Source organism: Nipponia nippon, unplaced genomic scaffold (assembly GCF_047370975.1).
Source record: "Nipponia nippon isolate SJK-2023a ecotype South Korea unplaced genomic scaffold, ASM4737097v1 scaffold_30, whole genome shotgun sequence".
In the NCBI taxonomy this organism is placed as follows: domain Eukaryota; kingdom Metazoa; phylum Chordata; class Aves; order Pelecaniformes; family Threskiornithidae; genus Nipponia; species Nipponia nippon.
In genome coordinates, this window is record NW_028262348.1 from 2,897,056 (window position 1) to 3,010,927 (window position 113,872).

General features: G+C 53.1%; 1 protein-coding gene and 1 long non-coding RNA gene across 4 annotated transcripts; both read right to left on the minus strand.

Annotated features, from left to right (window-relative positions):
• Positions 1 to 3,767: 3,767 nt before the first annotated feature.
• On the minus strand, positions 3,768 to 6,862 carry LOC148054405 (uncharacterized). 2 transcript variants are annotated; one of them, XR_015707230.1, is made up of 3 exons: positions 6,813 to 6,862; positions 4,851 to 5,114; positions 3,768 to 4,768 (listed from the first exon to the last, which is right to left on the minus strand). It is a non-coding gene; the product is annotated as an uncharacterized LOC148054405 (long non-coding RNA). The 2 variants fall into 2 exon arrangements; XR_015707231.1 differs by having other exon boundaries at positions 6,766 to 6,860.
• A 3,908-nt stretch (positions 6,863 to 10,770) lies between these two features.
• On the minus strand, positions 10,771 to 85,020 carry RBM19 (RNA binding motif protein 19). Of its 2 annotated transcripts, none has more exons than XM_087768496.1 (25): positions 84,881 to 85,020; positions 83,257 to 83,439; positions 82,554 to 82,685; positions 82,284 to 82,322; positions 81,521 to 81,737; positions 80,131 to 80,399; positions 79,111 to 79,185; positions 78,764 to 78,842; positions 77,941 to 78,012; positions 77,048 to 77,248; positions 76,170 to 76,300; positions 75,654 to 75,775; positions 74,781 to 74,877; positions 74,150 to 74,260; positions 73,450 to 73,650; positions 72,836 to 72,953; positions 70,142 to 70,302; positions 68,771 to 68,831; positions 66,951 to 67,030; positions 65,663 to 65,718; positions 64,140 to 64,256; positions 35,805 to 35,910; positions 28,617 to 28,737; positions 21,228 to 21,331; positions 10,771 to 11,525 (listed from the first exon to the last, which is right to left on the minus strand). In XM_087768496.1, exons 1-24 carry the CDS (start codon positions 84,914 to 84,916, stop codon positions 21,240 to 21,242), a joined length of 2,877 nt encoding a protein of 958 aa, XP_087624622.1. In that variant the 5' UTR covers positions 84,917 to 85,020; the 3' UTR covers positions 10,771 to 11,525; positions 21,228 to 21,239. The 2 variants fall into 2 exon arrangements, with proteins under 2 accessions (XP_087624622.1, XP_087624620.1); XM_087768494.1 differs by having other exon boundaries at positions 10,773 to 11,525; positions 21,223 to 21,331.
• Positions 85,021 to 113,872: the final 28,852 nt, after the last annotated feature.

Below are 113,872 nucleotides of genomic sequence, written 5' to 3' on the forward strand. Positions count from 1 at the left end.
TGGCTCCTGTGACACTCCTGCCAGAATATTAATATTTGCCAAAAATCATTTGTCGTTAATCAGCCACAGCACTATCTTTAGTTTTATGTCTGTTCTGTATCTATCTTTATTACCTTGGGCCACTTCAGCTCAGAAACCTGCTCCTCGATGCTCTGCCAGGGACCAGCACCCTGGGAGGATGCAGGTGGTCCCCCAGGGCCAGGTCCCCAGGGTCCCCGTGCTGCAGGGGCAGGGTGAGCCCTGAAAGCAAGGTGCTGCAAAAGAGTAAAAAAAAAAAAAAAAAAAAAAAAAAAAAGGAGATTTCTAGATTTCTCAAATGACTCCAAAGCTTGGTGGTGCATCCATTGGAGAAGCTGTTTAATTAACTTCTGATCTGAACCAAAGCAACTTACTTTTTCCTCCCGGCCCCATCTAAAAGTAACCGTTTCTGCAAGGGGAGTTCCCAGGGAGAGCTGGTGGCTGGCAAGGGACCAGAAAGCACATCTTCCCTGGAGGATTTCTTCATGACTTCCCATAGGTAGATTGCTCACTTGAGGAAAACACAACTGAGAGCTTTAGCTAGCTACCTTGCATGCCATCCCTTGGGGACAGAGGTTGAAGTCCTCCCCATCAGCACGTGGACCTGCTCTGCTCCAGGATGCCCTACAGCTGGCGGGCTGCAAACTCCTGAGGAGGGTCCTGGGCTCCACCAGCATGTGGGAGGGCTGGTGAAGAAAGAGACCCACCTTCCCCCGCTGAGGGGTCTCGTGTCCTGTGGGGAGAATGAGAAGGGTCTCTGCAGGGAGCCCCAAGCCCACAGGCCTGCAGGAGCTCCCAGCCATCACGTCCTCACCATCAGGCAGGCTGGGGGACAGGGGAAACCCTGGGCACACGGTTTGTGATGTGCCACCACAGCCTGAGGTGAGGCCTCCAAGGGAAACGGGGCAGGAGCTAGGCTACAAACCTTGCATTTTGAGTATTTTCATGAAGGCAGCTGAACGCTGCAGGAGGAGCTGTCTAAAGCAGCCTGGAGATGCTTTACCAGGGCAGAGCATGACACGAGAGCGTGTGCATGTTGGTGACTCTCTCCTGTCTCTCCCACACTCCCAGCCAGCAGGTTTTGCAGCCCTCTGCGTAGGATGGAGAGCAGGAGATGGGCATGAAAGCAGGGAGACCCCACGGCTTGTGTCCCTTGGCTGGGATCGCAGCCCTGCTCCACTCCACCAAACCGCCCCCGTGGTTCGGTGACACAAGGCAGGTGGACTTCCAGGAGATGGAGGGTGCAGAAGAGCATCCCTGTGCCGTGCTGGCCACCCCACCCACTGCGGGATCTCTGGCACCAGGGCAGGAGCCTGCCTGGCCCCCAGCACAGGGCTGGGGCTTGTGCTCCCCACCCAGCCCAGCTCCAGGGGAAAGGCAGAAAGCAAAACACCCCTGTGTTATTTGGGGAGGGCCGGGGGCAAAGCAACCTGCACTAACAAAAGGGGCAGGAGAAATCACCATAACGAGGAGCTCCTGTGGCATGGCTGAAATACCAGCCAAGTGGTTTGATTTGGAGGGAGGGGAGAGGGGATGTTTCCAAACACCATCGAGGGGAATCTCAACATTTAAGGGTCAGGCTGTTTCCCAGGGAGGGTTGATGCCCCCACACGGAGGAGGGAGCAGCTCTCCACGCCGTGCGTCGGCAGCACAAGCGGGGCAGACCTGCCCAGGACGTGGTGGCGAGAGGACTTCAGGGGACAGTGCATGGTGGCATGGCCAGCTGAGCACTCACAGCTCAGGACGCAAGTGAGAGGCAGCAGGGTAAGCAATATTGGTGACAAAAGGCACTTCTTCCGAAAGTGGGGAGGCAGCCTGGGGACTGCAGCTGTAGGAGAGGGTTGAGAGGGGCTTTGCAATGGGAGCCTGCAGCAGTTTGAGTTGGCCCTGCACCCTTCCCCAAGTTGCAAGGCTGCTGAGAAGGGTCATCTCCTCCTCTCCTGGGTCCCCCATGCCTGGTCCTGAGCCTACAGAGCACCAGGACATTCCCCAGCAGGAGAGCAGGACCCAATCATGCTTTTCCATTTTGCAGCCAGTCCCTATTAAACCCCCCCTTCCCGCACACCCCCAGGCCCCACAAGCCTCCTAAGGCGGGACATCAGCAAAGCCCATTCCAGAGCCCTGCACATCTCCACCTGGGCAAAGCAAGAGGACAGCCAGCCGGGCGCCCAGCGCCAGTCAGACCTACCCTATCGTAAACCCAATCAATCCAGTGCTAATTTAAAAAGCAACACATTTATCCAGCCTCCCTCCTCCAGCCGACAGCTTCGGCATGCTCAGACCAGCCTGCCAAAGCCAGCAAAGCCCCTGCAAGCGAAGGGCAGGCGCTGGGCTCCTGCACATCAGAACATTGACTTTTCTGCTGACCACCTCCACCACCAGGTTTGGAGACCCGCAGCAGCTCTAACCCAGCGTGCCCAGGGTGACACAGGCACAGAGAGCCACAGGAGACCTTCCCCACGCGGCAGGCGCGGACCTGCCCACCGCAAGCCCGTTCCTGTAAAGGGTTTGCACTGTTTGTGTGTGCCAATTAAAGGGGTCTCATTGCCAGCATCGCAGCTGGGGCCCGGAGCCGGTCCCGCACGGCATCTCCTGCCTACGTGCCTCGGAGCATCGCCCGCTCGCAAAGCCAAACCAGCTCCTCTCCCTGAAGAGGGGGTGCACAAATCCCAGAGGAAGAAAATCCAGCCCCAACAGCCCCTCGGTGGCAGCCCTCGGGACCCCTGCCTGAGCCATGGCAGGCACCCGGGTGGCTCTGCTGCCACCTCCCCCAGGCTTCCTCCCAGAAGATGCTCCAAAGCTGAGCAAAGCACCTATTAATTAAAATAATGCTCCAACCCAGTGAGGAACAGCTCTGCCCCTTGGGTACCCATGGAAGCAAGCAGGGATCTTGCCCAGGGAGTTTCTAGCTTCCAAACCCCATTTCATTTGTGGGGGCAGAGCCGGGAAAGGGTGAGGCCTCCAGCAGACCAGGTTTCTTGTGGTCCTGGTCTGACCCACCTGAACCCACCCAGCCACGCCGGCTCTGTAGCTGTACGCAAAGCACAAAGCCAGCTATTTTTCTACTGGCAAAGCTCCTAGCTTGCTCATGTAGTTTGGGGAACAGCCTAAATGCCGCCCTGCCCGGATGAGAGCCCTGTGGGAACAGACCCCACGTCTGCCGTGCTGCTCGTTCAAGGAATACCCCACTACAGTATGTACCAAACAAGCCAGCGAACCCAACAACGCAGTGCAATGCCACAGGCTTTGTTGGAGACACCGCAGATGTCCATCAGTGATTTTTATAATCATGGTGAGGCCCACCAAAGCCACCCAGAGGCATCGAGGAGCATCTTCCAGCCACCAAGCCGAGCCCTGCGCACCCCTCATCCCAGCTAACACCGCCAAGAAACCTGAAGAGCCGAAACCTGATCCACCCTGCAATGCTTCTCTTCCTACCCAGTTCATCCTGCAGATGTTCAGAGAGTCCACCCAAGATGAAAGAAAGACCATCAGAAGATGAAAAGCCTACCCCAAAGCTCAGAGCTTGCACGCAAGACCCTGCGCTCCCCTCGCTTGAACTCTTAGCCCAAACCGATGGGCAACTGTAGTTCAATTTACAGGGTGATCACAACCAAGAAACAAAACTCGGAGTTACAATATTCATGACCAAGCCGCACGCTTAAAGCGGTCGGGAAAGGTTTGTTGAATACATTCAAATAATTAATACATATGAGAACACTGCAATTCCCTCTTTGCTGGTCCACAAACAGAAAGAAGCTAAATTCATTAGATTAATATTTGTTGAGACTTATTAGTTTAGCTCTAATTTCATGATCAGATGGCATTTTCGGGAAGTTGAAAAGCAAGCTCTAAAGATTCATTGAACCTAAACCATGGCATTAAAGAGCAAGCAATTTAAAAATTTTCCGAGAAGAAAGCCTGTGCCCAGTTGCTGGTTTGCTTTTAACACTGTTCTCCCACCAACTGGGAAATCAGCCGCTTTTCTTCCTTACCCAGTCTCAGGCCAGGGCTCAGGCTTGTTAATATGAAAGCAAATAAATGGCTCCTCTGGCTGACTCGATGGCGGGATGCTCGGCGGAGGGAGTCAATACTGGATCCCTCCCTGGGGTGAGCTGGCGCAGCACCTCAGCCAGGCTCTGGGTGGTGGAGCTCCCATACTCGGCCGACGGAGCATTTCCCAGCCTCTGTCAGTCTACAACACTTGACCTAGCAACGGCCGTTCAAAGAGTCCCCACTCAATGCCACCAAGCCATCTCCTATGGGCAGATAACGAGAGCAAGGAGCCTTCTCCGGGGAGTCAGCCTTCCCGAGGCAGGGTTGCCTCCTGGCTTTGATGGTGGCCATCTCCACACACCTCATAAGACCTCAGAAGAAGGTCCGGATGCTTTTAAGGCATCTTCTAACTGAACTGGACGAGCAAGACTGGGCTGATCCGAGTGGTGTCCTTGGCGGCCAAGAACCAGAGTGAACCGCAACCCCTTCGCGCCAGGAGACAGCACCAAAGCAAAGACCTTGCATCCGAGCTGAGACTTCCCTGTATTTCATTACCACCACCCGGAGACCTCATTCAATAAACCCAGTAACTGCAGTCTCGGCATGACAGGAACGTAAAGCACGGCTGCCGACCCCACCTCAATCTCGGCTGCTCCATGCGTGAAAGCTTCCAAGCCCCTGGACCCAGGCAAAATATTTCATCATGAGGAAGACTTTGTACAGCAAAGAGGGCTTCACTGCATGCGTCAAGGAGCTGGAAAGAGCAAGAAACGCCCAGTGTACAGTTGTCCAGCAAGATTCCTGTCCCAGACTGGGCTGGATGCTGGAGAGCCTACCTGGGCCATGGTCTGCAGGTGGTGGGGAGAACCTGGACTCATCCCTGAAGGCAGCCTGGGCCCATCTCTCCTGGGAAGGGCACTCCACTTGGAGGTAATAACATGCTTCATTCCCTGCTCCTTAAGGAAACTTTTAGGGAGGCAGAATTGATTCTGAAGTGTTATTATCTTAATTAGAGCACACATTTGCCACTGCTGAAAAAGCCAAGGGCCAGGTTCTCAGCTGGTGGAAGCCATGGGAGGATCTCGATGCCTTTGCACCAGCTGGGGAAAAAAAAAAAAGAAAACTCAGGTGATGCTGCCGCTGCCAAGATGCCAGCGACCTTCCCAGGGCTCGGCTGCAGCATCTTCCTCCCCCGCCGTGTTTGCTTTGGCCTCAAGCTCCCTCTTCGCCCGGCCGGAAAGGTCAGCACCCCCCCGGCAGAGGGGAGGGCAGGAGCAATCACCCCCCTGGGTGACCCCTCGCCCCGGTCCCCGCGCTGCCCGGGGCTGACGCGCGCCCAGCCAGCTGCTGGGTGGCTGACCCCTGCGGGTCCCCGCGCTGACAAAAGGCCTATCTTCTCTCCGCCTAAATGATTTAAATTCTAATCAAACATCATTTATAGCACATCTCGGAGCTGTCTCCCGGGAGCTGGTCCCACGTGAGCCGTTGCCAGGGCAACCGGGGGGTCTCATTTCAGAAATGTCAGATTGCATTATTGTCTTCACACTTCTCTGATAAGCCGGTGTCTCTCCTTCTCCCGCCACCCCTCCTCACATGCCAGCCTTCTCCCCCCCTTGCCTCCCCGCTCCCCGGAGGAAATCGCCGGCTCCGTTTCATTCCTTGCCCTGCCAGCACCACCCTCCCAACACGCGGTCTCCATTGGGCTCCGCTGCCTGGGCCGGTGTCGTGGTATTTTTGATGGAGAAGGAAAGGAGGGCTTGGTTTGTGTTGACCACACTGGGGTGGAAGGGGAGACGTTCTCATCATCCCCCCCGACGCTGCATCCCCTGCCTTGATATCGTGGTCCCTGGCGTGCCAGGGTGCTGTGGGGCCGTACAGGGCTACTTGTTGTCTTCCAAAAAAAAAAAAAGGGGCCAAGGGTGGACACAGAGTTCAGAGCAAGCTCTGGTGCCTGCCCAGGTGAGCCCCGCTCTCCCACAGTCTTCACAGGGGACCTTCTCTCCCAAGAGCATCTCCCAGCACATCTAAAGCAGGGTGTCCTACAGGATCCTGTACCACAGGAGGACACCGCAGCTTCTCCTGCCAGGGCTTCGCAGCCTGCCCTGCAGCAGGGGCGAGCACTGGGGCCCACCCAGGTAAGGGGCCCATAGACACCTTCTGGAGCATGGCTGCTCCTCTACTCCACAGCGTTCCCCTTGGAGAGGCTCACCTTGATGGCAGCAGCGCTCAAAGCCATCGCCCTGTGCTGTGAGAGCTGCCCGTGGAGGAAAACAAGCAGCACATGGAGAAAGAGCACCTTTGCACAGAGAAACTTCTGGCCTTAAATACCTCCCAGCTTCCCCCCCAGTTAGGTTGGCCCATGAGCAGGGCTCCTGAGCCAGCTCCAGATCCACAGCTACGTGGCCAGGTTCTCCCAACCAGCCCTGCTTCCAGCAAAGCTGTGGAGCCCAGGTCAACTTTCTTGCTTCACTCCTACCTTATAAAATGACCTACAAGAACCACTTGATAAGGATCTACAAACTACCCAACCTAGCAGAGCCCCCATGCCCCTCACACAGGACCAAGGGGGGACAGGTTGAAGCAGTTCAACATCAGACAACTTTAACTAAGGTCACAACCATGTTGAGCCAAGAGCCCATCTGACACAGCCAGGTAAAATAACCACCAAAAGACAAGAAGAAAAGTCACCAGAAAAAGAGCACAGACACCTCACACAGTGTGAGCTAGATCATAGCCACCATATATACACACAAAGCCTTCAGCAGGCAGAAAGGCCCCATCTCTCTCCAACTCAGCACCTTCTCCTTGACATGGTGGTCACTGCTATCATAGGCAGAGCACATTACTTCTCCTGGGAGCACCAACAACCCAACCCCGGGAGACTATATAAGGTTCAGGTGCCCCTCATTCCCACCTCTTCTGAAGGCATTGCCAACTCATCGCAGCCAGCTGTGCTGCTTTGGCCGTCCTCCAAGCTGTGTCTACCAGCGAGGTCCACCTCCATCCCCGCAGGGGTCCTCGCCTCCAGCTCCCAAAGGCCAGGCTGATGTATCGACGCCATGGTTGGCTGACGAACCTTCAGGGAGATCTCGCACAGCTCTGAGCCGGGTCCAGCGCAGCCGTGGTTGTCACACGCCAGCAAGGATTGCCTGCTGAGCTGCTGGGAATTTGATCCTGGGGGAAAATGGTCCTGTTTCCACAGTCCTGGGAAGGGTTTGGCCAGGAGCCGGTGATGGTCCAACGACCCCAGGGCAAAACTGGGGTGTTTTTTATGATTATTCTGCCGCAACTTAGGGGCGCTGGGTGGGGGGATAAAGCTGTGCTCGGCGGTTGGGTTTCAGGCTGCTTCCTACAGGAGCCGATGTGACCACACGTGTTGTGCCTGCCCATCTCTCACGCCGTCTCAACAGTCCCAATTCCCCTATTTTTAACCCCGTTTCCCTGCATCCCACTGGAAGGGGATGGGGGGTGGCCCCAAAGAGCCAGGCCAGTTGCGGTGCTGTCCCTGCGGTCCCCGGGCACTGGCTCGAGCCCACATGCACTGTCCCGCATCCCTCCATCCATCCCTCCATCCATCTGCCGGGCACCTCGGCTGCCTGATAAACCCCTAATGAACCTCCTAACACTGCCTCTTCCCAAAGAATAAACCAGCCCTGGCCCAGGCGGTTAATATTTAACTGAATAAGGGCCATAAATATGGAAAATGGGACTTTTAATTAAATAAGCAGCTTTTAAAAGGGCCCTTGGGCCGAAGAGGCTTTTGTTTAAATATGATTGATTTGACATGTCCTTTCCCTCCCGCTTTCTCTCGCTCTCTCCCTCTCCCGCTCGGTGCAGGGACGGGAAGCAGGCTGGTGCATCGCGGTCCTGCTGCGGGACCCAGCCAAGCTGCCTGCTCCCCTGCCTGCTCCCCAAAAACCTGGCTGTGGCATCAAGACGCAGGTTTGGGAGCATGGGAGCACCCAGGTGGGTACCCGGAGAGGGACAGCCCTTCAGCTCATTACAGCACATCTGATTTTTAAGATCTACATTGGAGGAGAAGGTTTCCCCCTGGCTGCTGAGCCGTCCTTACCCATCCCAGCCTTGCACCCCCCGGCGCAGGATCTGGCCTCTCCCATCCATCCAACTACATGGTTTTCCCCATGTAGGGTACAGCGGATCCCTAACAGAGGGGATGGAGGGGAAACTGAGGCAGGGAATGACCGGCCACATCAGCAGCACAGCCAGGGGAAGGGACTTTGCCCGGTGCTTCGGTGCCAGATTCATCCCCCCAAATTTCACGGCACACACACAGACTTCGGCTGCAAAGGTGCAGTAAAAACAGGTCTTAATAGCTTTGCTGTTCTTTGACATTTGGGTTTTACTCGCTGTAGCAAGCGGCACTAATTACTTCTTAGTTACCCAGGCGTCGCAGTGCAACCGGAGCAGGGGGTTTATGGAGTGCCACGGGCTGCCGGGGGGCACCGGGATGTTTCCAGGCCTGGGAAGACCCTGGGGAGGTGTTGGGGCATGGGTGGCCCTGGCCGGACCAGCAGCATCAGCCCCCGCAGCAGGCAGCTGCCCTGGGCTGAACCGCCGGCGCTGACCCCCTGACTGCCAGGAGCATCTCCTGGCCACCAGACTTGGCTCTTTAAGAAATAGGAGTGGGGTGAAATAACGGGAGGCTGAAGGTCAGAAATTATTGGGAAAAGATGGGAGGACTGGGAAAAGGACCAAGCAGGATTGTTGCTACATCGTGGTATAAACCAGAGCTGTGCCCACATCTGCAAGAGTGGATGCAGCATCTGTCCCCGGCTTGACCGGGGCACAGAGACGCTGGAAAAGGCACCGGAGCAAGAAAGATGTCCCCAAAACTGAACGGCCTTGGGGTGAGGGATGAGTACAGACTCTCGGCTGGTTTGCTCTGTGTGTTTTTCCACCAGTGGTTCTCTCCCATCCATCCTCCGTCGACGTCGTGGGCCTCCCTTCGCTCCGTGCAGCCGTGGCAGGTTTCAGCCGTGAGAGCACAGTTAACTATCTCAGGGGAGGCCAAGTATTCCCTGTGCCTGTTGCTTCGATGGGATTTCACAGGCGAAGATATGGAGATGGGGAGAAAAAAAAGAGAGCACTAACTTGGAAAATAGCAGGTTAGGCTTCACATCGCTTCTGGCTATCCTTGGACATGAAAATGCCCATCCATAAGGTTCCCAGAAGGATGGTGTCCTCAGTTGGAGTCAGACTGTGCTGCTGGTGGGACCTTCTCCCCCAGAAACCACAGTGAAAACCTCTCTAAATAGTTGGTGAGATCCCAAACACTTGAGGCAACCGGAGCTTTTCCCTGGGTCTGAGCACCCCAAATGGTGACACAAGTCATGGATGGTGCCAGGTCCAAAGTCTGCTCAACGCTGGGGTCACCAGAGGTCTTTGGGAGCAGGCAGGACTAGTGGCCATCGGCGGTGGCACAGGGAGAGCTGCTCGCCCTGTGGGTCCCTTCCAGGCACCACGGCGTAACTCCGCGTCCCCTGCGACACACGAAACCCGGTGCAAAAGGACGGGCTTCTGGTTTCAGTTTGCTCCAAGATGAAAACGAACCTTGTGTCTCAACCTCACGCTTTCAGCAGGTCACACTTCCCCCTGGCATCTGGCCTGAGTTCCCCGTCCCAGATGTCATCCCCCAGCCAATATCTCCCTCCTTGAGGACAGCTTTCTCCTGAGCTGCCTTCCATCTACAGCGACGTACCCTAATTCTTCATACACATCGCTAAACGTCTTGTATTTTCCCTTTAAAGCACGCAAGGCACTGCCTAGATGAGTTCGTGATGAGCCCGCACGCTGCACCCCTCCCACGGCAGCGGTGCAGAACAGCTCCTCTCCTCCAAAGCATCCTCAGGCACCTCCAGCGTTGGGTGCCCTCTCAGACACTGCAGAGTCCTAATTTTTCTCTCCCTGAAATCCAGACACTTCTCAGCCCTGGTGCGCAGCTTTTGAACAGTGAAACATCAGGGAATCCTGGTGTTCCCTTGATCCTCGGTGCCTAAAATCACCTTCTGCGAGCCCTTCCCCTCTGGGTGCCAGTGCTGCCTTCTGGCTGGGAGGACGAGGGACATTTCTGGAAGGGGCAGCTCGGGAGATGGAGCCGGGGGACAGAGCCCCTTCCTGGGCAGGGGTTTCCTGGCTCTGCCCCTCTCCTGCTAGAGCCAGCGGAGGATTTTAAGGTTTTCCTTTTAATGCCTGAACAACCTGTTTGAAAAGCAGAGCCCACACCTTTCCCAGCTGGCTCCCAGTTAGAGGAGATGGAAAAACCTATGGTCCACCTTTGGGTCAGACGGGGGTGTCCTGGATGTCCCCAGGTCCATCACATGTGGTGCCCTGCTGCAGTGTGAAGCTCGGCGCTTGGTCCTCAGCAGCACGAGGGCATCGCTCCTCCCGCCGATTTCCATGGATGACGATGCCAAGGGGTCCCAAGAAATCCCACCCCAAACCACAGCCGAAACCCCAGGCCGGGCCAGCTTTAGTGCTCAGCCCTGACAGAATCAGTGGCATTTTTTGGAATTCAGGCTCAAATTAACGTGAGAAAAACAATCCGGACACACAACCCAGAGCGATGCATCACCCCGGGAGGTCTGATGCCACGAGCAGAGCTGACCACACGGCTGCTCCCGGGAACGCGAGGCAAAAGGCAGAGCTCGCCACGGTAGCGCAGAGATATTTTTTTTTTTTTTAAAGGTATGCAGTTCTCAAAAAGAAAAAAAAGAAGGAAAAAAAGGCCCTGTGTTTGCAGCCAACACGTGTAATCTGTTGCAGCCCTTGTCAGACAAAACAGTTTTGCCATAAGACAGCGATTCCCAGAGGGGAAAGGGGCGAAGTGAAAATACTTTATCAGCTGCGTACATATGTAAAGCAGTACCCTGGTTGAAAAGCAAAGCCTCTTTCCCTTTGAAAGCCGGGAAGGGAGAGACGGGAGGCGATTGCCTGAGAGCGGGGACAGAAATGACACAGGCACAAAGCCGAACGCGGCAAAGCCCAGGCCTCCCTCCTAAAATATGCTTATCTCCCTATCAGACCGAAATAACTACCTAGCTGGGGCGAATATGTATTAAACAAACAAATCCAAACAAACCTGAGATGTGACTCAGTTTGGAAAACTCTTAAAATATACGCGTGGTATTTAATGTACAGAAATTATCATTGAATTCAGCTGTTAAGAGCAGGTTCTGCCAGAGTCCCTGGGCTCAGCAGGGGAAGCGTCCATCGCCCCAAGTTTCTGTGCCACCAGGTTTCTGAGATGAGGGGAGTCACGTTCCTGCCCGGATTTAAGAGGAGATCCTCGGGCAGGAGCTGCGGGCAGACAGGGGCTCTTCCTCCCGCTCCAAATTCAAGGTGTGTTTAAAAGACTGGGAATACCAAGACCTGGACGCGTGGCGTAAATCAGCCCTTGGGTTCACAGGACGAGTGGACTCTGCTGGCAACAAGTGTGCTGGCTGCTGAGTCCCCAGCGGAGGCCTCTCCCTCTCCATCCATCAGCGAGAGACCTGAGAAGATGGAAAAAAAAAATAAATTAATGCCACGTAGCAGCTCCCTGCCACTGCCGGCGAGACGGCGAGGGGGACTCGAGCACTCTGCTGCCGGGCTGGGGGGGACACAAGTGCCTGGCTCCATCCCGGGCACGGCTGGCTCTTCCAGCGGGATGGAGAGCCTGGGGAGGGGATGAGACGCCGGGGCGCTTCCCGCAGATGCACACAGGCAGGAGGGAGGTAAGAAATGGGATGGGGGGAGGAAGCAGAGAAAAGAAAGGCGAGAAAGAGGAGAAGAAAGGGAAGGAGAAAAGGCGGCGGGGGGAGAGGGAAGGAGCACGCGTGCGTGCCCATCTGGGCGATGCATCACATTGAAATTGTCCCGCATTAAAAATTCACCAGCCAGTGAATTTTCAAGGGATTTGTAGTAATTAGATGACAAAATGCTGGCAAATCTCAGGCTTGCCAAAGATGTTACTCAGGGGTCAAAGACTCGACACTTTTGGCTGGGTAATTTGTAAGTGTCAATCACACTCAGCCATCAGAGAGAAAGGAGAGATCTAACGGCTGAATCCTAACGAAGTCCAAGGCTCCTGCCTGCCGTCACCCTGCCCGCCGTCGCCCTGCCTGCCGTCGCCCTGCCCGCCGTCGCTCTGCCTGCCGTCGCCCTGCCGCCGCGCTCGCTGCAGGGCGCACAGGGCTCCAGGCGCACCAGCTGAAACACAGAGTGGGGTGGTTTGGGTTTTTTTTTTTTAATTTAAAAAAAACCCCAAACTTCCCAGTTTTCATTTTTCAGCCCCAATTTCAGGTGGGAGGAGCGCCTGCTCTAGTTTGCAGCTGCCTGGGGGTGATGTGCCTGTCCTGTTTATCCTGCCGGGGGGGTGCAGGACGGTGAGCTGCCATCCCCCGGCGCCAGCCCTCCGCAGCCCCGCATCACTTCTTCCGACACATGCTTAAAATTGCTCCTGTTTCCCAGGGCTTTCTTAGCCCAGGCTGACACACTGGGCTGGGTTCGGCCAAAAATGAAATTAAAACAGCTCCTGCCTGCAATCTGCCTGTTTCTGCCTCCCCATCAGATGTTACAGAGCCTTTGGAGCCACCAGCACCACCGCATGGGTTGTCTCTGCCTGCCTCAGCTCTGTCGAAATAAGCTGGGTTAATTTAGACACCAGTGGGATGCTCCCAGCCCCAGGGGGTGGCAGGGGCAGCCGAGGGGGTGGCCGTGCCACCGGAGCGGCTGGAGGGGGGTCCCGCTTCGGGCTGAGCCGGCGGTGGCAGCTCGTGCCGCACACCCGCCCGGAGCCTGCGGGAGAAAAGAAATTAAAAGGTTTTCTACTTCATTGGCTTAGAAATCAGACCACAAAATGCAAAATTCAAGCTTTACCCAAAGCGCCACGACAGATCTCGATCCCGGCCATACACTAAGTCTCTGGTGTGGGGCTCAGGCAGGGCTCAGCCTTGCCAAGGCTCGGCGGGAGGGAGGAGGCTGAGGTTAAGCCTGGGCTTTGCTGCTGGGTTTTCGGGGCAGGGCGGACCCCGCGAAGGCAGGGTACGGCCCCATGGGGATGCCTGCCCGGAGACTTAGTGTACAGCCGGGACAGAGATCTCTCATGACTCTTTGGGTGAAGCTTTAATTTGCATTTTGTGGTCTGATTTCTAAGCTGATGAAGTAGAAAACCTTTGGACTGATCAGAGGGCAGCACCCAAGCACTTCTCCAGCCCCAACAGCATCAGCGGGATGGCTGCAAACATGGGCTATGCTTAACTCCAAAAAGATTTTAGGTCACCAAATGTGGGAGAGGCAGGAGCGTGATTTCTTCTCCATCTCTTGTGGCTTATAAAGCTGTCCTCATTACACTTGCTAAACCCCACCTCCGGTTTTGGGCCGTGAGGGACGGTTTAAGCTGTAGGGAAGGGACGGAGGGACGCGGGGGGGGGCTCCGGCCACCAGCGCTGCAGTGCTGCAGCTGCCGGGGCATTGAGAGCATCCATCATACCCCAAGGAAAAACACTCTGCACACTCCAAAACCACCTTCCAACACACTTAAATAAGCCAAGTCACAGGGGAAAAAAAAAAAAAGGTTTGTTTGCTCCATGCCACCCAGCGTGCTAAATTTTGCGAGCGTCCTCAATCCAGCGGCACGGGGAGGGGAGAGGTGGCGAGGGGGAGCGGAAGGGCAGGAGGAAAATCGCCTTTGGCCAGAGTCGCTGCGGTTTATGGCGAATCCATTGCGATTCCTTGCTGTAGGACAGTGGGACTGTAATATCTGGTAACTCAGCCAAGCGGCAGCACGGTGCTCTCCAGCCATTGCGCTGCCCTATATAAGGGAGCTAAGGGGACTGTAAAAGTGGCTGTAGGTTTCTCCTCAATTTAAAAAGTCATTTAGCAGCTGCAAAACACCGCCTGGCAACAGCCGGCCCTCGGAGGGGCATCCTTCCTTCAGCCACTCATCAGCTGCATTTCGAGCTCCTCTTCTGCGTATTTAAATAGCCCGAATCACAGACCGAGATCTGCGGAGGTGCTTTTCTGTTTTTTTTTCATTTATCTTCACTTTATCTAACATCATCTTAAGATGCTGCTAGAGGAACGTTTGTGGGGAAGCAGCAGCTGATCTGCGGTAAGGAAGGACTCTGTGACCTCCCGAGCTCGCGTTGCTGCTGCTCCGTCCGGGGTTGGCACTCGGGAGCCGTTTCCCATGAGCCGGGGGTGCCCATGGGGCAGCACCTCCTCCCCCTCGGAGCCTGCTGCCGGCAGATGAAGACCGAGAGCCCACCTCACCGCGCCTGAACGCAGCTCCTACCGCTGCCTCGCTTGCTCTGGCAGGAGAAAATTCAACAGCAGACAAAGCAAAATTTGATTTGCAGTTGAGTGAAAACGAAGAAAACCTTTTCCCCCCCCACATCACCTCTCCTGACACAGGCTACAGACATCCCTCTTGCTTTCTTACTCTTACTTTTGCCTTCAGAGGCAGCACCACATGCAATCGCTGTCCTGGCAGCTTTGCTAAGCCCTGAGCTGGGGACATCGCGCGTGGGGACGTGATGACACCGGCTCCGTACCCTCCGGTACGGCAGAAGCGCTGGCAGGACGCACGGTTCGGGCACGCTAATGCCCATCAGCCCAGCATGGTCCCGGGGCTGGAAGAGAGAGCTGAGCCTAATTACATGGCACTAATTATGGACTGTGGAACGTAGGGATCCGTGCTGCTGCAGGTCCGAGCCTGGCCGCTGCTGCCCTGCGGCAGAAGAGGTCGGACCTCGTCCCTTCTCCGGGGTCCTCCCCCATCGCTGCTCTCCAGTCTCCCCGCTCTGGCGCTGGCATCGCTTTCCGTATTTCACCGATTCAGGTCACACCGTGCACGCACCCGCCTCAGCCAATGTCTGTTCATATTCTCCCTTCCTAGCTCCAGTTTGGGGTGAAAGCCTCCCTTGTTAGCCAATTTGGATACCTATTTACTATGAATTACTGAGCCTGATTATTATTCATGAATGGCTAAGTCTGAAATCTCAAGCCCTGCCATGCGATTTCTCTCCCTCGCCAATGCATATATTTAGGGAAAACAGGAGGCAGCGCGTCTCAGTCACACGCAGCCGCGCACTGGAGAAAGGAAAGCTGCCTCCTCGCTCTCCTGTTTTATTTCCCGGCGAGGAAGGTGGTGGTGGAAGCTGGAAGGTGGTGGTGGAAGCTGGAAGGTGGTGGTGCCGAACACTGGTCATGGCGCGACCCAGGGTAAGGTCCAGACATGCCGTAATATGAAGGAGAAGCTCGTGCTCCCCAAATCCTGAGCAAATCTCCAGCCAGCATCCCAGTCACCCATCCCCACGGGTGGCTGCAGCCTGGGATGAGGCCAGTTTGCCGCTGTCCCCGTCCATGATGGGGTCCAGCTACCAGGAGTCACCTTGGCCGGGGCTGCGCCCGGCTGATCCGTGGCAATCGGTTACCCAGCGGCAACTCGTCTGATCCCTTAGACACAGTCAGAATATTTTAATGTTGGCTGCAGGGAAGGGAAAGGAGGTTTCCGTGCGAAGCGGGGAAACGATGGGGCGGCAGCAGCGGCATCCCTGGGCTAGTCCTCTGGCAGGGGAGAAGCAAACAGGGTTTGCAATGGCAAAGGGCTGGTGGAAGGAGGAAGGGAGACAATTAGGAGCTGAAGAAAAGCAAACCTCGACTGCTGGTTAAAACAGGAGTTTGCAGCACACCTGCACACCCGGCAGGGAGCCAGGCTGCTCCCGGCAGGGATGCGGGAATGGATACGGCGCACAGCGGCTTCCACCTGTAGGTCTGCACCGCACTTTGCAAACGGGGAAACCGAGGCAGCGAGGGAAGGTCTCCGCGGGAGAGTATCGCTCCGCCAGCAGCATGCCTGCCTTCGCGCCGCTTCTTCCATCTCAAGGGAGCAGCAACCGAAACACCGTTTTTTTTTAAAAGCCCAAACCCTTCCTGCGTGTTTCTTGCCACATCGTGCTCAGGAAGATGACTTCAAGCACCTACAGACAACGCGCTTACTGCCTCTGCGAGCAGACAAGCAAAGCTGGTAGAGTTGCCCAGGAGAAGGCGATGGCTGCCAGCGCCAACAGGCAGAAAGAAAGGCTTGAGATCCCAGAGCTCCTGCCCAGAGCCGGCAGCTGCCTGCAACGCAGGGGCTGGAAAGCAGCAAGCATGGCACCGGGGGACGCGAGCTCTTCCTGCAGCCCTGGCAAAGGGCTGGCGAACGGCATCTACGGTGCTTGCTGCGAAGAGACGGGCTTGCTTGGCCCTTCAGCGCTTCCCAGAGCCCCGCTCCGTGGGGCACACCTGGGAGGAAGACTTCGCAAAGGCAGGATGGGACTAAAGAGATGAGAAGGGCTGAAATTCGTGATCCAATGCTGTAGTGCAATGGTGATGAAAAGAAACCACCCGTGGCTGGGCAGAGGGACAGGGGCACGTTGTAAGCAGCAGCAATTCAAGCCCGCAGCTTGGGAAAACAACAGAGCAGGATGCTACCTGCCTGTCCGTGTCTGCACCGAGTCCCCTGCCTCCTCCCGTAGTGAGAGAAACGACATAGATCGTGGTCAAGAGTTTTCCAACGGCGAGAAGTCACCTTGAGCAATCACGGAGAGCACCGGCGCACAGCCTGGCTCCGAGAGCGGCGGGAAGCATCGCTCGGCGGAGACGCAGCCCTGGAAGCGGAGGGACTCGCAGCGCCCAGCAAAACCGGGGCCCGTTGGATATTCTCTCTGCCTTGACTGGCTTGCTGTCCCCTTAAGTAGATAACAGCCCACACAGGCCTCTGGCAACAGGCAGCAACAAAGTAAAGCTAGTTTTACATTAAAACCCGTTAACCCTCTAATTCAGTAAAAAGGCTGCATTTGAATAATATCCTAATCCAATTCCAGAGCCGCCCTGGGGAGGGGGATCTGGCGGGTGCCTGGGGAACAGCCGCAGCATTCGCGGCTCCCGCTGCCGTCCAGCCCTCCGGGGTCTTGCCCAGGACGAAGCCGTCACAACCTGGCAAAAGCCCACCCGCCGGGGCAGCGGGCTTCACCCTGGGGTCTGCAGACCCCACGGGGACCCGGCACCGTATCCCGGGGATTGCAGAAGACAGGACCGAGTGTAAACTACTGGTTTCAGTTCTCTGATGGGGAGAGCACGTGCCTTGCACCAGCCCAGAGAGACTCCCCATCTGCCAGAGTCCGAAATAAGCCGTGCAGCCCCCAGGACGGCGGCTATCTCCAGCTCTCGCCCGCAGAGCGATGGGTGATGGCCCGGCCAGCGGCAGAGGCTTGGAGCGGGCTGCTCACCCCCTCTGCCATCAGCACAGCCTGGATACAACGCACCCACCCCAAAAAGGACACCCAGAGCAGATGAGCATCGCACCCTAAAAGTTCCCAGATCTCCCCAGGGAGCCCAGGGGTGACCGGCACACACGGTGACACCGGCCCTGCCGCATCAAGGGCCAGCAAAACGAGGGGGCCGAGGCTACAGCTCATCACAGCCTAATTACAGCAATTAGTGTGCGATCATTTGTAATAGATACAACCTTTCTGAATAATAGTTACTGCTAAAAGAAACTATTATCGCTCCCGAAGAAAATAAGCGGATTGCGATGGTGTTCAGCTGCAGAAGTACTGCCGGGGTTAAGGACCGGTGGGAGGCTATTTCCCAGGTTTAACTATGTGGACAGTTAAGAGAGTTTCCATTACTTTATCATTAGGATGGTTTCAGATTTGGGAAAAAACAAAGGCAGTGGGGAGAGATGGATTTCCTGCAGACCTACTTAGGCATTCATTTGAATTCAGGGTAATTAGCAGGTAGATGCTCGTTTTCAGAAAATTCCTGTTAAACCCGCTGTAATTTTAGGGATGCAATGTGTGGGATTCTCAATACGTAACAAAGAAGTCGAGACTTTGCTTGTGGAGTAGAAATTAACTCAAACTGTTCTCCAGAGCTGCGATCAGCACTTTCATAATTAATGTACAGGCATATATATCTGTATACACATACACAGCCCCCCCCGCACACATCAAACAGATTTCCTTGATACCAAATTGCCTGAAAAATTAACCAATGTCAAACTGCTCAACAAGATAAGTATCATTAAGGGAAAAAGAAAATCTTCATTATGTTTGAAGGTGCAGGAAAAAAAAAAAACCCTCATGAATGTTTTCTAGCCTGTTTCCAGGCCAGGAAATAACATGTTTTAAAACCTATCAAAGGGTTAAATTAATTTTCATTAAAATTTAAATTTGAGAAGGCTCCCTCTCTTCTTTCCTCCCTCCTCCCCCTTTGAACGTTTGACTGGCAACCATTTCATATTTCAATCTCGGCAGAACAAATTGAATTAGATGTTGAAACCAAACTCTGCTCTGTTCTCTAAAGCCTACATGCTCTGCTTGCGCTAATCCTTTTCGTCGCCGCTGCAGACCTCAGAGACGCTCAGCAAGAAACCTGCCCCGCCACAAAAGACAATGAAGGGAGAGGGGGGAAAAAAATAACCAGGGAAAAAAAAAAAAAGAAGGGAAGATCCAAGTCCAACCTGCAACCCTGCAAAGCTTCGCTTAAATCATGTGCTGGGGGACACATGTGCCTGGAAGGGACCCTGCCTGGCTCCTCCATCCTCTGTGCCGGCCGTCGGCTGCGCTGAACGCTGCCGGTTGGTCCTTCAGCCCCGGGATGCTAAAGCCCCGTTTCCCTGCGGTGACCCCCCCCCCCCGTACAGAGCCGCCCCAGGACCACCGATGGGTCCCGCTGCTGCCACCCCCCGTGCCAGCGCAGACGGCAAAGGCAGCGGGGAGCAGCGGAGGGAGCGGGGACGGGAACGCCGCTGATCAGCACTGAGCGAAAAAAGGAAACAAAAAATAGATTTCCTCCCTCCCTGGTGAGCTCGTCACCATTTTGGCTAACCCCCTTTGACAGCGCTGCTCTGACACCCATGCCTCAGTTTACCCACTTGTCCACCGAGCACAAACGCCTGCCTGCTGCGGGGTAGGGTGGATGCACTGGAGCTGCCGTCAGGGCTGAGCGTTTTACACCGCAGCCCTGCAGAGGCCCCAAGGGGGTCACCCCTGAATTTTGGGGGTCTGTCCCCTGAGCCAGCAGCCCCAGGTCCTGACAGCAGGAAAACCCGGTGCTGGGGGCCGGGAAACCGCTCGCGGGCAGCAGCAGGGCTCCTCACCTGCAGCAGGATTTTGGGGGCTGGCACAGGGTGTTACAGCTCTGGGTGCTGAGCAGTTGCACTCAGCCTCCGCAGGGACTGCATGGAGAGCCAAGGAGCCGGTGAGCCTTGAGCCCGCTGGTGCTGAGCCCCAGGCTCCGTGGGAGGACTGGTTTCGGGGAGGAGGTTTGCAGAGGAGCCGGGACAGGATGCGTCCGAAAGCACGGGGCTTGCCTGGGCTCCGAGCAATGCTGCCTGTCCTGCCCCTCCTGCCCCGCTCCATCCCTCCCCAGCTCCGTCCTCCCCCAGCTCCATCCTCGGGCTGGCTGCTGGAGAAGGTGTTAACAGCACATACACCCGGAGGCATCCTTAAATCAGAGCTGCTCCAAGGGACAAATGTTATCTCGAGGCTCCGGCACTTGCTGCAGACGCACTGCATGAAGCAGGCAGTTATTTAACCCAACTCGGATTATTCCTGCCGTCACGTAAGCACCTTCCCTTTCATCAGCAGGGCCCCAGCGCTGTGCTCATGCCCGGTGCTTGCAGCGGACCGGGAAGGCAGACGTATTAGCAGGGTTATTGGTCGGCTCCAGGCCCAGATGCGTTCGCTATTCAGGCGGCCAGCGGCGTTGTGGGTTGAACAAAAGTCCGGTAATAAGTAAGGTTATGAGCATCCCACTGCTAGGTGTATTGGGCACCGCCTCGCAGCAATAGGCAGATATTGCCGAGAGGAAAACAGCCTCTTCGGCAGTAATGCGCATCGCACACACAAACACACACCAGCGAGCGCAGGGCAGCTTCCCGGCGCTGATACACGGAGGACAGCCCCGGCTTTCCCCCAGCACGATGGGCTCAGGGCCACTTTGGATGCATGCGTCACGCAGCCCTAGCAGCACCCCAAAAACCAGGGGGGCCCTAGGCCACTTGGGTGAGATTTAGGAACTGGCGTCATTTCTGTGGCTGTAAAAATGGGAGCCGGAATGTGTCAAAATCATTCCCTTGGTGGTGCTGAGCAAATACAGCCCTGCTGGAGAAAGCGCTGCAGGGATTTTCTCCCCAGCATGCAGGATTTGTCAACCCAGCGCCCCGAGTCACCCCCCCGCGGGCAGCGTGCTGGTGTGATGTCCTTGTCTCTTTTGATCCTGCGTGAGTTTCTCAGCACAGGATGGGGTTTCGTCACCGTGGAGGTGGGCACTGAGTCCCTCAGTGGACGGAAAAACAGGGACAGAGTGCAGTTCAAAGGGACCTAGGAGCCTCCCTGGTGTTTTTATTGCACTTCTCTGGATGCTGTGGCTGGTGAACAGGTTTCCTACCAGCAATCCAGGGTTTTCACCGTGGCCACAAACACACGCAAAGATCCATGAGCCTGTCTCACTTCTCTTGAACCCATGCACAGTCTGCGAGGCGGTCTCAAAAGGCGGTGCGGGGCTGGCTGAACTGCACGGTGCTGGACCACGGGGAGCTATTTATTCCTGGCACCCTCCCACCTACCTCTGCCATCCCGCACTCTCCAGCCTCTAGAGATGCTACTCCAAGAAGACACACGCCAAGGAGGAGCGATGCCAGCCAGGACTCAAGATGGCATGAACTAGACCTTGGGGTGCACGGTGGCCTAGGAGGGAGCAAAGCCGTGGAGGCCAGGGGTGCTGGCAGGGAAAAGGCCTTGCCAAACTCCCTCTTTTGTGGTGGCAGCTGCAGGTTGGTCTCCAAACAAGCGCTTTTTTTATTTTTTTTTGGCAGCCCATCTGTTCTCCCCCAACCACAGTGAGGGCCAATTCGCGACTCGACAGCGATTTCTGCTGCAACAGCAGAAAGCAGACACACCGGGGAGCACACAGAAACACAAGCAGTGCATGCTCTCGGTTCAACGCAGAGCCTAAACCAAGCTCAAATCTGGGCTGTACCCCCTGAGACCACAACCACGAGCCTGCAGGGTGACAGGGAGGAGAGGCAGCGGGTGGGACCCCCGCTCGGGGGCTGCTGAGCCTTTGCAATGCCACCTTCTCCTCCTCCTGGCACTGCCGGCCCTGCCGCAGCCCATGGCATTTTGACCGCCCCAGCCCCGCTGCCCCGGTACCCACCTCACCAGAGGCAGCTGCTACATGGCCTCGTCTTTGTTGCTCTCCTCCTCTTCCAGATGCTCCAGGATTTCATTCAAAACCTCCGATCGTTTTTTCTTCTTTGGGGAGTCTGTCGAGGCCCAGGTGGTAGCAAAGGAGATGCAGGAGAAGAAGAAAAGTAAAGATTACAATCCAGGCCCACGCACAACTGCCTCCATGTCCTGCTACCTCCAACCCACCTCATCCCCCTCCTGGGTAAAGCCCCTCAACGATCATTTACTTGGTTCACAGGCTTTGCTGGAAGCAAACGGCCCCAGCGTCCAAACAGGCTCACTGGTGATGCCGACCCTTCCCATTGACCCCAATTCAGCCATCTGCTGTCCAAGAGTGGTCGCAAGACCAACCTAGACACCAGCCTTGGTTCAGCAAGGCTCTTGGAAGGACACAGACCCACCAACATCCTTGCTGAGCCATAAGTTCACTGCCTGGCCCTGCAGCCCAGCCTGCATCTCCTACCTCGGCTGGCAGCGGGCGAAGGCGAGAGGCTGGCTCTCCCCCGACAGCTGAGCAGGGATGTCCCTGCTTCGCTCCTCTTGTCCCACACCAACAGCACCGTCCTGTGACCCCCCCCAGCATTGTCACACTCCCAAAACTGCCGTAGGGCGCAGCCCCAAGCACCCATCCTTCCCCGTGGATGCTCCAGCCTGCGGGAGGGCGAGAAACCCCCGGGGGCTGCCAGCACCCCAGCGAGCATCCCAGCCTCGCATCAGCGCCCGGTGCAGGGGGTGACAAAGCCATTTGGTCCCTGTGCTGAGGCCAACGTCTCCACCGGGCAAGAAGTGGCCTCTTGGCAGGAGCTGTGGCGCAGCCCCCTCTCCCCCTGCTCGCTCCCCAGCCAGCGGCTCTCACTTGCGAGCAGCACATGGAGAACAGCTGTTTAAATCCTGCTTTCAGACATCAAAAGCCTCGCTGGGTTTCTCAAACAAACAAACATACCATAGGACTAAAGAAAAGGTGTAAAATAAATAAATGGAACAAGCTGTGCATTTTCTTTTAGTATTACAGCTGCTGCGGGAGATAAACAACAAGTAAATGTCACAAAACATCAATACAGAAGAAATTAACCTGACAAAAGCTCATATCCCCCCCTCCGCCTCCCCCCCAACTCCCAACAATTTTTGCATTTCTGGAGTTCCCATCTAATGATTTTATTTTTCAATTAATTCCTTGACAGAGCGCCAGAACCCGCCTCCCTCCCCGCCGGGGGCTGCGGGGACAGGCAGGGGGACAGGGTTGCCGGCAGCACCCACTCCCCTCCTGGCACCCACCCTGCCGAGTGCGGGGAAGTTGAGGAGGGGGCCAAAAGGTGCCACCCCAAGACCCTCCAGCAGCTCTTCCCAGTTCAACCATCCAAAAGGATAAGGGACAACCCACCCTGGAGGAAGGTGCCAGCTCCGCGGTTCTCCCTCCCCTTTACTCTGCCCTCCCAGCTCCCGTTCCCCTGGCCAGCCTCACACTCGGGGCTCGGAAACGGCATCAAACGTGGCCTCAGCTCCCAAATCCTTAGAAGGGAAGAGTGTGTCCCCCACCTGCCACCCCTTCCTCACCAGACCCCGATGTGCTCCGTGCAGAGAGCCCGCACGGAGGTGATGACAGGGGTTGCGAGGCGGAGGGGATGCTGGATGTGGGGTGCTGGGTGCTAAGAGAGCAACCCTAAGCAGCACGGTGCACCCAAGGGGACCTGCCGTGGCGTGGGCAGGGGGCTGGCAGGGCAAACAGCTCCAGATTCACCGGCTCAGCCACAGCGCTGCTGGGGAGCACCGGGAGCATCCCCCCATCCGCCTAACAAGGAGGAAAAGGGGGAAAAAAAAAAACAAAACAGGAGGGTGGGGAAGCGAATTGGTTCGACTTCCGTTCTGCCGCTCCAAGCTGGTTAAGGTTTGCCCGCTAACGATCCCATTTGCTTCCTTTAAACAATAGCCAAAGCCGGCAGGGGTGGGCCGAGAGGGGGATTACCACGGGATTAGAACGTGGCAGGGTTGCGGATGCCACGCTAATCCTGCAGGGTTTTACTCTCCAGCTACGGCATGTGTTTGCATTAGTTACAGATGCTCTCTAAAAAAAAAAAAAAATTTAAAAAAAAAAAAAAAAGAAGAAGAAGAAAGGAGAAAAAAGGGAGCCCAAAAGGCTGGGAGGTGAGGGCGAGCACAGCGAGTAATGCAGCTGAGAGGTAAAAGGAGCAGCCTGGGGGGCTGTGGCCAACGGAGGAGCAACCTGGGAAAGGTGATGGGGATGGGGAAGACTCTTCCCACCCTGCCAGGGAGGGCAGCAGGAGGATCGGGTCCAGAGCGGAGCATGCCTTCCCTGCAAACGCTGTGCTTCCAGCAAACAACTGTAAATAAGCAGGGGCGAGCCGCAGTGGGGCTCCGCTGCTTTACACCCACCCACGGCCCTCTGCTGAGACCGGGAGTCTCGCTGGAAATGCTCTCATATCTAAAACTCAAGCCAGACCCCCCCCCCAAGCATCTCTCTTTCATTCGCCTGCCCCAAAGCCTCTGCATCCCCTCTTTCCACCACATCCTTCCTATAAAAAACCCCCGCAAGTCATTCCTTCCCCTTCCTGCGTCTCGCGCGATATTCCCCATCTGTCAATTTAATTCTTTGATCGATGGGAAAGAGCAGGAAAAAACGGCCCGGCACAGCTGGCTTCCCAAGTTAGCCCTGGCAGGATACCGCCAGCCCCGCTGGTGACGGCTGAGTGCAATGTTTGTGAAGCGCAGAGAACACAAGTCAATAGTAATTTAGCTGGATTGGGAGCAAGTACCTTCCCTGCACGGACTGCGAGCTCCCGGGAGAGAGGGAGCGCGCGCATGCTGAGGGTATCGCCGCCTTGCTTGCAAATCTTCCCCCAGCGAGGCTTGCCAGGATGGAGCCGCACTGGCAACCGTCGCCCCGTGCTGGGCAAGCGAGGGAAGAAACGGAGGATCGAGCTGTTCACAGACCTTTTGTGGGCTGCAGTTACGCGATCGCGGGGATGCGGAAGATGTGCAGGTCTGCACCGGGGTTCTGGATGTGACCCCAGACCTGCACAGGGCACAGATCCAGATCTGCCCCTCGTCCCAAATTCAGCTGCAGGGCATTGGGATCCCTTTGGCACTGTTTTGGCAGAGCCAAAATATTCTCCCTGCTGGTTTCAAAGACATCAGTGATCCTTGTTTTCCAAAGGGAGGATCCCCCTCCCCAAATGAGGGCCAAGATGCTGCCGGTGGCAGGATTCATGCATCCCTCGCTGCCCTGATGCAGCATTTGCCGTGACCCTGCTCCACGTTATGGGCTGGATTAGAGGCCCCAAGGCCAACCGTTGGCCAGTCTTTCCGTGGCTTCTCCTTACCACGTTACAGTAGCTAAGTCTCTTTACCCACAGCAGCATCAAATCCTCCCCTGTAGCTGGCCAAGCTCTCGGGCTCTCTGGCCACCTTGCAGCAGCAGGTCCCACAGATTAATAATGCAAAGTCATGTGCAATTAAAACTCAAAGAAAAGTGTGTTTTTTTTCCTAATATAAGACCCTCCTGCCTCAGGACTAAGAGAAGGTACACTCAGAAATGAGCAAAAAGACTTAAATCTCTTACAGACTGTGCTCGGAGGCAGGAGAGCAAGCGCAGGGTGTAGTGCTGCAGTCCCAGCCGTCAGGGCTGGGCTGTGGCTTTGCTCCTGACAGCATTACTGAAACCATCTCTGGCAGCCGGTGACCACTTCTGGGGTCCTCACTTTCTCCTGGAACATTACAAAGACTCAGAACCAGCCATAAAGAATGACCTGAAAACTACATGCAATGGGAAGGAAGCCTATTCCATTTTATTGCATCTATTAGACCTATTGAAAAGATGGCTCAGAAGTGGCTTGATTGCCATGACAAACGCCTGCACAGAGAAAAGATTTAGGAGACCAGACCTCTCTTTAACTAACAAATAACAGCCGAGTGAGACCTGGGAACTGGAAGCCAAATCTCTATAAATGGTGTCTAGAAATAAGGTGCATAATTGTAGCAGAGCGAAGTCAGTGGTAGGACGTGTCTCTCGCAGCCCAGGTCGAGACTTTACAAAGTGTTTCCTCGCTAAGACAAAAATGTCGGGGCTGATACTGGAGCTGCTGGGTCAGGGGTTTTGGCTGCTGCTACTCAAGACACCAGCCTGAAAGATCAAGGTGGCTCTTTCAGAGCTGGAGATGCCGAAATCTGCTGTGATGGCAGCGAGACGGAGCAGGATGAGCTCATTGCTCAAGTCAAACGCGCCATCAAACCCAGGGGAGCGCAGGTCACTGTGTTGTTCCACTGGACCTGGGTGATAACAACCCCCCAGGCCTTACGGGAATCTTCTCACCCTCTGCTAGCACTCTTCAGCCTCTTCTACACACAGATCCACCCCGCGCTAACTGTGGAAACATCTGTGCATCACTGTTGGGCCCACAGCAAAACAAAAACTTCGCAGAAAAGAGGAAAAAGAAGGAGCTTTTCAAAATACTTAAATTCCAATTGCATAAAACTTGGGAGAAATGTGTCTGAAAGCCCTGTGAGATGGGCAGTCTCAGTCCTTTGTCCTGCTTTAGCACTTTCACCTCTTCTGGTATGCGCAAAGTCCTCGGCACGCTCCCTGGTTGCTTTTATTTCTGTGGAATAACCAGGAGAAGGGCCAGGAGCAGCAGAGGCCACGCGTACCGATGGCACAGCGCTGCCAACACGGCTTGATACAAACACGCAACGTTGCTAAAGCAAAACCAGCCTCTCCAAACAGCATGGGTGGCTTGTGGTGTTGTGTTGGAGGTCTCCAGGTCCAAAAGGATCACAGAAGACTTTCAGAGAAAGAAAAAAAAAGAAAAAAAGCCTCTCCCATCGTATGGCAATGCTCAACCCTGCAAAGAAATTCAGGGCAGGAAACAAGGCAGAAGCTGAGCTGGATGGTGGGATACCACACCGTGCCTTTTGAAGGCATCTGCCTCCACGTCCCGCTTCTCAGACGCTGCTGGCTGGGCTTGGCTTGGGGAGCAAGGTGAGGACAGCAGCAGCGGCGGCTTTTGGTGGCAAAGAGCAGTCGAAGACACCAGGGACCTCAGTCTTGACTCTGTTCCTGAGCCTCGAAGACTCAAAATTATCTTTTCTCTCCCATTCCCAGCTCAGTCCCTTCCTACCTGGAGGTAAGGGACCCGAGGGGCCTGACCGCCGCAGCTGCGAAGCTGTGGGAAGACCCTCACAAGTCACCCACGCTGAGGTGGGAGAGGAAAACTCACGGGGACAGGAGGAAAGTGGGGGGAAATGGGTATTGGTAGGAAAAAGCGAGCTGGGTTTCTGATCGACAGAATCTTGTCTGCATCACCAGTGAAACGAGATGCGCGGTCTCAGCCCGGCTGTTGGGTAGGCTGAAGGGGGAGGGAGGATTCAAGGCAGGGCGGCAATGCTGTATCCTTTCCAACCCAGCTCCATGTGGAAAAATCAGCCTCCAGCTACGCCAGGGAGGAAACACGAAGGAGCATCCCAACGGGGGCTGAAGGCAGCGTGGTAGCTGCAGTTTTTCCCTCTTTATCGCTATCGCTTTCTGCACACCCACAGCAAAAGGGACAGGGCACAGCTCCCTCCCCTCCTTGGGGTGGCTGGGCATCACTACCAGACACCCCACGGCAAGGCTGTCTCGAAACCAGGAGAGCACACTTCCCAAAGAAATAAAATCCCACCTGTGAAACTCCAGCCTGCCAGCACGGTGTGGACAGGCTGAGACCTGGTGCCAGGCCCCGGCCAGCTCCTGGTGCCCGCTAGCGTGCCCCAGACGGGCTTTGTTATGGAGATCCGCTTCTGGCAGATCCTGCTCTGCCGCAGGATTAGCTACCAGCAGTTTTGCAGCAGAGGAGCATGTATGCACCAGACAGGGCTGAAGTCATCGGATGTTATTTCTCTCCCCTCAAGAAGGGCTGGAGCGCAGCGATGACTACCGCTTTCAATCCCATTTTCAGTCCCTAAAGATGGGGAGCGATAACCTTGCTCCCGTTTTTCAGCCAAGCCCCCAGAGCCGCTGCAGCTCCGAGGCTGCATCCCTCCTGGGACATGAAAATGCTCTTCTGCGTCTCTCCCAGAGTCCTCACCTCGGTGAGGACGACTCTGGACAAGCGGGCTGGAGCAAACGCAGACAGAAATCGCAAAGCAAGCTGAGCCTGGGGGAAACAGGGAAGCGACAGAGCCCGCAGGCAGCAGCCAGCATCCGCTGCAAGTCTGCAGCTACCACAAAGCCAAGACTATTTTTTCCCCCTAGACTGAGTAGAGTAGAGAGCGAGAAAGGAGATCCTGAATCTAAAATGGGGAGCATGAAACATCACACCTGCTGCCCTCTCCACCCAGGTGGAGACTCACGTTGCCGTGATCAGGCATGACGTGTCCCCGCTCCAGCGCTGGGTTCTGGGTGGGCACATCCATCCCCAGCAGTGCCTGTGCTCCCTGCTGCCTCCCGCATGCCCCCAGCAGCACAGCTCTACGCTCAGGCTATTACATACACTTAAGACACCGCTCTGCTCCTTTTGGAGATCAGCCCGTGGCTCCCAGCACATCCCGCTTCATTCCACACCTCTCCGGTCATATCCACCCTCAGCCCTTCCACCACCGAACTGCAGCTTCCCCAGCCTGTAATAATCAGCGCTGCGCACACTGTTTCACGAACGCGAGGTCGGGTCCCACTGGAGTCAGGCTCGCTAAATAAGCACAGCTTGCTGCTCTCCCATCACCGGGGATTGCAACGCGCAGCCCCAGAACTGCTTATGCCAACCCCCCGGGCGATGGGCATGTGCGTGATGGAGAGGGGAGGCTGGGAGGGGATGCAGGAGGAAGAGCATTGATCTCCAGCTTAGCCCTCCAGCCCAGGGAAGCCCTTCCTACATAAATATTTGCCAAGCAATGCATTTGTGCCTGTCGATGGCTGTCAATAGGAGCCTGCAGTGCTGTTATCTACAGAGCTGTCATTCTCGGGGACCTGATCCAAACAGCCCTCTCCGCATCTCAACCGATGGCCAAATTATTTGCCCTTTTTCATCTGTGTGCTGCGTGCGCAGAGCTGGTCCCCAGCTACGGAGCACCCTGGGGCGCAGGCGGACGGAGCGAAAGCATTGCAGCTGGCCGGTGGCATGGAGGTGCCTCGGCAGTGCCAGCACACCGAGAGTTAACCGGCTCGCATGCACACAGAGAGCTGTCAGACAAAGCCGTGGCCTGGATGCCTCCTGCTTCCCCCTGTGCTTCCATCTCAGGCTCCAGCATCTACCTGCCAGCTCCCACAAGCCGGCAGTGGCAGGGAAAGGGCTGGTGTGGACCAGCAGAGTGTGCCAGATGGGCCGGTGCCAGCCGGGGCTGTATCGACAGGCCAGAAGGATGCTGCTACGTTACCGTGGAAATGGTCTGCCGTTTTCCGTCTCAGGGCCTCCACCGTCTCCTCCGTATCTGCCCACTCCAAGACCAGCCTCCGGCCGTACAAATGTGTGCTGTGGCACAGGGCGTTGAATGCTTTCTGCAGAATTAAGAGAAAAAAAGATAATAAGGGAGAAAATAAAAACAGGCTCGCCTGAGGAAAAGCAAAGATGTCCCTCCTTCCCTCCCTCTGCCCTGAATCTAAAAGGCCACCAGAGAACACCCTACTTTGAGCGCTTTGCTCTGATGGGGCAGGATTCATCTCCATCAGTGGCTTTGACTCGATCATTTATCTTCTCCATACTTGCAGCAGAGCAAATACCCATCGCCATTCCTGCAGGCTGCTGCTGCTCGCTAGGGAGCAGGCTGAAATCCAGCACAGCAAGCAGCTCAAGGTTGGCTGCAGCCTTGCATCTCCCTGGGCCCACACCTGAGCCGGGAAAGCTGCAGGTTGGAAAGGCTGTGGGGACTTGGGGCAGCACTAGGTGGGTCCACTGCAAACCAGGACCCTCGCGGGCAGTGCAGGAGCAGTGGGTTGGCAGGGACAGAGCAGCCTCGCGGCTCTCCAGCCACCCTGTCCTCTGCCGGCACGCAGTAAAGCCCGGCTCAAATGTGAGCAGAGAGGTTGCTGTCTGCTCACGGGCAACAAGTTTGAAGAAGCACAAGCTCGCTGGGGAAAGCTGCCTTCCCCTTGCCAACCGTTTGGTGATGTTGGCCATGGTGGCAGCAAGTGTGGCAGAGCCAGATGCCAACGCAGAAGTCCTCTTCTCTTTTTGCCTATGGTGGTTTGCTCTGTTACAGAAATCCAGAGGTTTCCTCACTGTTAGATCCGACTTCACAACATCTGTACAGCTATAACCTCTTGATGATGTTGAATACAAGCATGCCGGCCAGCACAGTAGCTCAGACGGCTTTCTATGCCTGTAGGCAACCAGCAGAGGCAGGCAGGTAACAGCGACTCGAGCCAGGGAAGGATGACTTCGCCTTTATTTCCCATGACTTTCAAGGAAATTCAGGACTGAGCAGGATTGGGCCCATAATGCAAATACACAAACACGCTGGGCAAATATTTTCACCCCCAGGGCCCCACAAAGTGCTCCACAGCAATGGGACACATGGCTGGGCACAGGGGTAGAGAAAAGGAGCCCAAAATGCTCTTTTAAAAACCCCGGCTAAGGCTGGGATTAAGTCAGGTTATAGGCTCTGCAAACTCGCATCCCTGGAACAAATACGGCAGCTACAGAACCACAGAAACACATCCCGCTGTCCAACAGGGACGTGTCCTCCCACCTGGAGGCCCCTAAAGCAACACCAAAGTTGTCCTGGAGAAGCCCAGACCTCTCCTCCGAGTTGTTTGCTAAATGGTAATGGTGAATCACTGCGGTTGTCCCCAAATGTCACACCTCTGGGTAGAGGGGCTCTTCCTGCAAGAGGCTTTGGCTGCCCATGACCGCTCAAAAACTCAAAAAAAACCCCATTTCCAGTGACCAGCACTCAGTAACCTGCGTTTTCCCCTCCTTCCGACTCCCTTTCACTCATGTAATACTCATTCATTATAAAAAAGAGAAACGGGGAGCACCAGCTCCACCTGCTCCGTAGCACGGCTGAGGCTCCCCACCTTCGCCAGCTCCCCGGGGCTGACCCCGGCAGGGCACCCCTCCTTTTCGGGGGGGTGCCTTCCCCTCTGAAGGGCTACAAGCCTGGCTGGTGCTTTTGCAGCTACAGCTGTTTTTATTTGCCGCTGCTGTTGTTTTAAAGGCCTATTTTCACTTGGAATGGTATCCAATTAGCAGAGCAATGTGTTGGCTTAAATAAACACTCGGGGGGAGGTGGCAGTAGGGAGTTGTGATGGCTGTTTACATTGGCACAAAGAGCCATTTCCAAAGCCTGGCAAACAACTGCAGCTCTAATCGCCGGGTCTCATTTGTTAATTTATACTTTTTAATTTCTCACTTCCCGCAGCAGAAGGAAGAGGAAGGTTGGAAGACAGAATACAGCCCCGGCAACCTCGCTGCGCCCCGCAGCGGGTCACGGAGGAGGGCAGACCATGCCGAACGCACCCACCACGATCATGGTGCGAAGTGCAGCACTTGGTGGGCTCTCGGCCTCAAAGCAGCTTGCTCTGCCACGTCCTCCTCGTTGCAGGATTGCTTCCATGCCCCGCCGGGCATACGCAGCCCAGCTCAGCCCAGTCTGGGATGAGGCATCCTCTAGATTTGCGAGGAGCACTGGGGGAGGTCATGGAGCAAGAGGGAAGGCAGATGCTGCCATCAAGTTGTGTTGCATGAAAGAAACCTGCTGGGAGAGATGCATCTGCCAGCAGCCTGGTGACATTGGCCCTTCCCAGCCCAACGCGCTCCCAAAATGGGCTGTTTTGTACCCAGGATGAAGCAAAGCTCGGGATGCCGGGGCGAGATCGCAGAGACCCTCGCAGCCCACGTGGAAAAGGACGTGTTGGGACCTGTGGTCCCCACGGCCCCGTCTTCCAGATGGGCTCCCGGAGCTGGGGGCTGCAGAAGAGAAGCCATGCATTTCAGGTGAAAAACAACTGAATGTCACTTCATTTGGAAATCAGCTAAAAAATAAAACCTAGCTCTTCATTGCCCTGAAAGGAATTAAGACTTTTTCAGAGGAAAAAAAAGAGAAGCCACCGATGATTTAAAAGACAAAGGGATGAAGGGGAGAAATGCCATTCCCATACACCCGCATTGCTGGAAATTTTCCAGCGAGGGGAGGAAATTTGTCACTGCTGCTACTCCAAATGAAAAGATAGGTAGGGAAAAAATATATTTTAATTACATGAGAAATATGAAATGAGGACAAGCAGACCGGCTTTCAAAGAAAGCAGGGCCGGAGGCCGGAGCTATTCTCAGGGTGCAGCTCCTCCACCCGCGTGTCTGCCTTCCCAGGACACCTCCTTTGAAGACCAAAGCGTCGGATGGCCAGAGGCTCGTTCGGTTGTATCCAAACTCTGGATGGAGAGAGGTGAGGTGTCCACTCATCTGAGAGAGAGACTCACCAGAAAAACCCCCTAATTACCGCAGCTTCGCATCATCCTACGCCTTTGAGAAAAGGGGAGCCTCCACCACACAAGGCTCAGTAACCTTAAATGCCAAAAAAGGATTTAATTAAACCCACTGCCAGGTAACACCGAAAGCTGAAGAGCCCCGGCAAACCTCCTCGCAGGTCTCTTTTGCTTTCCAAATGCTTTAGGGGTTGCATGAAAACCCTATGGCCCTCTCCCCCTAGAAAATAGGATGTGAGTATGCTTAAAAATGTCATTTGTCAACCATCCCCATTATGATTTTGCAGAGTTTGATGTCGGCTTGATGTCATGGCTCAACGTGGCAGGATTCCAGCGCTAGCTCCGAATACAGCTTGGGCAGGGCTAGAGCCCAGGCGGCAGATGGAGAGGCGAACGGAGCAGGGAAAAGTGGAGAGAGGAAGGGGAGAGGCCCCCCACAACAGCAGCTTAAAAATCTCTGTGGGATTCAGAAAGGGAATTTCAAATTTAAGGGGTAGTCGATAAACTCACATGAAGCCTGGGCTGCCAGGACAAGACAGACTCTGCTCTGGAGCAGAGCCTGCTGCGCCAGGGCCTGGGAAAGGCAGAGATCAAGAGACCGGACCATTGCGTCTGCCACCCCCGAGTGCTACGGCTCCATCCCTAAATGCCATATTAATTTGGAAGACAGTGCTGCTCTGCCTATAGATTCCCCCTTGCCCTATTAAGTACTCAAGCCGAAGAGTCTCCAGGCTGGAATCGTTAGAGGGACAAAGGGTCAACAACATTAGGAGATGGATAAATTTCCCTTCCTCGCAAGAACCAGTCCCAACTGAGGATGCTCTCTGCGATGCCAGCTGCACACAAGGATTTTTTTCTTCTGTGTGCGTGCATTTTTAAAGGGTTGACTGTCTTTCCCGAATGGGCAATTTCTATTTGGAGACCAGATGTATTTTTATATCGACGAGGGAGAAAAGTGGAAACTCGGCTTCCAGTTAATAGTTCAAAAATAAAAACAATCCCACAACTCTGCACAGGGAACGTCAGGAAACGTGTCAAATGGTTAATGCTTCCTTAACTGGAGTTAATTTGTCATTGCCAGCAGATCAAAGTCCCCCTTCTCATCCCCCAACTTCCATACACTCCCAGCTAGTGGTCAGCTGGCATGGGAGATTTAAAACCAAAGGCTTGACCAGCGGGTATGCAAACCCTCTTGGTGAATATTATTTTGTCCCTCCCATTGCTGTCTTTAACGTGGGTTTCTCTCTGTTTCCCTGCTTTGCACGCATCTGTGCTGTGATCTGTTAAATGCTCGCGACATAGAAGAGAGAGGGCTGCTAATTTCATCTGATGGTGGTGTAACACTCCCAGTCGAGGTCCATCCATCACCCTGGGAGCCGTCAAACGACCCAAGAGACAGCCTCGGCTGCAGACGTCACCGTGGGAAAGCCAGGCGTGAGACTGGGGCTCTGAAGGACGGGCATCTCCATCTCCGAGGGAGAAGATGCTACCACCTGCAGCGTCCCGTGCCCTGCCCGGGACTGTGCTGCCCACAACAGCACCTTTCGGCAGGGCTGGCTCTCTTCGAGCGGGTGGCAGAGCATCAGGGGAGGCCGAGGGGGTGAAACCCAGCCCGGCAGGACAGGTCTGCAGGGACAGCACCGGGGAGTTCAGAGGGGAAGCCCCACATCTCTGTCCTGGCTTTGGAAAATCTCTGCGCACGCTCCCACGGCGGCCGTGATTGCCCAGAGAAAAAGACAAACACGGGAGGTCACAGGCTTTAAACGCCCAACAAAGCCACCCTAATTATTCTATTACAAAAACATCATGTTTTATAAGATGCTTATAAGCGATTTCCAGATTACCACTCTGAGCAAAAACGTCATTGACAGTCACAGCTATTCAGCTCAGAGGTCTCCAGGCCCACTCCCCTCCTCTCTCATTTCACTTAGCAATAAACTCTAAGCCAATTATGTCCGTGTTTACAATATTCAGGATCCTATTCATCAATACACAGCGCATCCTTTTCCAGACGGCCAATGGAGTGTACTTGATGTGCCACTTGTGAGACAATTAAATCCCTCAAAGAGATGAGGGCGGAAAAAAAAAAAAAAAAAAGAAGAAGGAAGAAGAGCTGCTTTGCTGGAAAAGACCCCCCCTCCCGAGTGATCTTCCGTAGGGCAGCTTGCTCCCCGCACGGTCGCCTCCCGTGGCCTCTGCGAGCTTTGGGAGCGGTGCCCCGAGCAAGCGGCCTGCCTGGCTCCCTCCCCTCCAGCTGGCTGCCGCGACAGACGGGTTTCCTACTCTTGAGATCTCTATTTGTCCAGTGCAGCTGCAACCAGCCACCGGGTCCCCAAGGGGCTGAAGAGGGACTGGACGCAGACACTGAGCCTGTGCCCTGTTTCCTCCAGAAACCCAAGCAGAAAAGCGGGTGCTGTCTCATTCACCCCCAAACTGAGCAACAGGAAAGAACCAGCCAGGTCCCTGTATGCACCTTTCCATCAAATGTTTAAAGTTTCCTTAGGAAAAGATTAATTCAAAAAGCGGGAACAAAGCCTGAACGACTCTGGAGGAAGCAGAGGTTAAAGCAAAGCTGCCCAGAGCCGGGGTTTGAGCAGAGCCATGGGCACAGCTCGCCATGCAGGGAGAGGAACCCCAAGGCGGACCCCAAGGGGAGGACGAATGCTGAGCAGAAGGAAGTTTGAATTAGGATCAATACAGGACTAACAAAGAAACTCTATGTACTGTGTTATACGGGAGGTCAGACTGGAACGGATGATCTAATAGTCCCTTGTGATCCCGGATCAATGAATCCTGTCCAAAAACATAAACACAGGCTACGCTTGCTCCCTCCTCCTCTCTCCTTCATCTCTGCTCACAGTCTTGGAAATTTGGAGTCTCAGGAAGTCAGGGGAGCCACGTGGTCCCTTCCCTTCAGCGATAACATCCCTTGGCTTCTGCCCACAAGCGTTCCTGTTCCAGATTCCACGCAAATGGCCAGCAGCACGGATGGAACCCGCCCCGGGAGTGCCCACGCAGCAGCTTACAGCAGGGCCCAGGACCCCCTTCTGCCCAGCGCACGAGAGACCACGCCTGCTCCAGCCTGCTCCTGAACCTCCGGCAAAGGGTAACAGCGGAATACTGTCAGACAGGCTACAATCCACTTGTTTCTTCTGCAAATACGGAACTTAAACATATAGGAAAGCTTTAAAAAAAATAATAGGGCAGAACATTTTGAACGGCAATCTATCCCAGCTTAAAATGCCATGGAATATTTTGCAGCATAAAGTGCACACGGATCGCAAAAATGTCAAGGTATTGGAACGATGGATTTTGCGTTTTTTGGTTAAAGCAAAACGTGCTTTCAACTTGCAGGCATCAGGAGCTCAGTTCTTGGTGCTCAGAAAGGTGTTTCCCAGGCACAGCCGCCTGCTGCCGACATTTTCCGTATTGCTGTCAAATAGCCAGCGCAGACAACTCTGAGAAAGCATCCTTGGCCAACCCAGCACAGCGAGGTCCCCTCTTTGGATCAAGACAATGACCGGATTATAGAGCTTGATCTTTGTTCTTGTGTTCAGCAAGGTAAAGCAGACACAGTCCTTTCTCTCTGCTTGCCCATCCTTTTGACCAATTCACAACTACTGCTCTTCTGTTATGCTATCTGAAAAACGCCAGGGTAAGGCTGCTCACAGAAGGGTCCCAAAACACACGGAGGAACTGATGAAGACAGGCCTTGTGCAGTTTACAAATCAGTAAACAGCCACAATATCCAAAACTCCCCTAAAACCGACGCGGTGGTGGGGGTGGGACAGGTACTGAGGTTTCCTGAAGTGTTACATTGGGTCAAAACCATCCCTTCTCACCTTGCTTCTGACAAACCTGAAAAATAAGCCCCTGTCCTTCTACATTACAAGAATTTTTAGCCATTGCATCAGCTGCAGCGAACCTCTGCCCATTACCGCTTAGGCTGCGGTTTTTGTCGTGTAACCCTCCGTGGTTGCTCACGTAAGGGTTTTAGCCTCAGCGCAGCTTTGCTGGTGAATGGTAACAGCCTGCCCCAAATCTGGGCTCCGCCTCAGTGGGACAGAGCCTCCGGGCTCCCTTCCTCACCTTCTGCTCCCAGACCGGGCTGGGAGGGTGAGAGGGGGAGGACTACAGCTCACCTTGGCATCCTGCTTGGTGAGGAAATCCACGAACCCAAAGCCCCGGTGGGATCCCGTTCCTGCTATTTTTTTGGGCAGCCGGACGGTCTTCAGCTCTCCAAAGGTGCTGTAAATTAGAGAGAGAAAAGCAAAGACAGCGTGAGATCAAGGGAAGAACCATCAGTTTATCACAAACCACGGCACTACCAGTGGCAGACCCACGCTGCAGGCTTGCCAGCGCTGAGGACTCACGCGAGTGGTGTCCCGCTCTGCTTCCCTGTAAGCCCCATGTCCAAAGCACCTAGTAACAGCTAAAAATTCAGCGGGGATTTCAAGGCTCATCCTTTCCAGTCGCAAACCTTAAGAAAGCAAAAACCTTTTTTAACAGAACCGCTATCTTTCTCCCTCTAGGAGACCTGCAGAAACCAAGGACCCAGCCTGTGTGCCATGCCCTGCTCAGGGCAGGCACAGAGCATCTCCAGGTTATCAGGAGGCAGGGCTGCTCCCGACCACCATCAAAACAGATTTATTTGCACCTTTGAAGAAAGGCACAGCATACGGGCATGAGCCAGAGCACAGCCCCACGGGGACCTATTCTCTTTCCAGAAGAGCTCCTCCATCCCCAAAGCCTGTTGTAGGCACTGTGTTCGCAAAGGTGTCATCCCTCTGCTCCGCGGATGCTGGGCATCATTTTTAAGACTGGATACCCTCCCTTTAACAAGTCACTTGGGTACCTGCATTTCCCATTCCGCAGCCAGCCACCCAACCTCCTTCATGAGCTACAATAAACTGGTTTTATTTAAGCTTGCTGAATTTATAAGGGGAAACAGGTGAATTCGGCAGATCCAAGTCCTGCACAACAAGCCCCAGATCCAGCAGTGTTTCAGGCAAGTTTTCAAACGCCAACGGGATGGAAAGTCAGGAACGGGGAGATAAGGGAGGTCCCGTTTAGCTGGAGGGTGTGGGGTCGGGCTAGCAGCACCCGTGTTCCACCACGGCCCAGCTGAAACCTTGTCACAGCGTGCCTGTCCCCGGAGAAGGAACTTGTCACTTGAGGACCAAAGCACACAGCCATCCCACCAGCCTGGGCCTTGTCCAAAAAGCCTGAAAACAGACCCAAAGGCAGCGCTTGCCGGACACCCCTCTCCTGTGCTGTGCCCCGGAGAAATTCCAGGACAAAGCCGATGCTTTCTCTGCATCCGAGCTCCTGCTTCCCCTTCTCCTCCCCTCCCCTCACGCCCATTTATCAAACACATATGCACAAACTGCAGGCAATAAATATTTAATGTGGACCGGGTCTGAATAGATGTGTTATTTTATTTGAAGATCTACACACACGCGCGCATACACAAAAGGAGCCTGGGATGCAGCAGTGCCAAAGAGCACCTGGGAATAAACACAGTAAAGGCCATAAACGCTCTCATGAAATGATATAAGCTAAATCCTGGGAGTTAACCTGGTGCACTGGCAGCATGACCAGGCATTCATCTACCCAATTTCCTTAGGCAACGTGGTGTGTAAATGTACCATTATGAAGCCTCAAAATGAATCCGCACGTCTCCTCCTCGGCGCTTTCCCTCCCTCTCTCCCTCCTGCCCCCTTCGAGCTGGCGCTACGCAAACAAACAAACAAACCCGAGTGGAGGCGAGGGAGCAGTCTCGGCCGGCGGGGATGCTTGGCTCCGGGAGCAGCAGGAGCACCACGGGGTTTCCAGCAGCAGGAGGGTCCTCCTGCAAGGGGGTGTGGGCGATGGGGGCCCCGGGAGCTCTGCAGGTGGCTCCTCTCGCTTGTAGCATCCCTGTAAGATCTCGAATGCTGCAGCTGGGTTAAGGGAGAGGTAACGAGAGAGCTTCTGGCCCAAGCAGATAACCATCTAGCTAGGAAAGACAGGCGGCGGGTGGCATGGGTAGGGGAGAGCTTATCGGAGAACCTATCGCTCCGTGGAAAACATCATAGGCATTGCCTGGGGGGAGCAGAAGATCTGCTAAAGGAATATGAGCAGAGTATTTGCTAAAAGGTCTCAAACAACACTTGCTGTGTGCACTAAACACCACGCGTCTCCCTTTGACACCGACACCCAACACGTAAGATGGGCACGGATGGGCAAGGAGGTGCCCAGCAGGAACAGGATGGCTATGGACCCCGTGGCTCGGGGTCCCAGGGGGAAGCTGTGGTGACCCACATCAGCCTGGGCAGAGATGGGAGAAGCTGGCTCTTCCCTCCTCCCCAGCTCAGAGCAGCCCGAGCTACCCATGCTGGGAGATGTGCGGAGGCAGTGGGGACCCGATCTGGAGCAGGGCTGGCCACAGGCATCTCCCTGGGGCGAGGGCTGGGGGGAGGCAGGACAGCGGTACCCACCAAGGGCTCCCAGAGAGACGGGTCCATTGGAGGATGCTGCTGCGCGGCTCCCAACGGGGAGCAGGCAAAGCGGGGGGGGGGACGACAAGGAAAGCCGAGGGGCACGGCAGAGACAGGGCTGACCTCGCTGGGGCTGCAGAGTAAAACACCCTCCCCCCCACTGCGCCGCTAATTAGAAACCACAACATAGCAATTACCATCCCAGGAGCTGCGAATGAAGTGGAGAGCCCGGGCCTTTAATGTTCTCCTCTCCAGCGCCAGGCAGAGACTCACACCTCTCTTTTCCAATTATTTCTTCCAGATTTGGGGGAAGAGCGGCAGAGGCGGAGGGAACCCAATTACCCCTCGCAGTGCCAGGCTCCTGGTACCCAGGGAAGCCAGGTGCCGCCGTGTTTGCTCCCACGCCGGCTGCGTCAATGCTACAGCCTTCCAGCTCTGGGATGGCTGTGCACGGATCGCACCACGGCTGCCACGGGCAAAGCCACGGGAGCAGGGACGGTGGAAAGAAAAGGGATGCAGCTCATCACTCGGGCGAGACGCGAGCAAAATTACATGGGAGGGAAGAAAGCAGCTTTTATACAGGCTGCTAAACCGCAGCTCGCCCGTAAGATCCCACCGAGCTGGTTTAAAACAACTGCTTCCCAGGGGTGGGGATGGCTGTGGAGGCAGGGGGGCTCACAGCAGCTCAGACCCGGTGTCGCTGCCACCTCCTTCTCCTTCCAGCACACGGCTCCAACGGGCGAAAACGGTGTGAAAATGCTGCACATGGCCCAGGGGTGGGGGGTCCTCTCGGAGCTGACGTCTCTCTCCTCTCTCCGTGGCGAACTGGATGGAGATCAGACAGCGCTGGCACCAAACCCCACTGCTGCTGCGGAGCGCAGCACTGTGCCAGGCTCCTCGTCGCCGGCACGACGGTTTACAGGGAAGTCCCCGGAGTTAGCATGAGCGTGAAACCCGAGCGGTTTCTGCAATCACACCCACCAGCATCCACGTCTTCTCCAAGTGCTCCTGAGCCCCTGCACCAGTGCCAGGGCTCAGGCACAGCACCAGCACTGAAGGACTTGGAGGCTATGGGAGCAAAGCCCTTTCCGTCTTGAGACACTGACTTATTTGCAGTCAGCCTGGCTTAACTTTACAGAAGACTGTAACCTCCTTTCTGGTGAATCCTGGCCCCGCCAGGCCCACGTGCCTGGCCTGGATTTCTGGCAGAGCACCCCCATGGTTCTTGGTGGCACCATACCGGGCTGCGATTTCAACCGTAATGAGTGCAGCCAAGGTCTGCAACAAAAATAAATGCCTTATGTACACAGCTTCCCCATGGAGCTGCTCACGAATAATATAGGCAGTTTTGTGGGTGGCGGCAAAAACGAAGAGCAAGAACTTTGCCATGGAGGTTTGCAAACCCCCAGTGACCCACCGTGCACGCGGCTGCTCTGTCGCCCCGGTTTCCTTCCCTGCGTGTTCGAGAAGAACGGTGTCCGAAGGGCAGTCCCCTGAAATCCCGAGTGGGGGTCAGGGCCCAGAGGGGAGGGCAGAGCCCAGGCAGAAGCGTGGGTGGGCCTGGAGGACGTGGCTCTCCCGGCCTCCCGCGCTCCCACGTGCTGCAGGCAGCTCGCCAGCCGCGCTGGCAAAATCCGTCCTCACGCCTGCGCTCGCTCTCCCAGCCTTGGCATGTTTTCATGCTGTTGGCTGGAAGGGATGACAGCCCCGAACAAATGCTGCAACTAAGATATTTCCTAAACGAGAACCTTTGTTTCGTGCTGATCCAGATTTACAAAGGCAGAGGGGAGACCAGTAAAAGCCCGTATTGGTCCTGGCTGAGCAACGATCCACGCAGCTGTGGAATCAAGACAGCCACCACCTTTCCCTTGACAAGTCACCAGTCCCAAGCTCAGCAGAAACACACGATGTTCCCAGAGATGCCAGAAGGGACATCCCCTCCCTTGACCCATGAGGGATCCAGCACTTCTGCATGGCACTGCCGGGTACCAGCCACTCTCCCGATGCTTTGGCAGCTCTTCCAGTGGTGCTGCAGCCACCCCCTCGCTTCCCTGGCTGAACAGAAAGGGAAGAGAAGTAGATTTCTCCTCCACGCTGTAAGACATACGCTGCAAGCTGGCTGCAGGTCAGAGGAACATCACTCCTTGGGATTGTAATTATATCCTTCTGGCACAGGCCAGCTGGGAGGCAAGTCCTTTGCCTGCTAATTATAGGACATTATATTGCTATTAAACAGAGCACACTCTAGCTCGGTAGACAACACACTGCTCACTTGGCTTTGCCTGTTTACTAGAAGGTGCTTGCGCATCCGTCATCAACACGGAGGGCAGAGGAGGACGGGGATACGGGTGCTCTCCAGAAGCCCTCTTCCCTCCTCCGCCAGCACGACACCCAAGTTCCCACCCTGCAGCTCCCTCCCGTCCCATCACCGCTCCCGTGCTGCCGGCACGGCCCCAAACCCACCGCAGCATCACCAGGCATCATCTTCTGCCGCTGACTCCTCCATCTCTTTTCCCAGCTCCTCTTTTCCCATCGGGTTTTGTTTGAATTTCTGCCCCCTGCTTCCAAGTCTCTCCCCAACCTTGCTCAGTCCCTGATGCCTAGGTCTGGCCCCACCACTGCCCCAGGTAGTCATGAGGGCTGCTCACACACGCTTGCATGGGACGGGTACCTGCAGATGAGGCTGAACATTATTCCAGCTGGGAAGTGTCCCTTCCATTTCAACCCGTTCCCTGTCTCAAATAGGAACACTTAAACTGCAAGCTGCTTGGGACAGGCCAAGACCTGTTCAGCCCTAATCATTATTTTCAAGTCCCAAACACCAAGATGTGTTCATCACGCTCAATCTTGGTGCGCTCTCAGCTACGAGCTGATCAAGGACTCTTTAGTTGCCAAGTTCTGTAGGGGAAAGCCCAACTGATGCCGCGAATCCATGCGATGGTTGGAAAGACGAACTGCCACCTGCTGCCAGAAGAGCAGACCTTCTTGGAAAACAAACAGAAAAATCACCCTGAGGTCTCTCCAGACCTGTACAGATGTCCCACTGCAGGGAATAGTCTTAAACCCTTCTCTCCGGTTTACCTCCCTTCAAGAAAAACAAACCAGCAATAACCACGTTGGAAAGCTGGTCGTGAAAACCTCCAGCAAGGTTGCCAACCTTCTTGTGGGTTGCCATCTACTGCCACCACCTGCTCCTCTCTCCCCTCCTCTCCTCTTGCTGCCTTCTCATCCCTGAGCCCTGACGCTGTCTAAATCCCCCCTCGTGACTGCTGGCAGCCCTAGGATGGAGCTCAAGCGAATGAGCCAGGCAGCGTAACTGCTCATCAGAAATGGCTCTGGGCAGGGGACAACGCATCCAAGAGAGACAGAAGTCCTACCCTTCCCTTGCTGCGCAACCTCTTCCCCAGCAGCAGGCTGCAGCCACACGTCAGCCCAGCAGAATTCACTCAATTGCTTTGCAATCGTCTTAATTTTATTTTTTTTTCCCCTCCTCGCCCCCATATAGGACCTTCCCCCCCCCAACAAATTACCTCCCTGCCAGTCTCTGCTTCTGCGCCGATTTGCTGATGGGGGGGGGGGGGGGGGGGGGCGGAAATAATGGTCCTTTTTCTTTCTTCTTCCTTTAGGAACACAGGACCCTGGCAAATGGTTTTGCCCCTGGGCTGAGCCGTGGCCAGTTCCACCCCCTGCATGAGGGAGTTAATGAAATACACAGCGGAAGGTCCCTCCCGCCTCCCGCTCCAGGACTTCAGCTGACTCCAGTACGGCTAATCCCATTACAAGAAAATAACGTGGATAATTCAAGCTAATGAAATCGTTACAAGAATGTGGACAGCCAGGGGTGGACATTCAGAGCCAATTTAACACTCCTTGGTGTTGTTATCCCCAGCACAGGAAATATGTGAAAGGAGGAAGGGAAAGGAGAGAGGGAGGAAAAAAGCCCTCCTCTCTTGTTAGCTTAAATCCTGTTAGAGAGTTCAGGAATTAATCTGCCACCTATCTCCCCTATTACCATTATCATCATCATCATCATCAATAACGTCTCCTCGGTAACCTCTGAAAATTAGCAAATGAACGCACAGGAGGGCAAGGCAGGAGCGAAGCCTCCCGACACGCTGAACCCAGCGCAAACTGCCACTGCCTCCGTCTCCAGCAGAGCCGTGGGGCAGGGGACGACGGGTGGAGGGACTCTGCCGCAGCCCCGGTGCCCCAGTGGACCCCCAGCCCACAGCTGCACGGATGAAGCGATGGGGAAAAGCCTCGCCTGCCCTGGCCCCACTGCAAAGCCGATCCTTCATGCCCACAGCGGCTCCTCACCTGCGCTGGCTGGTCCTGCTGGATCATCAAATCACCTTCAAAACGCCTATGAAAAGCCAGCGGTACAGAGGAGGAGGACAGCCACGTCGGCGCCTTGTTCTTTACTCATGGATCATCAGTTTTTCCAGCTTCCTCTCCTCTTTGCCCAGGAGCACCGTCTTTGTTTGGAGGCCTCTTGATCTGCTGCCGCAGCAAAATTGGGTTTCACTTTATGCGATTCCTGTTCTTCGGTGCCAGCCTCGTGCTGCTGGGAAAAGCACTCCTGCCGCCTTCGAGCTCAGCTGCTTCCAAGCCATGGACCCCTTCCTGAGGCCAGTTTTCTGGGGGAGACCTGGCCACGCTGCCCAGAGCCACCCATGGCGGGTCCAAAGCCAGGCTCCCCTCTTGGCCACCCGTGCCGAGGGAACGCGAGCACCGCCGGCACGTGTCTGAGCTCCGCCACAGCATTTCACCACAAATCGTTCTTTTTGGCGCTGAACATTTCCAGGCAGGAGCTGCCGGTCGTGCTGCACTCGTGGATGCGATGAGGTACCTCTTCCACACCACGCAAACGAAGCACAGTCCTGTCTGCTTGCGGTCGGAGTTGAGGAAAGCCCCCCCATGATAAGATTTCGAAGCTATTCGTGCCTGTATCCTCAGCTCATGTGGGATCATGAGTGTTCAAACACCTCCTGGATTTTCAGCTGGATACGGGTGGTTCCCACTTGTCCCTTGCCTGCACTTTTGGGTGACAGCAGGACAGGGTCCCACAGCCCCCCCAGAGGCAGCTGCCTTCCCAGGGTGCTGCGATCTCATCCCAGACAGTACACAGCTTCGTACTCCCCCCAAAACACCTGGAAGCTTTAACCAGCTGCTTGACAGGGCAGCGAAACAACACAGTAAAGTGAAGGGGAGAAACTCCCAAGTCTCAGAGAAACTCCAAATCTCCCCAGGAGACAGGGGTCTCTCTGAAACAAGACTTCTGAAATAGGAGCGCCGTTTAACGCAGTCCTACAAAAACCAGGAATGGCGTTTTCAAACCAGGAGGTTCTCCAGGATCGGCGATGACCATCAGGTCCTGATGAGGCAGGAGCAAGCACCAAGAGAGGCTGCAGCCCTTGAGCTGCTGCTAAGGAGCTCGGCAGCGATGCCGGGGAATGAAGTGGGGGAATGAATGATGACGCCAGGCTCCTTTTCAGCCTCCGCTCCCCCATACAGGTGACATTGCGATGCCGCCAGGGAATGAAGCGGGGACCCCAGGCTCCTTTTCAGCCTCCACTCCCCCGTACAGGTGACCTTGCGATGCTGGGGAATGAAGCGGGGACCCCAGGCTCCTTTTCAGCCTCCGCTGCCCCGTACAGGTGACCTTGCGATGCCAGGGAATGAAGCGGGGGCCCCAGGCTCCTTTTCAGCCTCTGCTCCCCCATACAGACGACCTTGCCATGCCGCACCTCTCCCGTTTTTCCAGCTCACCACCTGCAAAGCCACAGCTGCTGTCTACCAACCTCACACAGACATACAATGCTTCGATCAATCCATGTAGGCAGCAGAGGGACTCATGATTTAAAAAAAAAAAAAAAATGTGCAATGTGAGCGTCTTTGGTATGAGAAAGAAAGCAAAAGCCCCATGGCAAAAGCATCAGAAGTCCTGCAAAAGGGTGACCTGGCCTTGCACAAAAGAGAAGTCACCTAGGGATTTCTCTTTGATGGGAGAATCGGGGCCAGAGAAAGGCGCACAAGCAGCACGTTGCTTGGAGGGCTGTGGTGATGGGACACATGGTGTCCAGCCTGGGCGGCCGTCCCCTCCCTGTCCCACGTGGAGAGCCTCTGATGTGTCATAGAGCGGAATTTTCCACCTTTCTGCCACTGCAGGACAAATAACACCTCTCCCCTTTTCTCAGGCTTTATTTTCACCAGACTTGTAGAAATCTACACCAGCCTGATTCCCACCTCGCGTCCCCCCAATCTGGCTGGAAGTAACCAACGCTTTCCGAAAGCATCCCTGCCCGCGGCAGGGGAGGGGGGAGCGGGACGAGCCCCCTGGGACGTGCCCCGCACCAACGGCACCGTTCGACGTCTCCGGGATGCTCTCTCGCAAACACGTCTAATTACATCCAGACGGCGCTTTCGGCACACCTGCCACAGCAACTGTTTATCTTCCCGACGACTTAAAGAGCATCATTTGCAAAGTTTGCTAGGAAGGAAAGCCAATTAGCATGTCGCCGGCTAGGCACAAAGATCCTCTTGCATTATCTCTGCCGTGGCTGCTCGGCAGAAGACCCTTTGGTGCTAATTCCCTCCCGCTGCTCCCCCCACATCTATTCAGGTCCTCCAGTTTGAAATACACAGCCGTGCTTTCTCCCAGAAAAGACCCAAAAGCCAAATGGGTTGCGAAGGGAGGGGGCAGTGGTGGCGAGCCAGCCCAAGCTGCCAAACCTGCCCGTACCAGGAGATGTCGAGAGGCAGCAGGGCAGAGCCGTGCTCGAAGGAGGAGAGCCTGAGGTCCAGGGGCGAGGGGGACCATTGCGATAGGTGTGGCAGAGCGTCTTGCAAACAAAGTGTGTGTTTTATTTATTTTTTTACAACTGTGAATCTGGGGAAGCGGCAGGCACCGTGCCCGTGGCAGAATAAAGTGATGCTTTGCCACAGATACATGCCGGAAAAAAATCATCCTGGTAGACACAGTGGCCAGGGAGATGTCGTCTGGGAGTGGAGGCGAGCCCACAAGGCTCCTGCATCCCCGTCCTTATTCCACCCTCCCAGGTTCCCCTCTCCAGCCGCCACGCTGCCCCGGCACATCTGCCCCAGCCCAGCCCCACGGCTCAGGCCCCCCTGCACCCCCTGCCCAGCCTTTGCAGCACCTGCGCCAGGCAGTCCTCGCCCATCTCTCCTCCTTCATCCCCATCATCCCGCTGGTTCAGGGTTCCTCCGTCCCAGCTAAAGGCTGTGACAGGGCTCTCCTCTCTCCTACCTGCAAGTCTTTGCATCTCCTACCCCTCCTTGTCAGCTCAGTGCCCATCTCTCACCGGGTACCACCAGCTGACTCATTTATCCGTGGTGTTGGTTGACGTTTCGCTGCCGTGCCTCCCTGACATGCCCCCCACGCTCCCCGGATGAAAGGTCCCAGCTCCAGCACATGTTGGAAGCCCACAGGATCCACCTAGAAACCGGCCCTGGAGAAGCGAGCCCGGCTTTCGGATTGCCCTCACTCCCCATCTCTTCCACGTGTGGAAAACTAAGCAAAATTTAGCTTTTTTTAAGATTTATCGAATTTTGGACCAGATCTTCAGATGCTCAGGATCATGAATACTGCCAGTGCCAGAGACTGTATGGACATAGATACGCTTCTCCCAAGGACCTGTGAATTAACCCACAAGATTCCTGCTAATATTAAGCCCCATTTTTTTGGGATGGCTCCCTCAGGATCAGCCTCCCTCGGAGCTCGCAACGAAGCAGGATCAGAAACACGACAGCTTTGGCCTCAGACCAACACGCAGCCACGGGACCTTCCCCCTCCTCACGATGCCAGACCAGAAGGCAGGGCCTGTTGCCCATCGCTTAAACGGCTTGTTTAAAAATGTAGCAAAACATTTTACCCCTTCTCGATTTATTTTCCTTAACAGTTGCTTATGAGGGACCTTATCAAAAGCTTTCTGAAATTCCAAGTAAATTAGTCATTAGGCAGGTTTTCAGAACAGTAATTAGGCCACTCCATGCCCCTGATGTATTATTTACCTGAGAAGATATACATAATTAGGGCTCTTCTTTATAACTGGTATTACACGCACTAAATTCTACTCCAGTCTATCGTGTAATTACGCAATTAGGCTGCATGCTAAACAGAAAGAAACCAATTCTGAAAACCAAGCAAAAAGAAAAGAAAAAAACAACTGTAATTATTATTTTTTAAATCCTCCATCACCAGCACAGCGGCAGGTCCTAAAATTTTAATATCCCTCCACTTAAGTCATTTTTAAACAGGTGCCGCAACCAGGTTTGGTTTCTTAATTTTGCCGCATTTAATCCTACTTTGCGAGGTTTAACGCCGTGCGAGAGATTTGGTTCCTTAAAGAGATTTGCTTTAAAGGCTAACGTTAAGGGGGCCTTTCCCTTCCCCAGTCGGCACAGATTTGCCGTGCCGGTGGAAGCGGCATCGCATTGTCTTGCGGCCTCCCTTCGCCGCTCCTCGGCCCCCCGCTCCTCCCAAACGATGATTATTTTTCAACAGCCTCCCTGCTCGCAGCTGGCAGACAGGTACAGTTGCTATGGTACGACCGTCACAGTAATTTAGCCCTACAGAGCTGGCTCCCGCGCCTGAATTTAACAGGGCAGCGTGGTAAAAAGAAAGGTGGGGGGGAGATTTGTTCCTGCCTTCATCCTGGTCCGATGGCAAAGCGAGATCTCGGCTCTTCCGCAGATCCCCTCCTACCTGCGCCTGCCCGCAGGGCGTTGCGCAAGCGGAGGCACGTCTGTCCTGCCTTTGTGTCCTGGTCCTCGCTGTCGGAAGAGCGTGTGCCATGGGGTCTAACATATGGTAGGGAGGGTTTTTTTAATCTACCTATTGTTATACATTTATTTTAGAGTTGGCGAGATCAAAGAAAAGCGCCCAGGACTCGCTGAGCGCACTGATACCTCCCGGAGAAGATACCTGCATATTATCCCCGTTTATTTTCACGCTTTAGAGAGACGAATGATTCACTATTTAGCTAAAGCATGAACAGATTTCCTTCCGAAACTTTACATCTCAATGCTCAAAATTTCCAAGCCCATTCCCAAGGCACCGGGGAAGGTGCAGAGCTGGCACGTGGAATGCCACAAGCTTTAGGAAGCCCTGGGTTTAAATACCGCTGCTGGACTTGCACTGAACTCCGCAAGAGCTGGGGGTTCAAAGTCGTCTGCTGGTCCCAAAGACTGTGAGCTGGTGACTCAGTGACTGAAGAGGTCATTTGAAACCAGCAGAGAGGTGGAAAATCCCACTCTAATGTTATTTAGGTTTTGCTGCTGCTTCTCTCCTCTTTTGCCACCTTACGGAGGGGACCTCTGCTCCCAGCCCCGGTCACCGCAGGGCTCGTCCCTCCTCTGCCACCACGTCCCAGCCCTGCCAAGGCTCTGCCTGGGCTCTGGCCACCCTTCAGTTCTGTGATTTCACCTAACCAGTGGCTTTCCCCTTGATGTTACTGTATTTTTTTTTTTCCGGGGGGAGAGAAAAGACATTTGAGTATAGTGGAGAAAAGTCCAGCTCTACCAGGACAACTGAAAGAGGACTTTTCTTGAGCCTTCCCCAGCCTCCCATCACACCAGGACCACACTACAGCTTCCGATACCCCTTCCCATCGTGGGTCTCACGGAGATGTACAAACCACCACAGTCGTGACCCTTATATCCCAAACCCCGTGAAATCTCAATCCTAGCACGGACTTCAATGAGAGCCTCCAACGTTTGCAAAGCCTTTCGCGAAGCTTGCGCTCGTAAGCCCCAATTCTCCCCGCACGCAGCACCTTGCAGGACCAGGGCTTAGGAGCCACCAAGCCACCGCGGTAATCACCAGCGGGTCAGGATTTCAAAGGAACCCGCAGCTCCAACAGCACCGAGATTTGGGGATTTATCTCACCTGGGCTCTTTTGAAAATCCTGATCAGAGAGCAGCTCTAGTCAAAAATAAGTTATGCTAAAAATAGTGCTCACAGGAGGGCCCGGTACAAATCTCTGCTCCTCTAGGATTCTTATGAGTCAGCTCGTTTCAAAGACAAGAGGAAATTTGTACAACTAGCAAAGCAGTAAACAGAGAAGGGAGATTTAGCCATGCCTCATGAGCCCCCAAAGGGCACCCAGGGCATCCTTCGGAGAAAGCAGCCTTGCTGTTAAGATACCAGCTGCACCAACAGTCAAAAATAAAATATATATATCTCAGATCCAACTGTAGAACCTCCTGCACTTAGCTGGAGGAGAATAAATATAGAAGCAATGAGATATTTATAGGCAGACAGCTATTTTAACACAGCTCGGCTTTAAAGAAAATCCTTATTTAAGTCTTGTCCCTGTAAAGCTGCAATATGACTTAGAAAAATAACCAGATTAATTATTTTCATCAGGAGAACAGAGAAACACGTAGGGAAGATCAAATGCATGCAAATGCATTAAGAACGTGGGAGCTCGAGTGAAGCACTTCTGTTCTGGTGATTCAAATACAATACGGATGGTGAGATCTCCCGAGCGCAGGCTCGTCTCCGAAGAGCCCAGCCTGACCACGCTGAAGCCTGCCAGCGACCAGAACAAGACAAAGCATTAAAGACAGGCACACATCAGCTCCTCGGCGAGGCAGGCTGAGGGCCAGCACGCCATCTCGCTCCCCTGACCAGCACCGTCCTCTCCAGAGACGCGACCAACAGCAAAACATTAGGTTTACTCATCGTACCGTAAAAGCCATGTACTGTATTTACTCCAATAACGGTCCGATTCCCAAAATTGGAGGCGCGGCTGTTACCCAAGCTACGACGGTTGCTCTCTTCCCGCTCCTGGCGTGCCCTGTCCTTTGGTCACCCCTTCCCAACAACTACACCGCCTGCTAAAGCTCAGAGGCTACTGCACGCAGCGGGACACGACTTTACAGGTCACTTGGCAAACTCTCAGAAGACAGGAGAACCGGGAGCGATTGCACGGTGCAAGCATTATCTGAGCCATCACAGGATTCAACGATGATGTTTCTACTCCGTTTCTGCAGAAAGCTCACCGCTCTGCACCCACCGGTCTCAGAAAAACGCTTGCAATGACTGGATGAAGAGGAGAAAGATTTGTACCACTGCAACCAGCAAAGAGCGGCAGTGCCCAGGATGGAAGCTGACAACTCCGGCCGATCCACCCGCGGGGCTTTCTGGGCAAAACTGCAGTGGAAGTAACTGCTTGTTGGGTTTGGGGGTTTTTTATTTGTTTCCTTATTTATGTCTTAGCACGGAAGAGCATTTAAGCGCAGCAGGGCTGCACTGCAATAACGGTGCGATTGAGTTGAACAAGCAGGAGTGCGCGCATCCACGCGTAGGGAAGCTGAAGCCCACGCTCCTCGGTGCTGCCCCAGGGCCAGGCACACGCATCCCACCGCTGCAGCAGAGGCAGATCCTCCCCGTGGGGATGGACCTTCACAAGGCACGGAGTGAGCCACCACTGGGCACTTACCACCTCCTCAAGGGAGGGAGATGTCCCAGAGGTGGGGACATGCCTCCCCGCACTGTCTTCGCCCAGCATCTCGCTGTATCAGTATGCAAACGCCGGCAGCCGTGAACCCTGCCAATGCAACCTTGCTAATTTAATAAATGGACTTGACGAGGCTAAGCGTCTGCTTCAGCGCTCCCCATCCCCCTGCCCCAGCCCTGCCCGCCCCCTCCCAACTCAAAGCCTCTTCAATAAAATAAATTAAACCACCCAACAAAACCACACAGCCTGAGCGTTTTACAGCTCTGCTCTCCGGCGGGAGCCAGAAAAATGCAAAAGAGGGCAGAGCTGGGCAGGACAGTTCAAAGGCAGCACCAAACGCTGAGTGGGGCATCTGTGCGGTGGGGTGCAAGCTTTCCCCATCATCCCCCTTCTGCTGTGCCCCCCAAAACCTCCAGGAAGGCTCATCGCAATGCCCTGGGTGTTCACAATCGATTGCAGGCAAGAGCAGACGTTTGCACCTTGCTGGCAGATGCCGTCAACGCAGCGTGGCAGCCGCAGGCTTGCCGAGAAGGTGAACACGAGGTAGAAACAAGGGGCTACAGAAGAGGAAGAGAAACCATGTTCTTCTCCATCTGCCGGCGATGCCTGCACCAGCTGACCTGAACAAGTTGTAATGCACGCATGGATGCTGGGAAGGGAAAAAAAAAAAGAAAAAAAAAAAGAGAGGGGCAATGACACATCTAAAAATTACCTGCCAGGCCAACTGGGATCCAAAAGGGCCGGAGTTTGCCCTCCCCAGAGGGGGCATTTCCAACAGCTTTTGACCACTGGCTGCCCAGGCTGGGACACCTGGCTTGCAGGGAGCCGGAGGCAGAGCAGGGACCTCATTTTTCCGTGCTGTGAGGCTTCCAGGTCAGGGGCTTTCAACTGACGATCCTAATTTTTAGAGGCAAAACAGATCGGTACAGCTCTCCGAGCTGGTACACAAGCTGCCGTGCCCGTGCTGGAGTTGAGAGACTAAATGAGATGGGAGCAGGTAATGACTCCCCAGGAAGAGATGCTCTGCTTGAACAGATGCCCTTGCCAAGCTATGAGCTTTCCTCTGATTCTTGCACTGATCTCAAGCAACAGGGCTTGGGAAACCACCTCCCACCACGGCTTGTCCACCTCCGAATGGCCACAGCCTCCCACGTACCTCCCAGAAGCAACACCCCCACTGTTTCTTTCTGCTCTAAACCCGTGCTCCAATGTCACCTGCAGACTGGGACATGCTTAAGGCGCTCATACTTTCAGCTGATGATGTTCCTAAAGCATCTTAGATGCTAAATCCAGTAATTTAGTACGGAAGACTTCTTCCTGCTGCCAGGTAGACAATACCAACCGTACGATCCCAGATCTCTCTTACTCAAGAAGAGCGAAAACTATTTGAAGATGTCATCTTGAACGGTTTGGCTACCACCACCAGAGGATTTACCATTTCTGATGCGCTCCTCTGTGCACACAAGCCCCAAGAGGTAAACATCCCTTTCGTATGCCCCAGGGAAAAAGCAAGGCTCAGCTTCATGATGCCATTTGCCAGCAGCCAGCGAGACAGAAACTGGGAAAGTGCTGGAAAAAGCCATCTCCCTAACAGATGCCTGATGTTCGCAGGAGAACCGAAGACACAGCCTTGCCGCCTCTCAAACCGCGGGACACGCAACAAGAAGCGGCGCAGAGAGACAAAAATCCCATGCAGTCGCTTCAAGTGAAAGCTCCCCAACGCGGAAAAGAGTAAGAGCTGATGCTAAGCAGCGTGACCGCGGGCTGGTCGCATACAAGATGCCAGACAACAGCCAGCTGCTAGGTGTGGTGCTTTAGCCCTGTGCGAGGAGGTTCAGAGAGCTTTCCTGCCTGCACCCGCTGCTCGTAAGGTCAATGGGAAGGTGGGGCAACACACCGCACCACGGAGATGCCAATGTCTCTAAGGGATGTGTAGGAGGAGCCTGCTTTCGGTTCACACATCAGAGGATGGCCTTTTCAAGGAAGAAGGGACCTCAGAAAAGAATCGGAGCCAGGAAAGCATGAGTGGAGTTGATTAAAGAAAGGGAGTAATGCCTGGATTCCTAGATTCTCTAATGTTTAATAAGCGTTAGAAAGCACTGGTAACACCCAGCACTCAGCTGTGGGTCCCAGAGGCTGGCGCTGCTGCTGGCACAGGATTTGCCGCCCTCATCCTCCGCTCCTGCGGGCCCAGGGCTCTGTGGGCACGAGAGCCACGGGTCCCTTGGGGCTCACGGGACTCCTCTTCCCACGCAGGCAGGTAACTCCCCTCCCAAGGTTTATTGCTGAGCTTTTTAGTCTCAAATACCATGGGCCATCAGCTCTCTGCTGTGGGGAGAGCGCTGTGCTTCTCACCGCGCCGTTTCCTTCTCAGCTCTGCAAGCACAGGGAGACCCAAGCTGCTGCTGCTCTATTTTGCCAAGAGCTGCAAGAGGCGCGGGTACACGATGAGAGAAAAGGGGAGGTGATCCTTTCAGCCCCAACCCACAAAAAAATACAAGAGCACACATGGAAAAGAGCTGAGACACCTTCTAGGGATAAGAATAACAAAAATCCCTGAGGACAGAGCGGAATCCCTGCCGCCTGAGAGCCTTATAGGGGGAGGGAGCTGCCAGCTGGGACGAGCTCAGGAGCACTGAGCCCGCGTGGGAGCCGTCAGAGTCCCAGCCCTACCTGGTGCGACGGTAAGAAGTCCCTGCGGAGGTGACAGCTCTGGCAGACGCAGAGAGCAAAGAGCCGAAAAGGGGGAGAAACGAGAGAGGAGGCAATGGCAGCCGGGGAAGCGATCTTCGCAGGCAGAGCCAGGCTCTGCTCGCTTGCATTAAAAAAAAAAAAAAGGAAAGGGAGGCAACGGGTTAAAGACCAACTTTTGAGCAGCATCCTCACTGCCCACAGGTAGGGCAGGGCAGGTTGGCAGCTCCCCTCCCTCCCTCCTTCCCTCCCCGAGACGTCCCCGCTGCAGCAGACCTAATTTCATGGGGTTTTTGCACAAGCAGCAGGGTGGAAAATGATCATCGGGAGCCAGCTCATGGCGAAGCACCCCCCGTTCCCCAGATCCCCCTGCAAGGTGAGCAGCCCCAGCCTGGTCCCGCTGGGTCGGTACCTCAGCAAGGCAAGACGCTATCAAGGAGCTTTCCAAATTGCAGCCGCGGTGCAGAGGGGGGACCTGCGCTCCCCCCCGTCCCCGTCACCCTCCTGGATGCTGACGAGAGAGACAGCGCAGTCCTGCATGACAGCGTGAAATTAATATGATTTTGGGGGAAGTTGGCAGTGAGTAATGAGCATCTGAAATACCTTCTCTCCACCCCCTCACCCCCCAAACTCTTTTAACCCTTCGGCTGCTAGCACAGCAGCGGGATCAAAGGGTGGGAAGAATAAGACCTGGGTAAAACAGAACCAAAGAAGAGGCATGCAACCCACCTGGCAACTGAATTTGCAGGGCAGGTTTTGGCACAAATCCTGACAGTGCTGCTTGCGATCAGGCCCAGCCCATGGAGGTGCCCAGATCAGCGCTCAGGGGCTTGGAAAAGTCATCACTGCTGCCTTTCCAAGCAAGGCTCAACAAGGAGGTGTCAAAAAAACCTGGGGGGCTGGAAGGGGACCAAGCCTGTCCTTCAAACCTCCCTGGGCGAGTCCCAGAAGGCCACCCATGACGGAGACAGCCCAGCGTGCCCAGACCACCAACAGGCAGCCCATCCGCTAACAAGCGGGTCTGTGAGAAGCAGACCAAAGGAGATGGCTTTCCCAGGGTCGCTTTCCTTGGTATCTATCAGAAAAAAGGTCCCATCTTCAAGGGCTTCTTATGTGAACTCCTGGATGTCCAATAAGGGTCAATCCCATAACACCACCTTCCTGGGAAGACAAGCCTTAGGAGCTTCCTCCTATACTTACTTACACCAAGTTCTCAAATTTAAGATCTCCTCTCCTCTGCCAGATGCCTGGAAGTGGTCAGGATACTGCTGGGGGGGGAGGAGGTGAGAAGCCAGATGGTCAGCCCAATCCACCTTAGCTTGGTTTCTTCAGGAAAAAATAAGTCAGGGAAGGAGCGCAGACAGAAACGCTCACGGTGCCACCAGCTGCAGAAGCCAACATGGTTCGAACGTCTGTGGCGGGGGCTCTGCCCCAGGGAAGGCAGAGGCCATGCAACGAAAGGTCCTCAATTGTAACCATATCCTAAAGGCTTAAAACTTGCTGGATTGGAAGAGGTAGAAATGCTGTAGCAGGCTTGAAGTTTAAAAAAAAAAAAAAAAAAATGCAAACAGAGATGCAAATGAAGGACACAGTGTCATCCTGAGGAGAAAACTGTGATTCATTAGAGGCTCATTCAGGACCTTCTCATGAAGCCAGACTGAAAACTACCCACACGTACAGGCTAGCGAAAGACAGGAAGGTGGATGGACCAACGTCACTGCGCAAGAGCTCTGGTTAAGAAATGCAACAGAGAAGAATTTTAAGATCAAGAAAATAATCATCTTGATGATTCCTTAAGTCATCCTTGACTTAAAGGCTAAGACACAAGCTCAAAAGTTAGCCCAGTGTCATTGCAACACTGCAGATTCTGCAGCCCTCCGGCTGCCAGCCCCCAAAGCAGCCTCACTGGCCGAAGGACAATTTTGAAAATGAACAAGAACTGGCTACAACATAAGGCAAAAAAAAAACCATGTTTTTCCTTCCTTATATATAGACACACACATACTCTTCTTCACAATTCAGACAGCAGGAGACCTTATAATACTAGTAATAATAGTAAAATAGTAAAATAGCAGCCCTGAGTGGGTTATTTACAGGAGACAGCAGCTCCTATAGGCTTTGTTTCTTGCTTCCTATCAAGGAGAAAAAGCCCACGTGTATACACGTACATGTGCCAGTCCCACCCGGCACAGAAAAATGGCAAAAACCCCAAAGCAAAATCCCAGAGTTCGATTTGAATAAGACATTTCGAAAGCACCCCCTTCCCCATCTCTCTCCACCTCCCCGAGCCCCTCCGCGGTGATGAGCAACGGAGTCTGTGCGTAAAACTAATTAAGTTCCCTCGGGAGGTTCGGCTTGGTGCCCTGGCGAGAGATGCTTCGGCAGGAGTCAGAAAGAAGCAGCCTAGAAACTCCCTTCATTTGCATTGGACAACTGGACTGTGCAAAAGCAGGCAGCCGAAAACTCCTCGGCGGAGGTTTCGGGCAAGCAGAAAAGGGCACCTGTGGGTATGGAGTACACGGAGTGCAGAAGAGGGGAAAAAAATATAGAAATCAAGTATTGCAATGAATATTCAAGACAGGGAAAGAGATGTGCTGAAAAATCTTCCTTCTGCTCTTGGGAAGATCCACCTTTTAAAGCAACCCTGTCAAGATAACACAGAGTTAAACATTTCCTTATCTATGTTAAACACCTTTATGATTCAAACTGAAAAACAGCGCTGAAAACCTGAAATCACTCTCCCCCGCCCCATGGCTCGGTTTGGATAGTCAAATTAAAGCGTCCAGTTACATTTCTGGTCTCTGAGTATCAACCCAACGTTGCTGTGTTTGTGTTTCCAGCGCATGAGGAAAAGGCTTGAAGAAGGACCAAAAGAAAAAAGAATGTTTAATTTATGCTTTTTGAGATAGTAAGAGAAATAACCCAACGCAGCAGATCCCTGTATTCTCATCCGGAGCCCTCAGCTCATGGGGCCGGTGCCCATAACCTGCAAGCTGCTGCCCAGAAAAGCACCTGCACCCTGCATTTCCCTGTGCAACGCTCCCAGGCACCTGCAACTTGGCCACGGGAGCACGCAAGGATTAGTAAATCCCCTGCGCTAAGCCTGGTAAGGTAAGTGCGACCTTGCGCTTGGTAAGGATGCACCTGGGGCAGGCTGTGCAGGAGAACAAGGTCGCACGCAATCCAAAGGTGTTAGAAGAGCGGACGGCATGGGGTGCTCCGGGGATCCAGCCTAAAGGGTAAGACTTAAATCTTCCAACAGCCCCCAGCAAAGGGGGAAAATGGGGTGGTAACAGAGACCAAGGGCAGGATGAGAGCCTGGTTATGCGGGGGATCACGGGGGAGACCCCAGCAGCCCAGCACAACAGCACTGCAGCCAGGACGCGGTGCAAACACCAGCTCCGAGTCTGCTGGAAGGCTGCAGGGAGGAGACGCTGCCGGGGACGCTGGAGGGCAGGGGAAATGTAATAGCAGAGAAACTCCATCTTCCTCTTGCAAAGCAAAAAACCACTAAAAGCCACCAGCGGTGCAGAGCTCCTCAGCCAGAAAGTGGGGAGCAATCAACCAGCTTCCTAACCGCACCAAAGAAAACACGTCCAAAGACACATTTTTTGCAAGTCCTTCGAATTACGTGGGCAGAGGGGCCCACGCAGCAGCGGGCGAGAGGGGCAGAGCTGCACTGGGAGCAGCAGGGTGGAAAGCTTCAATCCGGAGCAGCAGCCTGCAGCCCCCCACGCCGGACCCGCTCCTCCTCAGGTGCTCAGCAACCCAAGGCACGAACCTCGCAACCTAATTAGGAAGCTGAAATCCAGCATTAACGCAAAGCGCCACATCATCTGCTGGCATCATCGGAAGCCGGTTGCATTTACATCTCCTGAGGATGTGGCCTTGAACCAGCTCACTGATGCTCCTTCCAATGCATGCAGCCCTGCAGTGCTCCGGGCATGGGTTTGCACCGTGGTTTTGCGAAGCCACTTAAAAGGGGAACCAGACATTATTATCCCTAGGGATAGACCAAAACAGGGCAAAAGTGTTGTTAGCATGGGAATCAACCCGTATGCTGAAGACACCAGAGCACACGCAGGCACCTACACACACACTTGGATGCAAGCCACCAGTGGGGAAGCTGCCCAGGCTCTGCTGTAACCTCAGGGCACTCGATGGCCTGGAGCGGGAGCTCAGCTGCTTGCCCACAGCGGCCCAGGCTGCCCTGCTGGTAGCACGCTCACTTGCCCATGGCTTTGCCATCTCATCTGAGCTCCACGTGCAATTAGGAAGGCATATCACATGAAGCAAGGGCTTGATATAGCCACAGCCACTGGAGACCACCCAGGTGAACTCACGTTCCCAGATAATCACCATCACTTCCCACCCAACAACTCGACACCAGGCAGAGCACGTGCTTTCAGCCCAGGACATCCACGCTGCCACCAACCTGAAAGCATCAGCCAACTCAAACCAGGCTTCCCCAGCCAGGCATTCAGCCTGGAGATGGCTTTGGAGATGACAAAAAAGGGCCGGTCACATTTTTAAGCCGCCTGTTTCTTTCCTCGAGAAGACAATGTGGTGATCCCACTCAACACCAAACCAAACTCGGAGGCATCATTCCTGCTGTCAGCACTCAAATGTGTAATGAGCCACGTTCCAGTTCTTGCTCCTAAAACCGTTTTTGACAGGTTCCCACCTGAGCACGTGCCTTTCAGCAAGATACATGTTCCACGGCCCTTCTGTGTGCTGGCACCAACGTCCCAGTCCACAGGGGAAGCCACAAAGCTGGGATCCAGCACCGACCTGACAGACGGGTGCAGAGCACCCACCGATGTTAACTGCTTCCTCGGGGTCTTTCTGCTTGTGCAGACTCATTTTTCTGCACCCTCTTCGAGCACAGGCGTGCAAGCACGGTACCCAGGGACAAGCAAAGGCGTGAGTGTTGCAGAGGAGCTGGCAGCTCAGTTCTGCACAAATGCCTTCTGGCAGGGCACAGCCCTGCCACTGTTGCATCTGAGCATTTGTTTTAATACGCTTATTCTCCCAGTCCTTCTCAGGAGCTGTGTCCGTTCTCCGAGGCACCTAAGCCCCAATCCACAAAGGTCGTTAAGTGAGTGATCAATACTGGCCTGAGTAACACAAGCAAAGAATTGAGCAAGGTATCCAGCCTGGATCCCACAGGACCAGGCTCTCTCTTCTCATCTGCAGATTGCTCCAGCACAGGATTTTGTTCGTCTGACTCCACCGCAAGCCACAGGGGAGGTTGCTGGGCCACCGGCACCGGACTGCGGAAGACCAAGAGGCTCTTCCTTCAGCAGAAGTAGCCTCCTGGCGAGAAGGGGTGGCGCATTGCTCTGGGGAACATCTCCGTATTCACCGATAAGGCAGCAGAAACTATTAGCTTTAAACCAGTAACTGCACACAGGTAGGACAAGAGACATTTCAGTGGTGGGCTCTGCTCATCAAGCAAACAGCTACCTGCATCTCTTCAGAGTCCTTCAGACTGGATCTAGCTGCAGACTGACACTTGGACCATCTTGACAAAATGACTCAGAAACGCAGCCTAATCTGTTCCTGGATATAACCCAGATGAACAGGGAATGAACCCGAAAGTGGTTTCCACCACAAGAAAGGGTCGATAATCTGCTCCACTTCCTTCCACCAGTACTGCAGCCCAGCATGCCCAATGCCTGCGCATCCAGCAACCCGTCCCCCCTGCCCCGCAGATAATATTCTCAATATTTTATCTATGTCAATTTAATTCTGTTTTGATTGTAAAGGGCTAAGGGCATAATAAATAGGAAGTTTTACACTCCTGTGAATCAGAGTCATGTGCATGCAATGCACATGCTCTTACCTAGACTCTGTAGGGTGCTGGAGGGAGTTTTCAGCAGTTGAACAGTGGAGAAAGATCGGCACTTTGCCTTTTCACAGGAGGGCACAGTACACGCTGGGGGACACCACTCCCAGCAAACGGTAAGGAGCTAAGCAGGCGATCTGGCCAGGAGGAGATGTCTCACCTAGGACAGATCTGCTGATGCGGTTGGATGGCAGAAGGAACTGGCAGACCAACGCACCCGCGGTTACTGGGAATCACTGAACCTGTCCACCGTCTCCAGGCCAGACCTCCAGCATGAGCTCTGCAGCTCCTGAGGCTTCTCCCCAAAATCTCACCCACCAGCTTCATCTCCCTGGGTGCAGTTGCCCTACCCCCAGCAGACCCTTACACCATGAGGAGGTGTTCACTGTGACTTCTGCTGCTCCCCCCACACTCATGGGCCACCTAAATGCAGGGGGACAGTATGGAGAGAAAAATCTGAAGCAGCTAAGAGGAAGCAGCAATGGATTTTGAAACATTTCTAGCACAACATCTAGGTTTTAAAAGCAAAAGCCTCACCTGCAGAGTAATCCAACCTTAGACTGCTCAGCAAGCGATGCTTGCAGCACTGTGCATCCTAGGGCTGTTTGCACTGAATATCCTAATTAATACTGCCCAGCACTTGCTTAACAAACTCACATGTTTATGAAGGGACTGATTTTTTTTCCCTCCTCTGCCTTTCAGTAGCAAAGATTTCCACGGCTTCAACAGGGCAACGTTACTCTGGGAAGGAGAAATTGTCTCCAGTCATGTAGACTCCATTACTGGGAGAAAGGTGTGAACAGCAAGCATGTCTGGCAGACGGATTGATTATACCACCGTGTCCTTTATAATGGGAAATGAAAAGCCCATTCTGATAACTACACTTTATTATAATAGGTCAGAAGAAGTGAAAAGCATCATCTTATAAAATTAACTTCGTAAAGACTGCCTTTAAAAAAAAAAATATATATCTCTGCCAGTTTATCCACCGTATCTTTCTTCAGAGATTTTTCTTCTTCTAGAAGAGACATGACTCCAAGTCCTGTCCAACCGGCTGTCTTCACTTTTACCCTCTATCAGAGGGAATAGATCTGTTTTCTCCTAATCAGTCCCAGGCACTTGTTTTGCCAGATGCAATAAATGCCATGTCTTTGTCAAGACGGAGAAAACAGTCAGCAAAGTAGTTAAAATTAAAAGAGACACCCACCCCCGAAGGTCTTCCTAAGCAGCAGCATTACTTTCTTTATAGGAAAGTCAGAATATGGAGATAAACGCACCCGATAACCCGTTCTGTGCTCTGGCATACCTTCCAATTGCTTTTCCTGCTAGCTGCTTCTTTAGTCAAACTGAAGTCCAGTGTCTCAGCGGATAATAATTTTACGATTTTACAGCTTTCCGCAATGCGTTTGAGTTCAGTTCCGACAGGCGAAAGGCAAGGGATGGCCAGACGGACATTAAAACACCTTCCACACTCCCAGTGCCGACATCTGATCTCGCTCTGAATTTTGAGGGTTAGAGCCGACCGCAACTCACTGGCGGAGGAGGGCTAGAAGTGACGGTCCTCGCAATTTTAGGAGAATTTATAGATACAGACCCAACAGTAAGTTCTCAAATATGTTTTGCAAAGAAAAGAAGAAACAATGCCAGCCCCAAAACGCGCTACTTGACGTGCAACTCTACTAACTGCTTCCTTCAGTAGTATAAGCATCAGGTATGTCAAAGCCTAGGCAGACTTTCCACAATATCTATCCCTCAGGTTGCATTCGATTGGGTAGAAATCTTTGAGAAGTCTTTTTCTAAATCTAATCGTTCCCCCTTTGGGGAAAATAAAACTTACATCTCCTTGAAATGTTATATGCCAACCGCAAAACAGCCTTATTTTTAATATTCATGAAAGTTGGTGCAGAGGGGGAGGGAGGATGGAAGAGGATGCTATGAAACAAATAGTTAATTGGAACTTGCAATGAAGGCTGCATGGATCTAATGTGATAGATTTTAAAGGAGCCTAATTTTCAGAAATTGCCAGAGCTCCAATCTGTGAAAATGTGGCCTTTCACAGATCTCCAATTCAGCTGGCCACATCTAGAGTTCCTTTTGAAAAAAAATCTTGCCATTAAAAGCCCCCCAATTTGGTAGCAAAAATTAGCAGCCTTCATGGGATATCAATCCCTTTGTCTCTCCTCCCCTAACTATGGCTCTTTGGAAAGAACTAAGGACCATTTGTCTTTTGTTATTTTTCCAGGTAGTAAAGATAAGAGTAGAATCTAATAAAGAACAAAAATGGGGGGGAAAAAAACCCACACACACCCACAAAAGCTAAATCTTCACACCTAGCCCAAAACCAGCCCCTATAATTGAAAAGCATTTCTCCCTCTGAAGAAAATAACACCTATCGGGTCTCAAAAAAAAAAAAAAAAAACAAAAAAAACAAGAAAAGAAAAAAATCCCCTGACGGTGCGAGAGAGGCTAACACCTCCGGCAGAAGATGGCAAGACACGCTCTGAACCAGCACCGCGCACCCCAGCAAAGCCGTCGGGGCCAGCGTGGAAGGTGGGCAGCATCTAAGGCTCATGAAGCCCTGCAACAAGACATTTATTTTGCAGGTGGAGGACTTCAGCTGTTAAGCAGAGCATTCATGACTCCTGTACAGAGAAAATTAAGCACCACCTTTCTTCAGCCCAAGAATTAGAACTTGGTATCCCCAAACTCCAAAATTAAAAGAAACACATTTGCTTTGAATCTCCTGCAAACTATGAGCTTGGGGGGAAAAAAAAAAAATCAATTTGAATTTTACACCCACTCTCAGACCTTTCCCAAGGGACTGGCTGGCCTCCTTCCTCCCAGAGATCCACCTCGCCGCTGGGGACGGGCAGGAGGAGCGGCTCCCCAAACCTGCTGGTGCTCACGATGCAGAGGACACGTGCGGTGGCGCGATGGGAAGCGCGCGTGTCACCAACCACGGCGAGGTCCAGCCCAGAGGATGGCGCAGAGCCTCTCCCCGTGGTTTGCACAGATCGCTCAAAGCAGCTGGGGAAGGGCAACAGCAAGGGAGGGCACACGCAAGACAGCCACGGTCTGCCTTCGACTGCCCTAAGGACAGGAACGATGGTGCAGGGCAAGTCTAAGCATTTAAGTGATGGATGCATAAATAAAATGATATTAAAAAGTGTAAAGACAACCAGGGCAGGATTTCCTAAACTGCCAGTGCTGAGCAGCACAGGTACAACAGCTTTCAAAATTCGCTAGTCAAAACACCCAACTCCCTTCTTTTGCTGTTCCAGCGTTACGAACGCCTACCGCGGGTCCATTTAAAAAGGAAGACGCAGCTCCTTGACAAAGCTCAAAACATGGAAATATATCTTTGGGGAAATGTATATATATTTGTATAATATATGTATTTGTCTGGGGTAATACATACACACACAAATATATATATATGTGTGTGTATATATCTGTATGTATGTACTGTGTGTATGTATATTTATTAATTTTTCTCCTGCCCAGGCAATTGAGAAAAGAAAAAAGCAAGTGCAGAAGGAAGCAGGTTGGGAGGCAACATCAGCTGCAGGGCTGGAAAGTGCCTTTTGAGCATGTGAAACAATAGGGGAGATGCTCCCCCTGCAAAGCCTCCCGCCTTGGCGGGCCCGGGGCTGCTGCCCTGCACAGCGATGCCCGCTGGCGTGGCCCGGTGGTCCCCAGGCTGGCGGTCCCTTGCTGTCCCCAGGCTGGTGGTCCCCGGTGCGGTGGTCCCCAGCCAGCCTTTCTGGGCAGGCTAAGAGTGCCCCCTGCAGCCCTGTCGTCCCTGCCGCCTCCTCTGCCAAGCAGTTGTTCGTAATTTCAAATAAATAAATAACAAAATAGAAATAAGACAGGTTCCTAAATGCAGAAAGAGCTAAAAGCTCCAGAGCAAAGGCACCTGATTTAAAACCACAAAAAAAGCAATCTAGGAGGATGAAGTGTTTAGTAGCGCTCCGTCATGCCCGGTTTTAGCCACTCTGAAGGGAAGGAGGGATGGCAGGGGGGGAAGGAGGATTGTGGGTCCCCCCCCAAGCCGTTGGCTTTTGTTTTGAGGATAAAAAACCCACATCTCTCAATATCCTAGGTAAATGAAACGGATGTTCACGCATCACTCGGAGAACGCTGTCAACAGCGCACGCGGCTAGAAGCTGCATGTTCCTTGCAATATTAACCAGACTGCTCCTCCACCCCTCCTCTCCACAGCACTAAGGTGCTAGACAAGACAGGAGGAAAAAAAAAAAAAAAAAATATATATACCAAAACCCCCCACAGCCTCTGCTGGGCTTGTCTATCCTCATGATATACATAAGACTCCCAGCTCCTTGAACTTAACCCGGGGCCCTGGAAGGCAAATAGATCCCCTTGGTTTTGTTTGCTCCAGCTTTACAAAGGTCACGTCTGTAGCGACACAGTGTTGGGTTTTAAATTAGCAGTGCCCCACGTGCTAAGAAAACTCAGCACGGTGACTTGGAAGTCCAGGTTTTTGCCCTGTTTCAGCAGGGCCTCTCAGGGCAGCTTTGAAACGAAAGCATCCAAGCCCGCACAGCACGAGCAAGAAAAACCTTTGGCTCTTCTACACAGATCTTTAGGTTGTGCCTACCATCACCCTTCCAGCAACAGTCTTCGGAGAGCCACGTCATGGTCTGCGCCCAGTTAAATCCCCAGAGCCCCCCCCAAAAACAGCGTTGCAACGTACAGCTTTCCTCGCCACCTTATCCCCTGCAAGGAAACAGCCTACCATCCACACGGGAACCACCGGCCTTACCTGTGGTCAAGCCAGGAGAACATCACACACTAATAAAGTAGGTAGAATTCACTGTACATAGAGAAACGCGTAGTTCCCCCCGCAACAAACACATCGCTGTCCCGCAGCTCCTCGCAAGGCAGTTTTCACTGCGTGGGCTGGGGAGGTTTCCAAGGGTTAAAGAAAAGCCACCTCCTAACACAGTACTTCACCATGCCCTGGAGGTGTGAGCTATCACCCTTATTTTGCAGATCGGAAAAACTGAGGGGCAGAGCTGGATACCGATTCCCCCAAATTCCTTCTGCAAGCCAGCAGCGGAGCAGGGACCATGGCCTAGGTCAACGAGCAAAAGATTTTTGTCCTGGGAGCAGAAAAGATGCCGTATGCTGTATTTTACAAAGTTCCACCTCTTTTCTGGGATGCGTTAGAAGGCTTAACGAGTCACTGCACAAAAGGCTGAGGATACAAAGAAAACAGATCAGCCAGCGCACAAAAGAATGCAGGCTGGGATCCTAAAATCCCTGTTCAATGCCCAGCACTATCCCAGGCAGGTCTCACGGCTGACAAGGTATTTCTCGCCGGAGAGGGTATTACAGACAGCATAGTCCTGCACCCTTACAGACGCAGGGTAACACCCCACCGACTATGTGAGGCACACGCAGTGAAACACTCGGGGAAGGCGAAGCAAGAGGTAAGTGCTCCTTCCACAACGGGAAGAAGCTACACCATCACGTGGGCAAGACAGATGGAGGAGGGAGCCAGCCCCAGCGAAAACCTTTCACACCAGCTGTCTGCAGCGGCTCTCGGTGCTCCTTCCCAGCCAGGTGTGCCGAGCATCAGGAAAGCTGCTGCACGCCTTTCAGGCAAGGGGAAGAAAAAAAATAAAATATCCAATGCCATGTCATTTACTCGACAGGCAGGGAGATCTCCAAGCTCCGTGGGTGTCTGCTGTGCGGGGATGGGCCACTGGCTCTGACAGCTCACGGTGGCTCCAGCCAAAACGCTGGCTTATGTGATCTCTGTCTCACCAGCAGAATTTCTATACTGGTATAACCTGCACACCATTTGTATTTATGTTCACTAAAAGGCTTGTTTACTTCCACAAAGAAAACAAAACTCACGATATTTACAATCCGATAACAAGATCCCACATGAAAATCACACCAGCTCCAGCCTGGAGCACTCCGCAGACCCGATGGAAAGCGCTATCCTACCTGAAGAGTTCCCTGATTTCCCTGACGGTGGCCTGGAATGGGATGTTTCGGACCAAGATCTTGGAAGTCTTCTGCTTCTTGACGATTTGCTTCTTTCGGGATGATTTCACAGCAGGCCTACGTCGTCAACAGAAAGTTGAAAGAAAAATTAGCCAGCTAGCTCACATCAACATCCTCGTTGGCAGCTTACTGGCGACGATGGAAACGTCATACAGTACACTGAGAAGGAATGAACTGAAGTGATTTAAATCCTGCATCTGACAATCAAAGGTTCCAGCTTGCTGACTGCAACCTCAGTTGAGCTTAGGCAGCAGGCCTGGACTCACATTTGCCACTAACTTTTGTTCTGACATCAAATCTTGTCTGTTCAATTGTCAGGAGAAGGTACTATTTGATATATTAAAAAAAAAAATAGCTTAATGTAAGCTAATTTGGATTCTTTTTCTTACTGGTTTAGAAAATAGCAAATTAAATTTTTTAATAGATGATTTTTTTGAAAAACTTCAGAACTGTATTGCATTTGGACAAGATAAGAATTTACCTAATACAAAACACAGCAGCTTATTTCACGAAGCAAAGCATTGCGCATTGTAGGCTGGATACCTACTGAAGGGATTTTAAAAATCAAAATGGATGAAAATGGTTTATTAAAGACTTGAAATACAAAGTCAGACTGCTTCTGGGCCCCAGGGACCAGACTTTCAAATAAATTTTGACATTTAAGAGATATTGCCTCCAGTAGGGTTTCCGAAGTGCCTAAAGGACAGTTTCGAAGCGCCAACATTCACCTTCAAACATCTGGATTAAGTTTCGACTTTGCACTTAGAAGATTCTGTACTGAATAAAAACTAGGGAGGAAACCCTAAAAAGCAAGACTCAAACTCCAAGTAAATTCATCCACAAGTAACGATCTCCTCTGCACCAGACTGCCCAAACAAAAAGTTAAATCCAGATTTTTTTTCAAGCAAGAAAGAAACCTTTATTTGTCGCGATCTGATCAGAATCGGCAGCAGAACATTATTCCAAAGCTCCTGTTCTCCCTGATGAATTAGGGTATAAGATTTCATTACCCACAGAATATTTATCTTCAAGAACTCTTGAAACCCACGGGAAGCTGGGCTATCGGTTGATTTTGCAATGCTGACCGAACTGTCACCAAAGCAGAGGTTTTAGAGGAGCCTTTTCCTTGAGCGCGGAAGAAAACTCAAGTGCCTGGTTCTCACTTTGGTCTCATTTTTGGGGTCCCACTACTGCATGCTGCTCAGGGATTTTCACTGGAAACGCGTCATTTGGTGGGTGAACACCTTCGCATCAGCTATTCATCGTTTCTTTTGTCTTTTTCAAGTAAAATTGGCTAAAGCAACTCTGAGTAAAGCACAACAAAGGCTGATATGTTCAACAGTCAGAGCGCTACCGATCGCATCCCTGGTGATGCGGAGATGCTAGGTGAGAAATTAAGAACCTACCAAGCATTACTGCAGCTTAAATGTAACCGTGTTACAGAGGTGAGACATAAGCTTTACCTGACAGCTCTCTCCGAGATTTTCACTTCCAGCTTATGGCCGTCTACAGAGCAGCCCTACAAGTTAAAGCAAAGAAACAACAACAAGAATCAAAGTCACAACAGCTTCCAAGCTTCCAGGATACAAGCACAGCACTTCACATCTTGCTCTTTCCCGTATATTCTTCCCCTTCTCCTTGCCGAAGTTTTTCTCTGTTGAATGCCACTCACGCAAGGCAAGGCTCCTGGTATGAGGTTGGAGACAGCCTGACTGCCTGAAGCAACAGCCAGCATCCCTGATGTAGCTGTTCTTCAGCCTCAGCTCTGCCACTAAACTGGCAAAGATGAGTCACTTCACTGCCCTCAGCTATGCTTTCCTCTCCCTCTAGACTGCAAAGTCTTCAAGGCAGTGACCATCTTATTATTTGTTCTGGCATGAGCCAAGAATCTCTCACTGGCCACCAGTAGCCAACACAGCAAGAAAGTCTTCTGTCTCTTGCTCCCTGTGCCTCAAAGAATTTTCTGCAGTCCAGCACCAAAACCAAGCAGCCTCTTGCCTTATCAGCCCCGACAGAGCAAAGGCACCACACCGGGATCCCAGAGCCCTGCTGTCCACTCCCTCCACAAAATACCCGTTTTCTGGCTTTCTTTCTTCCCCTGGATTCTGCCTTTCAAAAGGATGGAGGATGCACATCTACCCCAAGACTACCTAGGCTGCGGAATGTCAAACGACCACCTGCGGAAGGTGGGACTCACGGACCGCGGTCACTGAACACGCACAGATTACGCAGAGTTACTCCTTCACATCTGCCTAGAAAGGGATCATTCACCGTTCTAGCAGCAGAGGGAATGATTTACTCCTTCGGAGTGCAGCCAGACCCTGTGGCGTGTGTCACGGGGAGGGCAGGAGGCTAGAAGACCCTGAAGCAATGGCAGATTCAGAGAGGGTAGAGCTGAACTCTGCAGCACTAAACACTAAGCAACATTTATTCTCATTGGGAGTAGGGGCTTGGGTCTCCGTCACCTCTGCAAAGGGAACCTTACAGAATAAACTCATTAAATTTCAATCATCGCACATTTTCTGCCACCTCCCTGTTGGATCAGTGCTAGGAAACGCTCTTCTGCGTGAGGTCTTGTCCCTTTACACACCTCCTTTCCTCACAAACCTGGCTCATTTTAGAGGCTTTGCCATCTGCACAGTGTAACTCATAGCACTGACATCCTCAGCTACATTTTGAACCTCACAGCTGATCCAAGCCTTTGCCCACCATCTCTGAAAAGAAATCCGGACTGGCAATGCTTAAGTTTACCTGGAGCCGGCGCAGGGCCTTCTGGGCGCTCTCTGGCTTCTTGTACTCCACAAATCCAAAGCCCATCGAAAGCAAACTGCCTGTCAGAAGAGAAAGGGGATGCATTAAACGAGCAGGAAGCAGTGATGATATGAAGCAGATTTAAAAACAAATCAGAAACAAGCGCTGATTGCCAAAACTGGGGGGGGACAAAAACTAACACCCGAGGCAAAGGGCCAGCCTGCCCATGCCCCGACTCTGACACTCCTCGTGAGCACCCCTTACTGACTTGTTTTGAGGAAGACGCTGCTCTATACCAGCTTGTTTTAGTGCTGATGTCAAAGAGGAGATAGCCAATGTTGCATGCAAAACAGATCTTTTGCTTTGCATAATTTCAGTGCAACCTCCTTAAATAAAACACTAAGTCCTACAAAACAACTGCCGGTCACAGTCGGGGTAAGCAATCCCATTACGGACACACAAACATTTGTTTATACAGAGGGCTATTTCCTCCTGAGTGAAATGAGACCTTCATTTGGAAAATTTGCGAACTACCCAGACATGGGTGTGACTTTCGTTGCAGGATTACAATATGCAGGTTGCAGTTTGGTCCCCAGAGGAGACATTTCTAACCTGTGACCCCTTCAGAAATTCATTTTGGCCAACGCTTGACAAGCAGTCAGTTACTGACCGCTGCTGGGAGCTGAGCATTTGAGATCCGTTTCAGTTTGGGCTGCCACATGCTGTATTCCCCATCATCACCAAGTGCAAGCCCCGCATTTCATCTGAGAGACAAAGTGCCTTGGAGGTCTGCAAGGCACAAAAGGAGCAAACGCTTCTATAAACCTGGGTGGGCAGCTGCCAGTTCCATGCCGAAGGAGGAGACATCTATTACCTTTCCCTGCACAGCAAAGGTTTGCAGCACCCACGGCCACGCCACACTTCTGAGGAACGCGCTGACCGTATCGAGAGCCATAAATAAGGCTGGGTGAGGAAAGGAAAAATCCACAAGTAAAAACCATAACACCCAGTTTCTACCTTCAAAACCTCAGTGGTGGCAGGCTACAGAGATGACCCCACAGTGACAGAAGGGAATCGCTTTGGTAGGTGGTATGAGATCAGCCTAGAGTCAAATGTTGTCTGATCACAAGCACGCCTGCAGCCAGACACGTGAGCAGTACTGAAGAGTTCACTTTATTTCTTTTTCTTTCAGTGCATCTGAGTTTTCAAGCATCCCATGCAAGAGGAGCCCTGTTAAGGCAACATCCTGTAAAGCTGTGCAACTCCCTAGCCTAAAACCCAGAAAGACGACGCAGCCCATCTAGCCAGGCTTGCCTTAAGCAAACTCTTCTCTGTCCAACCACCCAGAAAGCGACTGCAGTCAATGCAACAGGCATAACCACTCCTCACCACAGCCTGCTGGGTTCAAATCTGGCAGGTAGAAGGCAAACGAAGCCCACTCAGCACAGCATTCAGCCAGGCATCCTTGAAGATCTCGGATAAAGCATGTTGTGCGCAGGTTTAATCATTGCAGGGCACCGGTTCCTTTCAACTTGCATCCCGCTCTCTTCTGTGATCCTGAAGGAGTTGGCTTCTCTATCCCGATCTCAAGAGAAGGCCACGTCTCCACAAATCCCACAATTGAGTTTAACCTTCTAGACTGAACCCCAGGGTATTTTGGTTGCTGCTTTCAGCCATTTCAACAGGCACACTTCTAGAAATATTAAGGATTTTGCCAACGAGAACACAAATGCTCAGCCAGATGAATGCTAAAGCAATGCCACACCTGAGCCCTCAGCAACCAGCTGAGGGAAGGAATTGAACAGCCACATCTAGAGTACCTGCTTTGTCTTTCTTCTTGGATATTGTGCAGCTCTTCACAGCTCCCACTTTGGAGAACGTCTGCAAGGAATTTGGACACGTGATTCAGTTCCCTTTGTCACAGGCTTACAACTCGAGTGACAACGTGGCCCTCTTCCAGAGCCAGGAGCACACGCTCGCAGGCCCACCTCCCCCAGCGCACACCTGACGAGCAGTCAGTGCAGCTGCATCTTATAAAATTATTTCTGTACAAACATACACCCACGTATGCACAGACTTTTAAAGAAATCAACCCACATGTTCCCAAAAATCCTCCACCACTCCTCAGAAAGCGCACAGAGATCTGGGATGGCTCTGGAGGAACGCTATGGATTACAAGATACGCTCACACCCAGGCGGGGACCTTAGCGGTGGGCGACTTCTGTGATGTCCCTTGAATACGGCTCCCTCCAAAGCCATGCAGGAAGGACTGTAGGGTAGCAGGGGCTGCCCTGCAGTGATGAGCCATCTGTTCAACTCCTTCATAAAACTGCAGCCAGAAGGCAGAAAAAGAAGAGGGGACAAGTCCCAGGCCTCCTCTGAACATTTACATTTGTCCCCAGACCCAACCGGACCAGGGTGTCTACTAGTACCACAGTCCCAAGGTGGAGGAGCACGGGTCCAGGATGGACCGACGTTGCGCCAACATTCTTGGGCCATGAAATGTGGCTCTTCACACGGCTACAAAAAGTGGCAGAGATGGGAACTCCCAGTTGCTTTTCCTTATTTTGCTATTAATATCCCATATGGCTTTAGAAACGCTACGATCTCTCCCAAGTGTTTTGCTGAGGTAAAGCACAGACAGCTCAATGTTGGTAGAAGCTCAGATGAAAAGCACATCTCAGTGAAACCATCATTTATTTCTTTATTGCCTTAACACACAAAGCAGTATCACAGCTGCACAAGTGCTTGTCCCAAGGAGAAGCATTACAGAAAGCATGGGAAATGAGGAGTCTTAGAAGATTTCCTGCTGCCTCCACCTGTCCCGAGGTGGAATTAAACCCCATCAAAACTGTTTCAGATACGTTTGTCTTAACCGACACCTGAAACCTCAAAGCAGAGTTCCCATTCCCAGTAAAATCCAGTGCTCCCTCATCTCCCATTAGGTCATACTGGCTGCAATTTAACTCCTTTAAACACTTTATCCTCAGCACAATGGAGGTGGAGAACAGCTTGCCCCTTGCCTTCTGCAGCAGAGTAGAGCCCTTTCTTCTAGCCCATGCTGGGAGTGGGGGCTTTACTCCATCAGGCATCTCAGTTTGGCCCTCAACCACACACCCAACCCTCTCCTGCTCCACCTGAGCAGACCACGCTAAGCAAAACGCAGCCCACCCTCCTCGCTTATGGCTCACCTCCTTCAGTGTGTCTTCCGTGGTGGCAAAGTTCAGGTTTTTGATGAACAAGGTACACCCGGGAATGCTTTCTTCTTCCTCCTCCTCCTCCTCTTCTTCTTCCTCTTCTTCCTGTGCTGCTGTTTTCTCTGAGCCCTTGATAGCTGTGTCAGTGTCATCACCTGAAACAAAAAGAATAAGCCCAACTTTGTAAGATGTAACAAAGCCAAATTTTGGAGGAGCTTGCCCACTACCCCAGCTAATAGCTACTACTCCAGCAGGAACAGGCCACTTCTCTATGGGCTCTTTGTGGGTGGACATAGACTGAAGCAAGCTCAACACACAGCATATGAACACATCCCCATGAAAACTAAAATATTGCTTATTCTCCGAGTGCAGAAACTCCACAAACCTGCTTCCCCAGCACTCAGACACCCTCACATCAAACCTAGCCGGACACCTGCTGAACTAAGCAAGGGGCCCCAAACTTGCTTGAGCATCCTTCTGCACTGCTCTGAAACCTCATCTCTTGCCAAGACGTATCTGCAGGATGTGAAATAACGTTCCCATCAGCACGTGAAGGAATATGGTCTGTTAAACCCAAACGCATACTGAAGGGCAATGCAGAACTGCACCCAGCACAGAGGCTGTGGTCTTAAAGGGCTTCACTATAGCATTAACACTTCCAGAGCCATGGGTTTATACTCCATGACCCACAAACCTTGCTCAGGTCAAAAGCAATGCACGCTATTTTGTACAAATCTTGCTTTGGGATTCTGCAAAGACAAATCTGCAAAAAGAAAATCAAGCCACAATTCAGCAGTCAGCGCAACAGCTTCCTCTGGGGCGCCCAAGCCCCACGATGGAGCTGGGAGCGCCTGTCCACAGCTAGGAAGCTAACAGAAACCTGGATACCCTGGCTCAATGGGCAAGTCTGCTGGTATTTGCGGTTGGTCTTAGCAAGGAGGGAGGCTTTGGCAGCTGCGTTTTGGTGCTCTCCATCCATTTCCCTCTCTTCCCAACTTCTAAAACGGCTTAATAATTTCTACCATACTTAACACGATGAAGAGGCCTCAAAGCTACTGAGGACACGCAACAGGGGAGAGGAGACCTCTTAGAGCCTGCACTGAAACGGAGACTGCAGCGGGACTAGGCCCTTTTAGACATCAGAGAATACACAGGAGCTCCCTCACTCTCTCTCATCCACTGACTTACCAACTCCTTTCCTCGCAAGACCACGCTTGTCTTTTAGAGTGGCTTCAACCCCTACAGCACAGCTGACACTGTGCTCAGAAGGGACAAACTACGCATCTCCTTTTGGCATTAACACCCCCCCTTGGCGATTCTTCTAGGCTTATTTCTCCCTCATTTCGTACGAGGAGAGCCTGTACTGGGCCAGCAGTGTGCAGAAACCCCCAAGCTCCATCCCAAGAGCTGTCTTTCCCTACGTGGCTCCATCTGGCTGCCCTCCCTGCCCCCAGCACCACGCAGCCCAAGCCTTTTTGGTCGGGTGGTCCAACCCTCCTCGCTCCAGCCGGTGGGGTATTTGCCAAAAAGGCACAGAAAAAAAAAACCTTATCGCCTTTGAAGGAGGCTTGTTTGAGGAAAGCAGAGGGAAGAGACTCAGCGAGATGGGGGCGGGATGAAGAGGTGCCTCCCTCGGTGGCTGGCACAATACAACACGGCCACCTGAAGCCCTTTTGTGAGCGAGCCGTTCACTGCGCATCCCCTCCCTTCCCTCTCCCAGATCCAGAGGCTGGCAGCAAAGACCATTATCAGCCCCGAGCAGCCTTCCAGGAGCTCCTGCACTTAAAGCCCTTTATCTCCAGGTGAGGGTCTCGGTTACTGGGAGATAAAGTGGCCCCCCACCTCCCCACGGCTCCAGCCTTCCCCTGGGGCCCAGGCACAGAAGAGCAGCCCGGGAAGAGGCTTTTCAGCAGCTTTTCTCCCCCTTCCCAAAACCTCAGAGTCCTGAAATAGCTTCTAGCAAAACAAACCTACATAAAGCCATGCTCCTCCAGCCTCCTCTTTCTTTTTTAAAAGGATCTTGAGAGGTTTTAAATATACAGGCAAGATTTTATTTTTATAGCCCCTGGGATGGGGAGAAAGGGGGTATACTCAGGGAAGGAAGATCACGTCCTTGCAGTGGAAAATCACCCAGATAAAGCACATAGTGGGGCTTGACACAAGAGCAGAGAAACACGTACAGGGACCCGCAGCCTGTCACCAGTAAGTCAGCCTCTCCATCCACCGCTGCCCAGTACTCCTGTTGTTGCAGCTTGCTTGGCCGCCCGCGGGCAGGGACGGTGTCCTTGCACAGCGCACAACCGCACACACGCTCGGGGGGTCAGGTCCAGCTTACAGACAACAGCTACTGCTCTCCCGACAGCTGCTGCCAAGACCAGACTGGACCAAAAATCTCTTCCCAGAGCTCACGTTAGCCCAGTCCAAACTGGACCTGTGCACTGCAAGCAGCACTGCACTGCCCAGCCTCGTCCAGGAGGGGAGGAGGGCAGGGGCAGGAACGAGCACAGCGCTTGTGTGACATGATCAACTAACACACTGCGCAGAGAGGGTGACCCTAAGGGCCGTGCAGACGGCTTCGTGAGGCTGGTTCCATCCCCGAAGGGTCAGGAATATCAGCATTGCTGCTTTACATATAAAGGAGTGGCGAAACAACCAGAGATACCTCCGTCCCAAAGTCAAAGTTCTTACCAGGTACCAGCCTTGCTTTGCCCTCCTTTTCTGGAGCCTCAAGGGTTTTCTTCTGAGGGGCTGGGCTGAAGAAGACACCCATTGGAGCCCATTCCAGATACAATGGCACGGAATGAAACTGTAAAGAGAACACAGGAGAGACATGAAGAGTGATGGGTAAGGCCTGAAGAAAAAGCTCTGCTCTCAACTTTATTTTCCTCTCACTCTAATGGAAAACAGCAGTGGAAAAGCTGAGCAACTTTTTCAGCTGGCTAAACTCTCTTTCACCGAAGGACAGTCTGTATCCAGCCTCACACAAGACCACAGTCTACCATGTACTGCACTCCTGTATTGCGAAAGGTAAAAGAAAACCTCTCCAAGCCACCGAGGCTTTTCTAAATGCATCACAGCCCCCTCCTCCAGCCCTGCTCAGCCACTGCTGCACAAGGATGCACCGGGCACCTCCCTAAATCCAAGGGACAGAGAGTAACAGCAGTGGCTCTGGGATAACTCCCCTCCCTCAAAAGCCCTCTGCCCCTCACATTTGTAGCAAGCCCTCCTTTCTGCAGCTTCACAACTAGCTGAGATCCACACGCTCCAGGCAGCTGCCTACCCCTACCCCTCGCCACGCTCACCTTGGAGTAGGCCAGCTTGGTGAAGGCTTGCTTGGCCTCAGTCGGCTCCAGAAACTCCACAATGGCCGTGATGCCTCCTTCTGGCAGCAGCACCCGGCCCAGGCTGCCGTGTTTGCCAAAGACGTCCTCCAGCTCCGCTACGCTCGTGCCGGCAGGGAGGTTCTTTACCAGGATCACTGTTTTACTCCGCTCACCAGCAGCCTGCCACGTTTGGTGGAGGAAGAAAGGAGAGATGGGATTTTAAAAAAGCAAAACCCGGTATGTTGCTAACTGAAGATTTCAAATCCAACACGCCGTGCTCTCTCACTCCACATCACCCCTTTCCAGGACCCAAGATGGCCAACAGCCATTTAGAAAACACTTCCTATAAGATCCACACCTCAGTACAACCTCTCTCTTCCACAAATGCTCGTGTATGGAGGTTTCAGCTCCAGATCCACCCTGGTATGGACACAGGACTCCTTCACTGCTTACAGCAAGCTGACCATCATACTGTAAGCTGTCCTACTATGTATTTCAACCACCCCAAGGGCAGTAGCATTTTCAAATGGACAGAGCGTTTCCTAACCCATGTAAGGGTTCAATCCTGCAAGATGCTGAGGATTTAATGATTATTTTCAAAGACAGCTGAGGATGCTAGGACTTGGCCATCATATAAAAGAGGTAGGACCACATTGCTGCCTTCAGCTGGGCATCTCACCTGACTGAAGGAATCCAGGCTGACTCCATTTTCAATGAGGAACCGGCGAATTTCCTGGACCAGCTCGGTTTCTCCCAGAGCGACCCTCACCGCCACACTGTCTTTACTCTCCTGCAGGCAAGAACATCAGTTGACAACGTGACAAACTCAAAAAGAGGGAAGCAAAGAGCCTGATCCAGGAAGATGCTGGGCACCTGCTCCTGCTGCTCTCATAAGCAGATGCAAAGGGAATTTGGCAGAGAGCTTGAAGTGCTCTCTGCTCCAGCTCCTCTGAAGCTGCTAGGAGTTTTGCTGTTGGAGTCAGAACACTTCCCAAGGCAAAATGAAGTTTCCAGGAAGGATCTGAGCTTTAGGTTGCAAATTCCCAACAACTAGTTATGTAGAAATGCAAAATCCAGTCACAGAAAAGCAGAGTGGGCAGGGCAACTGGGAGTGTGACTTTGTCTTCCAGTGACAAAGGGATGGTTAGGCTCAGATCCCACAGAGAGGCTACAGCACCACAGATCTCTCAGCCTGTGTGGTGTTTGTGGATACACTGAGGCTTTTGTTGCAGAAAAAGACCAGGCAGGCCCTGGGCATGAGGAAACAGCGAAGTGATCTCCCATCCCAGCTGATCAATAACCCAACTCACATGATCCAGCACTTGGCTTTTGGAAGCATTGTACTTCTGAGCAATGGCGTCAGCCACGGCGTTTGTCCCCACAAACAACGTGTTCCAGTTGTGAGAGCTGGAAAGAGAAAGAAGAGGCAGGTCACGCAGTCCCTTCTTCCACTAGTGTCTCTCTGTCCAACGGTCCTGGGAAAAAACAGCTATTGAATGCCACTGTTAGCAGCCAGGATGAAAAGCTAGAGGGAAAGAAGGGCAGATGATCCTTAGAGATGGGTCAGGATGAGGGAGGCATGACCAGAGAGGCAACAGAAAGGCAGCAGTGCAGACAGCTTTGCTCTTCCTCCCTAGAGGTCACTGGCCACAGCTCTGCAGTTACAGCTGGAAGTTCAGATGTTGGCTCAGAGGAATGCATGGTTTTTTCAACTAGTTTCCTAAAAGCACAAAGAATGCAAGTAAGGTTGCATTCCTTTCCCTTCGAGTTTGCAAGTATCGGCCACTTTCAAACTAATTTGTCACACAGAAAGATACAGTTCCTACAAGTTTTATAAATACAGGTGGCCCAGTAAAGGAGAAAGACCCAACTGATCTGAAACCACTACCCTGAAGAATTACAGCATCAGCCCAACTGTTGTTAGACATCAGAGAAATAAACTCACACACCAAGCCATTGAAAACCACGTTTCTCTCAATTTTTGCTCCTCATTGAACTACCAGAGCTACTTGGACAGAGGAATCAAGTAGGTCAGAGATAAAGGAAACAATAAAGCATTTGCTGTGCAGCTTTCCGACTTTGGTAAATCATACAAAGACCCTGCAAAGACCCCACGTGCATTCGTCCCACTTGGGAGTTCGGCAGGTTGTGTCATCTTGCCCCGCTACAAGACACCTCTGTACCTGGCACTGTTGGCTTTGTCCTTGGCCTCTTTCTGCTTTTTGTAGGAGGAAGACTCTTCTGCATCTACATCTTCGATTTTTTCCTTTTTGATTGTGGATGGTAAAAGATGCATCATTCTACCCTAGAAGAAAGGAAGAAGAGGTCCAACAGCTCTGAAATAACCCACAGAAGTACATGAACTAAGCAGAGTTTTCTGGCGCCTTTCCTAGTCAAGCAGCCTACGTGGAAGGAGGGAACCTTGCTTCCTGAAGGAGACATTACTGCAAGTCAGAGTAGCCACACAATGTGCGAGACTGAGACTCAGATCCCCGTCTCCACCTCTAGCTCAGACTTTGGTACCTGGGAGGCTGTTCAAACCAGGCTACTGTACCAAAAGCAACTGTGTTCCTGTACAGCAAGGCAGGAGAGACTTAACCTTTTCAGCAAAGCACAGAAGCAAACACTTGGCCACGTTGCTAACAAACATTCCCACCAGCTGCAGTCCCACAGCACAGGAAAACCATCAGTCACCGTACCTGGAACACTTGCCCATCCATTTCTGCGTAGGCCTTCACCGCGTGCTCGGGAATCATATAGGTGACGAAAGCAAATCCTTTGGGTTTCTTGGTCAGTCTGTCTATAGGGAAATGGATCTCCGAGAGCGGTCCTGCAAAAGGCAAGGCTTTACCGTGACAGATGTCCTGGCAGCCATCAGAGGCTCTGAACTGGTGCTTTCTGGCCAAAGCCGGGGAGGAGGGGAGCCAGGGAGGGCAGAGCAGCTCTGGATACCGCAGAGGGTGTGCGGCGAGCCACCGGCCTGGGTGAGGAGCTGCTGGCTGCAGACTGACAAGGCGAGCTCAGCAAAAGCACCCCACGTCCAGTTGCGCACTGTGTGGCAGCTCACAGGGCTTCAACAAGCGACACAAACCAGGCAAGCTCTGAGTAGCTGCACTTACCTTCAGTCAGGAATAAAGATTTCCACAACCTAACCCTCTCTCCCCCCAGGACACTCTAATGCCAAGACAACCTTAAATTTGTTCAACTTTGAGCTAGAGAAGGGGAGCTTCAAGCTTCCACCTGACATGCCAAACGTGAACATGAATTTGGGGTGTATCTCAGAGATTCACCTCTTACCTACAGTATTTAGAAATCTCCTGCGTGATCGGTATTTCATACAGCAGGTGCTTTTGGTTATCTTCTCCTCCTCCTCATCCCACTAGGACTCAGAGCCTACGCTGACTGGCATGAGCTTCTACTGCTGCATCAGAGATGCAATGAGAGGGATGAGGGCAGACGCACACAGCATCAGGTGTGGGACACAGAGCATCGTCCGTTCACACCCAGCAAGAAAACCTCCATGTGGATGAAGGAAAGAGGGAGCCCTGCAAGTCCCAGCCCCACAGCAAAGACTTACCATACTTGGAAAAGATCTTCTCCAAGTCCTCCTCAGTGCTAGTAAAGGGAAGATTCCTGACAAAGAGTCTCCCTGATTCAGACAAGTCCTCTTCTTCCTCATCGTCCCTCTTCCTTCTTTGCCATGGCTGGTTATCAGGTTTTGCTGTAACAGCTTCTTTTGGGGTATTCCCACATCGGAATACCTCAACGCATCGTCCACCTAATCCACAAACACACACAGAAGCACATTAGTTGCTTCCCAATCAGTATCAGCGTGCAGAGCCTGGGCTTACAGCAGTGACACAAGCAATTACGATTCCACAAGCTTTGAGCAGAACTCTGCCTGATTTAAAAAAAAAAAAGGGGGGGGGGGGGCGTGGAGGCTGCAAATGATCAGTCTTCATAAAAACCAGGATAACATTTGTTAGACAACTCCACAGCCTCCCTTCCTTTCAGAGAGCTCCAGCCTTTCTGCCTGCGCCAATCGAGTCCGCAGGCTTCCACGTCGATATTCCCATTCTGCACATGATTTTTGGAAATATAATTCCAGTAGTTCCACTACGGGCTAGGCCCAGAACAGGTTTCAAACACGGGCTTACAGAATCATTTGTACAAATCCCCTGCACTATCCCAACCAGATTTAAACAATATCATTTTTATACAAAGAGCACGATAAACTTCAGGCACGTGAGGGCCAAAGAGCAACACGCACAGCTCAGTCATTTGCCAGTTCTACGCTGTTCCTGACACGGCACCTGGTTTAGCCTGCATCAGCTGAGCGGAGGAAACCACCCCCACCATCTGCCTGGGAAAAACTAAAACAACGGGAGATATTTCCGCAGTGAACACTTCAGCAGCTGAGCACCCTGCCATTGACACCAGCCAGAACAAGAAGGAACAAACAGCCCTTACCTATGTATTCTTTTTTTCGCTTCAAGGCCCTTTGCACTTCTGCTTCACTCTTCAAGTCAACAAAGATATAACCTTGGAGGAAGGAAAGGTTCAACTGAGCATCATGTGGGGAGCACACAACCACTAATTGGCTAATTAAGGGCGAATTGGGCTTTCTTTTATATAGATTCCTACAGATAAAGCATTCAGCTTCCATTAAGTTTCAATCCAGCCTGAAAATGGCCATGGCAAACTGGAAGGCTGCCTTTTGAAAGCTTATTCTCTACATGCAAACCAAAGAAGCCCAACTTAACAGCTGAAGTAGGCTTTCACAGGTGACTCCAAGAGCAAATAAAAGGTGCATCCACTGTTAGGCTATGAAAAGAAAACAGCATATAGCCAAGTTCCCTGCCAGCTCTGAGGACCTGCTCCCCACTCTTTCTGATGGGTACCTCCAGTCTGTCAGGAGACCCGCCTTGGTTAAGGACTGCTCTGCCGCCGATATGCACAGGTCAGCCAAGTCCCTGGGTGCTGCTGCAGCTATCCCAGAGGAATACACCTTTCCTTGGCATAGTTTGGGATGTTTAGGAAAGTTCCGGAGGCAGATCAAAGGAAAGACTCCTGCTGCTACTCCTAAGGGAGCACAGGAGCACAGCCAACATTACTCTGCCCACGGCATCCTATGGACAGCAACTAGGGCAGGTGAGCTGCAAAGTCACACAAAGGTCTGTAAGAATCGGGACACGAGCCAGCAATTTGGAATTGCAGATGAAAAGAGCAGAGGTGTGATTGAGAAGTCCTCTTAACTCACAGATCCAACCCCCCTTCCACATACACACATTACCTGTATTTTTCCCCTGGGCATTTTTTCCTATCCGGATTGCCACTGGCTTCAGAGGCAAGAAGAATTCACGAATCTTTTGCTGCAGGAAGAATTATAATTGTTTAAATAAGTTCTCAGATACAGGAAGCAGCAGGTTTCAGACTTAGGGTTTTTTATATACACTATAAAAACACTACGTGCAACATACAACATCTCTGCACAAAGCCAGTTCAAAAATTTCCCTGACCGCCCATACAAGCCTCAAAACAGCTCCATAAGTGAAGACAGAAGCCTCTGCAAAGATTGCGCCGAGTTACACACCGAGAACACCCTGGAGCCTCCATTGCCAGCTCGGTAACAAAGCTTACCTCAGTGATGTTCAAGGGGGCACCATGAAGTTTCACCGTGTACGGTGTGCTGGCTTCCGCTGAGCTGCCTTGGCTCTGGGCAGAAGGATGGGGGGAAAAAAGAAAAAAAAAAAAGAAGCTGAGTGAAAAACAGCAGAAGTCACAGCACAACAAGCTGGTCTTGTCCAACAAGCAGGAGGCTGAAGCGTGGGAGAGAATATCAAGAGATTCTCACAACTGCATCAGCCTGGGCAGGAGGTGCCAGACGAGGGTGCAAGGTTTGGCTGGGATAGTCAAACCCAGTCCCTAAAAACTGAGTTCTGCAGAACAGCCTGTCCTGCAGACAGAGACGGACACAGGAGAACCAGAAAAGCTTCTGAAAAGGGCACTAATGGCATTTGTTAGGAAGCTCCCTTTTCTGGAGGGGGAAATTCAATCAGCACTAAGAGGAGATCCAGCAAACTTTTCTAACGGTTCCCACTCAGTGAGCCAAGAATCACAGAATCGTCAAGGTTGGAAAAGACCCCTAAGATCATCGAGTCCAACCGTTAACCTATCACTGCCAAGTCCATCTATACCATGTCTTCAAGCACCGTATCTATCCGTTCTTTAAATACCTCCAGGGATGGAGACTCAACCACTTCCCTGGGCAGCCTGTGCCAGGGCCTGACCACCCTTTCGGTGAAGAAGTTTTTCCTCATATCCAACCTAAACCTCCCCTGGCGCAGCTTGAGGCCGTTTCCTCTCGTTCTATCACTTGTTACTAGGGAGAAGAGACCGACCCCCACCTCGCTACAGCCTCCTTTCAGGTAGTTGGAGAGAGCGATAAGGTCTCCCCTCAGCCTCCTCTTCTCCAGACTAAACAACCCCAGCTCCCCCAGCCACTCCTCATAAGACTTGTGCTCCAGACCCTAAGAAAGCCGGTACCTAGGGGCTCCCGCAGGCTGCAAGCTTTCAGCTCGTGCCTGGGGTGACCGGCAGACACGTGCTATCCAACAAAGCTCCTGCTTTAGATAAGACAAAATTCTAATTCAACTATACCTCTAGTGTGGATCCTTTTTTCTTCTTCTCCACCGGGGCGTCTTCCTGTGTCGGCTGGGCTTTTGGCTTCCCCCTTTTATCTGTGTGGGTGCCAATGGTTTCTGCAATGCCTGAATCCTCCTCATTCTCACTTTCCTCTTCCACCTCCTCACTCTCTGTTTCTTCCTCTGTACTGGATGAGGAGGAAGAATCCTTCACCACTTTAGATTTCAGGTAATCCATATCCGAGAGCTCTTTGCTGGTAGCTGCCTTCTTCTCCCCTTTCTTTGCTGTCAGAGAGGAGAGACCAGAGAATTTTAGCACACAGATGCTGCTGCTCTCTCCCCAGCCAGGTAAAAGCTGAGAACTGACACAATCACGAGAACCACCTTCCTCTCCTCTACCCTTTCCATGGGAAGGAAAGGCTTGAGAATAGCAAAACAATCTTATCTCAGCACTTCCAGACTGATGGTCTGGATCACTGTTTATCAAAGCAACAGTTCATGTATAAAACAAATTAGAAAGGAGCTTGAGGAACACCACGGCAAACTGTTTCGTCTCAATCTTAACTAAATACTTCAAGCAGACCCCAGAGGGGGTTTTCAATTCTTCAGTTTAGTTTTGCAGGGTAAAGGACAGAGGAAGCTGTTTCTCCAAAACACCCCTCCATCCCCCGCCAAAGATCAACTGATCACACCTACATTTTAGTTACCCAGAGAGAGATGAGGAGCAGCAGGGAAAATGCCATTCACTCCAACAGAACAGCATAAGGAGACACCACGTAGGGAGGAAGAAAGGCTCCAAAACCACATTCACCACTGGTGCAGGGACACTGGATTCTAAGAAGACATACACCAGACTGCAGCCCAGATTTCTCAGACTTCTAAGTTAACCCACTACTCCACTAGATACAGTTCTCCTTTCAGGATCCAAGATACTGAACTCCGTCCCTTCCCATCAACTCTGACAGGGCCCAAGGACACACCACCGTTTCCAGAAATATGCATCAAAGGCAGACCAGACAAGTTCACAGACATCACCTACAGGGTACCAAATACACAGACACCACATCCAGCTCTGGAAATCCTGGAGATGAAAACGGCTGCAGGCTAGGAGAGCATTTAAGGGAAAGATACAGATGTTTGCCATGTTACCTGTCCTTAGACATTGACTTAAGGACCCAGGGGAAAGCACAAATGCCCTTAATGTCAGAAGCTGCTTTCCCACGTTTCCCCAAATTTGGGAAAACAACCATACATCCACAGCACACAGAACGAGTCTCATGCTTGAGAAATGGCTTTCCTGGTTACACTGGCTCCATTTGGACTCCGAGTTAGGTCTGCTCAGCACACCTGCTCTCACATTCACTGAGACAAAGACAAAAACAAAGGGTGATAGTTCCTTTCGGTACCTTTAGTTTCCTCCTCATCTTCAGAGGGTTCATTCCCATCCTCCTCCTCCTCACTCAGCTCCTCAGACTCATCTGAATCAAAGTTGAGATAATCAGCTACTGGCTTTGATTTTCCCTTCTTGGGCTCCTCTGCCAAAGTGTCATTAGCCCAAGTGGCCACCTGAGACCGTTTCTGGTGAACCACCAAGAACTCCTGGAATGTCTTATCTTCTTCCAGCTGTTGAAAAAGAAACCAAGCAGACAAGCTGTGAAGACAGACACAGGAGAGCTAGGAGCAAGTTTTAATTCAAAGATATCATCTCATTTCCAGCGATGTAAAAAAATCCCTAAGAGGGGAGTCCACTTTACACTCACAAGGTGAGCACTTGAAGTGGCTAGTCTTCTCAAGATCTCTCAGTCCTACTCTTTCTTTTTTGTAATTGATGTTTAGAAAGGAACGCAAAGAAGAAAACATTAAGAAGAGAAAAAATTGTGCAAAAACATGACAAAACTCACGTATGGTTAAAAACCAGAATTGTTGAAACAGGGTTGTCCTGGATGCAGCGCTCACATAGGAGTAGCCGACAATTAAAAAACTGGTCCCCAACGTTGGGATTGTTAAAATCATGGTTTGTTACAGTAAAACTGGACTGTCACAGAGCTGGTTAAATCATGCACGTGGCCTGAATTAACAGCACCAGAAGCAGCACAGAAAAGTTATTCAGCTCTTGCTCTTAATACAAGTTAGCAAGAATGCAGGGATTGCAATTCAACCTCAACTCACCTCCTTTAAGTTTTCCGTTGGATCTTTCTTCTTTTTATCCTAGCAAAAGAAACCATTTTTAGAAAGGCTTATTAGAAGCACAGCCAAGATCATTTCTGAGGTAACCTAACAGTACAGGGAACACAGATCCTAAGGCAGAAAATACCAGAACGAGGACTCCAACATCTGCTGTCCCAGCTACTCCGTCCCCTTCTCCACACACCAGGCTACCCTTCTCTGTGCCAAGTCACCGACGTGCAGCAGAGCCTCAAAGAAACAAACAACACTCACTTTCTTTGTGCCCGCAGGAGCTGCACTTGTCACAGGTTTCTCGGTCTGTTTTTCTGAAGCAGGGGCCTTCTGAGAGTGCTTACTCCACGCTTTGGGTTTTGAAGGGTCACCAAAAGACTTGCATAACTCCACCTGAAAAGAATCAGATGTTTAATTAAACATACAGTCAACGGTCTGGTTGTGTAACTGCTGGATAAGCCTCACTCAGAAACCCTTATTGTAACCCTAACGGGATGGGGGGGGTGGGGGGCTGTGTGCAGGAGAAGAATAGGACACTTCATACAGACATGCATTTTAAAAGCACAGGGCTACAGGTTCACTCAACACCGGGAACAGTTTGTTGTGCTCATTTAAGCACAGCCAAATAAGTTGTCCTGTTCATCATGAATCATCCTCTGTCCAGAAGAGCAAGATGAATGACTTTAAATGAAAAATGACCTCAAGTTCAAAAGTTCAGATTATGACAGCTCAAAACGTGACGCTGTTGCTCCAACCGGCACTGAAACCGCTGTTAGTGCACGCACACAGCTCACCTGAATCGAGTCCCTGCTCAAGACTCCAGCAATGAGGCCTGGCATCAGGCTTTGCTGTTTTGCTGCAGAGGATTTAATCTCTAGGCTTTCTTGGCCCCTGGCTGTTCACCTCTATCAAAAGACAAACTTTCTCAAGAATCAAAAGAAGATATTTTTTAAAATCAACTCACTGTGACTCTGGAGGTGTCTATGAAACTTCTGTTGAAATGGTTCAGTGCCGTTTGAGCTTCATCTTCAGACTTGTAGCCAATGAAGCCAAATTTCCGGAACTTGCCGTCTTTGGTGAACTTCAGGCAACAATCGGTCAGCGTGCCAAAGGCAGCGAACAGCTTCCGAAAGCGATCTTCCTTCATCTGGGAAACGAGGAAGGACAACAGGAAGGCAAATCAGCAATGCAATGAGAAGCTTTGCATCCAAAGTGAAACATTTGCTATCACAGCAGTTCCAAAGTGCTATAGGAACCACGCTGTATTATGGCAAAACTGATAAAACAAAACAAAACAAAACATCATCAGCTGCTAAACTGCTTCATCTCCTCTATGAATGCACCACACATACAGCTCTCTGCCTGCAATACCGCCACGGCTAAAGGGTGCACGCAGCTCTTGGGGAGCCCAGGGCCACACACTTGCCACAATCAAGCCCCAGTTCAACCACAGGCACGGTGGGACCCTGCGGGGGACCTGGATGGTGGCAGAGCAGCAGAGTGCGCACCTGTGCCCAGCTCCTGGTGAACGAGGGGAAGAGAGCGGCCACAACAAGCTCTGCTCCCCTGCGGTACCTCCCCAGCCCATGCCCCATACTCTGCCTTCTCCCCCCCAGGGCATCTCCCTGACCTCTCCTGGGGCACCCCCTGCCCCAGGTCCCCCACCATCCTACCCCCAAGGGTGCCTCCCTGCTCTCCCACAAGCACACCCCTGCAGCACATCTCCACGACCCCCTTAGAGCCCCTTCCCCCAGGGTGCTGGTCGACAGCCGCCTGAACATGAGCCAGCAGTGTGCCCAGGTGGCCAAGGCGGCCAACAGCATCCTGGCTTGTGTCAGGAATAGCGCGGCCAGCAGGACCAGGGCAGTGATTGTCCCCCTGTACTAGGCACTGGTGAGGTGCTAGATGGACACTGAGGTGCTGGAGCATGGCCAGAGCAGGGCAGCGAGGCTGGGGCAGGGTCTGGAGCACAAGGCTGGGGAGGAGCGGCTGGGGGAGCTGGGGGGGCTCAGCCTGGAGAAGAGGAGGCTGAGGGGAGCCCTCATCGCTCTCTGCAACTGCCTGAAAGGAGGCTGGAGCCAGGTGGGGGTTGGTCTTTTCTCCCCCGTAACAAGCAATAGGACAAAAGGAAATGGCCTTAAGTTGTGCCAGGGGAGGTTTAGACTGGGTATTAGGAAAAATTTCTTCACTGAAAGGGTGGTCAGGCCCTGGCACAGGCTGCCCAGGGAAGGGGTTGAGTCCCCATCCCTGGAGGTATTTAAAAGACGAGTAAACGTGGTTACTTAGAGACATGGTTTAGCGGTGAGCTTGGCAGTGCTGGGTTAACGGTTGGACTGGATGATCTTAAAGGTCTTTTCCAACCTAAACGATTCTGTGATTCTCTCTCTCCCTACTCCCCCCGCCCCGAACCGAGGACCCTGTCTCCCTAACAATCTCCCCGCTCAACCCCGTCCCCACCACACCGAGGACCCCTCCCCTCCCAGGGCCTCTCCCCGCCCAGGAGCCCCCGGCGTGTCCCCTCAGACCCATCCCTAGGCCCGGAAGGCCCCCTCCACCCCGCAGAGGCCGCAACCGTGCGGCGGACTCACCCCATTCGGGAGGTTCTTCACGATAAGCCGCGACATGGCGGCGACAGAAACCGGGCAGCCACCGAAACCAACCGCCACAGCGCCAGGCCCCGCCGCGCTCAGCGCCGCACACGCCGACCCGCGGGCGCCGCCATCTTCTCGGCGAGTCACGTGGGCGCGGGGCGGCAGCGCGCAGGCGCCGGGCCCGGGCCCTGGCAACGGCCTTCCTAGCAACGACCCTAGCAACGGGTCCTTAGCAACGGGGGCGGAGGACCCCGGTGGGACAACAGGGAGCATCAGTGGGGCAGCGAGGGGCTGGGCAGGGAACGGGGGGGATGCGGAGGGGACAGGGGGCCCAGCCGGGTGCGGAGCGGGCCACCAGCGCCTCCCCGGGGGTCACCCCTTGTCCCCCGGCAGCCCCTGGCCGCCGCTGTTAGACCCCCCTGGGTGATGCTGTCCCCATCAGAGGGGACCCCGCTGCCTACCCCCGGCTTTCTCCGGGGCCTGCGGCAGCTCCCCGCGGGCCCGGCCCGGCCGCGCTGCTCCGCGGGGCCGGAGGAGGGAGCTCCGCGCCCGCCGCTGCCCGCTCCCGGCGGCTGAGCGGCCCCGGGCCGGGCACGGCAGCGCCCACGGGAGGGAAAATCCCGCGGGGCCTGTCGAGGAGTTGGGTTTACCACGGAGGGAAGCCGCAGCGTGCCCCGCCGCCCGGCTCTCCCACCTAAAACCCACGCAGAAGGAGCAAGGAGGGAAGGGTAACCAGAGTAAGAAAAAGCGACTTCTCTCCAAGGACCAGCTGAATAACCACGCAGCCTGCGGATGCTGTGGTTCCAGAAGCTCCCGCGGGAAAATGAGGCCAAAAAGCACGAAAGAAAAATTCCTTGAGGGTTATTAAACACTGAGGGTCCTCTCCTGCCCTGAACATCTGCTGCTGGAGGGAGAGGGTGTCTTGGGGCAGCAGGACCATTCTCCTTCAAACACCCCCTCTTGCTCCCAGCCCTGCAGCCCAGCTCTGCCTCCCTTACGCCAGGGGCAGTGGTCTGGGCCTGAAATCCGGCTTTACACCTTTATTCCCAGAGGAAGATGCTCAGGATAGCTCTCAGCTTCAGCACAGCCCTCACTGGTTTTTCAACCCCAGCTTGGCTCCACACCTGATTTACCCCAGGGACGGATGCCCAAGCCACCCTGGCACAGAGGTCTTCCACCCCACAAACAGCGTGGGCAGGGGCACCATCTCCCAATGCCCCTCCAAGGTGGATCCCGCCGGCCGGGCCGAGCCCGAAGGCTCAAAGCAGCAGGGAGCACACGGCAGCAAGCTGTTTCGGGGAGTCAGTCCTCAACCCAACCGCACCACTGCTACATCCCAGTGTCCTGGTGGGACTGGGCTGCAGGCTTATTAACTGGAGAGCCCAGGTTGAACCCACGCTCCCTCCCCAGGTGTGCAGCAAGGGAAACACTTGCATTTCCCAGGGAAGGAGAGCTGGGGCGACAGCCAGGCTCAGAGCACAGGAGGCAGGAGAGGGTGGGATGCTGCCAGGACTGCTATTTGGTGCCCTGCTCAAAGGGAAAATGCACAGCACAAACCCCTCTCACCCCACAGCCCCAACCGGGGGTACCCAGGAGGGGATGCCCTGCTCCCGTTCACCTGGCCCTTCAAAGGGGTCTCCATGAGGCGTCACAGTACCAGGGACCCAGCTCCCTCCCCCCCTGCCCTCTGCTCCTGCCGTGTCCTTGGCTGGGCTGTCAGGCCCGTCACTTGGGATGAAGGCTGGCACTGACAGGGCCCCACTCACACCATCACTAACACTTCCAGACCTTGCCCTTGTCACTCCCGTCCTCTCCAAGACACTTTGCCTCCCTCTCTCCCTCCCCATCTCCTCCTCACCTGCTGCTCACAGCTGGCAGCAGTGCCCGGCTCCTGCCCGCACTGCCCAGGCAGCGCTGTCCTTGCCTGTTCCTGCCTCCTAACCGGGCGCTGCTGGGACAGCGGGGACAGAGATGTTCCACAGCCATTCTGCTCTCAGTGGCTCCTCACCTCCAGCCACAACTTCACCTGGGGCTGCGGTTTCCCTCCTACCAGCCTCTCCTGCAATTGGGGTTGATTTTCCCCAGGTGAGAGCTTGGCCCCAGCACTCGGCTGCTGAGGCTGTGTCCTCTGAGGCTGCCTGGGATCAGAAAGAGCCAGTTCTCCACTGATGCTTGGGAGAGGGGTGCTTAACTGAGCCAGGCTCTGGGCCAGATAACCAAGCTGACTTTTGATCCCAGCAAAGAAGCCTCAGTGTCCATGCGGGGACATGGGTTTTGCAAAATCCATGGAGATGCTCAGCTTTGCTAATCTTGCTTTGTTGAAAACAACACATTTTAGCCCTCCCCAGATGCCCAGATTCGATACAGAAGCACAGCCTTTACAAATACTGACCATAGATTTGATTTCCTTTGTGGTTTCTGCTCCCCAGGGTGGGTCAAGTTTTTAAGTTTACAAAGGCGAGAGTGGGAATGACATCCTTTTTCTGGAAAACCAGAGATTTTGGGGGCATCCGAGAGAGAAGAGAGTTGCTCCTTCAGTGGGTGGTTCTGCTGTGCCGTGGAAGGCCCTCCCCAAGGCAGGCTCGCTTCTGAGCAGAGATCCCAGCCCTGAGCAGACAAGAGGGAAACCGAGGCCCTGTCTTGAGGAGGCTCAAAGGAGGTTTTGGAAGGCAGCTCCTAGTGCTTGAATGCCTGTCCTGAAGATCATCCTTAACCCTTCTGTTGCTGGTAGAAAGCACGGGTAGGGGATAGACCAGGTATTGTACAGCCAGCTTGGATGAGTGCAGGTAAAACAGCCCATGTTCCAAAGCAGAGACTGGTGAAAAGACTGAATAAATTGGTTTTTGTTTTTTTTTCCCCGTGGAAACTATTGTCTTTGACAAAGCCAGTGTGAGATACTCCTGTCCCCGTGCCACAGACTGTCCCCACCGTAGTGCTGGACCTGCTCCCCCTGAGGGGTCCTCAGCAGCAGACGGGATGGACGCAGGCAGCCGCTCTGGGAGCTGGGTGGGGAAATGAAAGAAAAAGCAACTCTGCCGGAGTTTTCTTTCTTAAACTGGCTTATAGGAATGAGAGGCAGGGGGTAACTGGGAGGTGACGTGCCTGGCAAAGGTGACACATCAACCCACAGCCAGGGTGCTGTCCAGAGAGAGCACCAGGTTTGTCCTCCTGTCCCCCCAGTTTGCTCCGTGCTGGGGTGTCCGATGGGCCCGTGGCAGGGTCCGGGCGATGACCGTCCCTTCACCCGCCCCGCTCCAAATCCACCCCCCCCCATGCTCGGCAGAGAGGGGGACCCAACGCTCTGTCAACCCGGCCGCCGAGAGGAGGGGGAAGGCATGGTCCCTCCGCGAGCTCCATCCAGTCGACCTGTCACAACGCGTTAGGTGGCCGGCTCGTCGGCCGAACGGACAGGGGGTTGCACAGCACCAAAGAGCAGGGGTCACCTTGCTGTAAAATGGTATTATGGGCTGCCTGCGGTCAAGCAGCTGAACTTTGGAAAGCAGGGTTAGGGCAAGGGACTGTGGTGTCGGGGGCATCTCTCAGTGGGGAGAGGCAGGTGTGGGCGGAGGGGCAAAGGGTCTCCGACATTGTGCTCCGGGAGGTGAACGCACCAGGGGTAAAGTGTTGTTGAAAAGGAGAGAAAGAAAGAAGCTGCTGCAGATCCTGTCTATCCCGAGGTATGATAAGAGAGAGGTCAGATGCAAAGTCTACTGCAGTCTTTGGAGAGATGCTTCTCTTGGTCTATATCCCCTGCAGTGTCCAAAGGGGCACCGAAGGTTTCTCTCTAATTTCCCCAGGTGCCGCAGCACAGCCTGTCACTCCTGCCATCCCAGGCAGGCAGAGCTGTGACCCCGAGCTGGGACGGCCGCTGTGGTGACAAGCCAGCCCACCCTCAGCTGCCCTGGGCTGGAGGCAGGCGCTGCCAGCCCTGCCCGAGAAGGACGAGCGCAGCCCCAAGGAGCCCTTCATGCCTGTCTGATCGGGAGCGCCTCGGCCACCGCCAGGCACTGGCGAAGGTGAACAGGGAAGGTAAGATCCATTTGAGCCAGGGTCACCCTTGCTGGGACAGCATCCCCCAGGCAGCCTTGCCAGGCAGCCATTCTCGTGCTTGCAGGATGCTGCCAAGCAGGTTTGGGGGTTGTAGGGGGGTTCTGAGCATACCCACATCTTTCCAGCAGGTTTGGGGGTTGTAGGGGGGCTCTGAGAGTACCCACAGCCCTCCACCGCACTAGAGGTGCTTAGTTTCCTTGACACTCAGACCTTGAGTCCCTCCCTTTTCTTTTAGATGTGGATAATGAGCAAAATTCAGCCTCGGGGGATTACCGCAGAGGGCTGTAACCTGGCTGAGGACCTTCTTCAGCTGATTAAATTAACCTACAGATACCAGCAAGGACAGGGACGAATGTGACCCAGCAACACTCACCGCCTGGTTTTGGTGTGCTGACACCCCACCAAGGCACTCTGCTCACGCAGGTCACGTTATATTAGCAGCACCATTGGAAATGCTGCCCAAACCTCCTCGGTTTTGCTGCTGGAGATGTTAGTTTTTGGGAGCAGAGATGGCTGGACCCTCCTCGCATGAGCAGATTGTCCTGCCCGGTCCTGGAGAAAGGAAATAAAAGTCTGCCTTTAATGATATAGCTGGGCTTGGAAATGCAGTGCCCGAGGCACCTGCCCTCCCTGTGAGCCGCACAACAAGATGGGGCCAAGGCAGGAGCAGGAGGACAACCTGCGCTTCTGAAGGGCTTCATCCCTGGGCAGCTGGGACTCTGCCCAGCCTGGGCTGCCGGACCCTCTGCCCGAGGGAGAGGATGCTTTCGTCCTTGCCTGGGCGATGTGATTGCTGCAGTGTCACTGTGGGCAGCAGAACTTGGCTTTCAATCAGATATACCTTCACCTGAACCTGCCACCTCAGCTGAGGAAATGGTCTGCCAGCGCGTCCCGTGGTCCTGCTCTCTGCCCTCTTGCAGTTTTGGGGTCGAGATTGTGTCTTTTCAAAGCCTTAAAGCTAAACTGTAATGCCGAGTAACAAGCAGATGAGTGTGAGGATGAGGAGGAGATTTTCCCCATCACGTCTCCGAACACAAATGAGCTGCTGACGCCAGCTAGGCTTGCCGTGGAGAAGGATTCAGAAAGGACTGAGAAACCCAGACAGTCCAAGTCCTTTGCATGACAGGAGCTGGAGAGCAGAGGTAAATCATGGGCACGAACAATAAATCATCTGCCAGAACACAAATTAATGGGACCACACCTGCCCTGGAGAGGAGCCACCACCAGAGCAGGTCTCAGACCGCCTTCTTCTCCCTTTGTAGCAGCTGATGCTGGTGGCTGGCAGAGCCGGAGGAGATGGTCCACGAGGTCAAGCCCCTCATGGCATCTCCCTGCCCATGGGCTGGTGAGGAACATCCCCACTAGCCCATGTCTCCAGCAACACCTCTCCCTAGCAGAGCCATCCATGGTCCTCCAGAGGGGACCACGCGGACCTTGGCATCGAGCACACACAAACTGCTGAGATTGCAGTGGGCTTAAAAGAAAGGTTCATCCAGTCTCCCTCCCGACCCCACCTAAAGCCATGGGAGATGTTGGCTGTGCTCTGCTGCAGCTGCATCTGGTCCAGGCAATTGCTGTCACCCACCGACGACACCGTTTCCTCCAGATGACAGATAGGGTCCAACTCCTCCCCAGGGTGCCCCGAGCCAGCCTTCAGCATCCCTCTTTAGACCCACACCAGACTCCCTGCCAGCCTTCCTGATGGCTGCGTATGGGACCCTCTGCGAGGAGACCAGGGAGAGGGATTTTGCCTGCTGCTGCCCCTTGCCTGGTCTCTCCTCCATCCATCACCCCTTCCACCTCCTTCAGTTTCCTTTGTATTTCTGTATTTTTGGGTGTGTGTGTGTGTAAATGGACTCAGGGGAGGGTCCAGGCAACAGCTGCCTTTGATCAGTGCAAGATGTGGGAGATGGAGCACTTCAGGAATGCCGACTCCTGATCAAAGGTGGGAACACAGTGACAGCCGGGACTTGGCAAAAAACCATCCCCGCTAATCTCTGCCAGGGAGCTGGGGGGTCAGATCAGCGACCCACGCAGGCAAGCCGGCCCTCGGTCCATCGAAGGGAGCAATCCGTGCCCTGACGCAGGGTGGGGGGCAGGAGGGTCGCTCCTGTCTGCCTCACGGGGCTCTGTCCCGAGCAAGGCCTTACCCTCTCCACAATAGGCAAGCAACGGGATTTCCATCTCTTCTTTTGCCCTCCGTGGCTTCATCCCTGCTCCCGCCTGCTAAGCAACCCTGCCTGCCCCTGCCAGTGTCTCCGCCAGCCCGGCACACACCAAACCCTGCAGCTCCTGCACCTCCTCCTTGGAGGGGATGCCAAAGGGAAAGCGAGTCAGTGATGCTCTAACACTTTTATCGCCTCCATAAAGATGACGCGAGGGTTGAAAGGTCACTTGTTATAAAAACAGCTGGGAGGAAAAGGGAAAACAAATTAGCCCCCTCCTGAGAGACACCCAGGGTTTGGGGACAGCAAGGACACGGCTCACAACCTCCCCTCCATCCCAGGCACATGGGAGGCAGCGCGTGGGACAGCCTGATTTGTGGGCTTGGCCCCAACGCCGAGCCTGTCCGATGTCACCTTCTCCCACGGACGCTCTTATCTCCGGGTGGGCTTTCTCCTGATAACCCCGGTGGGAAGCCGGGAAGCCCATCTGCGCAGAGCAGGTGGACTCAGGCAAGGCGTTGGGTGAGGGCGAGCTCAGCCCCCGCGAGCCGCAGCCAGCCCCGCTCCACCACGATGCTCAGCTCTTCCGATGGGAACCAGGGTTGATGTTTTCACCCCGGCAGAGGCTCTTCCCAACCTCAGTGAACACCCTCACACTCTGCCAGCAGAAATAATCCCACCCCATGTGCCCGATGCTTCCAGCACCCCCTCATCCTCACCCCCCCCACACCTTCCTCTACCCCATCGCTATTTAGGTATTGCTTGGCTCGGCCGGGGCTCCTCTGTCATGTTAAAAAGGGAAGCTTTTAAAAAGGGCCGATAAGGGTTATTCCCGCGGGGTCACCCCGTCTCCCCAGGCAGGGTCACAGGTCGCTTCCTCGCCGCGCGTTGCCTGATAATGAGTCAATCAAGGCCGGGGTTATGGAGACAGGATTTATCAGCAAACCCTGGGAAAATAAAGACATGAAAATGTCTGCTCCTTCGCCAGGCTGGGGGATCTGGCAGGGATGAGCCTTTTTTGCGTGGATGGAGGGCTTCAGGCTTAAAAGCTGATGGGGCCAGCACAGAGGAAGCAGGGGGGGATTTGGGAGGGAAAGGCTAGCGGGAACAGACTGGCAGCTCAAGGGTTATGCTCCCAGCTCACTCCCAGAGCGATGTTGCTCTGTGCCGTGATGTTGCTGATGGTCTCTGCAGCAAGCCATGGGCACAGGGAGGGACTGCCGGGGCAAGCAGAGACATCCGAGATGTCCCACTCCGGACCAGGATGGGCAGCAGCCAGGAAAAGGGGAGCCCAGCCCCAGTTCTGCGCTGATGGGACCAGGGGGTGCTGGACCCCGCTTTATTCTCCCTGCTGGTGCTGGCACGACGCGGGGCTAGGGGTCCTGGGTGTCCCTGGGGAGCGAGTGAAGTTGAAGACCCCTGGGAAAGGTTTGCAAGAAAAATGAGATCCCAGTAAGGGGAAGTAAGGCAGGAGGGATGGCCTGATCAGCCCTGCCACGTCCCCACGGACATAGTCACATCATACAAGTCCCATCTCGAAGGATTTACCTGCCAAAATCTCCCACAGGCCACAGTTTTTTCCCACTTGGTAACAAACCAAAGACCCGCAGCCTCCGTCTACAGCCAGGCCTGCACAGTCCTGCATCTCAGCACTTGGAAGCTGAGCATGAAAACTGAAGAGCAGAAAGGGAAACTGAGGCACAGGGAGGGGAAAGCCTGGTGACACAGCCAGGGATGCAACCTCAGCCCCCCCTTGCCATGCCCAGCCTATTTTTGCTCCGGCACTAGGAGCAACCCAAGGACTATGCCAAGATGCTCACTTTTGTGTGGGTTATGGAGGTGGCCGGAGGCTTCCTGAGCTGCAGAAACAGCCCTCAGCACAGGGATGCAGCTGCCTTATCCCATCATGAACAGGCAAACCGGAGCCAGCATCTGGGCACGGATGGAGGGAGGATTTCGGAGAGCAGAGAGGCAGCAGCAAGGGGCAGGCAGCTATGGGAAGGGAGGGGAAAGCACTGGGCACCGCTCAAGCCGCTCCGAGGCAGCACAGGGTGACAGGCCACTGCTGACGCCTCCGGAGAGCCGGACACAGCAAACACATCGACAGGCAGCAGGGGAAGACGCGACGAGGAATGGCTGTGGCACGAGGCCGCGGGGCAGCCTGGACCAAGGACTCGCTACCTACCCAGGCTGAATCCCTCCTCGGCCTCTCCTCCACCATATGCATCTTGCAAACACTTTTCCCTATCAGAGAGGCTTAGCAGGGCGAATATTGAAAGCACCTGCCTCCCTTGGCCGGGAATCAAAGGCCCCGGTGCTGGGATCCTGCCGCTCGTGCAGCACAATTATCCCCGACCAAATGCCGTGTGCAAGAATGTAGGGCACCCTCCCTCCTCGCCGACCCTCCATCGGAGCACAATGCAATTAAAATAAGCAATGCCAGATGGTTTATTAACGACTACAGAGCTGGGAGCCGACACTTGTTTTCTTGTTCCAGCACGAAGGCATCAGAAGCGGGTCTATCACAGACATGTTTCCCCCGCCAGCAACACCCCTTCTGCAACGGGGCAGGAGAGGTTGGATTTATTTGGGAATGCAGCACTCTGATACCGCAGTAATGAGTTCAGCAAGTGGAGAGATGGGATTAGATTAGGTTGCGGCATCGAGGGGGCAGAGAAGGGAGAAGTGGAAATCGTCGCCTGGGTTAATAGTCATTTGTAGCATTAAAGGCCGAACAAGGCGCTGTGCTGCACTCGCCCTCCTCACCGAGCAGAGCGTCAGAGCTTGATGCAAAGACCACGAGCGATGTCAGCTCCGTTGCATCCCAGGGTTGTTTCTTCCTCCCACCCCATCCAAAGCGCAGGTCCCTTCCCAAGGGAGTCAGCCTCGCTGTAGCAGCTTGGGCGAGACACCGGGCTTCTCAATGGGCTCGTGGCAGAGTCAAAGGCCCTCGCAAAACCCAAAGTGCTTTCAGTGCCCTCATGCTTTTTTCTATGCAAATTCTGTGATTTCAGCAGTGGGTGGGCTGCGCCCAGCCAGCGTGGTCGGGCACCACGGTGCATCTCACTTAGCAGCGGTTTGGTGGCAGCAAATAGGACTTTAGCAGCAGGTGCCCCAGGGAAGGAGGAACCTTTGTTAGTGCAACACAACCCGGCCTGAAAACATGCAAATCTGAAGCATTAAATAAAAGAGAAACATGGGGATCCTATGAGAAGATTCTCACACTGAATACAAAACCATTTAGGGGGCATTGCATGCTCAAGGCCGTTAGCCTGTCCCCCCACGCCAGGTCCTCCGCTGCAGCATCAGACCTGCTGGGCTTTGCAGAGATGCAAAATCTCCCACTTTGGCCAGAGATTTCACTCCTGTTTACACCTCTTGTACCACCCCAAACACATGTCAACCTTTCCTTACACACCGAAAAGTTAGTCCCAAGCCTTTGATGCTGAGAAAGCCAGAAAACCTGGCTTTCATGTCATCTACAGGCTGATGATGAATGAGTTGAGTTCCTTAGAGGGGTTCACCAGGCCCCCAGATCTGGAAGCAGATTTGAATTCTCTGCCATTTATTTGCCTGTTGCTACCACATCACTGGGGACAGTGTCCCCAGCACTGGGAGGTGACCTTCAACTTGACCAGGGTGCTGTGGTCCCACACAGGGTCACGATGAGCAGCCCCACCAAGCTGGAGAGCACAGCAGGACACAGCCCTGCCCACAGAGGACCCACAATCTTCCGCTCATCTCCTGCCAACACAGAGCTGAGGCTGTTACTCTTCTTAGGAGAGCATGCTGCACGTCCCACGTACGGCAACGTGCAGGAGCAGCCGTCCAAGGCTTTCATCTGCGATGTCCCGTCCTCCGCTTCACCGAGCACATCTGCAGGGATGTTTTGGTTGGAAGGAGCAGTTTCGTCCTGCCTGGGAGGTGTTAATACCTTCTGGGCAGAGCAAAACACCACATCGTTCCCTCCTTTCCCTGCAGCTTGGTCTTCAGCATCACCACTATCACAGAGCGCCCATCTGAGCTGCTGCAGCCTCAGGGCTGCCCTCTGCAGTGCTTACGCCCTCCCCAGCATTTGTAGCCCCATAAGCCACTGCATGAACCTCTCACCGGACACCTCCAGCAATTTATACACCACGCCGAGCTTCCCTGCCGCTGGGAGGGAAAATTTTAGTGCCCTTTTAAGTCGGGTGAAGCGTTCCAGCAGAAAGCCAGCGAGGGGACGGGATCAAGCTGTTCTGATGTGGGAGAGCACTGCAGCCGCCCTCCTCCTCCTCCAGCACATGGGCTTGCCTGGCTCCCTCGAAGCCCCGCTCCATCCCTGCGTGCTGACAAGAGGTACTGAACTTCACACCAAGCATGGCAGCCAGGGGGGCTGCAGAGGAGAAGGCAGGCTCCCTGAACCCCACGCCATCCTGGGCAGAATGGAGGTCTCTCTTTGGTGGGGGTTTGGTACAAGGGGTTTGATCCGAGCTGGAAAGGATGCTCCCCACAGGTGTATCGGCCCATGGGTCCCAGCGTGCAGGGGGAGGCAGCAGGCTCCCGTGCTCCCCAGCCTCCTACCTAGAGGGGTTTAGGGGTCCCCCAAAGCAAATCCACAGCCTGGCTGCAGGACAACACAGTGCATTCCATGCCCTCATGCTTTTTTCCTAAGCAAATTCCGTAATTTCAGCAGTGGGTGTGCTCTGCCTGACCAGCGCGGTCAGGGACCACATTGCATCGCACTTAGCACCAGCTTGGCAGGAGCAAATAGGACTTCTTCAACACCAGGTGCCCCAGGGGAAGAGAAGCCTTTCTTAGTGCAACAGAGCCTGGCCTGAAAAGATGCGGAGATGCTAAGTCTCACTTTTTGCAGGGCGATGCTGCAACTGCAACTTTGTCTCCTGCAAAGACATCTCATGCAGTTTATTTTTCTGCTGGCAAGGCTGGATGTTAGAAGTTGCTGGGCAAGGGGGTCTCCAAGTGAAGAACTACAAAGAGGGCTGACACCTCTAATGAATTACAGTAATACCAGCTCGAGGTGAACTCTAAAGTGCCTGTTTACACAATCACTGACCTCCCTTCACCCGCTCTCTGGTGCGAGTCCCCCCCCACCTTGATGGATCACAGCTGAATGGAGGCAGAGCCCAGTGTTTATCATCTCCCAGCTTTGGGAAGGGAAGAAATAACTATTTCCTGGCACACCAGCCACCACCAGCGATAAAATGCCCACTCAACACTTGCTCTGGGAAATACCCTCTGCATCTGCTTCTTTTGTAAATCCCTTTTTATTCAGGAGGGCCCCATGCCCAGGAGGTGGCTTTTGCAGCATCAGGTGCTGAGACCCGCAGGCAAGCCCCTCACACAGGGTAGGGATGGGTGCTGGGTCCAGGGATGGGTGCCAGGGTGGGGAGCAAGGCCAGCCCCTGTGCTTGCCTTGCCCTGGGCAGTGAGGCCACAGTGCCCTGCGGGGATGCCACAGGATGGCCTGCTCTTGGCCAGGAGACACCCTTTGGGGTGTTATTCTGATTTTTTTCAACTTTGGCACAGGATTTCCCTGTGTCCTGGTGCTCGAGACCTGTGCCAGCTCCTGGGTCTCGGAGCTCAGGGATCGCTGGCACAGCCGCTCCCTCTGACTGGCTCAACACAAAACTGGAGGGAACAGCTCCTTCAAGAAGCCCCAAGCTCGAGTAAGGGTGGGAAACTGGTGTTTAGATCGAGGGGAAAAAAATAATAAAAGAAGCCATCAGAGCAGCAAGTTCCTCCTTCCACCACCTGTAATGCTTCCAGCCAGAGCTCCCCCATGGCCAGCAGGGACCTGGCCCCAGCACCACGCTCTGTCCGAATCAAATCCTGCTCTATAAAGAGGAGCTGGGGGTTTGTCCCCAGCAGAGGGGATGTCAGATGTCCTCATGCCTCTGCCTGGGTTCATGTACAGCAGACACCAGTCCTCCCTGCTGATCTCCTCTCTGGTGTGGGCAGAGCCTGGTGCAGCACCACAAGGGTTTCCAGCCTCCGGGTGATCCCACCCTGTCCCACCTTCATCCCCAAGGCCAGACAGCCCTGCGCCTGCGCACGGACCAGCACACGCATGGGTAAGGGACCAGGGGGGCAGAGGAGCCCCTCAGTCTCCCTCCTGTCCTGTGCCACCCCTGCCACAGGCGGGTCCTGGGGTTGGGGAGCAGCCGCAGCATCATCCTGCAAAAGCCAGAGACGCAGGCAATGAGAGGTCCCACCAGCAGAGACATGGCCAACACCGCGATGCCACCGCTGCCCTGTTGGGCCATGCCATGCCCTGCCACGTCCTGGCTCCGACAGCACCGAGGAGAAAAATTCGGTTAGAGGATGGGCTGGGGGAGGCTCAAATACAAGCCACCAACTGGGAGGAAGGACAGTAAGATCTTCTGTGCCACCATCACCCAGCTGCTCTCACGCATACCTGCGCTCACCGTGCCGTGACTTCTTTTAGCCCTGGCAGCAGGGGACAGTCATTAATACAGCCGAGCTTTCCTTCCTCGGGTACTCAGAGGATGAAAACTTCAGTGCTGGTCCCTGGGGAAGGCAATTCTTCATTTCCCTGCTTGCCCTCCAACCTCTTCGTTTTGTTCCAGAGTTATTTTTGGAAGTAAAAGCTTTTTTCTTCACCCTTCCCCTGGCCCCCATCTTTCTGCCAGCCAAAGTGGCATTTTAAGCCTTCTGCCCACCCAACCAGAAAAATGGTGGCTGAGGCAAGGTAGAGTTAAACCTTTCCATCCAGGAGGCCTTCTCGACTCATTAACCCTCCATCAACTCAGCCGCCTGAAGAGGGGCTCTCAAAAGTCTCTATGGGAAGTACCTGCCCCCCACATGGGTCTGTGGGGGAGAGGAGAGCCATGACCCCCAAAATAGGGGCTCACCCCATGTCTCCTTCCCTACAGCACTACAAAATCTGCTTGATTGATGGCAGCATTGTGGTACCTACAGCCCCCCCATCACAGACAAAATCCCAGCTGCACCCTGAGTCCTACTTGCACTCAGAGCTGTGCAAACCAAGAAAGCCTTACCCCAAAAAGCCATGGGGACTCAAACCAGGGACCTTGCACCATCAAAAGTACACATGCAGAGTGGGAGATGGACCCTGCTTCATGCTGCTAATGTCAGGGAAAGGATGTCCGAACCAAAGAGCAGCTCCCCAGTGACCGACAGGTACCAAAACCCCCAGAGTCACTTTATTCCTTGCTTGCTGCTGGAGCTGCTCTGCAGCGCAGGGTGCCTGAGGCATGGACATGCCAGGGACATGCTGGGCATTGCTGGCCGCAGAGGTTGAGGCTGCTCCCATGGCAGCTTGGAGGAGGCAGGTCCCTGTCACCCATGGGGACTGGGTTGGTGGCAGGAGGGTGCTAGGAGCCAGGGGACAAACAATGCTCAAGGGGAATGAGAAAATTCTTGAGCTGCTCAGGAGTAGCACAGTCCCAACCATCACCCTTGCCTGGGGATTAACCCTTTCTTCCATAGGATAAGCAGCGAGAGCAAGGCCCTGAAGAGCCAGACACTTTTAAACCCTCCCCATCTCCCAGGAAAGTAGGGTGCTTGTCCCTCCTCCGCACGCCAGAGCACAAGGCCAGGCACTGGCTGCAGTTTGGGGTGTGATGACTTTTCAGAGCTCTGCCCCGATGTTATATCTCAACAACTGGGACAGAAGCAGATTCCCAAAAGACACAAAGTCCATAGAAACCAGTGGCAAGGGACCAGTCCACACACCCGGCTCAGCACCCTCCTCCTCGCACCAGCAAGCATTGAGCACTCAGGCAAGGAAGGAACACATGCATGGAGTTACTCCTGCCTCAACTTGGGAGGGCCCTAGAGCACTGGCCACCAGCAGCTATCTCCAAACCATGGTGTTTAACATTCCCTGAGAGACAGCCCTCTTCTTTCTGAAGGTTTCCAGCCCCTTTTGAACCCGCTGATGTTTCTGGGTTCCGTGGCATCTCACAGCAGCACATTCACATTTGGTTACAGACCCTCCGCCAGGCTTTAGTCCACTTGGGTAGGACAAGGTCTTGCTGCAGAGCATCGGGATGGACTAAACTGAGCGCTCCATCAAGGCATGGGAAAGCCTGGCCACATCTGTGCTTATTAGGATGGCTGAAATTTTCACTTGCTGGCACAGATGCTGATTGGCAAAAGGTTCAAAAAAAAAAAAAAAAAAAGGATTTTCGGCTCCTGCAGGCGCGCTATGAGCTTCATTCTCGCACCGTGGCCATGCGTGGGGCGCTTGGGAGAGGAGCCAGCGGCGAAGGGCGAGGGCAAGGCTGCAGCCCGAGGGGCTCTCCCCACCCCAGGCTCCGGGGTTTGAGCCGGAATGGCCGAGCAGCCTCTGCTGTTGCGGCCGCATCACTGCACAGCCCCGGCCAGGAGCCGTGGCCACAAGGTGTCACCCGCACCCTTCGCCCGAAGCCCCCCCGAAAGCCCCCGCAGGGCAGCCTGCCCCCAGGGGACCCCCGGCCCCTCCGGGGTGCTCCGGCCATGCCGCCTCCTCCCCTGCACCATCGCTGAGGACCAAACTGCATCTCAGACTCAGCATCTTCCCGTTTCCATGGAAACCCCCGGCTGCAGCATCTTCCCCAGTGACCGGCGCTGGACCACGGGATGCTGCGGATGCTCAGCACAGGACAACAGGGCCAGCCCTCCCAGTCCCAGTCCTGAATCCCTTCCTTGACTGGAATCATCTGTCCTTAAAGTTTTCATCCACCCAGACACCTGCAACTCAGACTTTAAGATCAAAAGTGAGTGGAATAAATTGCTTTGGAACTAATAATCGTAAGCTTTCTGGCTCCGGAGTACAATAGTAAGTGTCTGTGCAAGAAAATGTTCAGCTGAACTAGCACAGAGGGTTTTTGAGTAGTGTTATCCCAATTCAGAACAAAACACCCTGGTTTTGCAAGTAAGTAAATTGGAAAATTCTTTAAAGCGTGGACTCAAGATACTGTCCTCCAAAATAATTCATTCAATTTGAACAAGACCCTCAAAATTCAAAACTAAAAAAATTAAAAGGAAAGATTGCTCCAAACCAGACAAATGGCAGGACTATCCTACAAATACAGAAAGAGATGAGCAGTTTTGACTTACGGGGAAATTCAGTTTTCTAAAGCAATATGCCAGGCAGCCTGGTACTCCCACAACATTCCCAGATTGTCAGGTCTGGTTTTTTTCCAACTAAATATATTGTTGAAAAGTGCAACCAGTGCCAACCTCAGTGTCAGCACACAGACCCGCAGCAAGCCTCCAGCGTTTTCTAGTGACCCCTTTTCCTCCCCCAGCCCCGGTAGGGAGTAGGAGACCTGCCAACAGGTAAAAGCCTCAAAAGCTCAAAGTGAAATACTGAAAGCACCCAGGGAAGGACAGGGGCGTACGGGTCTTGCCTTGCCGCCTGCAGCCTCCTCAACCAGCACGAAGCGGCTCAGCTCTGCGCAAACCACAGCAAGTGACAGCAGCTGAAGACCAAGGGCAGCCATCGCCGAGAAAGGACACCAGTGGGGTTCAGCAAGGCTAAGTTAAGAAACAAAGCAACGACTTTGACATCTTTTTCCCCTCCCCAGGTTAAGTCCACCATGAGTTTTGCCGCAGCCGGGTGATCTCTGAGCCCCGCACGCAGCAGGCTGGGCACCCCAGGATTTCCACCCCACTGCCTGAGAGGGGAAGGGCTGGAGGTGAAGGAAGAATTTAAGTGCTCTGGGTGGCTTTTTCTCGAGAAAACACCAACAGATTCAGGAGTGGAATAAAGCAGTGAATACCTGTGCCCTTCGCACACAGCCAGGGGCCTAGCTTGCAGAGGCTTCACCCATCAACAGCTTCTCCTGGCTGATGTGAAAAACAAGGGCTTAATCCCTTCTTCTCCCCTTCGTCCATAGCCAAAACAGATGGGCAGGGGAAAGCAGGTGGGGCAGGGATGCTGGATGGTTATTTCCCACCTCAACCACTGAGCCCAGTTTCCCAGCGTTAAAATGGGGAGCCCAGCCCCTCCTCAGGTCCCCAACTTTCAGGGTGTCACATTTTCACCCAGAGCTGCTCCTGCAGTTCATCCAGCCCCAGCAGCCCCGTGTCCAGGGATGGCGTGGGCAGCCAGGCTCTGCAGCTTTGGGACTGCATCAAGCAAGGGCAGAGAGAGTGGACAGGGCACCCCTCATCATTTCTCACAGTGCAAGAAAAGGACCTCGAGGGGCTGATCAGGTGGCAGATTTTAAACAGGTAAGAGATTTTTTTCCCCCCTTTAAGCCTGTAATGCAGCTGGAAAACACCCTGCCACAAGCCATGGAGACCAACTGAGAGCTCACAAAGATTTGAGAAGTTCAAATAAGGGCTGGCTGCCCTCTCCAGCTTGGGACATCCCTCAGCCGACGTCCCCAAGCACGTGCCATCAGGGTCTGCAGAGGCATCTCATGCTGGCAGCTGTGGTCCCTGACCAGACAGCGTGCACAGCCCCTTTTCTATGAGCATCTCAGGAAGGTGGGTCACCCCCTCCCCCTGAACCCCTCCAAAACATGCCTTCCCCCAGTGCCTTAAGGAGCTGCAGCTTTCCCATAGCAGCCACCGCTCTTCCAAAGTGACACAGGCTTTGCCCTGTGGCCAAAGCCCACCCAGGCAGAACCAGGAGCCCAGGTGGAGACTGTACCGGGACCAACAGGAACACCCAAGAACAATGGGATTTCAGAGGAGCTTGAGCCAGGGAACGGGACCCACACGAGCCCCTGCTCTCACCCACGCTGTTCAAGTGAGCATCCAGAAACCTCCCCTGTGCCAGCAGAGATCCTGACGATTGCTGCCGCCAATACTGCGTTGCTGCCAGAGCTCCTGTGCCACCATGCTCCCACTGCGTGCAAACAATGCAGAGGAGCGCGAGTCCTCGATGCTGGAAGGCAACAGGTCCTTCCTTCTCTTGCAGCCCAAGAGAGAGAATTTATTATCACAATTCATGTTGGCTCTGTTCGAGGCAGTTTCCAGGAAATGCTCCTGTCCCCGCGTGGTAGCGGGAGAAATTGTAACGCAGCTACGTGCAGTGCCCAGAGCCACCACAGCCACACTGTGCCCAGCAGAAGATGGGAACACAAAGCTACAACCCACGGTCTCCTGGCAGGTTGGGGACCATTGCCCACAGCACACAGCCACTTCTCCTGGGCTGCAGGCCAATGACCCACAAGATCACACCAACCCTTGGTGAGAGAAACCATCTCAACAAGGATCCAAAAATCCCAAACCCAGGGCTTGAAGCACCACCAGCAATAAAACACGGACCAGCGGCATTTTGGCCAACTGATCCTGTAGCAACAACCAAACCCTCTGGAAAAAAAGGCCCAGCCTGGGTCTTTTCACACTTGACCTTCTCTTCAGCGATACATTAGCCTCTCTGTACAGGCTCTTTGCTGATTGAGCCATAAGTGGGATGCTGCTGAGTTTATTACAGAAGCAGAGGGGTCAGCGCGGCAAGGTCCCCAGAGGCTCCGTCCCCCACTGCTGTTTAGCTCAGGTTGCGTTGTTTAATGGACTGGTTTACAAAAAGCACGTCTGTTGTAAGCCCCCACAGTGTCTTATAAAAGTCAGCACCAACAATAAGCCGCAAGCTTGGCTGTGTGGCTTCGCTGCTCTGCTTCGCAAACAGGTTATTGCTTGTAAAAGTCCCTCGCTGGAAGGAGCAGCGCTCTATGAGGGTGAGTCAATGATGCCTTTTGATATGTTAAATAAGGAGACCCCCACACTCGATTTCTTTCCCAAGGAATATTTGATATGTGTTGCTCTGGGGTGTCCAGAAAGGAAGAAAATTACTGGTCCATTAACAACTGCCCCTTGGCCTGTTTTTCCAGATTTAAAACAATGTACTCAAAATTGGCAGTCAAGTCAGCCTTAAACATTTGTTTTGCCTCAGATTATTTGCAACACCCTGTAAACTCGGTGGCTTTTCACTCCCTCGCTAAGGGGATTTCTCCTATGTATTTTTCCATGTGTCTCCAACATATGGAGCAATAAAACAAAATCTAGCTTGTAGCTGGTGTCACGAAATATTTTGGGGGTGGGGGGGCCTTGGGGAGGAGGTGTGGGACTCAGATCAGTATGACCTGGTGGAGACCTGGGCCTGAAGGAAGCTCATGTTTTTATGAGCCAGGAAATTGCAGGCTCAGCTTGGGCCGTGCCAGTTGTCCATACGTGTCCAAGTTTCACATCATAACTTGGGTCTCGGTGGAGCTGCGGAGGTCGGGAGAGACGTATATGGGGACAGATGGCAGCTGCATGGGAGGGTCACCCCCATGGAGAGGTGGGCACCAAGAGATGTCTCAGAGGGATGGCCAGGAGAAGACAAGTTGGTGGTTGGGGAAAACATCTAAGAGCCAGTCAAGGGAGAAAGAGAATTCATCTAATTTCCAGTCCCCACCACACAACTGCCAAAAAGCTGATGAGTTGGGAACAAGCTGCCGAGACTCCCTGTTTACTAGAGGCATGAATGAGCCTGGAGCACTTCCCTGTGCCATTTCAGAGCAGAGACAACCATCATCCAGCAAGGTACAAGCTCTCCATGAAGCCGGGCTACCCAGGCCTTCCCTGTTCAACAGGATTTACATTAAGGGTAGGGAGAGAGGGCTGGCAGAGGAGATGCTGTGTGCTTCTACACCCCTTCCCCTGCACACCAAGGTGGGACCAAACGGTGGAGAACCACAGACTTGAAGAGAAGAAATCCAATGCACCCTAACCTACAGAGCACAGATAGCAGCCAAGGAGATACCCAAGGAGCACGTAAAGCATTTTCCTTTATACATCAGCAGGAGGAGAGTTCAGCTATGTCAGAGTTTCCCAAATAAGTTTTCTCCACCTCTGCCTGAAAATTTTACCAGGCTCGGGGATTTCTGGATGCCTCGCTGGCTGCCCTGAGGTCTCAAATGCCCACCTGGGCACTGCACATGAACTGCAGCATCACTGGCAGCAGCGATCCAAATACACCGATGTGCCCAAGACACGTTAGATTGAAGCGCATTGGGCACGGGCAGCAAAGATGGTATTTCCCACAGCACAGCATTCACCACGTGCTCACCATGCTGCCCCAGGCACACGCTGCTCTCTGGGAAATCCTGCTGAGCAAGATGGGAAACTTTGGCGAGACACTCAATAGTTTCACCAAACTGCAGAAGACCGTGAAGACCCCGATGAGCACAGCTGGCACCCAGCCTTCCCAGGTGCTCCCTCTGCTCCTGCCCATTATTCCCATTGAATTACAGGGCTGGGATTTAAGTTTTCAGCCCACCGCCATTTCAGCAGCTGGTGGGCATCCAAAAGCACAGGCAAGCTGCCACCGTATCTCAGCTGCTCCCTTCACCTCCCATCATAGGTGCTGCACATAGCCCGTGCACAGCAAGCACAACGCGCCTGCGTTGCCTGCACACACGTCGCTCAAGCGCCACGGGGCATCTGTCAGGGAAAGCCTCAACAGGGCACCCCAATCTAAGGAAATGGGTGCATTTAGTCTCCTACTTAAATAAAGGGCAGAAGATCACTCAAGCAACCCCAATACTGGCGTTTCTCATCTTTCTTGATTTGTCACTTCAATATGTTGTTTCAGTGCAGGTTTTAAGGGTGACTCGTACAGCCCAGTGATGCTCCAGCAACAGCCCAAGGGCTCTTGGTCAGGCTTAGCAGAGCAGGGAGTCAATTCCCTTGTACCTCCTCTGCTCAGCTGGGGGGTCACCAGGAGCCTCAGCCCTGTCTCCTCTGGCCCAGGCTGTCTCAGCTCTTCAGCACAGTGCCTAGAGCAACCCCACCAAGCCAGACAAGTCCCTTTGGGCACCAGAACAAGGTCTCTCCAGGGCAAAAAAACCCCCCACATCTGGGGACAGCTTTTGAGCCAAGCACTGGCACAGTCAAAGAGTCCAGGAGCATCAGCCAGAAGTTTTCAGCCAAAGCCTTCCCAAACAGTGAGAAGACGACTGGTTTCTCTGCATGGCTTCGCTCCTTGCACCAGGTAGACATTAGAGGGTGACAAAACCGCACTGTCCTTTTGGGAAAATCCCCATCTACCTGCTTGCTGCCTTCAGCTGCCCTGTTTCGTGATGCTCCGTGCTGCTGATGTGGTCCGGGCATATGTCCCAGGAGGACCAGCCTGCATCCAAGGTCCCAACAGACCTCGGCCCATGGCTACAGGCTCAGAGAGGGCACTACGCACAAATATCTCGCCAAGGCAAAGGGGAACACAGCTCTCCTCCCTCACCTCTCTTGGGGCGGGCGAGCTGCAAGCAGGGCTGGAGCGAGGGCGAGCAGAAGGCTGGAGTTTGTAAAGTGGTGTCCAGCTGTCATCACTGGCATTTGTCAAATGAAGTGACCACTCTCGGGACAGGTACTATTTCAAAAGTGGACATCACTTTAAAAAAGTGCTAACGTACAAGGCTGTCAGGTCCCGGCCTCAGGAGCAAGATCGGTTCTCTGATGTTTGGGGGAAAGATAAGGCCACGGTGCGATCGCTGGCCACGGCCGCTCCCCGGGAGGGATGGCAGCCTGGGCTATTTCTGCAAGTCACTCAGCAAAGCACACACAAATCTGGTCTTCCAGAAATGTTTGATCAACAGCCTCCTCCTCGTGTTGCTGCTACAAGCAAGTCAGCCTGTGCTGGGAGGTGGGCTCCAGCCTGCTCAGCTCAACGCTGCTGGTCCCCAGCCTCTCCCAAAGCCTTCACACCCTCCATCTGCACCCCATGTACAGGGCTCTGCAGCCCATCATGGAGCCTGGGTAGATGAGACCGGAGGCAACAAACCCTCAGTTAAAAGCAGAGGGTTGAAGCACACGGCAAAAACTTTAGAGTTCTTGTATACTTCATGTATTTCAAGTCACTTCCTAAGAAATCCGAGATGGAGGACTTATTTACATAGAGCAGGCAGTAGCTTCCACTCCTGCTCCTAACTCCAAGTGCTGCTTCATCTGAAGCATTTGAGATCTTTCCCCCAAACCAATCCTCCTCTGGAGGCCAGGAAGGACACTGCAAGCCTTTACCCCAGTTTCCATCATCCCCTGCCCCCAGTGACCAAAGCATGACCCACACCAGGCTCATTTGAGCCCTCACCTCTCCTTATTCAACACCACTCCAGCAAAGAAGTTGCCTCACCCCTCACTTCTACAGTAAGGCCACCTGAAAGCTGTCTATCCATTGCATTTTAGGAGAAAGAGGAAAGAGAAAACCCCAAACCCAGAACTCAACACATCCATTTCACCTTCCCACTCTTCCTTCTAGAGACAGCCAAGCCCCAAGCTAGGTGCTCTTAGGATTTTTAGAGATTATCCACCTGGTTTACTGTGTTAGCTCCAAAACTGCCCCAGCTGGGCAAAAGCATGAAACTGCCCCCTTCCAAAAGCACGAAACAGCCTCTGTCTGATGAAGGGACTCAGTGTAATCTTCATCTCTAGAGGACAGGGAGAGATTTAATCCTGTCCCTCGGCCCCCCACGGCTCCACACCCATGGGCGCATCCTGGGCCATCGTATCCGTGCAGCAGGACATCCCCTCCAAACACAGCTCCCCGAAAACCAGCAGCACCAAGGGCAGGACATTTACGCCCCCCAAAAATAACACAAAAAAAAGGAAACGACACCTTCCCACCCTACAGACCCTCCTCTCCCTAGGAAAAAACTCCACATACCTTGTGGAAGGCACACCTTGCAACCACCCAACCACCACCAGTACTGCTGCAACTACTGTGGTGCTGGGGCTTATATAGGGTTTGCCACCCCAGGGACGGAAAGTCCTGCCCTTTCTCTAATTACCAGCAGGTTGGTTCAGCTAATTAGTTTTCTTTCCTTCACTCCTGAGTCTTTACCAGCTGTGCTGACAAGGACATCCTATTCCTTGTTAAAATCAGAGTGGAGGTCGTCTTACTTGTGTCTCTGCTCTGTGGAGTCCTGCAGCTGGTCTGCGGTGCATGGTTGGAAACAGTGTGATACTTAAAAAGTATTTCCTTAAATGATGTAGTATTTATCATATATAATATAGCATATTACACTTAAATAGTATACACAAATGAAAACCAAAGAACCAAAACGATGCTGCAGAAACACAGAGGGCACCTTACTTATTGTGCAGCCTTTTGATTGTTGATTGGTTTTTTGCAAATGACCATTTTAGGGAAATTCAGCAGGGAAAAAAATCCATTCTAAGTCAGAACATTTTTTTTTAATTAAAAAAATCCCTATCCATGGATAAGGAAGTATATCTATTGATTTATAATAGAAACACAATTGTTTATTCCTTATTAATATAAGGAAATCCGGATGGGAGGACAGAGCTCAGTACTGAGCTGTAGAAAAAAGTGAATTAATAAAGCACCCCGGACAGTAAGCCCAGAAAAACTGTCCAAGTCCTCTATCAGGGTGCCAAGCAGTGCAGCCAGCGCTGCAAACTCGCTGTACACCAGCTGTGGAAGGGTCTGTGGTTCTGCAAGGAAAATCGAAAGACAACTCAAAAGCTGAAGCCCTGCAAATTCCAGTGAAAAACGAGGCACGCATATTTAAGTGAGGGTGATTAACTGCTGGCACAGCCCATCACGGGAAGTGATGGATTCACCATCTCTGGATGTCTTCAAACAGTGGCTGGATGCTCCCTGGGAGCCCTGTCCCGAATCCCAGCCCAGGGGCTGGATGTGACCTTCCCCGGCACTGCGATTGCTACCGTTCACCTTACAGCCCCCAAAAAACCATTGCCGGGATGTATATGAGCTCCTGATTATTCAATACACAAATGCATAATCATCAGAGGCAGGTTTCTCATCAAGAGCCATTAGTGACATAGGCTGAGCAGGCATCGTTGTAACGGGTTATGAAAAGAAACACCGAGACATTGAGAGACCCCATTTCTCCTCCCAGCTCTGCCTCCGACCTGCTCTGCAACTTTCTCAGGGTTATTTCATCTCTCTCTACTTTTGGCTGCCCGTCCTTCATCCTTGCTGTGAGTGCTTAGGGCAGGAATGCCTTGCATGATGGGTTGTGTCGTGCTCAGCGTGATGGGTGGGTTTGATTTTAGGGCTTTAAGACATTGTTTATGTATGAATTTTCAAGGGTTACGTACCTTTTGGTGGGGAGAAGAAGTCTGGAGGTATTTCATGGCCAGCAGGCTCCATGAACATATTGACTGTACAAAAACTCTTAAAATTCTTCCATGCAAAAACTTATTTTCATCTGGAACAAAAATAGGAAATTACACAAAGAAAAGGATTAGAGGATGGAGGAGTTGGAAGAAGGAAGCGGATCAGTGAACAGGCTATGGGAGAAACCAGACCTCTGTATCAATGTACGAACTATGTACGAGCTTCAAATATGTATCACCAAGGGTAGAGCATGAATTTTCAAGCTAACCTCCTCTGGGAGAAGAACGAGTTCACTTAGGGCCAAGAAGCCCAAAGAGGGAGGTTGCCGTTACTGAGACATCTCCAGGGGATGAAAAATCAGGAATGATCAACCAGAGGAGCACTGCGGGCACAAAGAAATAGAGAGTGGAAAAAATTCTGACCAAGGAGCTGGGCTGGATCCATGGGCTTGAATCAGACAGAAACACCACGTGTTTCACAGTGATTTTTATGGGAATTGTTAATATCAAGTGTCACATAGAAGCAAAAGTTTTTACCAGCTGGACTGGGAGAGAGGAGATGTCAAAGCAGAATTGCAAGGCTTTTTTTTTTTTTAATGGACCTTTTAACAATTCAGTGGTCAAGCTACTGTATGAGGTTTGGCTTCAAGCCATGGGAAACGGTTGATGCATCAACCCAGGGGTCTGTCCCACCACCAGCGGAGGAATGGGACAGTGGAGGACAGCTGGAGCAGGCAGGGACGGGTCGGGGAGGGTTGCTACACAGCATCTCGCTGGCCTCTTTTTCCAACTTGACCTACACAATTTTGTAGACTTTGCTGAAGTAGTTGCAGGGAGAAGTCTACAAAAGGCCCATGGTATGGTTTTGATGGATTTTCACAGTGTTACCAAGCATGGAGAGTCAAAAAAACCAGGGTAGTGCCCCAAGTCGGTCACTTGTGCTGACCTGTGCCACAACTCAGGCCCTTTCTAGGACCCGAATTTCAGAGCTGAGCTGAGCACGAGCTGCAGACGAGCAAAGTTTTGGTGTTACTCCTCTCTCCTCTCGTTGGAAGAGTCAGCCCAGTGGCTCTGCGAGCCCCAAGGAGGAGGAAACCCAGCACCTCCCATCGCAGCTCCCTGTTCAACCCCCGGGGGGCTGTTCCCCCTCCCGTGCCACCGTCCCGACTCGGACCACTTCCACTCCACTCTGCTCTGTTTCCAAAAACCCATCTTTATTATTTTTTTTTGGCAATGCTGCAGGGAAATATCAGAGGCACCCATGTGGCCTCCCCTGGCTCAGAAAGGAGGTACTGGCTGTGGAAGAAACACCCAATTATTTAGCAGCTGTCAGGGTTAAGCTAAATAACCCCAGGATGGGGAAGGCTGGGCTTTGTGTGTGTGTGTGTATGAGCGGGAGAGGCAGAAACCATCTTCCCCAAGGCAGCCGAGGAAAGCACAACCCGCGAACCAAATATATTGCACAAGGCTGCCCGGCGGGACGCTGGGTTTCGAAGAATGAAAAGAAGCCGGGGATGTCCTGGCAGACGCCGGGGCAGGGCTACGGGCAGACGAGCTCTGCCCATTCATCAGGGCCCGTCAGGCTCCCCGAGCCGGCCATGGGATAAATCAAACCGCGAGAGGGGAAGGGGGGAAAAAAGTGTCCGAGGGGGAGGTGGGGGGGCTGTGAGCAGGGGGGAGAAGAGGGAACGAAAAGGCAGCGCGAGGGAGAGGAAAAACTAGATCAAAGGCAGAAATTCATCAGAGATAACAGAATTATTTATTTTTCCTGCTGCTAGTGGGGACTTTTTTTTTTTTTCCCCCTTTGAGGCCCCCCAGGCCTTCTGGGCTCCTACGTCTCCAGCCAGTCTGTTATTCTCAGGCGTCCCATCACCCCACCCCAGCCACAAAGCAACATGTTCACTTCATCACACTGCTCTGCTCTGCACAGAGAGACCTTTTGATCTCCGTCTCTCCAGTGTTTATGTGTGACAGTGCAAGAAATGTATTTACAGTACACGGGGCTCTGTTAGACACTGCCTGCCTTCATTTGAACATTAATATTGGGAGCAGGGGAGGGGGGGGAGCAGCTTTCCTTTAATTCACCCATCATTTATTAAAATGTTTATTTGGAAATCTGCAAGCCCATTTATCTGGTTATTACTCAGAGCAGGATCAAATAATAACTCTAGTTCTCTGTGTCACACAAGACAAACCAAATATACGTTGGATGAGGTCTTTCAATGGCCCGCATATCCATCCTCACGCCTGGCGCTTGGCCGGCTGTAGGGCCCTGGGTGGGCTCCCTGGACCTGTAATGCAGCTTTTCATCTCTCGGTTCACAGGCTCAGATCCAGCCTCAGCCAGTTGCTACCGCTGGCGGTGCCCCCAAAACCCCCCTGATAGCGGTGGGTGCCTGGCTGGGCAAGGGGGACTCTGCTTAGAGCTTTTCCCCAGCTCCGGCTGACTCACACTCTTCTCTTAAAACTGTCTCCTTCCACCTTCATTGCCTTTCCCGGGAGCAGATGGGTGTCTGCAGGAGGACCAAACCATGGAGGACCACATCAGCACAACCGGTTCACTACCACGTGTCGGGAGCAGCCGGAGAACTTGGAGTCACCACAAAACTCCTGTTCTCAGAGCCTGACACCAGGAGAACAACCCTAACTCTGGGGTGTTCTGGGATGAAACTTGTATTTCTGGAGATGAAGATAGTCAATGGCCACAGAGCGCCAGTGGCCTCCTTCCTCTGTGTCTGCCACACCATCTTCTTCCAACGTTCCCTTCCGTGTCTCATACTTTCTGCTTTGTTTTGGGCTGCCCAAGACAACCATGTGACGATGAGGTTTTGAAAAGTGCTATTTTCAAGGTCCCGACTGCTCTAGGCTGACCTGTAAGGCCACATTCAGATGGTGCAAGTGCCCCTGGCACACATTTCCCAGCGGCCAGCTGTTGGTCTTCAGAGGCTAAGAAAAAATTGAGGCCACTTTCAAGTGGAACTTGGTGCAGAACAAGTTTTGACCAAAGGATCTTTGACAGTGAAACAGCATCAGTCACTTGCCAAAGGAAAGATGAATGTGGCCCATTTCACGTGGTAAGGGTGGGCTGAAGACCCAGCAGAGTTGGTCAGGTAGCGCTTCCCACACAGGTCCAGAAGAGAGGCTGGAGGTGCCAATATGCAAAATGCTTCGGTGAACATTGGCGCTTGAGGAAAGGAGTAAATACAGAAACTGGCTGGTGCAAGGAAAAGTAAAGTCAGTAGATGAGATTGGACACACGTGGGCTCTGTGCTTCACGCACTTAGCTCTATACACTTCACGCTACTCCTATGCCACAGGGTTACTCTTGACTACAAAGGATGAATGACCATCAAATCCCAGTTTTTCTTCAGTGCTTGACATCATGAAGTGCCTTCCATCAGCAGCAACTTGCAAATTTTGTTTTAAAACTGTGTTGTGTTCCAGAAGATGTTGTAGAAGCCATCATCTCAAACGCGGCTTGCTCGGGATTGCCAAATATGTGCTGAGATTAGCATTGGGAATGAGGAATGAAGGAATGAGGAGCTAGAGTGACTTGACCAGTGTGACGGGCAATAACGTGAGCCTCTCCCAGGCTCCACTACAGCACAAGCAAAAGCCTTGTAAAGATGGAAAGGTACTAACCCATGCTCCAAGAGCCTCCGTGATCCACCCATCTCCTGACAACACAGCTCCACCACGGCCCCACTGCCACACACAGCCTCTCCGGGGTCCCCGGTGGTGTTATAAGGTGATATTTAACCATGAGAGAGATCACTCTGCCTTGATGGGTCCCATGTGCTCCCAGTGCAAGGCCGGTCCCGATGGGAGCCTCGTAGCACCCTGGGTGCACAGGCACCTGTGGCACCCACACCACATGCTCACCAGCAACATCACCCCATCCACCACCTCCAAAGCTAACAGGGCGTGATGTTTTAAAATAAGTAGGGCTGGAAGCTAGCACCGTCACACAGAGTGCGGTGAGTCCTGCCCTACCTCTGAGTGGGGACCGCCCGTAGGAAACATCCCATCCGCTGGTAGCATCCTGCCGCTGACCCAGAATCAGCACCAGCGCTCATCAGTCAGTTACAGATGTTCATTTTTAATGCCTCCTTTCTCTACATGTGGATTTAAGATGCATATGATAAGGTGTCATAAAAATATCTGACAACAGAGGAAACACTGAGCTGCTACACACATATTCTTTTGACACTATTTGTAGAGTTGTCTTGGTTAAAGCCTGGGGTTCTGTAACAGAAGCCACCGGCAGCAGGAGCACAGCGCCCTGTCACCTCCCGGGGGGCATGGTGCTTCATAGCCCGGGTCCACCCTGGCCCGCGGGATCAGGTCCAGAAAATATGGACCAGTTCCCAGCTGCGGGTATGTCAGGCTGCAATCACACTGATAAAAATGGCATTTGGAAGAAAAGATCTTTTTGGTAAAATTATATAAATAGGGGGGGGAATTTTGTTTAAAAAAAGGTATATTCACATTTTCAGAGGAAAGGGAAGTTCTGTTTTTCAGTTCAGCAGATCTTTTCATTCTGAAAGCAGCTTTGTTTTAGCTATTTATACAGACGTGCATGGTGAGAAAAAGCAGTTTCAGTTTCAAGCACTTGCTACATAAGCATATATACATTATACGTAAGTGCACTGTTGTGACTCTATATAAAATGATTCAAGTGCCTTCCCCCTTTCCTGCCTTACGCTTTGTAAAAAAAAAAAAAAAAAAAAGTTTGCATTTTGGCCTCCCAACTTCATTTACAATCATTTCATTTCTTCCAAGCTACTCTTTCCAAGGAGCAACCATTCATTGTGTAGTCCTCACTACTGAAATCCTGCAATGCTTTTAATCCTTCCCGCGCACGCACACGCAAAGCTCCCTGATAGCCCTGATACAGAGACCTCACAAAAGAAAACCCAGTAACTGACTGCTTGGAAAAAATGTTTATTTTATTTTTAATTTTTTTTTATTTTACCTTCCCGTTTGGTCCTAATTCTGCAAGAACTGGTGAGTCACAGCTTTGAAATCTGCACTGGATGCCAGCTGAAAACAGAGGCTTTACACGATCAAATTGACAGATGATTCAAAGGCGGCCCTGCTACATACAGACCCATCCATATTCCGAGTTAAAAGAAATATTGCATTTTTAAGGGTAAAGAAACATATTTAAGAGATAAAGGAAAAGAAAAGTTTGCTGGTCATCAATTATAATAATAAAACAGAGGAGGGTGGGAGAAATTCACTTTAAAGACATGTTAAAGCCCCCTAATCTTCAAAGAGAGAAAGGAGGGTGGCTTACCTTGAGCGAGCCACTCCGCCAGGAGGCAGCCGTGGCCCCGGTGCTCGGGGAGGTTAATCCAGCCACAAAATAAGCCCAGGATAAACTTGAACTGAGTGTGGTCGGGTTCAGGAAAGGAGGAAAAAGGGGACAGGAGGACATGGTGGATCCAGTGGTGGGTGATGGCTTGCGGGGCTGTAGGGAGAACACTGGGCTATGGGGTGGCACCATGGGACACAAAGGGAAGCCTCATTGTGTTCTTCTCCCTCCAAACCTTGCTCCTCCTGCCAGACAAGCATATGCACGGTTTGAGCTCAAAACAGCTTAGAAGAAGACACGAAGTCATGACTGCCAATGACCGGCTGTGGTTAGACCTGCAGGAACGGACCTCATCCACAGCCCTCTGAAGTCAATGGTCTCCAGCAGAGTTCGG

Bases quoted from the DNA above. Each gene is read 5' to 3' on its own strand.
- RBM19 (XM_087768496.1), bottom strand. From the start codon at position 84,916: ATGTCGCGGCTTATCGTGAAGAACCTCCCGAATGGG. The intron at 79,186-80,130 runs GTATAGTTGAAT...CCTTCTGCCCAG, and splicing joins AAAAAGGATCCACACTAGAG to AGCCAAGGCAGCTCAGCGGA. The intron at 74,261-74,780 runs GTGAGTTGGGTT...TCTTGCCTGCAG, and splicing joins AAAGCCAAGTGCTGGATCAT to GAGAGTAAAGACAGTGTGGC.